General features: G+C 46.6%; 3 protein-coding genes across 3 annotated transcripts; 2 read left to right on the top strand and 1 right to left on the bottom strand.

Moving 5' to 3' along the window:
* Positions 1–13,534: 13,534 nt before the first annotated feature.
* LOC139379260 (cytochrome P450, family 17, subfamily A, polypeptide 2) lies at positions 13,535–63,624 on the top strand. The gene is made up of 10 exons (XM_071122058.1): positions 13,535–13,572; positions 14,717–14,837; positions 16,350–16,488; positions 16,698–16,795; positions 17,281–17,412; positions 44,821–44,907; positions 45,350–45,589; positions 45,750–45,919; positions 63,009–63,112; positions 63,326–63,624. The coding sequence occupies exons 2-10, from the start codon at positions 14,835–14,837 to the stop codon at positions 63,622–63,624; spliced, it is 1,272 nt and encodes a 423-aa protein (XP_070978159.1). The 5' UTR covers positions 13,535–13,572; positions 14,717–14,834.
* Positions 63,625–71,845: 8,221 nt separating this feature from the next.
* On the bottom strand, positions 71,846–79,349 carry LOC139379258 (uncharacterized). Its single transcript, XM_071122057.1, has 5 exons — positions 79,100–79,349; positions 75,574–75,735; positions 73,868–74,069; positions 72,814–73,661; positions 71,846–72,411 (listed from the first exon to the last, which is right to left on the bottom strand). Exons 1-5 carry the CDS (start codon positions 79,242–79,244, stop codon positions 71,846–71,848), a joined length of 1,923 nt encoding a protein of 640 aa, XP_070978158.1. The 5' UTR covers positions 79,245–79,349.
* Positions 79,350–92,147: 12,798 nt separating this feature from the next.
* LOC139379257 (E3 ubiquitin-protein ligase Topors-like) lies at positions 92,148–119,491 on the top strand. The gene is made up of 12 exons (XM_071122056.1): positions 92,148–92,334; positions 93,597–93,772; positions 95,582–95,633; positions 95,937–96,295; positions 96,529–96,533; positions 98,901–99,208; positions 111,678–111,845; positions 111,930–112,073; positions 113,383–114,980; positions 117,665–118,977; positions 119,029–119,138; positions 119,387–119,491. Exons 2-12 carry the CDS (start codon positions 93,600–93,602, stop codon positions 119,489–119,491), a joined length of 4,335 nt encoding a protein of 1,444 aa, XP_070978157.1. The 5' UTR covers positions 92,148–92,334; positions 93,597–93,599.
* Positions 119,492–134,534: the final 15,043 nt, after the last annotated feature.

Raw genomic sequence — 134,534 nt, 5'->3', positions numbered from 1 at the left:
AGAAATACTTTATTTACGTAAGTATTCAGACCCTTTGCTGTGACACTCTAAATTGAGCTCAGATGCATCCTGTTTCCATTGATCATCCTTGAGAAGTTTCTACAACTTAAAAAGAGTCCACCTGGGGTAAATTAATGTTGGTCATGATTTGGAAAGGCACACACCTGTCTATATAATATTGTAACGCCTCTCCTCTTCTTCTGACGAGGAGGAGTAAGAGATATCGGACCAATGTGCAGCGTGGTAAGTGTCCATAACGTTACTTTATTACAAGAACACAAAACTACAAAATAACAACGTGAAATACCAAAACCAACGAAACAGTCCCGTGTGTTCCGACACTGACACGGAAAAAAATCACCCACAACTCAAAAGTGAAACCAGGCTACCTAAGTATGGTTCTCAATCAGGGACAACGATTGACAGCTGCCTCTGATTGAGAACCATACCAGGCCAAACACAGAAATCCCAAATCATAGAAAAAGGAACATAGACAAACCACCCAACTCACGCCCTGACCATACGAAACAAAGACGTAACAAAAGAACTAAGTTCAGAACGTGACAGTCTATAGAAGGTCCCACGGTTGACAGTGCATGTCAGAGCAAAAATCAAGCCATGGGGTCGAAGGAATTGTCTGTAGAGCTCCGAGACAGGATTGTGCCGAGGCACAGATCTGGGGAAGGGTACCAAAACATGTCTGCAGCATTGAAGGTTCCCAAGAACACAGTGGCCTCCATCATTCTTAAACAGAAGAAGTTTGGAACCGCCAAGACTCTTCCTAGAGCTGGCCGCCCTAAAGGACTCTCAGAACATGAGAAACAAGATTCTCTGGTCTAATATCTATCTATCTATCTATCTATCTATCTATCTATCTATCTATCTATCTATCTATCGATCTGTTGAGGTCAGTCATATTGTAACATGATGATGTGTAGGTAGTCTAATCCTATAGTCTATGTACTTGTCAGACAGTTGGGGGCGCTATAGGACCATTCCACTGTGTATATGTGTGTGTGTGTGTGTGTGTGTGTGTGTGTGTGTGTGTGTGTGTGTGTGTGTGTGTGTGTGTGTGTGCTGGATAAAGTAGATAAGTGATAGAAACTTCTCTGTTTTTAATTCATAACCACCATGCAGCAAAAATAACACAGTGTCTTCCATTGAAAGCTTCTTTCATCCCTAAGCAAGAAGTAGACGTTCCAATGTAGTAGACGTTCCAATTTAGTAGACATTCCAATTTAGTAGACATTCCAATTTAGTAGACATTCCAATTTAGTAGATGTTCCAATTTAGTAGACATTCCAATTTAGTAGACATTCCAATTTAGTAGACATTCCAATTTAGTAGACATTCCAATTTAGTAGACATTCCAATTTAGTAGACATTCCAATTTAGTAGATGTTCCAATTTAGTAGACATTCCAATTTAGTAGATGTTCCAATTTAGTAGACGTTCCTATGTAGTAGACGTTCCTATGTAGTAGATGTTCCTATGTAGTAGACGTTCCTATGTAGTAGACGTTCCTATGTAGTAGATGTTCCAATTTAGTAGACGTTCCTATGTAGTAGATGTTCCAATTTAATAGACGTTCCAATGTAGTAGACATTCCAATTCAGTAGACATTCCAATGTAGTAGACGTTCCTATGTAGTAGACGTTCCTATGTAGTAGACATTCCAATTTAATAGATGTTCCTATGTAGTAGACGTTCCAATTTAATAGATGTTCCTATGTAGTAGACGTTCCAATTCAGTAGACATTCCAATTTAATAGACGTTCCTATGTAGTAGACGTTCCAATTTAGTAGACATTCCAATTTAATAGACGTTCCTATGTAGTAGACGTTCCAATTTAGTAGACATTCCAATTTAATAGACGTTCCTATGTAGTAGACGTTCCTATGTAGTAGACGTTCCAATTCAGTAGACATTACTATGTAGTAGATGTTCTAATTTAGTAGACGTTCCAATTCAGTAGACATTCCTATGTAGTAGACGTTCCAATTTAGTAGACATTCCTATGTAGTAGATGTTCCAATTTAGTAGACGTTCCAATTCAGTAGACATTCCAATGTAGTAGACGTTCCTATGTAGTAGATGTTCCAATTTAGTAGACGTTCCAATTCAGTAGACATTCCAATTTAGTAGACATTCCAATTCAGTAGACATTCCTATGTAGCAGACGTTCCAATTTAGTAGACATTCCAATTCAGTAGACATTCCTATGTAGTAGACGTTCCTATGTAGTAGACGTTCCTATGTAGCAGACATTCCAATTTAATAGACGTTCCTATGTAGTAGACGTTCCAATTTAGTAGACATTCCTATGTAGTAGATGTTCCAATTTAGTAGACGTTCCAATTCAGTAGACATTCCAATGCAGTAGACGTTCCTATGTAGTAGACGTTCCTATGTAGCAGACATTCCAATTTAATAGACGTTCCTATGTAGTAGATGTTCCAATTTAGTAGACGTTCCTATGTAGTAGATGTTCCAATTTAGTAGACATTCCTATGTAGTAGACATTCCAATTCAGTAGACATTCCTATGTAGTAGATGTTCCAATTTAGTAGACGTTCCTATGTAGTAGATGTTCCAATTTAGTAGACGTTCCTATGTAGTAGACATTCCAATTTAATAGACGTTCCAATTCAGTAGACGTTCCAATTTAGTAGACATTCAATTTAGTAGACATTCCTATGTAGTAGACATTCCAATTTAGTAGACGTTCCTATGTAGTAGACGTTCCTATGTAGTAGACGTTCCTATGTAGTAGACATTCCTATGTAGTAGACGTTCCTATGTAGTAGATGTTCCAATTTAATAGACGTTCCTATGTAGTAGACATTCCAATTCAGTAGACATTCCAATTTAATAGATGTTCCTATGTAGTAGACGTTCCAATTTAGTAGACATTCCAATTTAATAGACATTCCTATGTAGTAGACATTCCAATTTAATAGACATTCCAATTTAGTAGACGTTCCAATTTAGTAGACATTCCAATTTAATAGACATTCCAATTTAGTAGACATTCAGACAGACAGATTCAGTAGAATCTGCCTGTCTGTCTGTCTGTCTGTCTGTCCGCCTGCCTGTCTGTCTGTCTGCCTGCCTGCCTGCCTGCCTGCCTGCCTGCCTGCCTGCCTGTCTGTCTGTCTGTCCGCCTGCCTGCCTGCCTGCCTGCCGGCCTGCCTGTCTGTTTGTCTGTCCGCCTGCCTGTCTGTCTGTCCGTATGCCTGTCTGTCTGTCTGTCTGTCTGTCTGTCTGTCTGTCTGTCTGTCTATATGCCTGTCCTCCTGTCTGCCTGTCTGTCTGTCCGCCTGCCTGTCTGTCTACTACATAGGAACGTCTACTAAATTGGAATGTCTACTGAATTGGAACGTCTACTGAATTGGAACGTCTACTAAATTGGAACAGACAGACAGACAGACAGACAGACAGACAGACAGACAGACAGGCAGGCGGACAGACAGACAGACAGACAGGCAGACAGACAGACAGACAGACAGACAGGCCGGCGGACAGACAGACAGACAGACAGGCAGGCGGACAGACAGACAGACAGACAGACAGACAGACAGACAGACAGACAGACAGACAGACAGACAGACAGACAGACAGCTCTCCACTCACAGAGGTGATGAAATCCACTAACTCTCTCGTAGAGATTTTCTGTCCATTTACACTGTTTGCCACAACATACATACAGTGAGCACCATAATTCATTGGACTGTGACCATTGTTCTGTTGTTTTGGTTCTGTACTCCAGCACTTTGAGTTTGAAAGTTTGAAAATGATACAATGACAATGAGGGTTGAAGTGCAGACTGTCAGCTTTAATTTGAGGGTATTTTCATACATATCGGATGAACCGTTTAGAAATGATAGAAGCTTTTGTACATTAGTTAGTTAGTTAGTTAGTTAATTAATTTACAAGCTATCATACAGTAGGCAGGCTAACGTTAGTTAGCTAATTAATTTACTAGCTATCATACAGTAGGCATATATTAATAATTATATAGTTAATATAAGTAGACATGCAATCATAATTGAATGTAGTGCATATAAAGCACCCACAAGCCACCGGTGACTGAAAACACAATCATCGCAGGATGAAGGAGTGACGAATTTCTGGGCAAGGCCGGTCCATTTAAAAATCCTTCCTACCTCCCTCGCCCCCTTGCCCCTGCAAGTGTCAACTCCTCAGACGTCAGACATGTCCACTTAATTTGAGGGCTGAGGGGATAGGGTGTGTCTTTTAAGTGTTTGGACCGCAGCCAGGGAGAGGTAAGCAGTTCATCCCCCTTGGGTGCTGCAATAGATTTACATTAGAAATACCCATCCAAGAAGGCTCAAAGAAGCCCAAGAAGGCTCAAAGAAGCCCAAGAAGGCTCAAAGAAGCCCAAGAAGGCTCAAAGAAGCCCAAGAAGGCTTTATTTTATTTATTTATTGGCTCAGTGGCCACAGATAAAATGATGTTAAATCACGTTATATCTACCTAGCTTTGATTGGACGGATCATGTCAACATCATACTCATTGTAGCCATGTTGGCGGTTTTCAAACTAAATTGGACTACTTTGAAAACGATGTCGCTAGTGAAAATGTATTGGTCGCCGGATGTGTGCTTTTGGGCTATTTCTAAGTTGGCCCTGAGCCGCCATGGCATTTCTCTTAAAGAATATATATTTCACTGTGACCTGTTGCTGACTGTCAGGCAGTGAGGCAGGCTGTTGCTGAGTGGGTGGTGGGGAGGACCGGAGGGGTGTGTGTGTGTTGAGAGAGCGCTGTTTCAGTACGATATGTTGGATAAAGGAATAAAGACAGACACCAATGTCAAGTTCAATAGCCTTGTTCAAGCATTGCACAGATCCCTACACACGGAGTCCAGGGAACAGTCCGGCTAGTCGATTACCTATCAACTAGACTCCGTAACAGTACGGCTAGTCGATTACCTATCAACTAGACTCCGTAACAGTCCGGCTAGTCGATTACCTATCAACTAGACTCCGTAACATCATCATCTTCAATAGATGTGTAAACATAATGGCATAACATTAAGTTCTTAAAACAGTCAAGTCATAACAATTGAAAAAGCATTACATTTAATTTTTTATTTCAGTTGTCATCTTTCTCTTTTTTAATTTAAATGTTTAATTTGACAGTTTTTTATTAACAGAGTTAACAGTCTCTTGCTTACAGAGTAAGCTTGTCCGGTGGCTTGCACAGCCAACCCACCCGTGAGTAAGCTCTGACAGGGGTAGGATTAGGGCCACGAACTGGAGAACTTGGTGGGGTAGAAGCCTCACCTTCATTTGGCTCATGTCTTAATTCTGCGCCTCTTGCCCGTAGGCCTGGACTGTGGTCCAACTCATCTAGGTGAGTGTGTTCTGGTTGGTCTGCTCTGCCACGAGCAGATCCACCTGATTGCGACGATAGAGGGAGCCACCAACATCCACCAGGTAAGAACGTTGTGCAACTCTCTGCAGGCATGTGCCCAGCCTCCAAAGTCCTGTGTGGTCTCCCGGCAGCGGTTTCATCCTTATCGTTTCACCCACCTCCAGCTCTGGTAGGTCTCGAGCAGTCCGGTCATAGAGGCACTTAGCGTGCTGTAGATATGTAGATATTCCATAAAAAAATCTGCCGTTTCCAGCTACGATAGTCATTTACAACATTAACAATGTCTACACTGTATTTCTGATCAATTTGATGTTATTTTAATGGACAATTTTTTTTGCTTTTCTTTCAAAGACAAGGACATTTCTAAGTGACCCCAAACTTTTGAACGGTAGTGTATGTGTACTGTAGCTAAGAAAGTAATACTAAGTGTATGTTGTGTAGTAAGATGTTAGTAGCCCATGTGTCTCACCCTAATAATTTGGTCTATTTTCCCCTCATAGTTTCGCCTACTGTTCTGACTTGGTGGTGAACTTGTAGCCTATAACCTGTTTTAGAGAAATGTCATCATCGAATATTGTAAGAGCTTTTTTTGTCTGCTTTTATGCCCCCTTTAGTTATCCTACGGTTCTGACTTGGTGTACAGGGAGAACACTGTAAGAACGGCCCATGTTCTGAATTCCGTCGCTGTACATTTCAAAAGTGCTAAACAAATTCTAAATAAACAGAGTAAAACTCACAGATGAATAGTACATCTCAAACCACGTTTTATTCACCCACTGGGTCACACAGCTGCGTAAGACAAAATACATACCTCATAGTCTCCTCCTTGCAGATCTAGACAGCCAATACATCTCTGTTGGCTCATATGCTGTGTCTCCTCCTTGCAGATCTAGACAGCCAATACATCTCTGTTGGCTCATATGCTGTGTCTCCTCCTTGCAGATCTAGACAGCCAATACATCTCTGTTGGCTCATATGCTGTGTCTCCTCCTTGCAGATCTAGACAGCCAATACATCTCTGTTGGCTCATATGCTGTGTCTCCTCCTTGCAGATCTAGACAGCCAATACATCTCTGTTGGCTCATATGCTGTGTCTCCTCCTTGCAGATCTAGACAGCCAATACATCTCTGTTGGCTCATATGCTGTGTCTCCTCCTTGCAGATCTAGACAGCCAATACATCTCTGTTGGCTCATATGCTGTGTCTCCTCCTTGCAGATCTAGACAGCCAATACATCTCTGTTGGCTCATATGCTGTGTCTCCTCCTTGCAGATCTAGACAGCCAATACATCTCTGTTGGCTAGACAGGACTTTAGTGACTCCTGTTCTTTCTCACTTCATCTGACCTGACCTCAGCCACAATTCCTCACCCCTCCCCAACTCACGGCTGTCCTACCTTATCTGTTGACTGAAACCAAATGGTGACCTGAGATTTAACAATGTTCTGACAGAATGTTATGTTTTCTGCATTCTTCTCTCTCCCTCAGTAACATGACTAAAAATGTTTCACGTTTCAAGTTTGTAATGTCGTCTACTCGGCCAAAAACCAAGTCTGCAAGAGCAGACATTAGCCTGCGCCCTCTCCTGATTCACCAGCGCCAGCAAGCCTGCGCCCTATCCTGATTCACCAGCGCCAGCAAGCCTGCGCCCTCTCCTGATTCACCAGCGCCAGCAAGCCTGCGCCCTCTCCTGATTCACCAGCGCCAGCAAGCCTGCGCCCTATCCTGATTCACTCTGCGGTGAATAAAATAAATTTATATATTGTTGAAAAACACACAGAATTGCAGTTGACTAAATTTACAAAACGACATTACTGTAGAGTAAAAACACCAAGCCTAAACTTTATCTGTACAGCGACTCACATAGAAGGTGTGAAATAAACGTTGGCCCTGAGAGTTTAGTGGCCTCTCCAATGGCCCTGAGAGTTTAGTGGCCCCTCCAATGGCCCTGAGAGTTTAGTGGCCTCTCCAATGGCCCTGAGAGTTTAGTGGCCTCTCCAATGGCCCTGAGAGTTTAGTGGCCTCTCCAATGGCCCTGAGAGTTTAGTGGCCTCTCCAAAGGCCCTGAGAGTTGAGTGGCCTCTCCAATGGCCCTGAGAGTTGAGTGGCCTCTCCAATGGCCCTGAGAGTTGAGTGGCCTCTCCAATGGCCCTGAGAGTTTAGTGGCCTCTCCAATGGCCCTGAGAGTTTAGTGACCTCTCCAATGGCCCTGAGAGTTTAGTGGCCTCTCCAATGGCCCTGAGAGTTTAGCGGCCTCTCCAATGGCCCTGAGAGTTTAGTGGCCTCTCCAATGGCCTTGAGAGTTTAGTGGCCTCTCCAAAGTTACAAGGATGAAACTTCGAACATCAAACAGCAAACTAATATGAAACATAGACAATAACTACTTTGGAATGAAATAACATTGAAATGACTTGTTACATAGGCCAATGTAAACTAAATCCAAAGCACAAAAGGCAGACAACTTATAAAAAAGAAATACACATAGTAAATGATCTATATAAAGTCATGAAAATAACTTACTTACAGATTTGAAAGTGGATCCAATCCTTCTTGAGAAGATTTTACGTCGGTATAGTTATTCATAGTTGCTGCCTTTTTAGTCAAGGTGCCATAGTAGCCAATCCCCTGTGTAATGGATGCCTACAGGGTGTAAGCAGGTGTCATGACGTTGGCCTGGGGGATTGGTTTATGGCAGTCATAAATACCTCTTCCCCCCTTTTCCCTTCTGGGAACATCAGAAGGTGGGGTGAAATGAACAATATTCTGATTATCCGACCAATTGAACATATGCGGTGGTACTTAATGAATATGATGTCAGTTCGGTTGTCATCTGAGACATTCTCATCAATGATAAGATGACATAAACTCTACAGTGGAAAGTCTACACATCGGAGTTATCGGATTCACATGGAATTCTTGTTCGAAGTTGTTGTTCGAAACGTCCGTAGCCATGAAGTGCTTTGAAAGGCTGGTAATGGCTCACATCAACACCATCTTCCCAGAAACCCAAGATACACTCAAATTTTCATACAGCCCAAAACAGATCCACAGATGATGCAATCTCTATTGCACTCCACACTGCCCTTTTCTACCTGGACAAAAGGAACACCTATGTGAGAATGCTGTTCATTGACTACAGCTCAGCGTTCAACACCAAAGTGCCCTCAAAGCTCATCACTAAGCTAAGAATCCTGGGACTAAACACCTCCCTATGCAACTGGATCCTGGACTTCCTGACAGGCCGCCCCCAGGTGGTGAGGGTAGGTAGCAACACATCTGCCACGCTGATCCTCAACACTGGAGTTCCCCAGGGGTGCGTGCTCTGTCCTCTCCTGTACTCCCTGTTCCCTCATGACTGCATGGCCAGGCACGACTCCAACACCATCATTAAGTTTGCTGACGACACAACAGTGGTAGGCCTGATCACCGACATTGACGAGACAGCCTATAGGGAGGAGGTCAGGGACCTGGCCGGGTTGTCCCTGAATAACAACCTATCCCTCAACGTAACCAAGACTAAGGAGATGATTGTGGACTACAGGAAAAGGAGCACCGAGCACGTCCCCATTCTCATCAACGGGGCTGTAGTGGAGCAGGTTGAGAGCTTCAAGTTCCTTGGTGTCCACATCAACAACAAACTAGAATGGCCCAAACACACCAAGACAGTCGTGAAGAGGGCACGACAAAGCCTATTCCCCCTCAGGAAACTAAAAAGATTTGGCATGGATCCGTAGATCCTCAAAAGGTTCTACAGCTGCAACATCGAGAGCATCCTAACCGGTTGCATCACTGACTGGTATGACAACTGCTCGGCATCCGACCGTAAGGCACTTCAGAGGGTAGTGCGAACGGCCCAGTACATCCCTGGGGCTAAGCTGCCTGCCATCCAGGACCTCTACACCAGGCGGTGTCAGAGGAAGACCCTAAAAATGCCTGACTAACCGGTGTCTGTATGTAGCTTTGCTATTCTTTTTTCAAATGTCTTTCTACTGTTGTTTTATTTCTTTACTTACCTACACACACACACACACACACACACACACACACACACACAGACACACAGACACACAGACACACAGACACACAGACACACACACACACACACACACACACACACACACACACACACACACACACACACACACACAGACACACAGACACACAGACACACACACACACACACACACACACCTACACACCTACACACCTACACACCTACACACACACACACACACACACACACAGACACACAGACACACACACACACACACACACACACACACACACACACAGACACACAGACACACAGACACACAGACACACACACACACACACACACACACACACACACACACACACACACACACACACACACACAGAGACATACCTTTTTTTCTCCGCACTATTGGTTAGAGCCTGTAAGTAAGCATTTCACTGTTGTTTTATTTCTTTACTTACCTACACACACACACACACACACACACACACACACACACACACACACACAGACACACAGACACACAGACACACAGACACACACACACACACACACACACACACACACACACACACACACACACACACAGAGACATACCTTTTTTTCTCCGCACTATTGGTTAGAGCCTGTAAGTAAGCATTTCACTGTAAGGTCTACTACACCTGTTGTATTCAGCATTTCACTGTGAGGTCTACTACACCTGTTGTATTCAGCATTTCACTGTGAGGTCTACTACACCTGTTGTATTCAGCATTTCACTGTAAGGTCTACTACACCTGTTGTATTCGGCGCACGTGACAAATAAACTTTGATTTGATTTGATTTGAAGCATGTCCAACTGATCCACTGCGTTCCACTGCTACTCGATGCCAATCAAAATGTCAATAAGCGCCCATTTAATCACAAGTGCATTACAATGGATTGGAAATATACTGAAATGTTCCATACGGACAACAACAAAAAAGCTGATTAAACAGCATGATCATTACACAGGAGCACCTTGTGCTGGGGACAACAAAAGGACACTTTAAAATTGTTGCAGTTGTCTCACACAACACAATGCCACAGATGTCTCCAGTTTTGAGGGAGTGTGCAATTGGCATGCTGACTGCAGGAATGTCCACCAGAACTACAACCGGAGACTTGAATGTTCACCTCTCTACCATAAGCCGCCTCAAAACTTGTCTTAGAGAATTTGGTAGTACGTCCAACAGGCCTCACATCCCGCAGACCACGTGTAACTACGCCAGCCCAGGACCTCCACCTCGTCTGAGACCAGCCACCCTGGGCAGCCAAGTAGCCTCTATGCTAATGTTTTAGCATAATAAAGTCTATTTCAACAAAATAACCTGCAACCAGATTATTTCATAATAACGACATCCTTCTCGTTATAACGTGATAACGAAATAATAATAAAATAGACTTCACTCATCACTGTTATATTACATATGATATTATTATACTCATTGTGAAGTGTTTAGATTCTTTCAGAAAGAGGAATTCTAGAACCAGAACTATCGGGGAGTTGTTCTATTGGTGAGAGAGGAGCTGTGACACTCTCAATGTGGAGGAGGAGGGGTGGGAACTACTCTGAAACCATGGTGCTACTGGTAGGCTGTGTTCCTCCTAAAAACATGGAGGCTATCAAAACACACATTGCGTTGAATGCAGAGTGTATGTGAGAGCCATGTCCTTGTATCTCTCTGGTCTCTAGCAGCTATACAGGCTGTTTATCTGTTTATTCACTGACTGTCTCTATTCCCCGGCTGACTGAGGCCTTGACGTCTCTTCACCTCTCCTCTCCTCACCTCTCCTCTCCTCTCGTCTCCTCTTTTCTCTTCTCCTCACCTCTCTTCTCTTCTCTTCTCGTCTCCTCACCTCTCCTCTCCTCTCCTCACCTCTCTTCTCTTCTTGTTTCCTCTCCTCTCCTCTCCTCTCCTCTCCTCTCCTCTCCTCTCCTCACCTCTCCTCTCCTCTCCTCTCCTCTCCTCTCCTCTCCTCACCTCTCGTCTCGTCTCGTCTCCTCTCCCTCCTTTTTTTTTCTCCCTCTCCTGTCATCTCCTCTTCTCTCCCCCTAGGGACACATACTCTCTCTCCTCTTCTCTCCCCCTAGGGACACACACACTCTCTCTCTCTCCTCTTCTCTCCCCCTAGAGAGACACACACACTCTCTCTCTCCTCTTCTCTCCCCCTAGGGAGACACACACTCTCTCTCTCCTCTTCTCTCCCCCTAGGGACACACACCCTCTCTCTCTCTCCTCTTTTCTCCCCGTAGGGGGACACACACTCTCTCTCTCCTCGTCTCTCCCCCTAGGGAGACACACACACTCTCTCTCCTCTTCTCTCCCCCTAGGGACACACACTCTGTCTCTCTCTCCTCTTCTCTCTCTCCTCTTCTCTCCCCCTAGGGACACACACTCTCTCTCTCCTCTTCTCTCCCCCTAGGGACACACACTCTCTCTCTCTCCTCTTCTCTCCCCCTAGGGAGACACACACACTCTGCATCTCTCTTCTCTCCCCCTGGGTCAGTGCTTCCCTCTCACCACTTCCATCTGTTATGGTTGTTGTCTTTCCTCCACTGTTGCTGTGGTTCCAAGGAGACAGAGAGAGGCTAACTAGGTTTGCTTTGCTTAGCTGGGCAACCTTGACTGACTGGTGGGTTAGGGATACACAAGGCTGGTATACTGATAACGAGAGAGAGAGAGAGAGAGAGAGAGAGAGAGAGAGAGAGAGAGAGAGAGAGAGAGAGAGAGAGAGATGAACTGAAAGATGATCAGAACCCACTGGATTCTCCAATTACATTAAATGAACTACAGGACAAAATACAAACCCTCCAACCCAAATTCCAATTGGCTAAACTAAAACTCTTTAACATCATCCTCAGCTCTGGCATCTTCCCCAATATTTGGAACCGAGGACTGATTCACCCAGTCCACAAAAATAGAGACAAATTTGACCCCAACAACTACCGTGGTAAATGCGTCAACAGCAACCGTGGGAAAATCAGCGCCACAGGTAACTTCCTGTGAACGATCTGAGAGACAAGGCAAGAAGGGCCTTCTATGCCATCAAAAGGAACATCAAATTCGACATACCAATTAGGATCTGGCTAAAAATACTTGAATCAGTCATAGAGCCCGTTGTGAGGTCTGGGGTCCTCTCTCTAACCAAGAATTCACAAAATGGGACAAATACCAAATTGAGACTCTGCATGCAGAATTCTGCAAAAATGTCCTCTGTGTACAACGTAGAACACCAAATAATGCAGAGCAGAATTAGGCCGATACCCACTAATTATCAAAATCCAGAAAAGAGCCGTTAAATTCTACAACCACCTAAAAGGAAGCGATTCCCAAACCTTCCATAACAAACATGGCATGGCTCTCAAGAGAAGACAGGCTATGTGCTCACTGCCCACAAAATGAGGTGGAAACTGAGCTGCACTTCCTAACCTCCTGCCAAATGTATGACCATATTAGAGACACATATTGCCCTCAGATTACACAGACCCACAAAGAATTCCAAAACAAACCCAATTTTGATAAACTCCCATATCTACACGGGGGAAAGTCAAGGGGATTGTGGGAGATAAACACAACCAGACCAGGGTGGTGCAGCGTGACCTTCATTGCCTAGTTAAATAAAAAAATAAACCACATCCCTGACCCGTAACCCCTCAAGGCTCAGTGACGTCCCCCTGGCTAAGAGGGTGGAGGGGGCGGAGGGATGGAAGGACACAGAGAGAGAGAGAGAGAGAATCCCTTCTTGGTCCAGGATTCAGATAGCTAGTCAGTTGTACCAGAACAGTCAATTAGTCAGTTCCTTCGGGATTGCTGCTCTCTCACATTCATATCTACACAGGAACAAAGATCAAACTACGAAGGAACAAAAGGACATTTGGAACCTCCAGCTCCATCGTTCTGTGGCTACATGATGGCGTCCGGAGGACTAGTTGTGTCTGTTCTATCAGTCTGTCCTACCACTCTGTTGCTGTGGGTCCTAGCTGGAGCTACGGCCTGTCTCCTGCTCAAAGGGGTGATGAGGTTGGGAGGGGGAGACTATCACCCCCCTAGTTACCCCCCATTACCCTGCCTCCCCTCCCTCCCTCTCCTGGGGAGTCTCCTGAGTCTGATGGGAGACCAGCCCCCTCATCTCCGTTTCACAGAGCTGGGACACAGGTAGGATGATGTTGTTCTGTCTCCTGGTGTCAGACAGAACCTACTGTCTGTTCTGTCACCTGGTGTCAGAACCTACTGTCTGTTCTGTCACCTGGTGTCAGAACCTACTGTCTGTTCTGTCTCCTGGTGTCAGAACCTACTGTCTGTTCTGTCTCCTGGTGTCAGAACCTACTGTCTGTTCTGTCTCCTGATGTCAGAACCTACTGTCTGTTATGTCTCCTGGTGTCAGACAGAACCTACTGTCTGTTCTGTCTCCTGGTGTCAGAACCTACTGTCTGTTCTGTCTCCTGGTGTCAGACAGAACATACTGTCTGTTCTGTCTCCTGGTGTCAGAACCTACTGTCTGTTCTGTCTCCTGGTGTCAGAACCTACTGTCTGTTCTGTCTCCTGGTGTCAGACAGAACCTACTGTCTGTTCTGTCTCCTGGTGTCAGAACCTACTGTCTGTTCTGTCTCCTGGTGTCAGAACCTACTGTCTGTTCTGTCTCCTGGTGTCAGAACCTACTGTCTGTTCTGTCTCCTGATGTCAGAACCTACTGTCTGTTATGTCTCCTGGTGTCAGACAGAACCTACTGTCTGTTCTGTCTCCTGGTGTCAGAACCTACTGTCTGTTCTGTCTCCTGGTGTCAGACAGAACATACTGTCTGTTCTGTCTCCTGGTGTCAGAACCTACTGTCTGTTCTGTCTCCTGGTGTCAGAACCTACTGTCTGTTCTGTCTCCTGGTGTCAGACAGAACCTACTGTCTGTTTTGTCTCCTGGTGTCAGAACCTACTGTCTGTTCTGTCTCCTGGTGTCAGAACCTACTGTCTGTTCTGTCCCCTGGTGTCAGAACCTACTATCTGTGCTTTCTCCTGGTGTCAGAACCTACTGTCTGTTCTGTCTCCTGGTGTCAGAACCTACTGTCTGTTCTGTCTCCTGGTGTCAGAACCTACTGTCTGTGCTTTCTCCTGGTGTCAGAACCTACTGTCTGTTCTGTCTCTCAGTATGCCTCTATTTTAGTTGTAAAAGTTGGTTAACAAAGTGACTAAATGACCTCATTTAGCATAACTCTGTCTGTCTGTCTGTCTGTCTGTCTGTCTGTCTGTCTGTCTGTCTGTCTGTCTGTCTGTGTCTGTGTGTGTGTGTGTGTGTGTGTGTGTGTAAGGTATGGCCCACTGTATGCCCTGTACCTGGGCCCTCATTACACAGTGGTTGTGAACACCTACCAGCATGCCAGAGAGGTGCTACTACAGAGAGGGAAGGAGTTCGCTGGGAGACCCAAGATGGTGAACCACAACCCAGAGGCAGATCATATAGTCTGAGATGTATTACTGTTGAATTTAAAGGACAGGATATTAGCTGTTTCAGGCTTTCCTCAAATCAAACATACAGCATCCCTCTGTCTGCCCAGACCAGACATACAGCATCCCTCTGTCTGCCCAGACCAAACATACAGCATCCCTCTGTCTGCCCAGACCAAACATACAGCATCCCTCTGTCTGCCCAGACCAGAGGACATAGCGTTCTCTGACTCCTCTCCTCTCCCTCCCTCCCTCTCCTCTCCCTCCTCCCCAGTTGACTACAGAGTTGTTGACCCGGGGGGGGACGTACATAGCGTTCTCTGACTCCTCTCCCTCTCTCCCTCCCCTCCCTCTCCTCTCCCTCCCTCTCCTCTCCTCTCCTCTCAACCTCTCCTCTCTTCTCTTCTCTTCTCCTCTCCAGTTGACTACAGAGTTGTTGACCCGGGGGGGGGGGGGGGGGACATAGCGTTCTCTGACTCCTCTCCTCTCCCTCCCTCCCTCTCCTCTCCCTCCTCCCCAGTTGACTACAGAGTTGTTGACCCGGGGGGGGGACGGACATAGCGTTCTCTGACTCCTCTCCTCTCCCTCTCTCCCTCTCCCCTCCCTCTCCTCTCCCTCCCTCCCTCCCTCTCCTCTCCTCTCCTTTCCTCTCCTCTCCCTCCCTCCCTCTCCTCTCCCTCCTCTCCAGTTGACTACAGAGTTGTTGACCCGAAGGGGGACATTGCATTCTCTGACTCCTCTCCTCTCCCTCTCTCCCTCTCCCCTCCCTCTCCTCTCCCTCCTCTCCAGTTGACTACAGAGTTGTTGACCAGGGGGGGGAAGGACATAGCATTCTCTGACTCCTCTCCTCTCCCTCCCTCTCTCCCTCTCCCCTCCCTCTCCTCTCCCTCCCTCCCTCTCCTCTCCTTTCCTCTCCTCTCCTCTCCTCTCCCTCCTCTCCTCTCCCTCCTACCCAGTTGACTACAGAGTTGTTGACCCGAAGGGGGACATTGCATTCTCTGACTCCTCTCCTCTCCCTCTCTCCCTCTCCCCTCCCTCTCCTCTCCCTCCTCTCCAGTTGACTACAGAGTTGTTGACCAGGGGGGGGAAGGACATAGCATTCTCTGACTCCTCTCCTCTCCCTCCCTCTCTCCCTCTCCCCTCCCTCTCCTCTCCCTCCCTCCCTCTCCTCTCCTTTCCTCTCCTCTCCTCTCCTCTCCCTCCTCTCCTCTCCCTCCTACCCAGTTGACTACAGAGTTGTTGACCCGAAGGGGGACATAGCGTTCTCTGACTCCTCTCCTCTCCCTCCCTCCCTCCCTCTCCTCTCTCTCCCTCCCTCTCCTCTCCTTTCCTCTCCTCTCCTCTCCTCTCCTCTCCTCTCCTCTCCTCTCCCTCCTCTCCTCTCCCTCCTACCCAGTTGACTACAGAGTTGTTGACCCGAAGGGGGACATTGCATTCTCTGACTCCTCTCCTCTCCCTCTCTCCCTCTCCCCTCCCTCTCCCCTCCCTCCTCTCCAGTTGACTACAGAGTTGTTGACCAGGGGGGGGAAGGACATAGCGTTCTCTGACTACTCTTCTCTATGGAAGACCCACCGCAGGCTAGTACACAACTCCTTTACTCTGTTCGGAGAGGGGACCACCAAACTTCAGAGCATTGGTGAGGCCAAGGTGTGTGTGCACGCATGTGTGTGTGTGTGTGTGTGTGTGTGTGTGTGTGTGTGTGTGTGTGTGTGTGTGTGTGTGTGTGTGTGTGTGTGTGTGTGTGTGTGTGTGTGCACGCATGTGTGTGTGTGTTCAAATACTGTATATGTTTGTCTTCTGCATTTCTGTGTGTGTGTGTGTGTGTGTGTGTGTGTGTGTGTCCAGTACTAGAGGCAGTGGAGGCGCTGTGCTGTGACCTCCAGGCCAGCAGAGGGCAGGCTATTGACCCTGATCCTCCTCTGATGAGAGCTGTCACCAATGTGGTACTTAATTGTTATTGATATCTATGTGTTGGCTGTAAGCACTGTAGTGGGTTTTTAGCTGCCCCTCTTAGCCAGGTCTCCCTCTTAGTCAGGTCTCCCTCTTAGTCAGGTCTCCCTCTTAGTCAGGTCTCCCTCTTAGCCAGGTCTCCCTCTTAGTCAGGTCTCCCTCTTAGTCAGGTCTCCCTCTTAGTCAGGTCTCCCTCTTAGCCAGGTCTCCCTCTTAGTCAGGTCTCCCTCTTAGTCAGGTCTCCCTCTTGGCCAGGTCTCCCTCTTGGCCAGGTCTCCCTCTTGGCCAGGTCTCCCTCTTAGTCAGGTCTCCCTCTTAGCCAGGTCTGCCTCTTAGCCAGGTCTCCCTCTTGGCCAGGTCTCCCTCTTGGCCAGGTCTCCCTTGTAACAGAGGTCTTCTGACTTGCTGGATAATAAAAGTCTAAGTATATCACCACCCTATGAATAAACATGTCTGACCTTTGATCCTTGACCTTTAGGTGTGTACCCTGGTGTTCAGCTCCACCTACCAACCTGGTGACCCTGAGCTGACCACTGTGATGGAATACAACGACGGTATCGTCCAGACCATCGCTAGAGGGGGGCTAGTTGACATCTTCCCCTGGCTACGGGTAGGAGACTCACACGCAACTGATACCAATAGGTGAACAGGTTGTTGAGACGTACAGTGCTGTGGAAAAGTATTTCCCCCTTCCTGATTTCAGATTTTTTTTGCATTTTTGTCAGACTTAAATGTTTCAGATCATCAAACAAATTTAAATATTACACAAAGATAACCCAAGAAAACACAAAATTATGTTTTTAAGTGATGATTTTATTTATTAAAGGAAAAAAGCTATCCGAACCATCATGGCCCAATGTGACAAAGTAATTGCCACCTAAACCTAATAACTGGTTGTGCCACCCTCAGCAGCAACAACTGCAATCCAGCGTTTGTGATAACTAACTGGCAATGAGTCTTTCACATCGCTGTGGAGGAATTTTGCAGAATTGTTTTAATTCAGCCACATTGGAGGGTTTTCGAACATGAACCGCCTTTTTAAGGTCACGCCATAGCATCTCAATCGGATTCAAGTCTGGATTTTGGCTAGGCCACTCCAAAACCTTTTTTTTTTTACCATTCAGAGGGGGACTTGCTAGTGTGTTTTGGATCATTGTCCTGCAGAACCCAAGTGCGCTTCAGCTTGAGGTCACTAACTGATGGCCGGACATTCTCCTTCAGGATTTTTTGGTAGAGAGCAGAATTCACGCTTCAGCTTGAGGTCATGAACTGATGGCCGGACATTCTCCTTCAGGGTTTCTTGATAGAGAGCAGAATTCCTGGTTCCACCAATCACAGCAAGTCGTCCAGGTCCTGAAGCAGCAAAGCAGCCCCAGACCATCACACTACCAAACACCATATTGGACTGTTGGTATGATGTTCTTTATCTGAAATGCTGTGGTACTTTTACGCCAGATGTAACGGGACGCAAACCTTCCAAAAAGTTCAACTTTTGTCTCATCAGTCAACAGAATATTTTCCCGAAAGTCTTAGGGATCATCAAGATGTTTTTTTCCCAAAAGTGAGACGAGCCTTTATGTTATTTTTGGTCAGCAGTGGCTTTCACCTTGGAACTCTGCCATGGATGCCATTGTTGCCCAGTCTCTTTCTTATGGTCATGGACACTGACCTCAACTTAGGCAAGTGAGGCCTGCAGTTATTTAGATGTTGTTGTGGGTTATTTTGTGACCTCTTGGATGATTCGTCGCTGTGCTCTTGGGGTAATGTTGGTGGGCCGGCCACTCCTAGGAAGATACACCACAGTTCCAAATGTTCTCCATTTGTGGATAATGTCTCTCACCGTGGTTGGTTGGAGTCCCAAGGCTTTAGAAATGGCTTTGTAACCCTTTCCAGACTGATAGATCTCAATTACTTTGTTTCTCATCTGTTCCTGAATTTCTTTGGATCACGGCATGATGTCTTGCTTTTTGAGATCTTTTGGCCTACTTCACTTTGTCAGACAGGTCCTCTTTCAGTGATTTCTTGATTCAACAGGTCTGGCAGTCATCAGGCCTGGCAGTAATCAGGTCTGGCAGTAATCAAGTCTGTCAGTAATCAGGTCTGTCAGTCATCAGGTCTGGCAGTAATCAGGTCTGGCAGTAATCAGGTCTGGCAGTAATCAGGTCTGGCAGTAATCAGGCCTGTCAGTAATCAGGTCTGTCAGTAATCAGGTCTGTCAATAATCAGGCCTGGGTGTGGCTAGTGAAATTGACAGTAATCAGGTCTGGCAGTAATCAGGTCTGGAAGTAATCAGGTCTGTCAGTAATCAGGTCTGGGTGTGGCTAGTGAAATTGACAGTAATCAGGTTTGCCAGTAATCAGGTCTGGCAGTAATCAGGCCTGTCAGTAATCAGGTCTGTCAGTAATCAGGTCTGTCAGTAATCAGGTCTGGCAGTCATCAGGCCTGGCAGTAATCAGGTCTGTCAGTAATCAGGCCTGGGTGTGGCTAGTGAAATTGACAGTAATCAGGTCTGGCAGTCATCAGGCCTGGCAGTAATCAGGTCTGTCAGTAATCAGGCCTGGGTGTGGCTAGTGAAATTGACAGTAATCAGGCCTGTCAGTAATCAGGTCTGTCAGTAATCAGGTCTGTCAGTAATCAGGTCTGGGTGTGGCTAGTGAAATTGACAGTAATCAGGTTTGCCAGTAATCAGGTCTGGCAGTAATCAGGCCTGTCAGTAATCAGGTCTGTCAGTAATCAGGTCTGTCAGTCATCAGGTCTGTCAGTCATCAGGTCTGTCAGTCATCAGGTCTGTCAGTAATCAGGTCTGGCAGTAATCAGGTCTGTCAGTAATCAGGTCTGGCAGTAATCAGGTCTGTCAGTAATCAGGTCTGTCAGTAATCAGGTCTGGCAGTCATCAGGCCTGGCAGTAATCAGGTTTGTCAGTAATCAGGCCTGGGTGTGGTTAGTGAAATTGACAGTAATCAGGCCTGTCAGTAATCAGGTCTGTCAGTAATCAGGTCTGTCAGTAATCAGGCCTGGGTGTGGCTAGTGAAATTGACAGTAATCAGGTCTGGCAGTAATCAGGTCTGGGTGTGGCTAGTGAAATTGACAGTAATCAGGCCTGGGTGTGGCTAGTGAAATTGACAGTAATCAGGCCTGGGTGTGGCTAGTGAAATTGACAGTAATCAGGCCTGTCAGTAATCAGGTCTGTCAGTAATCAGGTCTGTCAGTAATCAGGCCTGGGTGTGGCTAGTGAAATTGACAGTAATCAGGTCTGGCAGTAATCAGGTCTGGGTGTGGCTAGTGAAATTGACAGTAATCAGGCCTGGGTGTGGCTAGTGAAATTGACAGTAATCAGGCCTGGGTGTGGCTAGTGAAATTGACAGTAATCAGGCCTGGGTGTGGCTAGTGAAATTGAACTCAGCTTTCCACAGTACATTCATGATTTAACAAGGGGGAGGTACAATTACAGTGCCTTGCGAGAGTATTCGGCCCCCTTGAACTTTGCGACCTTTTGCCACATTTCAGGCTTCAAACATAAAGATATAAAACTGTATTTTTTGGTGAAGAATCAACAACAAGTGGGACACAATCATGAAGTGGAACGACATTTATTGGATATTTCAAACTTTTTTAACAAATCAAAAACTGAAAAATTGGGCGTGCAAAATTATTCAGCCCCTTTACTTTCAGTGCAGCAAACTCTCTCCAGAAGTTCAGTGAGGATCTCTGAATGATCCAATGTTGACCTAAATGACTAATGATGATAAATACAATCCACCTGTGTGTAATCAAGTCTCCGTATAAATGCACCTGCACTGTGATAGTCTCAGAGGTCCGTTAAAAGCGCAGAGAGCATCATGAAGAACAAGGAACACACCAGGCAGGTCCGAGATACTGTTGTGAAGAAGTTTAAAGCCGGATTTGGATACAAAAAGATTTCCCAAGCTTTAAACATCCCAAGGAGCACTGTGCAAGCGATAATATTGAAATGGAAGGAGTATCACTGCAAATCTACCAAGACCTGGCCGTCCCTCTAAACTTTCAGTTCATACAAGGAGAAGACTGATCAGAGATGCAGCCAAGAGGCCCATGATCACTATGGATGAACTGCAGAGATCTACAGCTGAGGTGGGAGACTCTGTCCATAGGACAACAATCAGTCGTATATTGCACAAATCTGGCCTTTATGGAAGAGTGGCAAGAAGAAAGCCATTTCTTAAAGATATCCATAAAAAGTGTTGTTTAAAGTTTGCCACAAGCCACCTGGGAGACACACCAAACATGTGGAAGAAGGTGCTCTGGTCAGATGAAACCAAAATTGAACTTTTTGGCAACAATGCAAAACGTTATGTTTGGCGTAAAAGCAACACAGCTGAACACACCATCCCCACTGTCAAACATGGTGGTGGCAGCATCATGGTTTGGGCCTGCTTTTCTTCAGCAGGGACAGGGAAGATGGTTAAAATTGATGGGAAGATGGATGGAGCCAAATACAGGACCATTCTGGAAGGAAACCTGAATAGACATCACTAGTCAGCTGTTTCTACCATCTGGCTGCTGAATAGACACCACTAGTCAGCTGTTTCTACCCCCAGACCATCAGACTGCTGAATAGACACCTGTAGTCAGCTGTTTCTACCCCCAGACCATCAGGCTGCTGAATAGACACACTAGTCAGCTGTTTCTACCATCAGACTGCTGAATAGACACCACTAGTCAGCTGTTTCTACCATCAGACTGTTGAATAGACACCACTAGTCAGCTGTTTCTACCCCCAGAACAACAGACTGCTGAATAGACACCACTAGTCAGCTGTTTCTACCCCCAGATCATCAGGCTGCTGAATAGACACCACTAGTCAGCTGTTTCTACCATCAGGCTGCTGAATAGACACCACTAGTCAGCTGTTTCTACCCCCAGACCATCAGACTGCTGAATAGACACCACCAGTCAGCTGTTTCTACCCCCAGACCATCAGACTGCTGAATAGACACCTGTAGTCAGCTGTTTCTACCCCCAGACCATCAGGCTGCTGAATAGACACGCTAGTCAGCTGTTTCTACCATCAGACTGCTGAATAGACACCACTAGTCAGCTGTTTCTACCATCAGACTGTTGAATAGACACCACTAGTCAGCTGTTTCTACCCCCAGACCAACAGACTGCTGAATAGACACCACTAGTCAGCTGTTTCTACCCCCAGATCATCAGGCTGCTGAATAGACACCACTAGTCAGCTGTTTCTACCATCAGGCTGCTGAATAGACACCACTAGTCAGCTGTTTCTACCCCCAGACCATCAGACTGCTGAATAGACACCACCAGTCAGCTGTTTCTACCCCCAGACCATCAGGCTGCTGAATAGACACCACTAGTCATCTGTTTCTATCTCGAGACCATCAGGCTGCTGAATAGACACCACTAGTTAGCTGTTTCTACCATCAGACTGCTGAATAGACACCACTAGCCAGCTGTTTATACCTCCAGACCATCAGGCTGCTGAATAGACACCAGTAGTCAGCTGTTTCTACCATCAGGATCCTGAATAGACACCACTAGTCTGCTGTTTCTACCATCAGACTGCTGAATAGACACCACTAGTCAGCTGTTTCTACCTCCTGATCATCAGGCTGCTGAGTAGACACCACTAGTCAGCTGTTTCTACCCCCAGACCATCAGGCTGCTAAATAGACACCACTAGTTAGCTGTTTCTACCATCAGGCTGCTGAATAGACACCACTAGCTAGCTGTTTCTACCCCCAGACCATCAGACTGCTGAATAGACACCACTAGCCAGCTGTTTCTACCTCCAGACCATCAGGCTGCTGAATAGACACCACTAGTCAGCTGTTTCTACCTCCAGACAATCAGGCTGCTGAATAGACACCACTAGTCAGCTGTTTCTACCATCAGGCTGCTGAATAGACACCACTAGTCAGCTGTTTCTACCTCCAGACTGCTGAATAGACACCACTAGTCAGCTGTTTCTACCATCAGACTGCTGAATAGACACCACTAGTCAGCTGTTTCTACCATCGGGCTGCTGAATAGACACCACTAGTCAGCTGTTTCTACCATCAGGCTGCTGAATAGACACCACTAGTCAGCTGTTTCTACAATCAGGCTGCTGAATAGACAACACTAGTCAGCTGTTTCTACCATCAGGCTGCTGAATAGACACCAATAGTCAGCTGTTTCTACCATCAGACTGCTGAATAGACACCACTAGTCAGCTGTTTCTACCATCAGACTGCTGAATAGACACCACTAGTCAGCTGTTTCTACCCCCAGACTGCTGAATAGACACCACTAGTCAGCTGTTTCTACCATCAGACTGTTGAATAGACACCACTAGTTTGCTGTTTCTACCCCTAGACCATCAGGCTGCTGAATAGACACCACTAGTCAGCTGTTTCTACCCCCAGACCATCAGGCTGCTGAATAGAAACCATAAGTCAGCTGTTTCTACCCCCAGACCGTCAGGCTGCTGAATAGACACCACTAGTCAGCTGTTTCTACCATCAGGCTGCTGAATAGACACCACTAGTCAGCTGCTTCTACCATCAGACTGCTGAATAGACACCACTAGTCAGCTGCTTCTACCATCAGACTGCTGAATAGACACCACTAGTCAGCTGCTTCTACCATCAGACTGCTGAATCGACACCACTAGTCAGCTGCTTCTACCATCAGACTGCTGAATAGACACCACTAGTTAGCTGTTTCTACCATCAGGCTGCTGAATAGACACCAAAAATCAGCTGTTTATACCATCAGGCTGCTGAATAGACACCACTGGCCAGCTGTGTCTACCCCCAGACCATCAGACTGCTGAATAGACACCACTAGCCAGCTGTTTATACCTCCAGACCATCAGGCTGCTGAATAGACACCAGTAGTCAGCTGTTTCTACCATCAGGATCCTGAATAGACACCACTAGTCTGCTGTTTCTACCATCAGACTGCTGAATAGACACCACTAGTCAGCTGTTTCTACCTCCTGATCATCAGGCGCTGAATAGACACCACTAGTCAGCTGTTTCTACCCCCAGACCATCAGGCTGCTGAATAGACACCACTAGTTAGATGTTTCTACCATCAGGCTGCTGAATAGACATCACTAGTCAGCTGTTTCTACCATCAGGCTGCTGAATAGACACCACTAGCTATCTGTTTCTACCCCCAGACCATCAGACTGCTGAATAGAAACCACTAGCCAGCTGTTTCTACCTCCAGACCATCAGGCTGCTGAATAGACACCACTAGTCAGCTGTTTCTACCTCCAGACAATCAGGCTGCTGAATAGACACCACTAGTCAGCTGTTTCTACCATCAGGCTGCTGAATAGACACCACTAGTCAGCTGTTTCTACCATCAGACTGCTGAATAGACACCACTAGTCAGCTGTTTCTACCATCAGACTGTTGAATAGACACCACTAGTTTGCTGTTTCTACCCCCAGACCATCAGGCTGCTGAATAGACACCACTAGTCAGCTGTTTCTACCCCCAGACCATCAGGCTGCTGAATAGAAACCATAAGTCAGCTGTTTCTACCCCCAGACCGTCAGGCTGCTGAATAGACACCACTAGTCAGCTGTTTCTACCATCAGGCTGCTGAATAGACACCACTAGTCAGCTGCTTCTACCATCAGACTGTTGAATAGACACCACTAGTCAGCTGCTTCTACCATCAGACTGCTGAATAGACACCACTAGTCAGCTGCTTCTACCATCAGACTGCTGAATCGACACCACTAGTCAGCTGCTTCTACCATCAGACTGCTGAATAGACACCACTAGTCAGCTGCTTCTACCATCAGACTGCTGAATAGACACCACTAGTCAGCTGCTTCTACCATCAGACTGCTGAATAGACACCACTAGTCAGATGTTTCTACCATCAGACTGCTGAATAGACACCAGTAGTTTGCTGTTTCTACCCCCAGACCATCAGGCTGCTGAATAGACACCACTCGTCAGCTGCTTCTACCATCAGACTGCTGAATAGACACCACTAGTCAGCTGTTTCTACCATCAGACTGCTGAATAGACACCACTAGTCAGCTGCTTCTACCATCAGACTGCTGAATAGACACCACTAGTCAGCTGTTTCTACCATCAGACTGCTGAATAGACACCACTAGTCAGCTGTTTCTACCATCAGACTGCTGAATAGACACCACTAGTCAGCTGTTTCTACCATCAGACTGCTGAATAGACACCAGTAGTTTGCTGTTTCTACCCCCAGACCATCAGGCTGCTGAATAGACACCACTAGTCAGCTGCTTCTACCATCAGACTGCTGAATAGACACCACTAGTCAGCTGTTTCTACAATCAGACTGTTGAATAGACACCACTAGTTTGCTGTTTCTACCCCCAGACCATCAGGCTGCTGAATAGACACCACTAGTCAGCTGTTTCTACCCCCAGACCATCAGGCTGCTGAATAGAAACCATAAGTCAGCTGTTTCTACCCCCAGATCATCAAGCTGCTGAATAGACACCACTAGTCAGCTGTTTCTACCATCAGGCTGCTGAATAGACACCACTAGTCAGCTGTTTCTACCCCCAGACCATCAGACTGCTGAATAGACACCACCAGTCAGCTGTTTCTACCCCCAGACCATCAGGCTGCTGAATAGACACCACTAGTCATCTGTTTCTATCTCGAGACCATCAGGCTGCTGAATAGACACCACTAGTTAGCTGTTTCTACCATCAGGCTGCTGAATAGACACCAATAATCAGCTGTTTATACCATCAGGCTGCTGAATAGACACCACTGGCCAGCTGTGTCTACCCCCAGACCATCAGACTGCTGAATAGACACCACTAGCCAGCTGTTTATACCTCCAGACCATCAGGCTGCTGAATAGACACCAGTAGTCAGCTGTTTCTACCATCAGGATCCTGAATAGACACCACTAGTCTGCTGTTTCTACCATCAGACTGCTGAATAGACACCACTAGTCAGCTGTTTCTACCTCCTGATCATCAGGCGCTGAATAGACACCACTAGTCAGCTGTTTCTACCCCCAGACCATCAGGCTGCTGAATAGACACCACTAGTTAGATGTTTCTACCATCAGGCTGCTGAATAGACATCACTAGTCAGCTGTTTCTACCATCAGGCTGCTGAATAGACACCACTAGCTATCTGTTTCTACCCCCAGACCATCAGACTGCTGAATAGAAACCACTAGCCAGCTGTTTCTACCTCCAGACCATCAGGCTGCTGAATAGACACCACTAGTCAGCTGTTTCTACCTCCAGACAATCAGGCTGCTGAATAGACACCACTAGTCAGCTGTTTCTACCATCAGGCTGCTGAATAGACACCACTAGTCAGCTGTTTCTACCATCAGACTGCTGAATAGACACCACTAGTCAGCTGTTTCTACCCCCAGACTGCTGAATAGACACCACTAGTCAGCTGTTTCTACCATCAGACTGTTGAATAGACACCACTAGTTTGCTGTTTCTACCCCCAGACCATCAGGCTGCTGAATAGACACCACTAGTCAGCTGTTTCTACCCCCAGACCATCAGGCTGCTGAATAGAAACCATAAGTCAGCTGTTTCTACCCCCAGACCGTCAGGCTGCTGAATAGACACCACTAGTCAGCTGTTTCTACCATCAGGCTGCTGAATAGACACCACTAGTCAGCTGCTTCTACCATCAGACTGCTGAATAGACACCACTAGTCAGCTGCTTCTACCATCAGACTGCTGAATAGACACCACTAGTCAGCTGCTTCTACCATCAGACTGCTGAATCGACACCACTAGTCAGCTGCTTCTACCATCAGACTGCTGAATAGACACCACTAGTCAGCTGCTTCTACCATCAGACTGCTGAATAGACACCACTAGTCAGCTGCTTCTACCATCAGACTGCTGAATAGACACCACTAGTCAGATGTTTCTACCATCAGACTGCTGAATAGACACCAGTAGTTTGCTGTTTCTACCCCCAGACCATCAGGCTGCTGAATAGACACCACTAGTCAGCTGCTTCTACCATCAGACTGCTGAATAGACACCACTAGTCAGCTGTTTCTACCATCAGACTGCTGAATAGACACCACTAGTCAGCTGCTTCTACCATCAGACTGCTGAATAGACACCACTAGTCAGCTGTTTCTACCATCAGACTGCTGAATAGACACAACTAGTCAGCTGTTTCTACCATCAGACTGCTGAATAGACACCACTAGTCAGCTGTTTCTACCATCAGACTGCTGAATAGACACCAGTAGTTTGCTGTTTCTACCCCCAGACCATCAGGCTGCTGAATAGACACCACTAGTCAGCTGCTTCTACCATCAGACTGCTGAATAGACACCACTAGTCAGCTGTTTCTACAATCAGACTGTTGAATAGACACCACTAGTTTGCTGTTTCTACCCCCAGACCATCAGGCTGCTGAATAGACACCACTAGTCAGCTGTTTCTACCCCCAGACCATCAGGCTGCTGAATAGAAACCATAAGTCAGCTGTTTCTACCCCCAGATCATCAAGCTGCTGAATAGACACCACTAGTCAGCTGTTTCTACCATCAGGCTGCTGAATAGACACCACTAGTCAGCTGTTTCTACCCCCAGACCATCAGACTGCTGAATAGACACCACCAGTCAGCTGTTTCTACCCCCAGACCATCAGGCTGCTGAATAGACACCACTAGTCATCTGTTTCTATCTCGAGACCATCAGGCTGCTGAATAGACACCACTAGTTAGCTGTTTCTACCATCAGGCTGCTGAATAGACACCAATAATCAGCTGTTTATACCATCAGGCTGCTGAATAGACACCACTGGCCAGCTGTGTCTACCCCCAGACCATCAGACTGCTGAATAGACACCACTAGCCAGCTGTTTATACCTCCAGACCATCAGGCTGCTGAATAGACACCAGTAGTCAGCTGTTTCTACCATCAGGATCCTGAATAGACACCACTAGTCTGCTGTTTCTACCATCAGACTGCTGAATAGACACCACTAGTCAGCTGTTTCTACCTCCTGATCATCAGGCTGCTGAATAGACACCACTAGTCAGCTGTTTCTACCCCCAGACCATCAGGCTGCTGAATAGACACCACTAGTTAGCTGTTTCTACCATCAGGCTGCTGAATAGACATCACTAGTCAGCTGTTTCTACCATCAGGCTGCTGAATAGACACCACTAGCTAGCTGTTTCTACCCCCAGACCATCAGACTGCTGAATAGACACCACTAGCCAGCTGTTTCTACCTCCAGACCATCAGGCTGCTGAATAGACACCACTAGTCAGCTGTTTCTACCTCCAGACAATCAGGCTGCTGAATAGACACCACTAGTCAGCTGTTTCTACCATCAGGCTGCTGAATAGACACCACTAGTCAGCTGTTTCTACCATCAGGCCGCTGAATAGACACCACTAGTCAGCTGTTTCTACCATCAGACTGCTGAATAGACACCACTAGTCAGCTGTTTCTACCATCAGGCTGCTGAATAGACACCACTAGTCAGCTGTTTCTACCATCAGGCTGCTGAATAGACACCATAAGTCAGCTGTTTCTACCCCCAGACCGTCAGGCTGCTGAATAGAAACCATAAGTCAGCTGTTTCTACCCCCAGACCGTCAGGCTGCTGAATAGACACCACTAGTCAGCTGTTTCTACCATCAGGCTGCTGAATAGACACCACTAGTCAGCTGCTTCTACCATCAGACTGCTGAATAGACACCACTAGTCAGCTGCTTCTACCATCAGACTGCTGAATAGACACCACTAGTCAGCTGCTTCTACCATCAGACTGCTGAATCGACATCACTAGTCAGCTGCTTCTACCATCAGACTGCTGAATAGACACCACTAGTCAGCTGCTTCTACCATCAGACTGCTGAATAGACACCACTAGTCAGCTGCTTCTACCATCAGACTGCTGAATAGACACCACTAGTCAGCTGTTTCTACCATCAGACTGCTGAATAGACACCAGTAGTTTGCTGTTTCTACACCCAGACCATCAGGCTGCTGAATAGACACCACTAGTCAGCTGCTTCTACCATCAGACTGCTGAATAGACACCACTAGTCAGCTGTTTCTACCATCAGACTGCTGAATAGACACCACTAGTCAGCTGCTTCTACCATCAGACTGCTGAATAGACACCACTAGTCAGCTGTTTCTACCATCAGACTGCTGAATAGACACCACTAGTCAGCTGTTTCTACCATCAGACTGCTGAATAGACACCACTAGTCAGCTGTTTCTACCATCAGACTGCTGAATAGACACCAGTAGTTTGCTGTTTCTACCCCCAGACCATCAGGCTGTTGAATAGACACCACTAGTCAGCTGCTTCTACCATCAGACTGCTGAATAGACACCACTAGTCAGCTGTTTCTACCATCAGACTGTTGAATAGACACCACTAGTTTGCTGTTTCTACCCCCAGAGCATCAGGCTGCTGAATAGACACCACTAGTCAGCTGTTTCTACCCCCAGACCATCAGGCTGCTGAATAGAAACCATAAGTCAGCTGTTTCTACCCCCAGACCGTCAGGCTGCTGAATAGACACCACTAGTCAGCTGTTTCTACCATCAGGCTGCTGAATAGACACCACTAGTCAGCTGTTTCTACCCCCAGACCATCAGACTGCTGAATAGACACCACCAGTCAGCTGTTTCTACCCCCAGACCATCAGGCTGCTGAATAGACACCACTAGTTAGCTGTTTCTACCATCAGGCTGCTGAATAGACATCACTAGTCAGCTGTTTCTACCATCAGGCAGCTGAATAGACACCACTAGCTAGCTGTTTCTACCCCCAGACCATCAGACTGCTGAATAGACACCAGTAGTCAGCTGTTTCTACCATCAGGATCCTGAATAGACACCACTAGTCTGTTGTTTCTACCATCAGACTGCTGAATAGACACCACTAGTCAGCTGTTTCTACCTCCTGATCATCAGGCTGCTGAATAGACACCACTAGTCAGCTGTTTCTACCCCCAGACCATCAGGCTGCTGAATAGACACCACTAGTTAGCTGTTTCTACCATCAGGCTGCTGAATAGACATCACTAGTCAGCTGTTTCTACCATCAGGCTGCTGAATAGACACCACTAGCTAGCTGTTTCTACCCCCAGACCATCAGACTGCTGAATAGACACCACTAGCCAGCTGTTTCTACCTCCAGACCATCAGGCTGCTGAATAGACACCACTAGTCAGCTGTTTCTACCTCCAGACAATCAGGCTGCTGAATAGACACCACTAGTCAGCTGTTTCTACCATCAGGCTGCTGAATAGACACCACTAGTCAGCTGTTTCTACCATCAGGCCGCTGAATAGACACCACTAGTCAGCTGTTTCTACCATCAGACTGCTGAATAGACACCACTAGTCAGCTGTTTCTACCATCAGGCTGCTGAATAGACACCACTAGTCAGCTGTTTCTACCATCGGGCTGCTGAATAGACACCACTAGTCAGCTGTTTCTACAATCAGGCTGCTGAATAGACAACACTAGTCAGATGTTTCTACCATCAGGCTGCTGAATAGACACCAATAGTCAGCTGTTTCTACCATCAGACTGCTGAATAGACACCACTAGTCAGCTGTTTCTACCATCAGACTGCTGAATAGACACCACTAGTCAGCTGTTTCTACCCCCAGACTGCTGAATAGACACCACTAGTCAGCTGTTTCTACCATCAGACTGTTGAATAGACACCACTAGTTTGCTGTTTCTACCCCCAGACCATCAGGCTGCTGAATAGACACCTCTAGTCAGCTGTTTCTACCCCCAGACCATCAGGCTGCTGAATAGAAACCATAAGTCAGCTGTTTCTACCCCCAGACCGTCAGGCTGCTGAATAGACACCACTAGTCAGCTGTTTCTACCATCAGACTGCTGAATAGACACCACTAGTCAGCTGTTTCTACCATCAGGCTGCTGAATAGACACCACTAGTCAGCTGTTTCTACCATCGGGCTGCTGAATAGACACCACTAGTCAGCTGTTTCTACAATCAGGCTGCTGAATAGACAACACTAAGCTGTTTCTACCATCAGGCTGCTGAATAGACACCAATAGTCAGCTGTTTCTACCATCAGACTGCTGAATAGACACCACTAGTCAGCTGTTTCTACCATCAGACTGCTGAATAGACACCACTAGTCAGCTGTTTCTACCCCCAGACTGCTGAATAGACACCACTAGTCAGCTGTTTCTACCATCAGACTGTTGAATAGACACCACTAGTTTGCTGTTTCTACCCCCAGACCATCAGGCTGCTGAATAGACACCACTAGTCAGCTGTTTCTACCCCCAGACCATCAGGCTGCTGAATAGAAACCATAAGTCAGCTGTTTCTACCCCCAGACCGTCAGGCTGCTGAATAGACACCACTAGTCAGCTGCTTCTACCATCAGACTGCTGAATAGACACCACTAGTCAGCTGCTTCTACCATCAGACTGCTGAATCGACACCACTAGTCAGCTGCTTCTACCATCAGACTGCTGAATAGACACCACTAGTCAGCTGCTTCTACCATCAGACTGCTGAATAGACACCACTAGTCAGCTGCTTCTACCATCAGACTGCTGAATAGACACCACTAGTCAGCTGTTTCTACCATCAGACTGCTGAATAGACACCAGTAGTTTGCTGTTTCTACCCCCAGACCATCAGGCTGCTGAATAGACACCACTAGTCAGCTGCTTCTACCATCAGACTGCTGAATAGACACCACTAGTCAGCTGTTTCTACCATCAGACTGCTGAATAGACACCACTAGTCAGCTGCTTCTACCATCAGACTGCTGAATAGACACCACTAGTCAGCTGTTTCTACCATCAGACTGCTGAATAGACACCACTAGTCAGCTGTTTCTACCATCAGACTGCTGAATAGACACCACTAGTCAGCTGTTTCTACCATCAGACTGCTGAATAGACACCAGTAGTTTGCTGTTTCTACCCCCAGACCATCAGGCTGCTGAATAGACACCACTAGTCAGCTGCTTCTACCATCAGACTGCTGAATAGACACCACTAGTCAGCTGTTTCTACCATAAGACTGTTGAATAGACACCACTAGTTTGCTGTTTCTACCCCCAGACCATCAGGCTGCTGAATAGACACCACTAGTCAGCTGTTTCTACCCCCAGACCATCAGGCTGCTGAATAGAAACCATAAGTCAGCTGTTTCTACCCCCAGACCGTCAGGCTGCTGAATAGACACCACTAGTCAGCTGTTTCTACCATCAGGCTGCTGAATAGACACCACTAGTCAGCTGTTTCTACCCCCAGACCATCAGACTGCTGAATAGACACCACCAGTCAGCTGTTTCTACCCCCAGACCACCAGGCTGCTGAATAGACACCACTGTTTCTATCTCGAGACCATCAGGCTGCTGAATAGACACCACTAGTTAGCTGTTTCTACCATCAGGCTGCTGAATAGACACCAATAGTCAGCTGTTTATACCATCAGGCTGCTGAATAGACACCACTGGCCAGCTGTGTCTACCCCCAGACCATCAGACTGCTGAATAGACACCACTAGCCAACTGTTTATACCTCCAGACCATCAGGCTGCTGAATAGACACCAGTAGTCAGCTGTTTCTACCATCAGGATCCTGAATAGACACCACTAGTCTGCTGTTTCTACCATCAGACTGCTGAATAGACACCACTAGTCAGCTGTTTCTACCTCCTGATCATCAGGCTGCTGAATAGACACCACTAGTCAGCTGTTTCTACCCCCAGACCATCAGCCTGCTGAATAGACACCACTAGTTAGCTGTTTCTACCATCAGGCTGCTGAATAGACATCACTAGTCAGCTGTTTCTACCATCAGGCTGCTGAATAGACACCACTAGCTAGCTGTTTCTACCCCCAGACCATCAGACTGCTGAATAGACACCACTAGCCAGCTGTTTCTACCTCCAGACCATCAGGCTGCTGAATAGACACCACTAGTCAGCTGTTTCTACCTCCAGACAATCAGGTTGCTGAATAGACACCACTAGTCAGCTGTTTCTACCATCAGGCTGCTGAATAGACACCACTAGTCAGCTGTGTCTACCATCAGGCCGCTGAATAGACACCACTAGTCAGCTGTTTCTACCATCAGACTGCTGAATAGACACCACTAGTCAGCTGTTTCTACCATAAGACTGTTGAATAGACACCACTAGTTTGCTGTTTCTACCCCCAGACCATCAGGCTGCTGAATAGACACCACTAGTCAGCTGTTTCTACCCCCAGACCATCAGGCTGCTGAATAGAAACCATAAGTCAGCTGTTTCTACCCCCAGACCGTCAGGCTGCTGAATAGACACCACTAGTCAGCTGTTTCTACCATCAGGCTGCTGAATAGACACCACTAGTCAGCTGTTTCTACCCCCAGACCATCAGACTGCTGAATAGACACCACCAGTCAGCTGTTTCTACCCCCAGACCACCAGGCTGCTGAATAGACACCACTGTTTCTATCTCGAGACCATCAGGCTGCTGAATAGACACCACTAGTTAGCTGTTTCTACCATCAGGCTGCTGAATAGACACCAATAGTCAGCTGTTTATACCATCAGGCTGCTGAATAGACACCACTGGCCAGCTGTGTCTACCCCCAGACCATCAGACTGCTGAATAGACACCACTAGCCAACTGTTTATACCTCCAGACCATCAGGCTGCTGAATAGACACCAGTAGTCAGCTGTTTCTACCATCAGGATCCTGAATAGACACCACTAGTCTGCTGTTTCTACCATCAGACTGCTGAATAGACACCACTAGTCAGCTGTTTCTACCTCCTGATCATCAGGCTGCTGAATAGACACCACTAGTCAGCTGTTTCTACCCCCAGACCATCAGGCTGCTGAATAGACACCACTAGTTAGCTGTTTCTACCATCAGGCTGCTGAATAGACATCACTAGTCAGCTGTTTCTACCATCAGGCTGCTGAATAGACACCACTAGCTAGCTGTTTCTACCCCCAGACCATCAGACTGCTGAATAGACACCACTAGCCAGCTGTTTCTACCTCCAGACCATCAGGCTGCTGAATAGACACCACTAGTCAGCTGTTTCTACCTCCAGACAATCAGGTTGCTGAATAGACACCACTAGTCAGCTGTTTCTACCATCAGGCTGCTGAATAGACACCACTAGTCAGCTGTGTCTACCATCAGGCCGCTGAATAGACACCACTAGTCAGCTGTTTCTACCATCAGACTGCTGAATAGACACCACTAGTCAGCTGTTTCTACCCCCAGACTGCTGAATAGACACCACTAGTCAGCTGTTTCTACCATCAGACTGCTGAATAGACACCACTAGTTTGCTGTTTCTACCCCAGACCATCAGGCTGCTGAATAGACACCACTAGTCAGCTGTTTCTACCCCCAGACCATCAGGCTGCTGAATAGACACCACTAGTCAGCTGTTTCTACCATCAGACTGCTGAATAGACACCACTAGTCAGCTGTTTCTACCATCAGGCTGCTGAATAGACACCACTAGTCAGCTGTTTCTACCATCGGGCTGCTGAATAGACACCACTAGTCAGCTGTTTCTACAATCAGGCTGCTGAATAGACAACACTAGTCAGCTTTTTCTACCATCAGGCTGCTGAATAGACACCAATAGTCAGCTGTTTCTACCATCAGGCTGCTGAATAGACATCACTAGTCAGCTGTTTCTACCATCAGGCAGCTGAATAGACACCACTAGCTAGCTGTTTCTACCCCCAGACCATCAGACTGCTGAATAGACACCAGTAGTCAGCTGTTTCTACCATCAGGATCCTGAATAGACACCACTAGTCTGTTGTTTCTACCATCAGACTGCTGAATAGACACCACTAGTCAGCTGTTTCTACCTCCTGATCATCAGGCTGCTGAATAGACACCACTAGTCAGCTGTTTCTACCCCCAGACCATCAGGCTGCTGAATAGACACCACTAGTTAGCTGTTTCTACCATCAGGCTGCTGAATAGACATCACTAGTCAGCTGTTTCTACCATCAGGCTGCTGAATAGACACCACTAGCTAGCTGTTTCTACCCCCAGACCATCAGACTGCTGAATAGACACCACTAGCCAGCTGTTTCTACCTCCAGACCATCAGGCTGCTGAATAGACACCACTAGTCAGCTGTTTCTACCTCCAGACAATCAGGCTGCTGAATAGACACCACTAGTCAGCTGTTTCTACCATCAGGCTGCTGAATAGACACCACTAGTCAGCTGTTTCTACCATCAGGCCGCTGAATAGACACCACTAGTCAGCTGTTTCTACCATCAGACTGCTGAATAGACACCACTAGTCAGCTGTTTCTACCATCAGGCTGCTGAATAGACACCACTAGTCAGCTGTTTCTACCATCGGGCTGCTGAATAGACACCACTAGTCAGCTGTTTCTACAATCAGGCTGCTGAATAGACAACACTAGTCAGATGTTTCTACCATCAGGCTGCTGAATAGACACCAATAGTCAGCTGTTTCTACCATCAGACTGCTGAATAGACACCACTAGTCAGCTGTTTCTACCATCAGACTGCTGAATAGACACCACTAGTCAGCTGTTTCTACCCCCAGACTGCTGAATAGACACCACTAGTCAGCTGTTTCTACCATCAGACTGTTGAATAGACACCACTAGTTTGCTGTTTCTACCCCCAGACCATCAGGCTGCTGAATAGACACCTCTAGTCAGCTGTTTCTACCCCCAGACCATCAGGCTGCTGAATAGAAACCATAAGTCAGCTGTTTCTACCCCCAGACCGTCAGGCTGCTGAATAGACACCACTAGTCAGCTGTTTCTACCATCAGACTGCTGAATAGACACCACTAGTCAGCTGTTTCTACCATCAGGCTGCTGAATAGACACCACTAGTCAGCTGTTTCTACCATCGGGCTGCTGAATAGACACCACTAGTCAGCTGTTTCTACAATCAGGCTGCTGAATAGACAACACTAAGCTGTTTCTACCATCAGGCTGCTGAATAGACACCAATAGTCAGCTGTTTCTACCATCAGACTGCTGAATAGACACCACTAGTCAGCTGTTTCTACCATCAGACTGCTGAATAGACACCACTAGTCAGCTGTTTCTACCCCCAGACTGCTGAATAGACACCACTAGTCAGCTGTTTCTACCATCAGACTGTTGAATAGACACCACTAGTTTGCTGTTTCTACCCCCAGACCATCAGGCTGCTGAATAGACACCACTAGTCAGCTGTTTCTACCCCCAGACCATCAGGCTGCTGAATAGAAACCATAAGTCAGCTGTTTCTACCCCCAGACCGTCAGGCTGCTGAATAGACACCACTAGTCAGCTGCTTCTACCATCAGACTGCTGAATAGACACCACTAGTCAGCTGCTTCTACCATCAGACTGCTGAATCGACACCACTAGTCAGCTGCTTCTACCATCAGACTGCTGAATAGACACCACTAGTCAGCTGCTTCTACCATCAGACTGCTGAATAGACACCACTAGTCAGCTGCTTCTACCATCAGACTGCTGAATAGACACCACTAGTCAGCTGTTTCTACCATCAGACTGCTGAATAGACACCAGTAGTTTGCTGTTTCTACCCCCAGACCATCAGGCTGCTGAATAGACACCACTAGTCAGCTGCTTCTACCATCAGACTGCTGAATAGACACCACTAGTCAGCTGTTTCTACCATCAGACTGCTGAATAGACACCACTAGTCAGCTGCTTCTACCATCAGACTGCTGAATAGACACCACTAGTCAGCTGTTTCTACCATCAGACTGCTGAATAGACACCACTAGTCAGCTGTTTCTACCATCAGACTGCTGAATAGACACCACTAGTCAGCTGTTTCTACCATCAGACTGCTGAATAGACACCAGTAGTTTGCTGTTTCTACCCCCAGACCATCAGGCTGCTGAATAGACACCACTAGTCAGCTGCTTCTACCATCAGACTGCTGAATAGACACCACTAGTCAGCTGTTTCTACCATAAGACTGTTGAATAGACACCACTAGTTTGCTGTTTCTACCCCCAGACCATCAGGCTGCTGAATAGACACCACTAGTCAGCTGTTTCTACCCCCAGACCATCAGGCTGCTGAATAGAAACCATAAGTCAGCTGTTTCTACCCCCAGACCGTCAGGCTGCTGAATAGACACCACTAGTCAGCTGTTTCTACCATCAGGCTGCTGAATAGACACCACTAGTCAGCTGTTTCTACCCCCAGACCATCAGACTGCTGAATAGACACCACCAGTCAGCTGTTTCTACCCCCAGACCACCAGGCTGCTGAATAGACACCACTGTTTCTATCTCGAGACCATCAGGCTGCTGAATAGACACCACTAGTTAGCTGTTTCTACCATCAGGCTGCTGAATAGACACCAATAGTCAGCTGTTTATACCATCAGGCTGCTGAATAGACACCACTGGCCAGCTGTGTCTACCCCCAGACCATCAGACTGCTGAATAGACACCACTAGCCAACTGTTTATACCTCCAGACCATCAGGCTGCTGAATAGACACCAGTAGTCAGCTGTTTCTACCATCAGGATCCTGAATAGACACCACTAGTCTGCTGTTTCTACCATCAGACTGCTGAATAGACACCACTAGTCAGCTGTTTCTACCTCCTGATCATCAGGCTGCTGAATAGACACCACTAGTCAGCTGTTTCTACCCCCAGACCATCAGGCTGCTGAATAGACACCACTAGTTAGCTGTTTCTACCATCAGGCTGCTGAATAGACATCACTAGTCAGCTGTTTCTACCATCAGGCTGCTGAATAGACACCACTAGCTAGCTGTTTCTACCCCCAGACCATCAGACTGCTGAATAGACACCACTAGCCAGCTGTTTCTACCTCCAGACCATCAGGCTGCTGAATAGACACCACTAGTCAGCTGTTTCTACCTCCAGACAATCAGGTTGCTGAATAGACACCACTAGTCAGCTGTTTCTACCATCAGGCTGCTGAATAGACACCACTAGTCAGCTGTGTCTACCATCAGGCCGCTGAATAGACACCACTAGTCAGCTGTTTCTACCATCAGACTGCTGAATAGACACCACTAGTCAGCTGTTTCTACCATCAGGCTGCTGAATAGACACCACTAGTCAGCTGTTTCTACCATCAGGCTGCTAAATAGACACCACTAGTCAGCTGTTTCTACAATCAGGCTGCTGAATAGACAACACTAGTCAGCTGTTTCTACCATCAGGCTGCTGAATAGACACCAATAGTCAGCTGTTTCTAACATCAGACTGCTGAATAGACACCACTAGTCAGCTGTTTCTACCATCAGACTGCTGAATAGACACCACTAGTCAGCTGTTTCTACCCCCAGACTGCTGAATAGACACCACTAGTCAGCTGTTTCTACCATCAGACTGCTGAATAGACACCACTAGTTTGCTGTTTCTACCCCAGACCATCAGGCTGCTGAATAGACACCACTAGTCAGCTGTTTCTACCCCCAGACCATCAGGCTGCTGAATAGACACCACTAGTCAGCTGTTTCTACCATCAGACTGCTGAATAGACACCACTAGTCAGCTGTTTCTACCATCAGGCTGCTGAATAGACACCACTAGTCAGCTGTTTCTACCATCGGGCTGCTGAATAGACACCACTAGTCAGCTGTTTCTACAATCAGGCTGCTGAATAGACAACACTAGTCAGCTTTTTCTACCATCAGGCTGCTGAATAGACACCAATAGTCAGCTGTTTCTACCATCAGACTGCTGAATAGACACCACTAGTCAGCTGTTTCTACCATCAGACTGCTGAATAGACACCACTAGTCAGCTGTTTCTACCCCCAGACTGCTGAATAGACACCACTAGTCAGCTGTTTCTACCATCAGACTGTTGAATAGACACCACTAGTTTGCTGTTTCTACCCCCAGACCATCAGGCTGCTGAATAGACACCACTAGTCAGCTGTTTCTACCCCCAGACCATCAGGCTGCTGAATAGAAACCATAAGTCAGCTGTTTCTACCCCCAGACCGTCAGGCTGCTGAATAGACACCACTAGTCAGCTGCTTCTACCATCAGACTGCTGAATAGACACCACTAGTCAGCTGCTTCTACCATCAGACTGCTGAATCGACACCACTAGTCAGCTGCTTCTACCATCAGACTGCTGAATAGACACCACTAGTCAGCTGCTTCTACCATCAGACTGCTGAATAGACACCACTAGTCAGCTGCTTCTACCATCAGACTGCTGAATAGACACCACTAGTCAGCTGTTTCTACCATCAGACTGCTGAATAGACACCAGTAGTTTGCTGTTTCTACCCCCAGACCATCAGGCTGCTGAATAGACACCACTAGTCAGCTGCTTCTACCATCAGACTGCTGAATAGACACCACTAGTCAGCTGTTTCTACCATCAGACTGCTGAATAGACACCACTAGTCAGCTGCTTCTACCATCAGACTGCTGAATAGACACCACTAGTCAGCTGTTTCTACCATCAGACTGCTGAATAGACACCACTAGTCAGCTGTTTCTACCATCAGACTGCTGAATAGACACCACTAGTCAGCTGTTTCTACCATCAGACTGCTGAATAGACACCAGTAGTTTGCTGTTTCTACCCCCAGACCATCAGGCTGCTGAATAGACACCACTAGTCAGCTGCTTCTACCATCAGACTGCTGAATAGACACCACTAGTCAGCTGTTTCTACCATAAGACTGTTGAATAGACACCACTAGTTTGCTGTTTCTACCCCCAGACCATCAGGCTGCTGAATAGACACCACTAGTCAGCTGTTTCTACCCCCAGACCATCATGCTGCTGAATAGAAACCATAAGTCAGCTGTTTCTACCCCCAGACCGTCAGGCTGCTGAATAGACACCACTAGTCAGCTGTTTCTACCATCAGGCTGCTGAATAGACACCACTAGTCAGCTGTTTCTACCCCCAGACCATCAGACTGCTGAATAGACACCACCAGTCAGCTGTTTCTACCCCCAGACCACCAGGCTGCTGAATAGACACCACTGTTTCTATCTCGAGACCATCAGGCTGCTGAATAGACACCACTAGTTAGCTGTTTCTACCATCAGGCTGCTGAATAGACACCAATAGTCAGCTGTTTATACCATCAGGCTGCTGAATAGACACCACTGGCCAGCTGTGTCTACCCCCAGACCATCAGACTGCTGAATAGACACCACTAGCCAACTGTTTATACCTCCAGACCATCAGGCTGCTGAATAGACACCAGTAGTCAGCTGTTTCTACCATCAGGATCCTGAATAGACACCACTAGTCTGCTGTTTCTACCATCAGACTGCTGAATAGACACCACTAGTCAGCTGTTTCTACCTCCTGATCATCAGGCTGCTGAATAGACACCACTAGTCAGCTGTTTCTACCCCCAGACCATCAGGCTGCTGAATAGACACCACTAGTTAGCTGTTTCTACCATCAGGCTGCTGAATAGACATCACTAGTCAGCTGTTTCTACCATCAGGCTGCTGAATAGACACCACTAGCTAGCTGTTTCTACCCCCAGACCATCAGACTGCTGAATAGACACCACTAGCCAGCTGTTTCTACCTCCAGACCATCAGGCTGCTGAATAGACACCACTAGTCAGCTGTTTCTACCTCCAGACAATCAGGTTGCTGAATAGACACCACTAGTCAGCTGTTTCTACCATCAGGCTGCTGAATAGACACCACTAGTCAGCTGTGTCTACCATCAGACTGCTGAATAGACACCACTAGTCAGCTGTTTCTACCATCAGGCTGCTGAATAGACACCACTAGTCAGCTGTTTCTACCATCAGGCTGCTAAATAGACACCACTAGTCAGCTGTTTCTACAATCAGGCTGCTGAATAGACAACACTAGTCAGCTGTTTCTACCATCAGGCTGCTGAATAGACACCAATAGTCAGCTGTTTCTAACATCAGACTGCTGAATAGACACCACTAGTCAGCTGTTTCTACCATCAGACTGCTGAATAGACACCACTAGTCAGCTGTTTCTACCCCCAGACTGCTGAATAGACACCACTAGTCAGCTGTTTCTACCATCAGACTGTTGAATAGACACCACTAGTTTGCTGTTTCTACCCCCAGACCATCAGGCTGCTGAATAGACACCACTAGTCAGCTGTTTCTACCCCCAGACCATCAGGCTGCTGAATAGACACCACTAGTCAGCTGTTTCTACCCCCAGACTGCTGAATAGACACCACTAGTCAGCTGTTTCTACCATCAGACTGTTGAATAGACACCACTAGTTTGCTGTTTCTACCCCCAGACCATCAGGCTGCTGAATAGACACCACTAGTCAGCTGCTTCTACCATCAGACTGCTGAATAGACACCACTAGTCAGCTGTTTCTACCATCAGACTGCTGAATAGACACCACTAGTCAGCTGCTTCTACCATCAGACTGCTGAATAGACACCACTAGTCAGCTGTTTCTACCATCAGACTGCTGAATAGACACCACTAGTCAGCTGTTTCTACCATCAGACTGCTGAATAGACACCAGTAGTTTGCTGTTTCTACCCCCAGACCATCAGGCTGCTGAATAGACACCACTAGTCAGCTGTTTCTACCATCAGACTGCTGAATAGACACCACTAGTCAGCTGCTTCTACCATCAGACTGCAGAACAGACACCACTAGTCAGCTGTTTCTACCATCAGACTGCTGAATAGACACCACTAGTCAGCTGTTTCTACCATCAGACTGCTGAATAGACACCAGTAGTTTGCTGTTTCTACCCCCAGACCATCAGGCTGCTGAATAGACACCACTAGTCAGCTGCTTCTACCATCAGACTGCTGAATAGACACCACTAGTCAGCTGTTTCTACCATCAGACTGCTGAATAGACACCACTAGTCAGCTGCTTCTACCATCAGACTGCTGAATAGACACCACTAGTCAGCTGTTTCTACCATCAGACTGCTGAATAGACACCACTAGTCAGCTGTTTCTACCATCAGACTGCTGAATAGACACCAGTAGTTTGCTGTTTCTACCCCCAGACCATCAGGCTGCTGAATAGACACCACTAGTCAGCTGCTTCTACCATCAGACTGCTGAATAGACACCACTAGTCAGCTGTTTCTACCATCAGACTGCTGAATAGACACCACTAGTCAGCTGCTTCTACCATCAGACTGCTGAATAGACACCACTAGTCAGCTTTTTCTACCATCAGACTGCTGAATAGACACCACTAGTCAGCTGTTTCTACCCCCAGACTGCTGAATAGACACCACTAGTCAGCTGTTTCTACCATCAGACTGTTGAATAGACACCACTAGTTTGCTGTTTCTACCCCCAGACCATCAGGCTGCTGAATAGACACCACTAGTCAGCTGTTTCTACCCCCAGACCATCAGGCTGCTGAATAGACACCACTAGTCAGCTGTTTCTACCCCCAGACTGCTGAATAGACACCACTAGTCAGCTGTTTCTACCATCAGACTGTTGAATAGACACCACTAGTTTGCTGTTTCTACCCCCAGACCATCAGGCTGCTGAATAGACACCACTAGTCAGCTGCTTCTACCATCAGACTGCTGAATAGACACCACTAGTCAGCTGTTTCTACCATCAGACTGCTGAATAGACACCACTAGTCAGCTGCTTCTACCATCAGACTGCTGAATAGACACCACTAGTCAGCTGTTTCTACCATCAGACTGCTGAATAGACACCACTAGTCAGCTGTTTCTACCATCAGACTGCTGAATAGACACCAGTAGTTTGCTGTTTCTACCCCCAGACCATCAGGCTGCTGAATAGACACCACTAGTCAGCTGTTTCTACCATCAGACTGCTGAATAGACACCACTAGTCAGCTGCTTCTACCATCAGACTGCTGAACAGACACCACTAGTCAGCTGTTTCTACCATCAGACTGCTGAATAGACACCACTAGTCAGCTGTTTCTACCATCAGACTGCTGAATAGACACCAGTAGTTTGCTGTTTCTACCCCCAGACCATCAGGCTGCTGAATAGACACCACTAGTCAGCTGCTTCTACCATCAGACTGCTGAATAGACACCACTAGTCAGCTGTTTCTACCATCAGACTGCTGAATAGACACCACTAGTCAGCTGCTTCTACCATCAGACTGCTGAATAGACACCACTAGTCAGCTGTTTCTACCATCAGACTGCTGAATAGACACCACTAGTCAGCTGTTTCTACCATCAGACTGCTGAATAGACACCAGTAGTTTGCTGTTTCTACCCCCAGACCATCAGGCTGCTGAATAGACACCACTAGTCAGCTGCTTCTACCATCAGACTGCTGAATAGACACCACTAGTCAGCTGTTTCTACCATCAGACTGCTGAATAGACACCACTAGTCAGCTGCTTCTACCATCAGACTGCTGAATAGACACCACTAGTCAGCTTTTTCTACCATCAGACTGCTGAATAGACACCACTAGTCAGCTGCTTCTACCATCAGACTGCTGAATAGACACCACTAGTCAGCTGTTTCTACCATCAGACTGCTGAATAGACACCACTAGTCAGCTGTTTCTACCATCAGACTGCTGAATAGACACCAGTAGTTTGCTGTTTCTACCCCCAGACCATCAGGCTGCTGAATAGACACCACTAGTCAGCTGCTTCTACCATCAGACTGCTGAATAGACACCACTAGTCAGCTGTTTCTACCATCAGACTGCTGAATAGACACCACTAGTCAGCTGCTTCTACCATCAGACTGCTGAATAGACACCACTAGTCAGCTTTTTCTACCATCAGACTGCTGAATAGACACCACTAGTCAGCTGTTTCTACCATCAGACTGCTGAATAGACACCAGTAGCTACCTGCTCCCCCTCCTAACCACCCCACCAGACACATACCCTGACCGTACCCCCCCAAACAGCCATCTACCCTGCCCCCACCAACAGACATCTACCCTGGCCGTACCCCACCCCCCTAACAGACATCTACCCTGCCCTCACCAACAGACATCTAACCTGCCCCCACCAACAGACATCTACCCTGCCCCCATCAACAGACATCTACCCTGGCCGTACCCCCCCCAAACAGCCATCTACCCTGCCCCCACCAACAGACATCTAACCTGCCCCCACCCCCCCACCAACAGACATCTACCCTGCCCCCACAACAGACATCTACCCTGCCCCCACCAACAGACATCTACCCTGCCCCCACCAACAGATATCAAAACTATTAAATAAAACATATGGAATCAAGTAGTAACCAAAAAGGTGTTAACAAATCAAAATTGATTTTAAATGTTATATTCTTCAAAGTAGCCATCCTTTGCCTTGATGACACTGTGAATGTTTACACGGTGTGTTCAATAAAGAGATGAAAACGTATATTTGTTTGAGTGTTATTAGTTTAAGCACACTATGTTTGTCTATTGTTGTGACTTAGACGATGACCCTATTTATGACCAATTTATGTAGAAATCCAGGTAAGTCCAAAGGGTTCACATACTTGTAGGTCCTGGATGGCAGGATGCACTGGGCTGTACGCACTACCCTCCGTTGTGGCTTATGGTCAGATTCCCAAGCAGTTCCCAAGGCGGTGATGCAACCGGGTGCTCTTCCGTCTGCGTTGTCCGTTTTGTCTACCATTGTTTTGTTGTTGTTTATTTTTAGCCCCTGGTCCACACAGAGGGCCTGTTGCCTGGATGCTTGGTTGCCTGGTTGCGTGGTTGCCTGGTTACGTGGTTGCCTTGTTCAATAAAGGTTAAATAAAATAAACCCGAGATTCGGTGATATGATATTTCCACGAGCAGCTCCATAGATGAGATGTTGCATAACAACACACATACAAGAGTCACAGAATATCTGCGCCAGTGGAGGCTGGTGAGGGGAGGACTGCGCGTCAGTCTGCCACAACACGATAGTTGCGGGACCAAAACACAGTGAGAACTTTAGCCTCGTGCTTCATACTCTTAGTTGTGGTGAAAATCGTGCTGATATATTGTTGTGCATCTCGCTGAGTCTTTCAACTCTCTCCTGTCACTGCTGTAGTTTCTCCCCAACCAGACTCTGACCACGCTGACAGAGTGTATCGCCATCAGGGATCAGCTGCTCAGCAAGAAGCTAGAGGAACACAAGGTGAACACACACACACGCACACTCCACATGAGGTTGGTGGCACCTTAATTGGGGAGGAGGGGCTCATGGTATTGGCTGGAGTGGAATCAGTGGAACGGTATCAAACACCTGGTTTCCATGGTTTCCATGGTTTCCATGGTTTCCAGGTGTTTGATGTCATTCCATTTCCAGGCAGCTTCCACTGACACACACACACAAACACACATACACACACACATACACACACACACACACACATACACACACACACACACGCACACACGCACACACGCACACGCACACACACACACATACACATACACGCATGCACACATACACACACACACACGCACACACACACACGCACACACACACACGCACACACACACAGGGGGAAAGTGGACAGGGAAAGGAAGCCATCCTACAGTATTGAGACACAGCCTTGACATCTGATCCTCTGCAGGTGTCGCTGATCGGCGGGGAGCCACGTGACCTGTTGGACGCTCTGCTGCAGGGTCAGACGAGGATCAAACATAACCAGGGGTCAGGGGTCAGAGGTCAGGGGTTAGGAGTGGAGCAGGAAGAGGAGGGGATCAGTGACGACCACGTCTTGATGACTGCGGCTGAAGTATTCGGCGCCGGAGTAGAGACCACATCGACGACATTACTCTGGGTCCTGGCCTTCCTCCTGCACCACCCACAGGTAGGAGGAGTAACAAGGGGAGGTGGGGACTGGGGGAGGAGGGAGAAAACCAACTGAGAAAAATGAAGAGACACAGAGAAGTTATAGGAACCACAGAAGTTATATTCAAATCTGCTCTCAACTGAACTGTCTCGTCCATCCCCCTAACCCCCCAACCCAGGTTCAGGAGCGTGTGCAGAAGGAGCTGGATGAGGTGGTGGGTTGTGGGAGGAGTCCAGATGTGTCAGACCGCACTCACCTGCCCTATCTGGACTCTGTCATCAATGAGGTCATGAGGATACGCCCTGTCAGCCCCATCCTCATTCCTCACACCGCCCTGACTAACAGCAGGTAACTAACACACCTGACCTACCTCACCTGTTATAGTCCCATCCCTTCTGAATCACAGCAGGTAACTAACACACCTGACCTACCTCACCTGTTATAGTCCCATCCCTTCTGAATCACAGCAGGTAACTAACACACCTGACCTACCTCACCTGTTATAGTCCCATCCCTTCTGAATCACAGTAGGTAACTAACACACCTGACCTACCTCACCTGTTATAGTCCTATCCCTTCTAAATCACAGCAGGTAACTAACACACCTGACCTACCTCACATGTTATAGTCCCATCCCTTCTGAATCACAGCAGGTAACTAACACACCTGACCTACCTCACCTGTTATAGTCCCATCCCTTCTGAATCACAGCAGGTAAATAACACACCTGACCTACCTCACCTGTTATAGTCCCATCCCTTCTGAATCACAGCAGGTAACTAACACACCTGACCTACCTCACCTGTTATAGTCCCATCCCTTCTGAATCACAGTAGGTAACTAACACACCTGACCTACCTCACCTGTTATAGTCCCATCCCTCATACCGCCCTGACTCACAGCAGGTAACTAACACACCTGACCTACCTCACCTGTTATAGTCCAATCCCTCATACCGCCCTGACTCACAGCAGGTAACTAACACACCTGACCTACCTCACCTGTTATAGTCCCATCCCTTCTGAATCACAGCAGGTAACTAACAAACCTGACCTACCTCACCTGTTATAGTCCCATCCCTCACACCGCCCTGACTCACAGCAGGTAACTAACACACCTGACCTACCTCACCTGTTATAGTCCCATCCCTCTTATCGCCCTGACTCACAGCAGGTAACTAACACACCTGACCTACCTCACCTGTTATAGTCCCATCCCTCACACCGCCCTGACTCACAGTAGGTAACTAACACACCTGACCTACCTCACCTGTTATAGTCCCATCCCTTCTGACTCACAGAAGGTAACTAACACACCTGACCTACCTCACCTGTTATAGTCCCATCCCTTCTGAATCACAGCAGGTAACTAACACACCTGACCTACCTCACCTGTTATAGTCCCATCCCTCATATCGCCCTGACTCACAGCAGGTAACTAACACACCTGACCTACCTCACCTGTTGTAGTCCCATCCCTCATATCGCCCTGACTCACAGAAGGTAACTAACACACCAGACCTACCTCACCTGTTGTAGTCCCATCACTCACACCGTCCTGACTCACAGCAGGTAACTAACACACCTGACCTACCTCACCTGTTATAGTCCCATCCCTTCTGAATCACAGCAGGTAACTAACACACCTGACCTACCTCACCTGTTATAGTCCCATCCCTTCTGAATCACAGCAGGTAACTAACACACCTGACCTACCTCACCTGTTATAGTCCCATCCCTCACACCGCCCTGACTCACAGCAAGTAACTAACACACCTGACCTACCTCACCTGTTATAGTCCCATCCCTCACACCACCCTGACTCACAGCAGGTAACTAACACACCTGACCTACCTCACCTGTTATAGTCCCCATCCCTTCTGACTCACAGCAGGTAACTAACACACCTGACCTACCTCACCTGTTATATTCCCACCCCTCATATCGCCCTGACTCACAGCAGGTAACTAACACACCTGACCTACATCACCTGTTATAGTCCCCATCCCTTCTGAATTACAGCAGGTAACTAACACACCTGACCTACCTCACCTGTTATAGTCCCATCCCTCATATCGCCCTGACTCACAGAAGGTAACTAACACACCTGACCTACCTCACCTGTTATAGTCCCATCCCTCATATCGCCCTGACTCACAGCAGGTAACTAACACACCTGACCTACCTCACCTGTTATAGTCCCATCCCTCATATCGCCCTGACTCACAGCAGGTAACTAACACACCTGACCTACCTCACCTGTTATAGTCCCATCCCTCACACCACCCTGACTCACAGCAGGTAACAAACACACCTGACCTACCTCACCTGTTATAGTCCCATCCCTTCTGAATCACAGCAGGTAACTAACACACCTGACCTACCTCACCTGTTATAGTCCCATCCCTCATATCGCCCTGACTCACAGAAGGTAACTAACACACCTGACCTACCTCACCTGTTATAGTCCCCATCCCTTCTGAATCACAGCAGGTAACTAACACACCTGACCTACCTCACCTGTTATAGTCCCATCCCTTCTGAATCACAGCAGGTAACTAACACACCTGACCTACCTCACCTGTTATAGTCCCATCCCTTCTGAATCACAGCAGGTAACTAACACACCTGACCTACCTCACCTGTTATAGTCCTATCCCTTCTAAATCACAGCAGGTAACTAACACACCTGACCTACCTCACATGTTATAGTCCCATCCCTTCTGAATCACAGCAGGTAACTAACACACCTGACCTACCTCACCTGTTATAGTCCCATCCCTTCTGAATCACAGCAGGTAAATAACACACCTGACCTACCTCACCTGTTATAGTCCCATCCCTTCTGAATCACAGCAGGTAACTAACACACCTGACCTACCTCACCTGTTATAGTCCCATCCCTTCTGAATCACAGTAGGTAACTAACACACCTGACCTACCTCACCTGTTATAGTCCCATCCCTCATACCGCCCTGACTCACAGCAGGTAACTAACACACCTGACCTACCTCACCTGTTATAGTCCAATCCCTCATACCGCCCTGACTCACAGCAGGTAACTAACACACCTGACCTACCTCACCTGTTATAGTCCCATCCCTTCTGAATCACAGCAGGTAACTAACAAACCTGACCTACCTCACCTGTTATAGTCCCATCCCTCACACCGCCCTGACTCACAGCAGGTAACTAACACACCTGACCTACCTCACCTGTTATAGTCCCATCCCTCTTATCGCCCTGACTCACAGCAGGTAACTAACACACCTGACCTACCTCACCTGTTATAGTCCCATCCCTGACACCGCCCTGACTCACAGTAGGTAACTAACACACCTGACCTACCTCACCTGTTATAGTCCCATCCCTTCTGACTCACAGAAGGTAACTAACACACCTGACCTACCTCACCTGTTATAGTCCCATCCCTTCTGAATCACAGCAGGTAACTAACACACCTGACCTACCTCACCTGTTATAGTCCCATCCCTCATATCGCCCTGACTCACAGCAGGTAACTAACACACCTGACCTACCTCACCTGTTGTAGTCCCATCCCTCATATCGCCCTGACTCACAGAAGGTAACTAACACACCAGACCTACCTCACCTGTTGTAGTCCCATCACTCACACCGTCCTGACTCACAGCAGGTAACTAACACACCTGACCTACCTCACCTGTTATAGTCCCATCCCTTCTGAATCACAGCAGGTAACTAACACACCTGACCTACCTCACCTGTTATAGTCCCATCCCTTCTGAATCACAGCAGGTAACTAACACACCTGACCTACCTCACCTGTTATAGTCCCATCCCTCACACCGCCCTGACTCACAGCAAGTAACTAACACACCTGACCTACCTCACCTGTTATAGTCCCATCCCTCACACCACCCTGACTCACAGCAGGTAACTAACACACCTGACCTACCTCACCTGTTATAGTCCCCATCCCTTCTGACTCACAGCAGGTAACTAACACACCTGACCTACCTCACCTGTTATATTGCCACCCCTCATATCGCCCTGACTCACAGCAGGTAACTAACACACCTGACCTACATCACCTGTTATAGTCCCCATCCCTTCTGAATTACAGCAGGTAACTAACACACCTGACCTACCTCACCTGTTATAGTCCCATCCCTCATATCGCCCTGACTCACAGAAGGTAACTAACACACCTGACCTACCTCACCTGTTATAGTCCCATCCCTCATATCGCCCTGACTCACAGCAGGTAACTAACACACCTGACCTACCTCACCTGTTATAGTCCCCATCCCTTCTGAATCACAGCAGGTAACTAACACACCTGACCTACCTCACCTGTTATAGTCCCATCCCTCATATCGCCCTGACTCACAGCAGGTAACTAACACACCTGACCTACCTCACCTGTTATAGTCCCATCCCTCACACCACCCTGACTCACAGCAGGTAACAAACACACCTGACCTACCTCACCTGTTATAGTCCCATCCCTTCTGAATCACAGCAGGTAACTAACACACCTGACCTACCTCACCTGTTATAGTCCCATCCCTCATATCGCCCTGACTCACAGAAGGTAACTAACACACCTGACCTACCTCACCTGTTATAGTCCCCATCCCTTCTGAATCACAGCAGGTAACTAACACACCTGACCTACCTCACCTGTTATAGTCCCATCCCTTCTGAATCACAGCAGGTAACTAACACACCTGACCTACCTCACCTGTTATAGTCCCATCCCTTCTGAATCACAGCAGGTAACTAACACACCTGACCTACCTCACCTGTTATAGTCCCATCCCTTCTGAATCACAGCAGGTAACTAACACACCTGACCTACCTCACCTGTTATAGTCCCATCCCTCACACCGCCCTGACTCACAGCAGGTAACTAACACACCTGACCTACCTCACCTGTTATAGTCCCATCCCTCACACCACCCTGACTCACAGCAGGTAACTAACACACCTGACCTACCTCACCTGTTATAGTCCCCATCCCTTCTGAATCACAGCAGGTAACTAACACACCTGACCTACCTCACCTGTTATAGTCCCATCCCTCATATCGCCCTGACTCACAGCAGGTAACTAACACACCTGACCTACCTCACCTGTTATAGTCCCCATCCCTTCTGAATCACAGCAGGTAAATAACTCACCTGACCTACCTCACCTGTTATAGTCCCATCCCTCATATCGCCCTGACTCACAGAAGGTAACTAACACACCTGACCTACCTCACCTGTTATAGTCCCATCCCTCATATCGCCCTGACTCACAGCAGGTTACTAACACACCTGACCTACCTCACCTGTTATAGTCCCCATCCCTTCTGAATCACAGCAGGTAACTAACACACCTGACCTACCTCACCTGTTATAGTCCCATCCCTCATATCGCCCTGACTCACAGCAGGTAACTAACACACCTGACCTACCTCACCTGTTATAGTCCCCATCCCTTCTGAATCACAGCAGGTAACTAACACACCTGACCTACCTCACCTGTTATAGTCCCATCCCTCATATCGCCCTGACTCACAGCAGGTAACTAACACACCTGACATACCTCATCTGTTATAGTCCCCTTCCCTTCTGAATCACAGCAGGTAACTAACACACCTGACCTACCTCACCTGTTATAGTCCCATCCCTTCTGACTCACAGCAGGTAACTAACACACCTGACATACATCACCTGTTATAGTCCCATCCCTTCTGAATCACAGCAGGTAACTAACACACCTGACCTACCTCACCTGTTATAGTCCCATCCCTCATACCGCCCTGACTCACAGCAGGTAACTAACACACCTGACCTACCTCACCTGTTATAGTCCCCATCCCTTCTGAATCACAACAGGTAACTAACACACCTGACCTACCTCACCTGTTATAGTCCCATCCCTCATATCGCCCTGACTCACAGCAGGTAACTAACACACCTGACCTACCTCACCTGTTATAGTCCCATCCCTTCTGAATCACAGCAGGTAACTAACACACCTGACCTACCTCACCTGTTATAGTCCCATCACTTCTAAATCAAAGCAGGTTACTAACACACCTGACCTACCTCACCTGTTATAGTCCCATCCCTCATACCGCCCTGACTCACAGAAGGTAACTAACACACCTGACCTACTTCACCTGTTATAGTCCCATCACTCACACCGCCCTGACTCACAGAAGGTAACTAACACACCTGACCTACCTCACCTGTTATAGTCCCATCCCTCATATCGCCCTGACTCACAGCAGGTAACTAACACACCTGACCTACCTCACCTGTTATAGTCCCCATCCCTTCTGAATCACAGCAGGTAACTAACACACCTGACCTACCTCACCTGTTATAGTCCCATCCCTCATATCGCCCTGACTCACAGCAGGTAACTAACACACCTGACCTACCTCACCTGTTATAGTCCCATCCCTCACACCACCCTGACTCACAGCAGGTAACAAACACACCTGACCTACCTCACCTGTTATAGTCCCATCCCTTCTGAATCACAGCAGGTAACTAACACACCTGACCTACCTCACCTGTTATAGTCCCATCCCTCATATCGCCCTGACTCACAGAAGGTAACTAACACACCTGACCTACCTCACCTGTTATAGTCCCCATCCCTTCTGAATCACAGCAGGTAACTAACACACCTGACCTACCTCACCTGTTATAGTCCCATCCCTTCTGAATCACAGCAGGTAACTAACACACCTGACCTACCTCACCTGTTATAGTCCCATCCCTTCTGAATCACAGCAGGTAACTAACACACCTGACCTACCTCACCTGTTATAGTCCCATCCCTTCTGAATCACAGCAGGTAACTAACACACCTGACCTACCTCACCTGTTATAGTCCCATCCCTCACACCGCCCTGACTCACAGCAGGTAACTAACACACCTGACCTACCTCACCTGTTATAGTCCCATCCCTCACACCACCCTGACTCACAGCAGGTAACTAACACACCTGACCTACCTCACCTGTTATAGTCCCCATCCCTTCTGAATCACAGCAGGTAACTAACACACCTGACCTACCTCACCTGTTATAGTCCCATCCCTCATATCGCCCTGACTCACAGCAGGTAACTAACACACCTGACCTACCTCACCTGTTATAGTCCCCATCCCTTCTGAATCACAGCAGGTAAATAACTCACCTGACCTACCTCACCTGTTATAGTCCCATCCCTCATATCGCCCTGACTCACAGAAGGTAACTAACACACCTGACCTACCTCACCTGTTATAGTCCCATCCCTCATATCGCCCTGACTCACAGCAGGTTACTAACACACCTGACCTACCTCACCTGTTATAGTCCCCATCCCTTCTGAATCACAGCAGGTAACTAACACACCTGACCTACCTCACCTGTTATAGTCCCATCCCTCATATCGCCCTGACTCACAGCAGGTAACTAACACACCTGACCTACCTCACCTGTTATAGTCCCCATCCCTTCTGAATCACAGCAGGTAACTAACACACCTGACCTACCTCACCTGTTATAGTCCCATCCCTCATATCGCCCTGACTCACAGCAGGTAACTAACACACCTGACATACCTCATCTGTTATAGTCCCCTTCCCTTCTGAATCACAGCAGGTAACTAACACACCTGACCTACCTCACCTGTTATAGTCCCATCCCTTCTGACTCACAGCAGGTAACTAACACACCTGACATACCTCACCTGTTATAGTCCCATCCCTTCTGAATCACAGCAGGTAACTAACACACCTGACCTACCTCACCTGTTATAGTCCCATCCCTCATACCGCCCTGACTCACAGCAGGTAACTAACACACCTGACCTACCTCACCTGTTATAGTCCCCATCCCTTCTGAATCACAACAGGTAACTAACACACCTGACCTACCTCACCTGTTATAGTCCCATCCCTCATATCACCCTGACTCACAGCAGGTAACTAACACACCTGACCTACCTCACCTGTTATAGTCCCATCCCTTCTGAATCACAGCAGGTAACTAACACACCTGACCTACCTCACCTGTTATAGTCCCATCACTTCTAAATCAAAGCAGGTTACTAACACACCTGACCTACCTCACCTGTTATAGTCCCATCCCTCATACCGCCCTGACTCACAGAAGGTAACTAACACACCTGACCTACTTCACCTGTTATAGTCCCATCACTCACACCGCCCTGACTCACAGCAGGTAACTAACACACCTGACCTACCTCACCTGCTGTAGTCCCATCCCTTCTTACTCACAGCAGGTAACTAACACACCTGACCTACCTCACCTGTTATAGTCCCATCCCTCATACCGCCCTGACTCACAGCAGGTAACTAACACACCTGACCTACCTCACCTGTTATAGTCCCATCCCTCATACCGCCCTGACTCACAGAAGGTAACTAACACACCTGACCTACCTCACGTGTTATAGTCCCATCACTCACACCGCCCTGACTCACAGCAGGTAACTAACACACCTGACCTACCTCACCTGCTGTAGTCCCATCCCTTCTTACTCACAGCAGGTAACTAACACACCTGACCTACCTCACCTGTTATAGTCCCCATCCCTTCTGAATCACAGCAGGTAACTAACACACCTGACCTACCTCACCTGTTATAGTCCCATCCCTCATATCGCCCTGACTCACAGCAGGTAACTAACACACCTGACCTACCTCACCTGTTATATTCCCATCCCTCATATCGCCCTGACTCACAGCAGGTAACTAACACACCTGACCTACATCACCTGTTATAGTCCCATCCCTTCTGACTCACAGCAGGTAACTAACACACCTCACACATCAGGTATCCCTTCTGAATCAACACACCTGACCTACCTCACCTGTTATAGTCCCATCCCTTCTGAATCACAGCAGGTAACTAACACACCTGACCTACCTCACCTGTTATAGTCCCCATCCCTTCTGAATCACAGCAGGTAACTAACACACCTGACCTACCTCACCTGTTATAGTCCCCATCCCTTCTGAATCACAGCAGGTAACTAACACACCTGACCTACCTCACCTGTTATAGTCCCATCCCTCACACCGCCCTGACTCACAGCAGGTAACTAACACACCTGACCTACCTCACCTGTTATAGTCCCATCCCTTCTAAATCACAGCAGGTAACTAACACACCTGACCTACCTCACCTGTTATAGTCCCATCCCTTCTGAATCACAGCAGGTAACTAACACACCTGACCTACCTCACCTGTTATAGTCCCATCCCTTCTGAATCACAGCAGGTAACTAACACACCTGACCTACCTCACCTGTTATAGTCCCCACCCCTTCTGAATCACAGCAGGTAACTAACACACCTGACCTACCTCACCTGTTATAGTCCCATCCCTTCTGAATCACAGCAGGTAACTAACACACCTGACATACCTCACCTGTTATAGTCCCATCCCTTCTGAATCACAGCAGGTAACTAACACACCTGACCTACCTCACCTGTTATAGTCCCATCCCTCATACCGCCCTGACTCACAGCAGGTAACTAACACACCTGACCTACCTCACCTGTTATAGTCCCATCCCTTCTGACTCACAGCAGGTACCTTACACACCGGACCTACCTCACCTGTTATAGTCCCATCCCTCATACCACCCTGACTCACAGCAGGTAACTAACACACCTGACCTACCTCACCTGTTATCGTCCCATCCCTTCTGACTCACAGCAGGTAACTAACACACCTGACCCACCACACCTGTTATGGTCCCCATCCCTCACACCGCCCTGACTCACAGCAGGTACCTAACATACCTGACCTACCTCACCTGGTATAGTCTCATCAATCACTCCGCCCTGACTCACAGCAGGTAACTAACACACCTGACCTACCTCACCTGTTATAGTCCCCATCCCTTCTGAATCACAGCAGGTAACTAACACACCTGACCTACCTCACCTGTTATAGTCCCCATCCCTTCTGAATCACAGCAGGTAACTAACACACCTGACCTACCTCACCTGTTATAGTCCCCATCCCTTCTGAATCACAGCAGGTAACTAACACACCTGACCTACCTCACCTGTTATAGTCCCATCCCTCACACCGCCCTGACTCACAGCAGGTAACTAACACACCTGACCTACCTCACCTGTTATAGTCCCATCCCTTCTGAATCACAGCAGGTAACTAACACACCTGACCTACCTCACCTGTTATAGTCCCATCCCTCACACCGCCCTGACTCACAGCAGGTAACTAACACACCTGACCTACCTCACCTGTTATAGTCCCATCCCTTCTGACTCACAGCAGGTACCTAACACACCTGACCTAGCTTACCTGTATAGTCCCATCCCTCACACCGCCCTGACTCACAGTAGGTAACTAACACACCGGACCTACCTCACCTGTTATAGTCCCATCCCTCATACCACCCTGACTCACAGCAGGTAACTAACACACCTGACCTACCTCACCTGTTATAGTCCCATCCCTCATACCGCCCTGACTCACAGCAGGTAACTAACACACCTGACCTACCTCACCTGTTATAGTCCCATCCCTTCTGAGTCACAGCAGGTACCTTACACACCGGACCTACCTCACCTGTTATAGTCCCATCCCTCATACCACCCTGACTCACAGCAGGTAACTAACACACCTGACCTACCTCACCTGTTATCGTCCCATCCCTTCTGACTCACAGCAGGTAACTAACACACCTGACCCACCACACCTGTTATGGTCCCCATCCCTCACACCGCCCTGACTCACAGCAGGTACCTAACATACCTGACCTACCTCACCTGGTATAGTCTCATCAATCACTCCGCCCTGACTCACAGCAGGTAACTAACACACCTGACCTACCTCACCTGTTATAGTCCCCATCCCTTCTGAATCACAGCAGGTAACTAACACACCTGACCTACCTCACCTGTTATAGTCCCCATCCCTTCTGAATCACAGCAGGTAACTAACACACCTGACCTACCTCACCTGTTATAGTCCCCATCCCTTCTGAATCACAGCAGGTAACTAACACACCTGACCTACCTCACCTGTTATAGTCCCATCCCTCACACCGCCCTGACTCACAGCAGGTAACTAACACACCTGACCTACCTCACCTGTTATAGTCCCATCCCTTCTAAATCACAGCAGGTAACTAACACACCTGACCTACCTCACCTGTTATAGTCCCATCCCTTCTGAATCACAGCAGGTAACTAACACACCTGACCTACCTCACCTGTTATAGTCCCATCCCTTCTGAATCACAGCAGGTAACTAACACACCTGACCAACCTCACCTGTTATAGTCCCCATCCCTTCTGAATCACAGCAGGTAACTAACACACCTGACCTACCTCACCTGTTATAGTCCCATCCCTCACACCGCCCTGACTCACAGCAGGTAACTAACACACCTGACCTACCTCACCTGTTATAGTCCCATCCCTTCTGACTCACAGCAGGTACCTAACACACCTGACCTAGCTTACCTTTATAGTCCCATCCCTCACACCGCCCTGACTCACAGTAGGTAACTAACACACCGGACCTACCTCACCTGTTATAGTCCCATCCCTCATACCACCCTGACTCACAGCAGGTAACTAACACACCTGACCTACCTCACCTGTTATCGTCCCATCCCTTCTGACTCACAGCAGGTAACTAACACACCTGACCCACCACACCTGTTATGGTCCCCATCCCTCACACCGCCCTGACTCACAGCAGGTACCTAACATACCTGACCTACCTCACCTGGTATAGTCTCATCAATCACACCGCCCAGACTCACAGCAGGTAACTAACACACCTGACCTACCTCACCTGTTATAGTCCCATCCCTTCTAAATCACAGCAGGTAACTAACACACCTGACCTACCTCACCTGTTATAGTCCCATCCCTTCTGAATCACAGCAGGTAACTAACACACCTGACCTACCTCACCTGTTATAGTCCCATCCCTTCTGAATCACAGCAGGTAACTAACACACCTGACCTACCTCACCTGTTATAGTCCCCATCCCTTCTGAATCACAGCAGGTAACTAACACACCTGACCTACCTCACCTGTTATAGTCCCATCCCTTCTGAATCACAGCAGGTAACTAACACACCTGACATACCTCACCTGTTATAGTCCCATCCCTTCTGAATCACAGCAGGTAACTAACACACCTGACCTACCTCACCTGTTATAGTCCCATCCCTCATACCGCCCTGACTCACAGCAGGTAACTAACACACCTGACCTACCTCACCTGTTATAGTCCCATCCCATCTGACTCACAGCAGGTACCTTACACACCGGACCTACCTCACCTGTTATAGTCCCATCCCTCATACCACCCTGACTCACAGCAGGTAACTAACACACCTGACCCACCACACCTGTTATGGTCCCCATCCCTCACACCGCCCTGACTCACAGCAGGTACCTAACATACCTGACCTACCTCACCTGGTATAGTCTCATCAATCACTCCGCCCTGACTCACAGCAGGTAACTAACACACCTGACCTACCTCACCTGTTATAGTCCCCATCCCTTCTGAATCACAGCAGGTAACTAACACACCTGACCTACCTCACCTGTTATAGTCCCCATCCCTTCTGAATCACAGCAGGTAACTAACACACCTGACCTACCTCACCTGTTATAGTCCCCATCCCTTCTGAATCACAGCAGGTAACTAACACACCTGACCTACCTCACCTGTTATAGTCCCATCCCTCACACCGCCCTGACTCACAGCAGGTAACTAACACACCTGACCTACCTCACCTGTTATAGTCCCATCCCTTCTAAATCACAGCAGGTAACTAACACACCTGACCTACCTCACCTGTTATAGTCCCATCCCTTCTGAATCACAGCAGGTAACTAACACACCTGACCTACCTCACCTGTTATAGTCCCATCCCTTCTGAATCACAGCAGGTAACTAACACACCTGACCAACCTCACCTGTTATAGTCCCCATCCCTTCTGAATCACAGCAGGTAACTAACACACCTGACCTACCTCACCTGTTATAGTCCCATCCCTCACACCGCCCTGACTCACAGCAGGTAACTAACACACCTGACCTACCTCACCTGTTATAGTCCCATCCCTTCTGACTCACAGCAGGTACCTAACACACCTGACCTAGCTTACCTGTATAGTCCCATCCCTCACACCGCCCTGACTCACAGTAGGTAACTAACACACCGGACCTACCTCACCTGTTATAGTCCCATCCCTCATACCACCCTGACTCACAGCAGGTAACTAACACACCTGACCTACCTCACCTGTTATAGTCCCATCCCTCATACCGCCCTGACTCACAGCAGGTAACTAACACACCTGACCTACCTCACCTGTTATAGTCCCATCCCTTCTGACTCACAGCAGGTACCTTACACACCGGACCTACCTCACCTGTTATAGTCCCATCCCTCATACCACCCTGACTCACAGCAGGTAACTAACACACCTGACCTACCTCACCTGTTATCGTCCCATCCCTTCTGACTCACAGCAGGTAACTAACACACCTGACCCACCACACCTGTTATGGTCCCCATCCCTCACACCGCCCTGACTCACAGCAGGTACCTAACATACCTGACCTACCTCACCTGGTATAGTCTCATCAATCACTCCGCCCTGACTCACAGCAGGTAACTAACACACCTGACCTACCTCACCTGTTATAGTCCCCATCCCTTCTGAATCACAGCAGGTAACTAACACACCTGACCTACCTCACCTGTTATAGTCCCCATCCCTTCTGAATCACAGCAGGTAACTAACACACCTGACCTACCTCACCTGTTATAGTCCCCATCCCTTCTGAATCACAGCAGGTAACTAACACACCTGACCTACCTCACCTGTTATAGTCCCATCCCTCACACCGCCCTGACTCACAGCAGGTAACTAACACACCTGACCTACCTCACCTGTTATAGTCCCATCCCTTCTAAATCACAGCAGGTAACTAACACACCTGACCTACCTCACCTGTTATAGTCCCATCCCTTCTGAATCACAGCAGGTAACTAACACACCTGACCTACCTCACCTGTTATAGTCCCATCCCTTCTGAATCACAGCAGGTAACTAACACACCTGACCAACCTCACCTGTTATAGTCCCCATCCCTTCTGAATCACAGCAGGTAACTAACACACCTGACCTACCTCACCTGTTATAGTCCCATCCCTCACACCGCCCTGACTCACAGCAGGTAACTAACACACCTGACCTACCTCACCTGTTATAGTCCCATCCCTTCTGACTCACAGCAGGTACCTAACACACCTGACCTAGCTTACCTGTATAGTCCCATCCCTCACACCGCCCTGACTCACAGTAGGTAACTAACACACCGGACCTACCTCACCTGTTATAGTCCCATCCCTCATACCACCCTGACTCACAGCAGGTAACTAACACACCTGACCTACCTCACCTGTTATCGTCCCATCCCTTCTGACTCACAGCAGGTAACTAACACACCTGACCCACCACACCTGTTATGGTCCCCATCCCTCACACCGCCCTGACTCACAGCAGGTACCTAACATACCTGACCTACCTCACCTGGTATAGTCTCATCAATCACACCGCCCAGACTCACAGCAGGTAACTAACACACCTGACCTACCTCACCTGTTATAGTCCCATCCCTTCTAAATCACAGCAGGTAACTAACACACCTGACCTACCTCACCTGTTATAGTCCCATCCCTTCTGAATCACAGCAGGTAACTAACACACCTGACCTACCTCACCTGTTATAGTCCCATCCCTTCTGAATCACAGCAGGTAACTAACACACCTGACATACCTCACCTGTTATAGTCCCATCCCTTCTGAATCACAGCAGGTAACTAACACACCTGACCTACCTCACCTGTTATAGTCCCATCCCTCATACCGCCCTGACTCACAGCAGGTAACTAACACACCTGACCTACCTCACCTGTTATAGTCCCATCCCTTCTGACTCACAGCAGGTACCTTACACACCGGACCTACCTCACCTGTTATAGTCCCATCCCTCATACCACCCTGACTCACAGCAGGTAACTAACACACCTGACCCACCACACCTGTTATGGTCCCCATCCCTCACACCGCCCTGACTCACAGCAGGTACCTAACATACCTGATCTACCTCACCTGGTATAGTCTCATCAATCACTCCGCCCTGACTCACAGCAGGTAACTAACACACCTGACCTACCTCACCTGTTATAGTCCCCATCCCTTCTGAATCACAGCAGGTAACTAACACACCTGACCTACCTCACCTGTTATAGTCCCCATCCCTTCTGAATCACAGCAGGTAACTAACACACCTGACCTACCTCACCTGTTATAGTCCCCATCCCTTCTGAATCACAGCAGGTAACTAACACACCTGACCTACCTCACCTGTTATAGTCCCATCCCTCACACCGCCCTGACTCACAGCAGGTAACTAACACACCTGACCTACCTCACCTGTTATAGTCCCATCCCTTCTAAATCACAGCAGGTAACTAACACACCTGACCTACCTCACCTGTTATAGTCCCATCCCTTCTGAATCACAGCAGGTAACTAACACACCTGACCTACCTCACCTGTTATAGTCCCATCCCTTCTGAATCACAGCAGGTAACTAACACACCTGACCAACCTCACCTGTTATAGTCCCCATCCCTTCTGAATCACAGCAGGTAACTAACACACCTGACCTACCTCACCTGTTATAGTCCCATCCCTCACACCGCCCTGACTCACAGCAGGTAACTAACACACCTGACCTACCTCACCTGTTATAGTCCCATCCCTTCTGACTCACAGCAGGTACCTAACACACCTGACCTAGCTTACCTGTATAGTCCCATCCCTCACACCGCCCTGACTCACAGTAGGTAACTAACACACCGGACCTACCTCACCTGTTATAGTCCCATCCCTCATACCACCCTGACTCACAGCAGGTAACTAACACACCTGACCTACCTCACCTGTTATCGTCCCATCCCTTCTGACTCACAGCAGGTAACTAACACACCTGACCCACCACACCTGTTATGGTCCCCATCCCTCACACCGCCCTGACTCACAGCAGGTACCTAACATACCTGACCTACCTCACCTGGTATAGTCTCATCAATCACACCGCCCTGACTCACAGCAGGTAACTAACACACCTGACCTACCTCACCTATTATAGTCCCTTGCCTCACTCCGCCCTGACTCACAGTAGGTAACTAACACACCTGACCTGCCTCACCTATTATAGTCCCTTGCCTCAGTCCGCCCTGACTCACAGTAGGTAACTAACACACCTGACCTACCTCAACTGTTATAGTCCCATCCCTTCTGACTCACAGCAGGTAACTAACACACCTGACCTACCTCACCTGTTATAGTCCCCATCCCTTCTGACTCACAGCAGGTAACTAACACACCTGACCTACCTCACCTGTTATAGTCCCATCCCTAACACCGCCCTGACTCACAGCAGGTAACTAACACACCTAACCCTAACCCTACAGCATAATACAGCACACTACAGCACACTTCAGCATACTACAACATACTACAGCACACTGCAGCATACTACAGCACACTACAGCACACTACAGCATACTACAGCACACTACAACATACTACAGCACACTACAGCACACTACAGCACACTACAGCACACTTCAGCATACTACAGCACACTACAGCACACTACAGCATACTACAGCACACTACAGCACACTACAGCATACTACAGCACACTACAACATACTACAGCACACTACAGCATACTACAGCACACTACAGCATACTACAGCACACTACAGCATACTACAGTACACTACAGCACACTACAACATACTACAGGATACTACAGCATACTACAGCACACTACAGCACACTACAGCACACTACAGCACACTACAGCACACTTCAGCATACTACAGCACACTACAGCACACTACAGCATACTACAGCACACTACAGCACACTACAGCATACTACAGCACACTACAGCATACTACAGCACACTACAACATACTACAGCACACTACAGCATACTACAGCACACTACAGCATACTACAGCACACTACAGCATACTACAGTACACTACAGCACACTACAACATACTACAGGATACTACAGCATACTACAGCACACTACAGCACACTACAGCATACTGCAGCATACTGCAGCACACTACAGCACACTACAGTACACTACAGCACACTACAGCGCACTACAGCGTACTACAGCGTACTACAGCGTACTAAAGCAATCTAAAGCATACTACATTTTCAAACTATCACATACTATAAAACGTATATTTTCGCATACCCAAAATGCCTATTATGTAGAGTTCAAGTACAGGTTTTTGGACATGGCCAGTCTCTCTGTCCTCCCCAGTATCGGCGGTCATTCCATCTGTAAGGGAAGCCGTGTACTGGTGAACATGTGGGCCATACACCACGACCCGGAACACTGGGACCAGCCAGAGGACTTCAGACCAGGTGAGATAGATCCTAACAGACACATGCTCACACACACACACATGCTCACACACACACGCACGCACGCACGCACACACACGCTCACTCACACGCACACACACACGCTCACTCACGCACGCACGCACACAGCCGGTCAGTCGTTCACACGCACGCACGCACACACACACACACACATAGTTGAAAATAACACACCCATCCCTTCTCCCTCCCCAGAGCGTTTCCTAGATGACAAGGGCCAGCGCTTCACTCCTTCCTGTTTCATGCCGTTTGGGGCAGGGCCTCGGGTCTGCGTGGGCGAATCACTGGCCAGGCTGGAGCTGTTCCTGTTTGTGAGTGGTCTGCTGCAGAGGTTCAGCTTCAGCCCCGCCCCTGGGGTCTCCCTACCCGACCTGGAGGGGCGCCTAGGGGTGGTGCTACAGCCACTCAGATACACCCTCACTGTTACACCTAGACCAGGCTGGGAGGGGGTGAGGGGGGAGAGGGAGGGGGAGGGGGTGTGGTGGAAGGATTGAGAGGGAAGGGGGAAAGACTGAGGGGGACAGACTGAGGGGGAGATACTGAGGGGGGGGACTGAGAGGGAGGGGGTGTGGTGGAAGGGTTGAGAGGGAAGGGGGAAAGACTGAGAGGGAGGGGGGAGAGACTGAGATGGGGGAGACTGAGGGGGAGGGGGAGTGGTGGAAGGATTGAGAGGGAAGGGGGAAAGACTGAGGGGGAGTGACTGAGGGGGAGATACTGAGGGGGTGGGTTAGGGGGAGTGTTGGATGGATTGAGGGGGAAGGGGGAAAGACTGGGGGGAGTGACTGAGAGGGAGGGGGTGAGATACAGAGGGGCTGAGGGGGAGGGGAGAGGGACTGAGGGGGAGGGACTGAGGGTGTGAGATACTGAGAGGGGGGGACTGAGGGTGAGAGGGGAGAGGGGGAGGGAGGGGAGCATGCAATGCATCTGACTCTTGGTCATTCAATGTTTTAATTCAATGTTTTAAATTTACATGTCCATAATCAAATCAATAAATGAAGATCTATCTAACCTAATGACATATATATCTATATGGTTCCATTTAACCATCACAGAGAGTACTGATGGTAGTTATAGTTTAGATATTTATTATCAGGCAGACGTACAGTATATAGACAGGCTGATTTAGGACACAGACAGACACAGAGGGTTACTCCCTAATCAACAGAGATCTATAGTAACAACTGGTCTGGGAGCAGACTGTAGTAACAACACCTTTGTTAGACAAACCATACCACAGGAGTGGTCATTTTAGTCCCATATTGGCCCTTTGACTCCCATATTGGCCCTTTGAATCCCAGATGGGCCCTTTGAATCACAGACCGGCCCTTTAAATCCCAGACTGGCCCTTTAAATCCCAGACTGGCCCTTTAAATCCCAGACTGGCCCTTTGAATCCCAGATGGGCCCTTTAAATCCCAGACTGGCCCTTTAAATCCCAGACTGGCCCTTTAAATCCCAGACTGGCCCTTTAAATCCCAGACTGGCCCTTTAAATCACAGACCGGCACTTTAAATCCCAGACTGGCCCTTTAAATCCCAGACTGGCCCTTTAAATCCCAGACTGGCCCTTTAAATCCCAGACTGGCCCTTTAAATCCCAGACTGGCCCTTTAAATCACAGACCGGCACTTTAAATTCCAGACTGGCCCTTTGAATTCCAGGTGGGCCCTTTAAATCAGAGACCGGTCCTTTAAGTGACTCTGAGAGGGAAATGTGGGCCCGACTGTACTAGCTGGATGATCCTGGTTCTAGACCGGTTGTGTGTCTAGCTAACTGTTTGTGTTCAATAGATCTGGGACAAGACTAGGATGAGGCAGGCTCCGTAAAAACCACAGGGACAGTTTCCATGGAGATATGATACTGTGAACTCCTGGGGAACAACATCATATGTTGTAAACAACAATAACAACAATAATAACAACAAAATCAGAACACCATGTGATATTCATAAAGTCTCAGTGTTCCTCATGATCCGCTGTCATCGACTCACATTCCCACAGTCTGGTCACAGAGGACATCCTGGGATCTGTAGTTCCTAAACGAACACTGCTACACTCTCTCCTAGAACTACAGTATGTCTGTATGCCTGGGCATGTCTCTGGGTTTAAACTGTAGAGGAATGGCCCGAATGGAAACCTAATCCCCATAGTGCACTACTTCTGACCAGAGGCCCTAAGAGCCTAAAGTAGTGCACTATGAAGGGAATAGAGTGCTATTTGGGATGCATACCTACTGTATATACTGTATGTGAGTAGGGAGTAACTGGAACATGTTGGCCGAATACTGACTGACTGGCTGGCAGACTAGTTTACTGACTGACCGCAGACTGGTTTACTGACTGACTGGCTGGTAGACTGGTTTACTGACTGGCTGGTTTACTGACTGACTGGCTGCTTTACTGACTGACCGCAGACTAGTTTACTGACTGACTGGCTGGCAGACTAGTTTACTGACTGACTGACCGCAGACTAGTTTACTGACTGACCGTCTGGCAGACTAGTTTACTGACTGACCGGCTGGCAGACTAGTTTACTGACTGACCGGCTGGCAGACTAGTTTACTGACTGACCGGCTGGCAGACTAGTTTACTGACTGACTGGCTGGCAGACTAGTTTACTGACTGACCAGCTGGCAGACTAGTTTACTGACTGACCGGCTGGCAGACTGGTATACTGACTGGCTGGTAGACTGGTTTACTGACTGACCGCAGACTAGTTTACTGACTGACCGGCTGGCAGACTAGTTTACTGACTGACTGGCTGGCAGACTAGTTTACTGACTGACCGGCTGGCAGACTAGTTTACTGACTGACTGGCTGGCAGACTAGTTTACTGACTGACCGGCTGGCAGACTAGTTTACTGACTGACCGGCTGGCAGACTAGTTTACTGACTGACCGGCTGGCAGACTAGTTTACTGACTCACCGGCTGGCAGACTAGTTTACTGACTGACCGGCTGGCAGACTGGTATAGTGACTGGCTGGTAGACTGGTTTACTGACTGACCGCAGACTAGTTTACTGACTGACCGGCTGGCAGACTGGTATACTGACTGGCTGGTTTACTGACTGACTGGCTTACTGACTGACTGGTTTACTGACTGACTGGCTGGTTCACTGACTGACTGGCTGGTTTACTGTTTTTTTTACTGACTGACTAACTGATTGGCTGACTGGTTTACTGACTGGCTGGTTTACTGACTGACTGGCTGGCTAACTGGTTTACTGACTGGCTGGCTGGTTTACTGACTGACTGGCTGGCTAACTGGTTTACTGACTGACTGGCTGACTGGTTTACTGACTGACTGACTGGCTGGCTGGTTTACTGATTGACTGGCTAACTGGTTGACTGACTGGCTGACCTAGTGACGTCATGGGTGTTCTCTTCAGTACAACTCCCTTTGTTCCTCCATGTTAGAAATACAAAACTCTCCTTCTGTCCAGAGCTTCTAGAGCCAGACGGACGGACACTAGCTAGAAGATCACACAACCTTGACGTGTGATCCCTTGTGTTAGCCATGTTGTTAAACGAGCACAGCACACTGTTAGGAAACAAGACTCAAGACTTAATGAACGGTGATCCTTAAAATGTGAGTTTTTCCGGCGTTAGGACTGTAAATGTCTTGTAGTGTATCCATGGCTTGAGGGCAATATGAGCTGTAGTTGAACACAGACACGTTGGTTCCGAGTTCTTCTCTGGTGAACTGCAGCATCTGAAGGTCAAACTGGCGAGGGCGAGGTGCTCTGAAACCCTCCGGATATAAACATTTATTCTGGTCCTGCAGAACACTGGACTAGAATCAGTCATGTATGTTCTAGTAATCAACAGAGTTCTAGAACATTCCTGTTGACCCTGTCAGTTCTAGAACATTCCTGTTGACCCTGTCAGTTCTAGAACATGAACACGATGACAGTCAGATAGATACACTGACAGTATCCCGGTCTGGTCACACTGTCACACTACACTACCCAGAGTTCCACAGCAGGTTTAGTCACTTGGTAGTCATGTTATTGCCTTGCTATTGGCTGGTGTTATACACCGTTACTATGGTTACTATAAGACAGACAGAGCTAGTGATGTTAACAGAACTACAGTAGGCCTGTGAAATGGTTGGTGTGTGTGTCCGGGGGGACTGAAGTGACCATTGTGACGCTGAGTTCAAACACAGGCCACACAACATACATTGTTCTGTTCTGACGAGAGAGAGAGAGAGAGAGAGAGAGAGAGAGAGAGAGAGAGGGTTTGGCTTCTCTCCTCTCTTTGTGTTGTTGTGTCTCTCTAGACCAGGTTTTGGTGTCTCTGTGGTGTCTCTCTAGACCAGGTTGTAGTGTCTTTGGACCAGGTTGTAGTGTCTCTCTAGACCAGGTTGTAGTGTCTCTGTAGTGTCTCTCTAGACCAGGTTGTAGTGTCTCTCTAGACCAGGTTGTAGTGTCTCTCTAGACCAGGTTGTAGTGTATCTGTAGTGTCTCTCTAGACCAGGTTGTAGTGTCTCTCTAGACAAGGTTGTAGTGTCTCTCTAGACCAGGTTGTAGTGTCTCTATAGACCAGGTTGTAGTGTCTCTATAGACCAGGTTGTAGTGTCTCTCTAGACCAGGTTGTAGTGTCTCTCTAGACCAGGGTGTAGTGTATCTCTAGACCAGGTTGTAGTGTCTCTGTAGACCAGGTTGTAGTGTCTCTCTAGACCAGGTTGTAGTGTCTCTAGACCAGGTTGTAGTGTCTCTAGACCAGGTTGTAGTGTATCTGTAGTGTCTCTCTAGACCAGGTTGTAGTGTCTCTCTAGACCAGGTTGTAGTGTCTCTCTAGACCAGGTTGTAGTGTCTCTCTAGACCAGGTTGTAGTGTCTCTGTAGTGTCTCTCTAGACCAGGTTGTAGTGTCTCTCTAGACAAGGTTGTAGTGTCTCTCTAGACCAGGTTGTAGTGTCTCTATAGACCAGGTTGTAGTGTCTCTATAGACCAGGTTGTAGTGTCTCTGTAGTGTCTCTATAGACCAGGTTGTAGTGTCTCTATAGACCAGGTTGTAGTGTCTCTAGACCAGGTTGTAGTGTCTCTATAGACCAGGTTGTAGTGTCTCTCTAGACCAGGTTGTAGTGTCTCTCTAGACCAGGGTGTAGTGTCTCTCTAGACCAGGTTGTAGTGTCTCTGTATTGTCTCTAGACAAGGTTGTAGTGTCTCTGTAGTGTCTCTATAGACCAGGTTGTAGTGTCTCTAGACCAGGGTGTAGTGTCTCTCTAGACCAGGTTGTAGTGTCTCTGTAGTGTCTCTAGACCAGGTTGTAGTGTCTCTGTAGTGTCTCTATAGACCAGGTTGTAGTGTCTCTATAGACCAGGTTGTAGTGTCTCTATAGACCAGGTTGTAGTGTCTCTCTAGACCAGGTTGTAGTGTCTCTCTAGACCAGGTTGTAGTGTCTCTAGACCAGGTTGTAGTGTCTCTAGACCAGGTTGTAGTGTCTCTCTAGACCAGGTTGTAGTGTCTCTCTAGACCAGGTTGTAGTGTCTCTGTAGTGTCTCTATAGACCAGGTTGTAGTGTCTCTCTAGACCAGGTTGTAGTGTCTCTCTAGACCAGGTTCTAGTGTCTCTCTAGACCAGGTTGTAGAGTCTCTGTAGTGTCTCTCTAGACCAGGTTGTAGTCTCTCTCTAGACCAGGTTGTAGTGTCTCTGTAGTGTCTCTCTAGACCAGGTTGTAGTGTCTCTCTAGACCAGGTTGTAGTGTCTCTGTAGTGTCTCTCTGACCAGGTTGTAGTGTCTCTCTAGACCAGGTTGTAGTGTCTCTAGAGCAGGTTGTAGTGTCTCTGTAGTGTCTCTCTAGACCAGGTTGTAGTGTCTCTCTAGACCAGGTTGTAGTGTCTCTAGAGCAGGTTGTAGTGTCTCTCTAGACCAGGTTGTAGTGTCTCTCTAGACCAGGTTGTAGTGTCTCTCTAGACCAGGTTGTAGTGTCTCTATAGACCAGGTTGTGTAGTGTCTCTAGACCAGGTTGTAGTGTCTCTCTAGACCAGGTTGTGTAGTGTATCTCTAGACCAGGTTGTAGTGTCTCTGTAGTGTCTCTCTAGACCAGCTTGTAGTGTATCTGTAGTGTCTCTCTAGACCAGGTTGTAGTGTCTCTCTAGACCAGGTTGTAGTGTCTCTGTAGTGTCTCTCTGACCAGGTTGTAGTGTCTCTCTAGACCAGGTTGTAGTGTCTCTAGACCAGGTTGTAGTGTCTCTGTAGTGTCTCTCTAGACCAGGTTGTAGTGTCTCTCTAGACCAGGTTGTAGTGTCTCTAGAGCAGGTTGTAGTGTCTCTCTAGACCAGGTTGTAGTGTCTCTCTAGACCAGGTTGTAGTGTCTCTCTAGACCAGGTCGTAGTGTCTCTAGACCAGGTCGTAGTGTCTCTATAGACCAGGTTGTAGTGTCCCTAGACCAGGTTGTAGTGTCTCTCTAGACCAGGTTGTAGTGTCTCTCTAGACCAGGTTGTGTAGTGTCTCTCTAGACCAGGTTGTAGTGTCTCTGTAGTGTCTTTCTAGACCAGGTTGTAGTGTATCTGTAGTGTCTCTCTAGACCAGGTTGTAGTGTCTCTGTAGTGTCTCTCTATACCAGGTTGTAGTGTCTCTCTAGACCAGGTTGTAGTGTCTCTCTAGACCAGGTTGTAGTGTCTCTGTAGTGTCTCTCTAGACCAGGTTGTAGTGTCTCTCAAGACCAGGTTGTAAAGTAACAGGTATTTATCTCCAGGATAACTGAAAAATTAACAACACTACGACCAGGTCAGATTAACAACACTACGACCAGGATATTTAACAACACTACGACCAGGTTAGATTAACAACACTACAACCAGGTTAGATTAACAACACCACGACCAGGTTAGATTAACAACACCACGGCCAGGTTAGATTAACAACACTACGGCCAGGTTAGATTAACAACACTACGACCAGGTTAGATTAACAACAATACGACCAGGTTAGATTAACAACACTACGACCAGGTCAGATTAATGACCAGGTTAGATTAACAACACTACGACCAGGTCAGATTAATGACCAGGTTAGATTAACCACACCACACCCAGGTTAGATTAACAACACCACGGCCAGGTTATTTTGACAACACCACAGCCAGGTTAGATTAACAACACCACGACCAGGTTAGATTAACAACACCACGGACAGGTTATATTGACAACACTACGACCAGGTTATATTGACAACACCACAGCCAGGTTAGATTAACAACACCACGACCAGGTTAGATTAACAACACCACGGCCAGGTTATATTGACAACACTACGACCAGGTTAGATTAACAACACCACGACCAGGTTAGATTAACAACACCACGGCCAGGTAATATTGACAAGACTACGACCAAGTTAGATTGACAACACTACGACCAGGTTATATTAACAACACCACGACCAGGTTATATTGACAACACTACGACCAGGTTAGATTGACAACACTACGACCAGGTTAGATTGACAACACTACGACCAGGTTAGATTAACAACACTACGACCAGGTCAGATTAACAACACTACGACCAGGTTATATTGACAACACTACGACCAGGTTAGATTAACAACACTACGACCAGGTTAGATTGACAACACCACGGCCAGGTTATATTGACAACACCACGGCCAGGTTAGATTAACAACACTACGACCAGGTTAGATTAACAACACTACGACCAGGTCAGATTAACGACCAGGTTAGATTAACACCACGACCAGGTTAGATTAACAACACTACGACCAGGTCAGATTAACGACCAGGTTAGATTAACAACACTACGACCAGGTTTATTAACAACACTACGACCAGGTTAGATTAACAACACTACGACCAGGTTAGATTAACAACACCACGGCCAGGTTAGATTGACAACACTACGACCAGGTTATATTAACAACACTACGACCAGGTTATATTAACAACACCACGGCCAGGTTATATTGACAACACTACGACCAGGTTAGATTGACAACACTACGACCAGGTTAGATTGACAACACTACGACCAGGTTAGATTAACAACACTACGACCAGGTTAGATTAACAACACTACGACCAGGTTTATTAACAACACTACGACCAGGTTAGATTAACAACACCACGGCCAGGTTATATTGACAACACTACGACCAGGTTAGATTGACAACACTACAACACTACGACCAGGTTAGATTAACAACACTACGACCAGGTTATATTGACAACACTACGACCAGGTTAGATTAACAACACCACGGCCAGGTTAGATTGACAACACTACGACCAGGTTATATTAACAACACTACGACCAGGTTAGATTAACAACACCACGGCCAAGTTAGATTGACAAGACTACGACCAGGTTATATTAACAACACTACGACCAGGCACACTCAAATGGAACCCTTTTCCACAGCTCCCTATGTGGGACCTGACCAAAAGTAGTGCACTACGTAGGGGATAGAGTACCATTTGGGTCAGACACAAAATAATCTGCCTCTGTGCTAAACCCATCCACAGAACCAGTGAACCATCTTGACTGTATCTCCTGTAGCTCAGGACAGGAGCTTCATGTTGGGCCCTCCTGGGTCTGATCCACACATCAGAGCTATGTTCAGGATCCCCAGTGTTATGGAACATTACCTAATAAACAGTTTTGCAAAGTTGTTGTTGTGGGTTTTTTTCCGTTCACTTGCATCCCCCCCGTTTAGGATGAAAACGGTTTAGTCCACTGACTCCGCTCAGCTGTCCATCACACGCTCTCCATGACAATCACCACAGAATCCTCCTCAGCCAATGGGGTGTCTCCTGGGGCGGGGCTACACAGGGTTAGTCCCTCCCCTGACCCCTGACCTCTGACCGGACAGTCCAGGCTGTCATGGAGCTCGCTCACCCCCTCCTCTCCTTCATCCCCTGCTTCCTCCACTCCCTCCTCCTCTTCCTCCTCCTCCTCCTCCTCGTCTTCCTCAACCTGACAGCGACACACCTCGATGCCTGAGTCCCCGGTCAGACGGCGGTGGCGGTACTGACTCTCATCGGCCCCAACTTCCTCCTGCTCTTCCTCCTCCTCCTCTCCCTCGCTCCTGTAGGTGTGGGGGACAAGCTGGTACACGTCCACACAGGGGGAGAACAGGGTCTGCTTGGGGGGAGACTGGGTAGGCCTGGGGGAGACAGGGGGAGGAGAGGAGGGAGAGAAGGGGGGAGGAGAGGACAAGGGGAAGACAGGGGGAGGAGAGCAGGAGGGAGACATAGTCTCTGTCCGTTCCACTGCAAGAGCTCCAAGAGGATCAAAAAAGGCCTGAGCCTTTGGGTCTGAGGCTACAGGAGAAGAGACTGGGACAGAGGAGGTAGGGGCTGGGGAGGCTAGGGTTAGGGTAGGAGTTGGGGAGAGGGCAGAGGGGGTAGGAGCTGGGGAGGCTAGGGTTAGGGTAGGGGCTGGGGAGGCTAGGGTTAGGGTAGGAGTTGGCGAGAGGGCAGAGGAGGTAGGGGCTGGGGAGGCTAGGGTTAGGGTAGGGGCTGGGGAGGCTAGGGTTAGGGTAGGGGCTGGGGAGGCTAGGGTTAGGGTAGGGGCTGGGGAGGCTAGGGTTAGGGTAGGGGCTGGGGAGAGGGCAGAGGGGGTAGGAGCTGGGGAGAGGGCAGAGGGGGTAGGAGCTGGGGAGGCTAGGGTTAGGCTAGGGGCTGGGGAGGCTAGGGTTAGGCTAGGGGCTGGGGAGAGGGCACAGGGGGTAGGAGCTGGAGAGGCTAGGGTTAGGGTAGGAGCTGGGGAGAGGGCAGAGGGGGTAGGAGCTGGAGAGAGGGCAGAGGGGGTAGGAGCTGGGGAGAGGGCAGAGGGGGTAGGAGCTGGGGAGAGGGCAGAGGAGGTAGGAGCTGGGGAGGCTAGGGTTAGGGTAGGAGCTGAGGAGAGGGCAGAGGGGGTAGGAGCTTGGGCTGGGGAGAGCGCACAGGGGGTAGGGGTACAAGAGGTGGTGGTGGTAGGGGAGGGCACAGCAGAGGTGGGTGTGGTAGGGGAGGGGACAGCAGAGGTGGGTGTGGTAGGGGAGGGGACAGCAGAGGTGGGTGTGAGGGAGGGACTGTGGGGACAGGATGGTCTGTCGTGGCCTGGATTGGTTAAAGGACAAGCAGTCCCAGCTAGAGGGTGTTCTGTTGTTGTAGCAACTAGAGGGTGTTCTGTAGACGTGGGTGAGGTACGAGAAGAGAGACGAGCTACATTACAAACATCTGTCTCCATAGTAACAGTTTCCATGGTAGCACCAGGAAAGTAGTGCACCTGTGCAGGTTCTGTAGATTGTTCGCTTAAGTTGGTGTCGGCCTCTGAGGTTATAACAACAGTAAACGCATCAGCAACAACACCCATCCTGTTGCCACCGGCAACATCCACATCTGTCTCTGAAGATACAGAGACAATCATCTCCGAGGATGTTACCGTGGCAACTGTCTCCAAGACAACAGCAGCAGTGTTCTCTGCAGCGTATTGGGACAGTGTTGTGGGCGTAGAAGCACGGCTTGTGTCGGTCTCGTAGGTGCTACAGGGAGATGACGGACAGCAAGAGTCACAGGAACAGCTGGAGCTGCAGGGTCAGAGGTCAGAACCACAGTGTCATCTTTATTACAGCTTCTCCCCAACTCCTTACCACAGCAAAGTGTTTCATCCATCCTTTCTCATCTCAAACTCAAAGTGGCTTCTTTACATTGTCAAGTGTGTTTTATATCAATAAATTCAACCAAACAACCAATCACTCAACCAACCAGTCAGCCAGCCAATCAGTGTCCCCACCTGTTGTCAGAGCTGAAAGAGGAGGGTGCAGCGCTGGCGCTGGTGCCGGGGTGGGCGTGTGATCCCGGGGGATGGTGGGGTGGCTGGGGGTAGCGAGCGGCGCCCCCCTGGGCAGCGAACACAGTGCTGTAGGGAGGTGGGGGAGTGGAGGGCTGAGCTGCTACCTCTTCATAGGACGGTAGCTTCAGAGACGCCAGGAAACCTAGAGAGAGAGGAGAGAGAGAGAGAGTTATTAGTGGTGATTTATCAGGTCTAGGAGAGGAGAGAGAGAGAGAGAGAGAGAGAGAGAGAGAGTTATTAGTGGTGATTTATCAGGTCTAGGAGAGGAGAGGAGAGGAGAGGAGAGGAGAGGAGAGGAGAGGAGAGGAGAGAGAGAGAGAGAGAGAGAGTTATTAGTGGCGATTTATCAGGTCTAGGAGAGGAGTCTTGTTGAGGTCTAACATGGAAGAGGGTTAGGCCAGTAGGATGTAGATCCATGATAGGCCAGTAGATTAAGGTTAGGCCAGTAGGATGTAGATCCATGATAGGCCAGTAGATTAGGTTTAGACCAGTAGGATGTAGCTCCATGGTAGGCCAGTAGGATATAGATCCATGGTAGGCCAGTAGGTTAGGGTTAGGCCAGTAGGTTAGGGTTAGGCCAGTAGGTTAGGGATAGGCCAGTAGGTTAGGGTTAGACCAGTAGGATGTAGCTCCATGGTAGGCCAGTAGGATATAGATCCATGGTAGGCCAGTAGGTTAGGGTTAGGCCAGTAGGTTAGGGTTAGGCCAGTAGGTTAGGGTTAGGCCAGGAGGATATAGATCCCTGATAGGCCAGTAGGTTAGGGTTAGGCCAGTAAGTTAGGGTTAGGGTTAGGCCAGTAGGCTACTCACTGAGGTCTAACATGGTGGAGGGGTAGGATATAGATCCATTGTAGGCCAGTAGGATGTAAATATACGATAGGCCAGCAGGTTAGGGTTAGGCCAGTAGGTTAGGGTTAGGCCAGTAGGTTAGGGTAAGGCCAGGAGGATATAGATCCCTGATAGGCCAGTAGGATGTAGCTCCATGGTAGGCCAGTAGGTTAGGGTTAGGCCAGTAAGTTAGGGTTAGGGTTAGGGTTAGGCCAGTAGGCTACTCACTGAGGTCTAACAAGGTGGAGGGGTAGGATGTAGCTCCATGATAGGCCAGTAGGTTAGGGTTAGGCCAGTAAGTTAGGGTTAGGCCAGTAGGCTACTCACTGAGGTCTAACAAGGTGGAGGGGTAGGATGTAGCTCCATGATAGGCCAGTAGGTTAGGGTTAGGCCAGTAAGTTAGGGTTAGGCCAGTAGGCTACTCACTGAGGTCTAACAGGTGGAGGGGTAGGATGTAGCTCCATGGTAGGCCAGTAGGATGTAGATCCATGATAGGCCAGTAGGTTAGGGTTAGGCCAGTAGGATGTAGCTCCATGGTAGGCCAGTAGGATGTAGATCGATGATAGGCCAGTAGGTTAGGGTTAGGCCAGTAGGTTAGGGTTAGGCCAGTAGGTTAGGGTTAGGCCAGTAGGTTAGGGTTGGGGTTAGGCCAGTAGGATGTAGATCCATGATAGGCCAGTAGGTTAGTGTTAGGCCAGTAGGTTAGGGTTAGGCCAGTAGGTTAGGGTTAAGCCAGTAGGTTAGGGTTGGGGTTAGGCCAGTAGGATATAGATCCATGATATGCCAGTAGGTTAGGGTTAGGCCAGTAGGCTACTCACTGAGGTCTAACATGGAGGAGGGGTAGGATGTAGCTCCATGGTAGGCTAGTAGGTTGATCTCTCTCTGTCTCTGCTGCTGTTGGACTCTGAGTTTAGCCCGGCGGTGTCGGTAAGCACAGCAACAACTGAACAGGATCAGAACGGTCCACAGCAGCCAGAACCCTGAAGAATAAAGAGGGAACCTTTTAGAACATACAGAACCCTGAAGAATACAGAGAACCCTGAAGAATACAGAGAACCTTTTAGAACATCATACAGAATCCTGAAGAATACAGAGAGAACCTGTTAGAACATACAGAAGACTGAACAATACAGAGAGAACCTGTTAGAACATACAGAACCCTGAAGAATACAGAGAACCTGTTAGAACATACAGAACCCTGAAGAATACAGATAACCTGTTAGAACATCACACAGAACCTTGAAGAACACAGAGAACCTGTTAGAACATCACACAGAACCCTGAAGAATACAGAGAGAACCTGTTAGAACATCATACAGAATCCTGAAGGATACAGAGAGAACCTGTTAGAACATACAAAACCCTGAAGAATACAGAGAGAACCTTTTAGAACATCACACAGAACCCTGAAGAATACAGAAGGAATGCATTAGAACATCACATAGAACCCTGAAGAATACAGAGAGAACCTGTTAGAACATCATACAGAATCCTGAAGAATACAGAGAGAACCTGTTAGAACATACAAAACCCTGAAGAATACAGAGAGAACCTGTTAGAACATCACACAGAACCCTGAAGAATACAGAGAGAACCTGTTAGAACATCACACAGAACCCTGAAGAATACAGAGAGAACCTGTTAGAACATACAGAACCCTGAAGAATACAGAGAACCTGTTAGAACACACAGAACCCTGAAGAATACAGAGAACCTGTTAGAACATCATACAGAAAGAACCATGAAGAATACAGAGGACCTGTTAGAACATACAGAACCGTAAAGAATACAGAGAGAACCTGTTAGAACATACAGAACCGTAAAGAATACAGAGAGAACCTGTTAGAACATACAGAACCCTGAAGAATACAGAAAACCTGTTAGACCATCACACAGAACCCTAGTGTAGTAGTAAGTAGTAAATTAGCAGTACAGTATCAGTAACAGTAGTATTGTAATGTAGCAGAAGATGTAGTTCTCACACCAGAGTGTATAGTAGTGTCGTAGTATGTTACCAGTACAGTAGTAGTATTGTAGTAGTACAGTAGTAGTATTGTAGTAGTGTAGTATTGTAGGCCTTCAGTAGCCTAAATTAAACAGATCATCCTAATGTATCAATCATCACATATACTGTAGTAGTACAGTAGTTGTACTGTAGTAGTACTGTAGTAGTATTGTAGTAGTTTTGTAGTAGTATTGTAGTAGTACAGTAGTAGTAACAGTAGCATTGTAATGTGGCAGAAGAAGTAGTTCTCACACCAGAGTTTATAGTAGTGTCGTAGTATGTTACTAGTACAGTTGTAGTATTGTAGTAGTGCAGAAGTAGTATTGTAGTAGTGGAGTGTAGTATTGTAGGCCTTCAGTAGGCTAAATGAAACAGATCATCCTAATGCATCAATCATCACATATACTGTAGAACTGTAGTACTGTAGTAGTATTGTAGTAGTACAGTAGTATTATTGTATTAGCACAGTGGCAGTACAGTAGTAGTGTTGTAGTAGTGTTATAGTAGTGTTGTAGTAGTACAGTAGTAGTGGTATAGTAGTGTTGTGGTAGTATTGTAGTAGTACGGTAGTAGTACAGTAGTAGTATTGTAGCATTAGAGTAGTAGTATTGTAGTAGTATTGTAGTAGCAGTGTAGTAGTATTGTAGCAGTACAGAGTAGTATTCTAGTAGTATTCTAGCAGTATTGTAGTACTATTGTAGTAGTGGTGTAGTAGTATTGTAGTAGTAGTAGTGTACTAGTGTTGTAGTGGTGTTGTAGTAGTGTTGTAGTGGTGTTGTAGTAGTATTGTAGTAGTGTTGTAGTAGTATTGTAGTAGTGTTGTAGTAGTGTTGTAGTAGTGTTGTAGTAGTATTTCGGTAGCACAGTAGTAGTATTGTAGTAGTATTGTAGTAATGTTGTAGTAGTGTTGTAGTAGTATTGCTGTAGTATTGTGGTAGTACAGTAGTAGTGATGTAGCATTATTGTAGTAGCGTTGTAGTAGTATTGTAGTGGTGTTGTGGTAGTATTGTAGTACTATTGCAGTAGTATTGTAGTAGTGTTGTAGTAGTGGTGTAGTAGTGGTGTAGTAGTTTTGTTGTAGTGTTGTAGTAGTAGTGTAGTAGTATTGTGGTAGTACAGCAGTAGTGGTGTAGTAGTGGTGTAGTAGTATTGTAGTAGTGTTGTAGTAGTATTGTAGTAGTGGTGTAGTAGTGTTGTAGTAGTGTTTTAGTAGTGTTGTAGTAGTGTTGTGGTAGTACAGCAGTAGTGGTGTAGTAGTATTGTAGTAGTATTGTAGTAGTGTTGTGGTAGTATTGTAGTAGTGTAGTAGTGTAGTAGTAGTGTTGTGGTAGTGGTGTGGTAGTGGTGTAGTAGTGTTGTAGTAGTGCTGTAGTAGTATTGTAGTAGTGTTGTAGTAGTGTTGTAGTAGTGTTGTAGTAGTGGTGTAGTAGTGCTGTGGTAGTGGTGTAGTAGTGTTATAGTAGTATTGTGGTAGTACAGCAATAGTGGTGTAGTAGTTGTGTTATAGTGTTGTGGTGGTGTTGTAGTAGTATTGTGGTAGTACAGCAGTAGTGTTGTAGTAGTGTTGTAGTAGTATTGTAGTAGTGTTGTAGTAGTGTTGTAGTAGTGTTGTAGTATTGGTGTAGTAGTGGTGTAGTAGTGGTGTAGTAGTGTTGTAGTAGTGTTGTGGTAGTGTTGTAGTAGTGGTGTAGTAGTGTTGTGGAAGTGTTGTAGTAGTGGTGTAGTAGTGGTGTAGTAGTGTTGTAGTAGTGTTGTGGTAGTGGTGTAGTAGTGGTGTAGTAGTGTTGTAGTAGTGTTGTGGTAGTGTTGTAGTAGTGTTGTAGTAGTATCGTAGTAGTGTTGTAGTAGTGTTGTGGTAGTACAGCAGTAGTGTTGTAGTAGTGCTGTAGTAGTGTTGTAGTAGTATTTTAGTAGTATTGTAGTAGTGTTGTAGTAGTGTTGTGGAAGTGTTGTAGTAGTGTTGTAGTAGTATTGTGGTAGTACAGTAGTAGTGTTGTAGTAGTGTTGTAGTAGTGTTGTGGTAGTACAGGAGTAGTGTTGTAGTAGTGGTGTAGTAGTGTTGTAGTAGTATTGTAGTAGTGTTGTAGTAGTTTTGTGGTAGTGTTGTAGTAGTGTTGTAGTAGTGTTGTAGTAGTATTGTGGTAGTACAGCAGTAGTGCTGTAGTAGTATTGTAGTAGTATTGTAGTAGTGGTGTAGTAGTGTTGTAGTAGTGGTGTAGTAGTGTTGTAGTAGTGCTGTAGTAGTGTTGTAGTAGTATTGTAGTAGTATTGTAGTAGTGTTGTAGTAGTGTTGTAGTAGTGTTGTAGTAGTGTTGTAGTAGTATCGTAGTAGTACTCACACCAGAGTTCATAGTAATAGGTGCAGCAGCCTGTCTCCCCACAGCAGTGTCCTGTCTCACAGAGGTAACCTCCGTTGGAGCTGGCCCCAGGACAGTACCTGGGTCGGCCCAGTAGGGGCAGGCTACCACTACTATGGTACTCCATCACCCCAACACAACCCCGGTCAGGCAACACGGTCAACGGTCCAGTCAGGCAACACTTTCAGCGGCCCAGTCGACTGCAGCGGTCTGGTAGTGTCAGAGAGAGCGGTCGCGGTCATCTGGCAGATCGGGGGAATCTGGACGGGGACAGAGTCAAAGGAGAGCTTTGTTTATTTACTGACAGAGGATACATTCCCGAACGGAACCCTATTCCCTACACAGTGCACTACTTTAGACTAGGGCCCTATGGGTCTCCCTATTCCCTATATAGTGCACTACTTTAGACTAGGGCCCTATGGGTCTCCCTATTCCCTATATAGTGCACTACTTTAGACTAGGGCCCTATGGGTCTCCCTATTCCCTATATAGTGCACTACTTTAGACCAGGGCCCTATTCCCTACATAGTGCACTACTTTAGACCAGGGCCCTATTCCCTACATAGTGCACTACTTTAGACCAGGGCCCATAGGGCTGACCATAAGGCTCTGGTCTAAAGTAGTGCACTATGTAGGGAATAGGTTCCATTTAGGACGCATAGAGGAACCAACCAACATCACTCACTGGCTGACACGATCACACAATGCTTCTACTTGACACACACACACACACACGGTGCCATCTGGGAGGGTTTCACTGTTTCCTTTAGCCTACTACAACTTCTAAAGACCCAAAACACGCATCAACACACACACAAAACACGCATCCACACACACACAAAACACGCCCCCCCACACACACACAAAACAAGCTTCCACACACACACAAAACAAGCTTCCACACAAACACACAAAACACGCATCCACACACACACAAAACACGTATCAACACACACACAAAACACGCATCAACACACACACAAAACACGCCCCCCCACACACACACAAAACAAGCTTCCACACACACACAAAACAAGCTTCCACACAAACACACAAAACACGCATCCACACAAACACACAAAACACGCATCCACACAAACACACAAAACACGCATCCACACAAAACACGCATCCACACACACACAAAACACGCATCAACAAACACACAAAACACGCATCCACAAACACACAAAACACGCATCCACACACACCCACAAAACACGCATCCACAAAACAGGCATCAACACACACACAAAACACGCATCAACACACACACAAAACACGCATCAACACACACACAAAACACGCATCAACACACACACAAAACACGCATCAACAAACACACAAAACACGCATCCACACACACACACAAACACGCATCCACACACCCACAAAACACATATCCACACACCCACAAAACAGGCATCAACACACACACAAAACACGCATCAACACACACACAAAACACGCATCCACACACACAAAACAAGCCTCCACACACACACAAAACAAGCCTCCACACACACACAAAACAAGCCTCCACACACACACAAAACAAGCCTCCACACACACACAAAACAAGCCTCCACACACACACAAAACACGCCTCCACATCCACAGTAATGGGATGTGCTCCTTGTATATACAGTATAAAAAACACCATGGAATAGTTGGAGAGATAAAGATCCAATCATATTTGCTGCATTGCCACAATTTCACACTATACTGGCTGGCTGCACACACACACACACAAACAGAGAGAGAGAGAGCGAGAGAGAGCAAGAGATTTGTTCATGCAGAAATAGGAAACAACCATCTCATTTAGTGTCCATAATTATAAGCTCATAGACAAACAGAAGCATTTAGGTACCATAAGGTTTCAGCCTAAAGTCCGCTGTAGTATGGCGCCTATACCGTAAAGCTCATTCACATAGCTAGAGGTATATCCAGCCGAGTAGTCCTGCAAACCAGAGATTCAACATTTTATATAACACCAACCAACCAAGGTTATAAAATGTACTTTTGAACGATTCTCCCACCGGTTCATTGTCTAACTGCGAGGCACAAGGCCACGGCACCACTCAGGTTGGTAGAGCATCTAGAACCGATCAGCTGCTCTCCGGTAGAAGTCTCCATCATCGCTCTCTCTCTCTCTCTCTCTCTCCGGCAGACTGGCCGCCATTGCCACCCGGTACCGTTCCGTTAACGATACTTCTCCCCCAAAGTCCGCATCGGTAGGATACTCTTCTCATTCCCCGCACGGAACGACAGCGCCCGGTAGAAAAACAACAACCGTCCACATAGAAAAACGGTACATCGAATCACACAAAAACAACAAATAAAATGTGTATTTCATGTTGCGATGTAAATGAATATCAAACGATTTATTTTACTCGTACTGAACGCATTCAACTCTGATTGGCCGAGGGTGACAGCGGTTCAGCCAATCAGGGTTACCGTGGCAGTAAGCTCAGACAAGTAGCTCGTTAAGGCAACCTGGACTCAAGGGTAGACGTAACATAGTAAACGTAAACGAGTCTTCCCTCCATTTAATATGTATGTCACGTTTCGTATGGTATGTATTCATTTGTGGATGTCCATCATCCATTATGTATGATATGTTACGATTTGCAATTCGTACAACTGGTGTCTGTCAATCGATAAGGAATTTAATAGTCTATAGAACTGACTATACGTTATATGATTAAACATGTTGGCTCATGGGATGTTTCAAATGTTTTTCTATATGGGCTCAAAATGTCATGTAGTGACTACAGATTCAAAGACCTTGACCTTTGACCCACTAGTTCAAAGACTGTGACCTTGTGTTTACCAAATCAAATCAAATCAACATGTAATGGTCACATACACATGGTTAGCGGATGTTAATGCTTGTGATCTAGTTTCGACAGTGTAGTAATATCTAACAAGTAATCTAACAATTCCCCAACAACTATCTAATACACACAAATGTAAAGGGATGAATGAGAATATGTACAGTTGTAGTCGGAAGTTTACAGACACCTTAGCCAAATACTATTGAACTCAGTTTTTCACTATTCCTGACATTTAATCCCAGTAAAAATTCCCTGTCTTAGGTCAGTTAGGATCACCACTTTATTTTAAGAATGTGAAATGTCCGAATAATAGTAGAGAGAATGATTATTTCAGCTTTTATTTCTTTCATCACATTCCCAGTGGGTCAGAAGTTTACATACACTCAATTAGTATTTGGTAGCATTGCCTTTAAATTGTTTAACTTGGGTCAAACGTTTTGGGTAGCCTTCCACAAGCTTCCCACAATAAGTTGGGTGAGTTTTGGCCCATTCCTCCCGACAGAGCTGGTCTAACTGAGTCAGGTTTGTAGGCCTCCTTGCTCGCACACGCTTTTTCAGTTCTGCCCACACATTTTCTATGGGATTGAGGTCAGGGCTTTGTGATGACCACTCCAATACCTTGACTTTGTTGTCCTTAAGCAATTTGCCACAACTTTGAAAGTATGCTTGGGGTCATTGTCCATTTGGAAGACCCATTTGCGACCAAGCTTTAACTTCCTGACTGATGTCTTGAGATGTTGCTTCAATATATCCACATAATTTTATTTCCTCAAGATTCACCATCTATTTTGTGAAGTGCACCAGTCCCTGCTGCAGCAAAGCACCCCACAACATGACACCCCCATGCTTCACGGTTGGGATGGTGTTTTTCGGCTTGCAAGCCTCCCCCTTTTTCCTCCAAACATAACGATGGTCATTATGGCCAAACAGTTCTATTTTTGTTTCAACAGACCGGAGGACATTTCTCCAAAAAGTACGACCTTTGTCCACATGTGCAGTTGCAAACCGTAGTCTGGCTTTATTATGGCAGTTTTGGAGCAGTGGCTTCTTCCTTGCTGAGCGGTCTTTCAGGTTATGTCGATATAGGACTTGTTTTACTGTGGATATAGATACTTTTGTACCTGTTTCCTCCAGCATCTTCACAAGGTCCTTTGCTGTTGTTCTGGGATTGATTTGCACTTTTCGCACCAAAGTACGTTCATCTCTAGGAGACAGAACTCATCTCCTTCCTGAGAGGTATGACGGCTGCATGGTCCCATGGTGTTTATACTTGCGTACTATTGTTTGTACAGATGAACATGGTACTTTCAGGTGTTTGGAAATTGCTCCCAAGGATGAACCAGACTTGTGGAGGTCTACAATACTTTTTCTGGATGATTTCTTTTGATTTTCCCATGATGTCAAGCAAAGAGGCACTGAGTTTGAAGGTAGGCCTTTAAATACATCCACAGGTGCACCTCCAATTGACTGAAATGATGTCAATTAGCCTATCAGAAGCTTCTAAAGCCATGACATCATTTTCTGGAATTTTCCAAGCTGTTTAACAAACTATAGTTTTGGCAAGTCGGTTAGGACATCTACTTTGTACAAGTCATTTTTCCAACAATTGTTTACAGACGTATTATTTCACTTATATTTCACTGTATCACCATTCCAGTGGGTCAGAAGTTGACATTCACTAAGTTGACTCTGCCTTTAAAAAGAAATGTGTGGAGTGGTTGAAAAACGAGTTTTAATGATTCCAACCTAAGTGTATGTAAACTTCAGACTTCAACTGTACATATACAGTGCCTTGCGAAAGTATTCGGCCCCCTTGAACTTTGCGACCTTTTGCCACATTTCAGGCTTCAAACATAAAGATATAAAACTGTATTTTTTTGTGAAGAATCAACAACAAGTGGGACACAATCATGAAGTGGAACAACATTTATTGGATATTTCAAACTTTTTTAACAAATCAAAAACAGAAAAATTGGGCGTGCAAAATTATTCAGCCCCTTTACTTTCAGTGCAGCAAACTCTCTCCAGAAGTTCAGTGAGGATCTCTGAATGATCCAATGTTGACCTAAATGACTATTATTTAAAGTGACTAGTGATCCATTTATTAAAGTGGTGTTATTTAAAGTGACTAGTGATCCATGTATTAAAGTGGTGTTATTTAAAGTGACTAGTGATCCATTTCTTCAAGTGGTGTTATTTAAAGTGACTAGTGATCCATTTATTAAAGTGGTGTTATTTAAAGTGACTAGTGATCCATTTCTTCAAGTGGTGTTATTTAAAGTGACTAGTGATCCATTTATTAAAGTGGTGTTATTTAAAGTGACTAGTGATCCATTTATTAAAGTGGTGTTATTTAAAGTGACTAGTGATCCATTTATTAAAGTGGTGTTATTTAAAGTGACTAGTGATCCATTTATTAAAGTGGTGTTATTTAAAGTGACTACTGATCCATTTCTTCAAGTGGTGTTATTTAAAGTGACTAGTGATCCATTTATTAAAGTGGTGTTATTTAAAGTGACTAGTGATCCATTTATTAAAGTGGTGTTATTTAAAGTGACTAGTGATCCATTTCTTCAAGTGGTGTTATTTAAAGTGACTAGTGATCCATTTATTAAAGTGGTGTTATTTAAAGTGACTAGTGATCCATTTATTAAAGTGGTGTTATTTAAAGTGACTAGTGATCCATTTCTTCAAGTGGTGTTATTTAAAGTGACTAGTGATCCATTTATTAAAGTGGTGTTATTTAAAGTGACTAGTGATCCATTTATTAAAGTGGTGTTATTTAAAGTGACTAGTGATCCATTTATTAAAGTGGTGTTATTTAAAGTGACTAGTGATCCATTTCTTCAAGTGGTGTTATTTAAAGTGACTAGTGATCCATTTATTAAAGTGGTGTTATTTAAAGTGACTAGTGATCCATTTATTAAAGTGGTGTTATTTAAAGTGACTAGTGATCCATTTATTAAAGTGGTGTTATTTAAAGTGACTAGTGATCCATTTATTAAAGTGGTGTTATTTTAAAGTGACTAGTGATCCATTTCTTCAAGTGGTGTTATTTAAAGTGACTAGTGATCCATTTATTAAAGTGGTGTTATTTAAAGTGACTAGTGATCCATTTATTAAAGTGGTGTTATTTAAAGTGACTAGTGATCCATTTATTAAAGTGGTGTTATTTAAAGTGACTAGTGATCCATTTATTAAAGTGGTGTTATTTAAAGTGACTAGTGATCCATTTATTAAAGTGGTGTTATTTAAAGTGACTAGTGATCCATTATTAAGTCCATGTATTACATGTATTGAAGTGGCCAGAGATTTGAGTCTGTATGTTGGCAGCAGCCACTCTATGTTAGTGATCATGTATTGAAGTGGCCAGAGATTTGAGTCTGTATTTTGGCAGCAGCCTCTCTATGTTAGTGATCATGTATTGAAGTGGCCAGAGATTTGAGTCTGTATTTTGGCAGCAGCCTCTCTATGTTAGTGATCATGTATTGAAGTGGCCAGAGATTTGAGTCTGTATTTTGGCAGCAGCCTCTCTATGTTAGTGATCATGTATTGAAGTGGCCAGAGATTTGAGTCTGTATTTTGGCAGCAGCCTCTCTATGTTAGTGATCATGTATTGAAGTGGCCAGAGATTTGAGTCTGTATGTTGGCAGCAGCCTCTCTATGTTAGTGATCATGTATTGAAGTGGCCAGAGATTTGAGTCTGTATGTTGGCAGCAGCCTCTCTATGTTAGTGATCATGTATTGAAGTGGCCAGAGATTTGAGTCTGTATGTTTGCAGCAGCCTCTCTATGTTAGTGATCATGTATTGAAGTGGCCAGAGATTTGAGTCTGTATGTTGGCAGCAGCCTCTCTATGTTAGTGATCATGTATTGAAGTGGCCAGAGATTTGAGTCTGTATGTTTGCAGCAGCCTCTCTATGTTAGTGATCATGTATTGAAGTGGCCAGAGATTTGAGTCTGTATGTTGGCAGCAGCCTCTCTATGTTAGTGATCATGTATTGAAGTGGCCAGAGATTTGAGTCTGTATTTTGGCAGCAGCCTCTCTATGTTAGTGATCATGTATTGAAGTGGCCAGAGATTTGAGTCTGTATTTTGGCAGCAGCCTCTCTATGTTAGTGATCATGTATTGAATTGGCCAGAGATTTGAGTCTGTATGTTGCCAGCAGCCTCTCTATGTTAGTGATCATGTATTGAAGTGGCCAGAGATTTGAGTCTGTATGTTGGCAGCAGCCTCTCTATGTTAGTGATCATGTATTGAAGTGGCCAGAGATTTGAGTCTGTATGTTGGCAGCAGCCTCTCTATGTTAGTGATCATGTATTGAAGTGGCCAGAGATTTGAGTCTGTATGTTGGCAGCAGCCTCTCTATGTTAGTGATCATGTATTGAAGTGGCCAGAGATTTGAGTCTGTATGTTGGCAGCAGCCTCTCTATGTTAGTGATCATGTATTGAAGTGGCCAGAGATTTGAGTCTGTATGTTGGCAGCAGCCTCTCTATGTTAGTGATCATGTATTGAAGTGGCCAGAGATTTGAGTCTGTATGTTGGCAGCAGCCTCTCTATGTTAGTGATCATGTATTGAAGTGGCCAGAGATTTGAGTCTGTATTTTGGCAGCAGCCTCTCTATGTTAGTGATCATGTATTGAAGTGGCCAGAGATTTGAGTCTGTATGTTGGCAGCAGCCTCTCTATGTTAGTGATCATGTATTGAAGTGGCCAGAGATTTGAGTCTGTATGTTGGCAGCAGCCTCTCTATGTTAGTGATCATGTATTGAAGTGGCCAGAGATTTGAGTCTGTATGTTGGCAGCAGCCTCTCTATGTTAGTGATCATGTATTGAAGTGGCCAGAGATTTGAGTCTGTATGTTGGCAGCAGCCTCTCTATGTTAGTGATCATGTATTGAAGTGGCCAGAGATTTGAGTCTGTATGTTGGCAGCAGCCTCTCTATGTTAGTGATCATGTATTGAAGTGGCCAGAGATTTGAGTCTGTATGTTGGCAGCAGCCTCTCTATGTTAGTGATCATGTATTGAAGTGGCCTGAGATTTGAGTCTGTATGTTGGCAGCAGCCTCTCTATGTTAGTGATCATGTATTGAAGTGGCCAGAGATTTGAGTCTGTATGTTGGCAGCAGCCTCTCTATGTTAGTGATCATGTATTGAAGTGGCCAGAGATTTGAGTCTGTATGTTGGCAGCAGCCTCTCTATGTTAGTGATCATGTATTGAAGTGGCCAGAGATTTGAGTCTGTATGTTGGCAGCAGCCTCTCTATGTTAGTGATCATGTATTGAAGTGGCCAGAGATTTGAGTCTGTATGTTGGCAGCAGCCTCTCTATGTTAGTGATCATGTATTGAAGTGGCCAGAGATTTGAGTCTGTATGTTGGCAGCAGCCTCTCTATGTTAGTGATCATGTATTGAAGTGGCCAGAGATTTGAGTCTGTATGTTGGCAGCAGCCTCTCTATGTTAGTGATCATGTATTGAAGTGGCCAGAGATTTGAGTCTGTATGTTGGCAGCAGCCTCTCTTTGTTAGTGATCATGTATTGAAGTGGCCAGAGATTTGAGTCTGTATGTTGGCAGCAGCCTCTCTATGTTAGTGATCATGTATTGAAGTGGCCAGAGATTTGAGTCTGTATGTTGGCAGCAGCCTCTCTATGTTAGTGATCATGTATTGAAGTGGCCAGAGATTTGAGTCTGTATTTTGGCAGCAGCCTCTCTATGTTAGTGATCATGTATTGAAGTGGCCAGAGATTTGAGTCTGTATGTTGGCAGCAGCCTCTCTATGTTAGTGATCATGTATTGAAGTGGCCAGAGATTTGAGTCTGTATGTTGGCAGCAGCCTCTCTATGTTAGTGATCATGTATTGAAGTGGCCTGAGATTTGAGTCTGTATGTTGGCAGCAGCCTCTCTATGTTAGTGATCATGTATTGAAGTGGCCAGAGATTTGAGTCTGTATGTTGGCAGCAGCCTCTCTATGTTAGTGATCATGTATTGAAGTGGCCAGAGATTTGAGTCTGTATGTTGGCAGCAGCCTCTCTATGTTAGTGATCATGTATTGAAGTGGCCAGAGATTTGAGTCTGTATGTTGGCAGCAGCCTCTCTATGTTAGTGATCATGTATTGAAGTGGCCAGAGATTTGAGTCTGTATGTTGGCAGCAGCCTCTCTATGTTAGTGATCATGTATTGAAGTGGCCAGAGATTTGAGTCTGTATGTTGGCAGCAGCCTCTCTATGTTAGTGATCATGTATTGAAGTGGCCAGAGATTTGAGTCTGTATGTTGGCAGCAGCCTCTCTATGTTAGTGATCATGTATTGAAGTGGCCAGAGATTTGAGTCTGTATTTTGGCAGCAGCCTCTCTATGTTAGTGATCATGTATTGAAGTGGCCAGAGATTTGAGTCTGTATTTTGGCAGCAGCCTCTCTATGTTAGTGATCATGTATTGAAGTGGCCAGAGATTTGAGTCTGTATTTTGACAGCATCCTCTCTATGTTAGTGATCATTTGAACCAACATTATTGTGGCAATTCTTAAATTGGAGTAAAACTGTTACTAAGACTTTAATCTCAAGAGAAGGAAGGTTTAATGTTGAAGTTATATGATCTGTTACTAAGAAAACAGTCTTGGTCATATAGGTTTAATGTTGAAGTTATATGATCTGTTACTAAGAAAACAGTCCTGGTCATATAGGTTTAATGTTGAAGTTATATGATCTGTTACTAAGAAAACAGTCCTGGTCATATAGGTTTAATGTTGAAGTTATATGATCTGTTACTAAGAAAACAGTCTTGGTCATATAGGTTTAATGTTGAAGTTATATGATCTGTTACTAAGAAAACAGTCCTGGTCATATAGGCCTCGAAAATATCCTAAATAACTAACAACAACACAGAATTAATACATTATATCCAAAACAACAACACAGAATTAATACATTTTCAGAAATTCAAATATGAAAGTCGTTCTACACAATACCACAACAACAAAAAGTCCCAACTGGGAGGAAATCAGGATAAAATACCAAGATTCATGCTGTTGATAACTAGCATCATTGGTCCCTTTGTTTAGAATTCTTCTGTGTGTATGCATAGACTTATGGGATAGTAGAACCCTGTTGTCCTAACCTGGGTATCTGGGGATGCTGCAGAGGAATGGGAAGGGCTGTATACGGTGGAGGTGTTTATCAGTGTATGACAGCTGTAAGAGTCGCTCCAGTTCAGTGCTTCTCCTCCGTAGCTCTTTAAAAATATAGAGATTTTATTTAACCTTTATTTAACTCAGTGAATTCCTGCTCTAGCTATTTGACAAGCCACTGAGCCCGCCTCTCCGCCTCAACGCCTCTCCGCCTCTCCCCTCTCCACCTCTCCATCTCTCCACCTCTCCACCTCTCCCCTCTCCACCTCTCCATCTCTCCACCTCTCCCCTCTCCACCTCTCCACCTCTCCATCTCTCCACCTCTCCCTTCTCCACCTCTCCCCTGCCTTTCTGCTGTCCTCTTCTCCTCTCTACCTCTCTGCTGTCCTCTTCTCCTCCCTGCCTCTCTGCTGTCCTCTTCTCCTCCCTGCCCTCTCTGCTGTTCTCTTCTCCTCTCTGCGGTCCTCTTCTCCTCTCTGCTGTCCTCTTCTCCTCCCTGCTGTCCTCTTCTCCTCTCTGCTGTCCTCTTCTCCTCCCTTCCTCTCTGCTGTTCTCTTCTCCTCCCTGCCTCTCTGCTGTCCTCTTCTCCTCTCTGCCTCTCTGATGTCCTCTTCTCCTCTCTGCCTCTCTGCTGTCCTCTTCTCCTCCCTGCCGTCCTCTTCTCCTCTCTGCCTCTCTGCTGTCCTCTACTCCTCCCTGACTCTCTCCTGTCCTCTTCTCCTCTCTGCTGTCCTCTTCTCCTCCCTGCCTCTCTGCTGTCCTCTTCTCCTCCCTGCTGTCCTCTTCTTCTCCCTGACCATCTCTTGATGTAATCTACGTTGCTTCTCTCGGGGTTCCTGAGTGGAGCAGAGGTCTAAGGCACTGCATTTCAGTGCAAAAGGTGTCACTACAGACCCTGGTTCAAATCCAGGCTGTATCACAACCGCCCGTGATTGGGAGTCCAGTAGGGCGGTGCACAATTGGCCCAGCGTTGTCTGAGTTTGGCCGGTGTAGGTTGTCATTCTAAGTAAGAATTTGTTCTTAAGAGACTTGCCTTGTTAAAAAAAAAAAACATATTAATTCCCATTCTGTTGGTCTGCACCATAACTGTCTCTCTGCTGCTGCCCTGTGGACATTAGAGAGAACTGCAATATGGGCCTCGAACAGACAGACACACAGCCAACCAGACAGATGCAGGTTGTTGTGCAAAAGAAAATTGGTAGATACAAAATTACATTACAGAATCTATGAGACACATGTGTGTCCTTAATGGAACCCGACTGTGTGTGTGTGTGTGTGTGTTGCTTCACAGTCCTGTCGTTTCGATCATTTGTGTCAAACTAGCCTGTCGGTTCGATCATTTGTGTCAAAGTAGCCTGTCGTTTTGATCATTTGTGTCAAACTAGCCTGTCGTTTGGATCATTTGTGTCAAAGTAGCCTGTCGTTTCCATCATTTGTATAAAAACCAGATTCTGCCGTCGTCTCCAGTTAAATGATGTAGAATGTACATACACTTAGAAGAGGACACATTTTTCCTCTTCCCTCGACTACTAAAAATGTTCCCCTTGTATGCTCCTTCTGTAAGTGCCTCTACTCTACTGCTCCTTCTGTAAGTGCCTCTACTGCTCCTTCTGTAAGTGCCTCTACTGCTCCTTCTGTAAGTGCCTCTACTCTACTGCTCCTTCTGTAAGTGCCTCTACTCTACTGCTCTATGTCACATATCGATGATATGTATGCATGCTTTATTATAAAGGTGATTTTTTTCTCATGCATTCTGGTACCTCAGAGGCCCCCGGGTCAACCCCCTCTCGCGCTCACTTTTTGTTCCGGTACCTGCCAAATTCCAAATGAAGCACGACCTCTGTCCAATATGATACTGGGACACCCTAACCTGTCAAAATTATTTGAAGGTTGTGTGGAGATTCCAAACAATTTGTCATCATCACTGAGTACTGTCTTTAAGGAAGTCTGAACGATGTCCTGCTCAACAAAGAGATAATGTTACTCTCAACCGGGGTACAAACACACACACAGAAAAATATACACACAGACACACACACAGATACAGACACACACACAGACACACACACAGATACAGACACACAGACACACACACAGATACAGACACACAGATACAGACACACAGACACACACAGACACACAGATACAGACACACAGACACAAAGGTACATGTATTTTTGTCTGTGACCACCGAGAATGTTGAATATGAATAGCCCCCCCCCCCCCCCAAAAAAAAGAATTGCAAAGTTATAAACAAGCGAAGAAAGGATAATAAAATAAACCCAAGATAGCTGCATTGTATAATAGCTAGATTATTAGGCTAAATATTCACTTTCATATATGTGTAGTCATCCTATTTTTTAAAGTAAAATTGATATTTTCTATAGTGAATGATGGAACGAGCGACTTTGGCGTTATTGATTCTTGCTCCGTTTAGACAAACTGAAGAAATGCAGTGTTTACATGATCAAACGAAATAGCATGATAAAGAACTTGTCAAACGTGATACAAACACCTCGATACATAATAGCATTTCTTCTCTTAGTGGGAAAACTGTATTGTGTAAATTAAAAAAAAAAAAAACTTTAAATAGCCATAAATAATTTACGAGGTACAGCAAGCTCTTTAGCCTATATTCTGGAATCATTTTCAGCGCAGGACAGCTCCTGTAACGACACTTTGAAACGAATGCACTGCGTGGTGTTTTGGGGGAACGGGTGTCAGTGACATCGTTAAAACATTCCATCACTATCGGAAAAGTGGACACCAGGTCTGAAATCTAACAAGTACATGACAATTTGCTCATTTATAGACGGGAAGTGGACGTGTAATACTTAGTGGAGATGGAGGAGACTGAAATTAAAACATATGCTTAAAGTACTTGACTTCCACTTTCAAAATAAGAAGTGAAGATGAAATAGTTTCTACCAACATCAACATATGTGGACACAATCAACCAACCAAAACCTCTAATCTCCCCTGGACATTAGTAACGTGTGCGGCTGCGCGAAGGGAAAGTCATCCAGTATCCCACAATCCTCTTTGTTACCGATTTGCGCTCTGCTTTCTGATTCACAACACCAAGTTTTGTAGACATCCTACCATACATTTGACCATTTATAACCTTTCTTTAGGTCTGCATTCACCGTAATGTCGTCAGATAGTTAGCCGATGAGCGACACTAACGGATTCGTTGGTAACGTTAGGTGATGTTTTGACCGTGAACCGGAGATCTCTGCAGGGATTCGAGTCGTCAGGTAGGAAAAAAGACGTTAGCTAACCATGTTAGCTGGCTAACGTTACTCGGCTAGCCTGTCAGCTGACGAGCTAGTTATCAACCTCTTTTTGTTGTTTCGTTTGATTATCATCATTAGTGCTAGTGATGTAGCTACCTAGCTATCTTTATAGGTAACTAGTGAGTGACTGCGATTGGTGAGCGATGAACCAGGAGGGCACGGATGGTTAGCATTCAGGTTTAGCTAGTTAGCGCGTTAGCTGGGCGGAAGTGGAAGCAGCACGTCGTTACCAAAGCCAGCTGTGAAGAATATATAAGCGCTAGATCTGGTCGCTAAAAAAAACAATAAGAGACCATTTATGCTTGATCTGAAAATGTGTGTCGGGGGGAATGGGTGGTGTGGCAGGCATAGACCAACTTGACCTCTGAACCGCATCGCCGTGCGCCTCTCGAATGTTGTAACAACGCGGAGGGCTCTGTATAGTTACGCGTTGACATGGTTGACGGTAGGTGAACTTGATATCTTGACAACTTCCTTCTCAAGAAGCGCATTAAGTGTGAATACCCTGAGTTCTGCAGAGGCCGTATCACCGGAAATGCAGCGCGTTTTACTGTACACAGTTTTCACCGTTTTAGTGACGACACGTTTGGCGTCTGTCTTCCGTTTACACACAGTTGTTCTGTAACGTGGAGATATGCCCGTGAGGGAACCCTATAAAAGTGTTTATCAATTTAACATTTAAAAAAAAAAAACATTTGTTTTCGCAGATAAGGTCCTTATGTTTCCAAAACTCTAAGCGATGCCTGTTAATGTTCAGACCCAAGCGATGCCTGTTAATGTTCAGACCCAAGCGATGCCTGTTAATGTTCAGACCCAAGCGATGCCTGTTAATGTTCAGACCCAAGCGATGCCTGTTAATGTTCAGACCCAAGCGATGCCTGTTAATGTTAGACCCAAGCGATGCCTGTTAATGTTCAGACCCAAGCGATGCCTGTTAATGTTCAGACCCAAGCGATGCCTGTTAATGTTCAGACCCATGTGATGCCTGTTAATGTTCAGACCCATGCGATGCAGCCTTTGGCCAATGACTCTTATATATGTAATGGAACAGAGAGTTGTGGTGAAGGTTTAGGCACTAGACTAGCCCCTGGTAACATGTTTGTGGACTCACATTCCCATAGTAGGCTAATCTACATTATTCTCATACATGCGCTGTAGCAAAATGTTTCCAATTGATTTGTCTGGTATCGACTGACCTGACACCTTCCCCCACCCCTCTCTAGAAGATGGCCCCTACCAAGATGAAACTGCGTGTTCGGCGGCGGGAGAGCGGAGGAGGTGGTCAGGAACAGGAAGAAACCTCTAAGACCTCCTCTCAGTCGGTGTCGGCCGAGGCGTCTCCTGACTCTAAATGCCCAATCTGTCTGGACCGTTTCAACAACATGTCTTACCTGGACAGGTATTAGGATCCCAATTAGCTGCTGCCGAGGCTACTCTTCCTGGGGTCCAAACAGGAAACCATAAATAAAATGCATAATATACATATCACTACGTTTACATTGCAATTTAGCCATTCCCACAGCTAGTGTAGGGAGACACCCACATATCACATACCACATACAATGTAAAATGCATTTAATACTGTGTGTTTCCCTCTGTTCTGGAACTGTGAAGAGACCTCTGGTTGCATGTCTTGTGTTGTACCGATGAGTGTCTGAACTGTGAAGAGACCTCTGGTTGCATGTCTTGTGTTGTACAGATGAGTGTCTGAACTGTGAAGAGACCTCTGGTTGCATGTCTTGTGTTGTACAGATGAGTGTCTGAACTGTGAAGAGACCTCTGGTTGCATGTCTTGTGTTGTACAGATGAGTGTCTGAACTGTGAAGAGACCTCTGGTTGCTTGTCTTGTGTTGTACAGATGAGTGTCTGAACTGTGAAGAGACCTCTGGTTGCATGTCTTGTGTTGTACAGATGAGTGTCTGAACTGTGAAGAGACCTCTGGTTGCATGTCTTGTGTTGTACAGATGAGTGTCTGAACTGTGAAGAGACCTCTGGTTGCTTGTCTTGTGTTGTACAGATGAGTGTCTGAACTGTGAAGAGACCTATGGTTGCATGTCTTGTGTTGTACCGATGAGTGTCTGAACTGTGAAGAGACCTCTGGTTGCATGTCTTGTGTTGTACAGATGAGTGTCTGAACTGTGTTACCAACTGCTTGAGCAGACAGTTCAGTACCTTCAACACCTCAACACATCGCACAAAGACCAATTGTGATGCAGTCAATCTCGCCTGAACTTTGAACCAGGAGAGATTGACATGTCATTGACGTTTGTCCTCCCTGCACATCTAAGTGCTTCTAAGTTTAGGACCAACTGCAATTTGCGTAAGTCCTTCTGTGCCGCACCTGAATGTACCAGTGCTGCTTTCGTCCCTCTCCTCGCCCCTCCCTCTCTTCCTTCCCTCTCCTCGCCACGCCCTCCCTCTCTTCCGTCCCTCGCCCCGCCCTCCCTCTCTTCCGTCCCTCGCCCCGCCCTCCCTCTCTTCCTTCCCTCTCCTCGCCCCTCCCTCCCTCTCTTCCTTCCCTCTCCTCGCCCCTCCCTCCCTCTCTTCCGTCCCTCTCCTCGCCCCTCCCTCTCTTCCTTCCCTCCCTCCCTCTCTTCCTTCCCTCTCCTCGCCCCTCCCTCCCTCTCTTCCTTCCCTCTCCTCGCCCCTCCCTCCCTCTCTTCCTTCCCTCGCCCCGCCCCTCCTTCCGTCCCTCTCCTCGCCCCTCCCTCCTTCTCTTCCGTCCCTCGCCCCGACCTCCCTCTCTTCCGTCCCCCGCCCCGACCTGGGCTCGAACCAGGGACCCTCTGCACACATCAACAACAGCCACCTTCGAAGCATCGTTACCCATCGCTCCACAAAAAAGCCGCAGCCCTTGCAGAGCAAAGGGGGAAACAAAAACTTCAAGGTCTCAGAGCGAGTGACATCACCCGATTTGAAACGCTATTAGCGCGCACCACCGCTAACTAGCTAGCCATTTCACATCGGTTACATGAACACACAACTGAACAGTAGTCCTGGTGCGTCAAAACTGGTGCCTGGCATATTGCTGCTCCCAAGGTGCTTTACCCAAATATAAGTTCTGATTTCAGCAGCCGTCACCTGACGAAAGACGTGTGTGAATTCAAAATGTGTATATTTTTTTGTAGTATATTATTTTAGCCCAGCAACAGTGTTCTCAGGTTTAAGGTGTCACCCCGTTTCACCCGTTTCTTCGTTACCTGAACAGGTGCCTCCATCGCTTCTGCTTCCGGTGCATACAGGAGTGGAGCAACAACAAGGTAGGAGTCAAGTCTCTCAAACAGCACCCTATTCCCTATGTAGTGCACTACCTATGATCAGAGCCAATACATCCCAAATAGCACCCTATTCCCTATGTAGTGCACTACCTTTGATCAGACCCAATACGTCCCAAATAGCACCCTATTCCCTATGTAGTGCACTACATTTTTGTGCACAGAACAAGTACTAAGCTAGACTTTTGTGTGTTTTTATAATATCATTGCTCTTGATTACTGAAATGATGGACAACCCGATTTCCCCTCTAAGATTAATAAGTCATTTATGTTATTTCTGATCTCCAGGTGGAATGTCCTCTGTGTAAACAGCCGTTCTCCTCCATCCTTCACTCGATCAAGGCCCAGGACAACTTTAAAGAGTTTACTCTCAGGCCTCCTCCTGTTCCAGGGGAGAACGGGACCGCAGTGATCGCAGCTGCCGAAGCAGCCGCCGCTGCCTTGGTGACCGCCAGGGTAGGTGGTAGTCATGGAGAACGAAGGAGGACGAGGAGAAGGAGGAGGAGGAGGAGGGGGGCAGGGGAGAGGAGGGAGAGAGAGGAGACAGTCAGGACGACTGTGGAGAGGGAGGGGACTCTCTTCTGCTCCTCCTCTCCCTCCTCTTCATCCCCCTCTTCTACCCAGGCCCGAGGATGGAGGAATGAGAGGTAACCTTGTCTTTTAGTCCTTAGGCGTGATTTGTTGTTACCTTTTCAAGACCACTTTGGAAAGATGGATTTTCATTGAAAGTGCTCTTTGTTTTTTTGTGTTTTTTTTTACCCAAATAAATTTAAATTCAGTGCCTGAGGTTGGTCTAGACTAGAGGGTATCGTCATCTGTAGGAGCTATATACCACCCCAGTGTGGGTACCTCAGCCTGTAGGAGTTATACACCACCCCAGTGTGGGTACCTCAGCCTGTAGGAGCTATATACCACCCCAGTGTGGGTACCTCAGCCTGTAGGAGATATACACCACCCCAGTGTGGGTACCTCAGCCTGTAGGAGCTATATACCACCCCAGTGTGGGTACCTCAGCCTGTAGGAGCTATATACCACCCCAGTGTGGGTACCTCAGCCTGTAGGAGTTATACACCACCCCAGTGTGGGTACCTCAGCCTGTAGGAGTTATACACCACCCCAGTGTGGGTACCTCAGCCTGTAGGAGCTATATACCACCCCAGTGTGGGTACCTCAGCCTGTAGGAGCTATATACCACCCCAGTGTGGGTACCTCAGCCTGTAGGAGTTATACACCACCCCAGTGTGGGTACCTCAGCCTGTAGGAGTTATACACCACCCCAGTGTGGGTACCTCAGCCTGTAGGAGCTATATACCACCCCAGTGTGGGTACCTCAGCCTGTAGGAGCTATATACCACCCCAGTGTGGGTACCTCAGCCTGTAGGAGCTATATACCACCCCAGTGTGGGTACCTCAGCCTGTAGGAGCTATATACCACCCCAGTGTGGGTACCTCAGCCTGTAGGAGCTATATACCACCCCAGTGTGGGTACCTCAGCCTGTAGGAGTTATACACCACCCCAGTGTGGGTACCTCAGCCTGTAGGAGCTATATACCACCCCAGTGTGGGTACCTCAGCCTGTAGGAGCTATATACCACCCCAGTGTGGGTACCTCAGCCTGTAGGAGTTATACACCACCCCAGTTTGGGTACCTCAGCCTGTAGGAGTTATACACCACCCCAGTGTGGGTACCTCAGCCTGTAGGAGCTATATACCACCCCAGTTTGGGTACCTCAGCCTGTAGGAGTTATACACCACCCCAGTGTGGGTACCTCAGCCTGTAGGAGTTATACACCACCCCAGTGTGGGTACCTCAGCCTGTAGGAGTTATACACCACCCCAGTGTGGGTACCTCAGCCTGTAGGAGTTATACACCACCCCAGTGTGGGTACCTCAGCCTGTAGGAGTTATATACCACCCCAGTGTGGGTACCTCAGCCTGTAGGAGTTATACACCACCCCAGTTTGGGTACCTCAGCCTGTAGGAGTTATACACCACCCCAGTGTGGGTACCTCAGCCTGTAGGAGCTATATACCACCCCAGTTTGGGTACCTCAGCCTGTAGGAGTTATACACCACCCCAGTGTGGGTACCTCAGCCTGTAGGAGTTATACACCACCCCAGTGTGGGTACCTCAGCCTGTAGGAGTTATACACCACCCCAGTGTGGGTACCTCAGCCTGTAGGAGTTATACACCACCCCAGTGTGGGTACCTCAGCCTGTAGGAGTTATATACCACCCCAGTGTGGGTACCTCAGCCTGTAGGAGTTATACACCACCCCAGTGTGGGTACCTCAGGAGTTATACACCACCCCAGTGTGGGTACCTCAGCCTGTAGGAGTTATACACCACCCCAGTGTGGGTACCTCAGCCTGTAGGAGTTATACACCACCCCAGTGTGGGTACCTCAGCCTGTAGGAGTTATACACCACCCCAGTGTGGGTACCTCAGCCTGTAGGAGTTATACACCACCCCAGTGTGGGTACCTCAGACTGTAGGATATACAGTACCTGATGGCCGAGGTATGTATAGTTTTTTGTGTGCTCTAGGGCAACAGTGTCTAGATGGAATTTGTATTTGTGGTCCTGGCGACTGGACCTTTATTGGAACACCATTATTTTGGTCTTACTGAGATTTACTGTCAGGGCCCAGGTCTGACAGATTCTGTGCAGAAGATCTAGGTGCTGCTGTAGGCCCTCCTTGGTTGGGGACAGATCTAGGTGCTGCTGTAGGCCCTCCTTGGTTGGGGACAGATCTAGGTGCTGCTGTAGGCCCTCCTTGGTTGGGGACAGATCTAGGTGCTGCTGTAGGCCCTCCTTGGTTGGGGACAGATCTAGGTGCTGCTGTAGGCCCTCCTTGGTTGGGGACAGATCTAGGTGCTGCTGTAGACCCTCCTTGTTTGGGGACAGAAGCACCAGATCATCAGTAGACATTTGACTTCGGATTCTAGCAGGGGGAGGCCAGGTGCTGCAGACTGTTCTAGTGCCCTCGCCAATTCATTGATATATATGTTGAAGAGGGTGGGGCTTAAGCAGCATCCCTGTCTAACCCCACGGCCCTGTGGAAAGAAATGATTGTATTTTTTGGCCAATTTTAACTGCACACTTGTTGTTTGTGTTCATGGATTTTATAATGTTGTATGTTTTTTCCCCAACACCACTTTCCATCAATTTGTATAGCAGACCTTAATGCCACATTGAGTCAAAATATTTTTTTCTCTCTCTCACTGTCCCTTTTCCCTCCCCCTTCCTCTCAGGAGAGATGGATGGAGAGGACCCGGGGGTCATCTTTGATGGGCTGACTGGCGTGTCCGCCCCCCCACCTCACGATCGAGGAGTGCAGCGTCTCATGGTGCGTCTGGCTGCTAGGCGACGGTCCCAGAGAGAGGGGCGCTCCGTAAGACTGCTCCGACCACGGGAGATGCTTTCCTTCCGCCGGGCGCTCTACCGCAGTGGCGTACGTGTCAGGAACGCCCGCGGGGGCTGCGAGAGGCCCCGTGACATCACTGCTGCGTTTTACCAGCGGAACCCGGTTGCTCTCCATAGACTCCTCCCCTGGTTACAGGTGTGTGTGTGTGTGTGTGTGTGTGTGTGTGTGTGTGTGTGTGTGTGTGTGTGTGTGTGTGTGTGTGTGTGTGTGTGTGTGTGTGTGTGTGTGTGTGTGTGTGTGTGTGTGTGTGTGTGTGGTTACAGATGCTGTTTCCACTTACTGGGCATTCGGAAAGTATTCAGACCCCTTGACTTTTTACACATTTTGTCACGTTAGCCTTATTATGAAATGGATTACATTGTTTTTTCCCTTCATCATTCTACACACAATACCCAATAATGACATCACAATAGGTGACCTACAGGAGATATAGGACTAGCATAGTGACCTATATGAGATATAGGACTAGCAGGGTGACCTACTGGAGATATAGAACTAGCAGGGTGACCTACTGGAGATATAGGACTAGCAGAGTGACTTACAGGAGATATAGGACTAGCAGAGTGACTTACAGGAGATATAGGACTAGCAGAGTGACCTATATGAGATATAGGACTAGCAGGGTGACCTACTGGAGATATAGAACTAGCAGAGTGACTTACAGGAGATATAGGACTAGCAGAGTGACTTACAGGAGATATAGGACTAGCAGAGTGACTTACAGGAGATATAGGACTAGCAGAGTGACTTACAGGAGATATAGGACTAGCAGAGTGACTTACAGGAGATATAGGACTAGCAGAGTGACTTACAGGAGATATAGGACTAGCAGGGTGACCTACAGGAGATATAGGCCCTAGCAGAGTGACTTACGGGTTGATGTAGGACTATATCCCCCTACAGGAGATATAGAACTAGCAGAGTGACTTACAGGTTGACATTGGACTACAGGAGATATAGGACTAACCCCTCCATAGAGATGGACTGGGAGATGAAACCCTTCCATGGAGATGGACTGGGAGATGAAACCCCTCCATGGAGATGGACTGGGAGATGAAACCCCTCCATGGAGATGGACTGGGAGATGAAACCCCTCCATGTAGATGGACTGGGAGATGAAACCCCTCCATAGAGATGAAACCCCTCCATAGAGATGGACTGGGAGATGAAACCCCTCCATGTAGATGGACTGGGAGATGAAACGCCTCCATAGTGATGGACTGGGAGATGAAACCCCTCCATAGAGATGGACTGGGAGATGAAACCCCTCCATAGAGATGGACTGGGAGATGAAACCCCTCCATAGAGATGGACTGGGAGATGAAACCCCTCCATAGAGATGGACTGGGAGATGAAACCCCTCCATAGAGATGGAATGAGAGATGAAACCCCTCCATAGAGATGGAATGAGAGATGAAACCCCACATGGAGATGGACTGGGAGATGAAACCCCTCCATGGAGATGGACTGGGAGATGAAACCCCTCCATGGAGATGGACTGGGAGATGAAACCCCTCCATGGAGATGGACTGGGAGATGAAACCCCTCCATGGAGATGGACTGGGAGATGAAACCCCTCCATAGAGATGGACTGGGAGATGAAACCCCTCCATGTAGATGGACTGGGAGATGAAACCCCTCCATGTAGATGGACTGGGAGATGAAACCCCTCCATGTAGATGGACTGGGAGATGAAACCCCTCCATGTAGATGGACTGGGAGATGAAACCCCTCCATAGAGATGCACTGGGAGATGAAACCCCTCCATGTAGATGGACTGGGAGATGAAACCCCTCCATAGAGATGGACTGGAAGATGAAACCCCTCCATGGAGATGGACTGGAAGATGAAACCCCTCCATGGAGATGGACTGGGAGATGACACCCCTCCATAGAGATGGACTGGGAGATGAAACCCCTCCATAGAGATGGACTGGGAGATGACACCCCTCCATAGAGATGGAATGAGAGATGAAACCCCTCCATAGAGATGGAATGAGGGATGAAACCCCTCCATAGAGATGGAATGAGGGATGAAACCCCTCAGAAGAGATGAAATGAGAGATGAAACCCCTCCATAGAGATGGAATGAGGAATGAAACCCCTCCATAGAGATGGAATTAGGGATGAAACCCCTCCATGGAGATGGACTGGGAGATGACACCCCTCCATATAGATGAAACCCCTCCGTAGAGATGAAATACCTCCGTAGAGATGAAATGAGAGATGAAACCCCTCCATAGAGATGGAATGAGGGATGAAACCCCTCCATAGAGATGGACTGGGAGATGAAACCCCTCCATAGAGATGGACTGGGAGATGAAATCCCTCCATAGAGATGGACTGGGAGATGAAACCCCTCCATAGAGATGGACTGGGAGAAGAAACCCCTCCATAGAGATGGAATGAGAAATAAATCCCCTCCATGGAGATGGAATGAGATCTGAAACCCCTCCATAGAGATGGACTGGGAGATGAAACCCCTCCATAGAGATGAAACCAACCCCTCCATAGAGATGGACTGGAAGATGAAACCCCTCCATGGAGATGGACTGGGAGATGAAACCCCTCCATGGAGATGAAACCCCTCCCTGTAGATGGACTGGGAGATGAAACCCCTCCATGGAGATGGACTGGGAGATGAAACCCCTCCATGTAGATGAACTGGGAGATGAAACCCCTCCATAGAGATGGACTGGGAGATGAAACCCCTCCATAGAGATGGACTGGGAGATGAAACCCCTCCATAGAGATGGACTGGGAGATGAAACCCCTCCATAGAGATGGACTGGGAGATGACACCCCTCCATGTAGATGGACTGGGAGATGAAACCCCTCCATAGAGATGGACTGGGAGATGAAACCCCTCCATAGAGATGGACTGGGAGATGACACCCCTCCATGTAGATGAACTGGGAGATGAAACCCCTCCATAGAGATGGACTGGGAGATGAAACCCCTCCATAGAGATGGACTGGGAGATGAAACCCCTCCATAGAGATGGACTGGGAGATGACACCCCTCCATGTAGATGGACTGGGAGATGAAACCCCTCCATAGAGATGGACTGGGAGATGAAACCCCTCCATAGAGATGAAACCCCTCCATAGAGATGGACTGGGAGATAAAACCCCTCCATGTAGATGGACTGGGAGATGAAACCCCTCCATAGAGATGGACTGGGGGATGAAACCCCTCTATAGAGATGAAACCCCTCCATAGAGATGGACTGGGAGATTAAACCCCTCCATAGAGATGGACTGGGAGATGACACCCCTCCATGGAGATGGACTGGGAGATGAAACCCCTCCATGTAGATGGACTGGGAGATGAAACCCCTCCATGTAGATGGACTGGGAGATGAAACCCCTCCATGTAGATGGACTGGGAGATGAAACCCCTCCATAGAGATGCACTGGGAGATGAAACCCCTCCATGTAGATGGACTGGGAGATGAAACCCCTCCATAGAGATGGACTGGAAGATGAAACCCCTCCATGGAGATGGACTGGAAGATGAAACCCCTCCATGGAGATGAACTGGGAGATGAAACCCCTCCGTAGAGATGAAATACCTCCGTAGAGATGAAATGAGAGATGAAACCCCTCCATAGAGATGGAATGAGGGATGAAACCCCTCCATAGAGATGGACTGGGAGATGAAACCCCTCCATAGAGATGAAACCCCTCCATAGAGATGGACTGGGAGATGAAATCCCTCCATAGAGATGGACTGGGAGATGAAACCCCTCCATAGAGATGGACTGGGAGATGAAACCCCTCCATAGAGATGGAATGAGAAATAAATCCCCTCCATGGAGATGGAATGAGATCTGAAACCCCTCCATAGAGATGGACTGGGAGATGAAACCCCTCCATAGAGATGAAACCAACCCCTCCATAGAGATGGACTGGAAGATGAAACCCCTCCATGGAGATGGACTGGGAGATGAAACCCCTCCATGGAGATGAAACCCCTCCCTGTAGATGGACTGGGAGATGAAACCCCTCCATGGAGATGGACTGGGAGATGAAACCCCTCCATGTAGATGAACTGGGAGATGAAACCCCTCCATAGAGATGGACTGGGAGATGAAACCCCTCCATAGAGATGGACTGGGAGATGAAACCCCTCCATAGAGATGGACTGGGAGATGAAACCCCTCCATAGAGATGGACTGGGAGATGACACCCCTCCATGTAGATGGACTGGGAGATGAAACCCCTCCATAGAGATGGACTGGGAGATGAAACCCCTCCATAGAGATGGACTGGGAGATGACACCCCTCCATGTAGATGAACTGGGAGATGAAACCCCTCCATAGAGATGGACTGGGAGATGAAACCCCTCCATAGAGATGGACTGGGAGATGAAACCCCTCCATAGAGATGGACTGGGAGATGACACCCCTCCATGTAGATGGACTGGGAGATGAAACCCCTCCATAGAGATGGACTGGGAGATGAAACCCCTCCATAGAGATGAAACCCCTCCATAGAGATGGACTGGGAGATGAAACCCCTCCATGTAGATGGACTGGGAGATGAAACCCCTCCATAGAGATGGACTGGGGGATGAAACCCCTCTATAGAGATGAAACCCCTCCATAGAGATGGACTGGGAGATTAAACCCCTCCATAGAGATGGACTGGGAGATGACACCCCTCCATGGAGATGGACTGGGAGATGAAACCCCTCCATAGAGATGGACTGGGAGATTAAACCCCTCCATAGAGATGGACTGGGAGATGAAACCCCTCCATAGAGATGGACTGGGAGATGAAACCCCTCCATAGAGATGAAACCCTTCCATAGAGATGGACTGGGGGATGAAACCCCTCCATAGAGATGGACTGGGAGATGAAACCCCTCCATAGAGATGGACTGGGAGATGAAACCCCTCCATAGAGATGGACTGGGGGATGAAACCCCTCCTGGGAGATAGAGATGGACTGGGAGATGAAACCCCTCCATAGAGATGGACTGGGAGATGAAACCCCTCCATAGAGATGGACTGGGAGATGAAACCCCTCCATAGAGATGGACTGGGAGATGAAACCCCTCCATAGAGATGGACTGGGGGATGAAACCCCTCCATAGAGATGGACTGGGGGATGAAACCCCTCCATAGAGATGGACTGGGAGATTAAACCCCTCCATGTAGATGGACTGGGAGATGTAGTCCTAGACTATATCATGTTATTATTCAGTCCTATAATACAGTATCAACAGTATATAGCCTCCACATTGACTCTGTACCGGTACCCCCTGTATATAGCCTCCATATTGACTCTGTACCGTAATACCCTGTATATAGCCTTCACATTGACTCTGTACCGTAACACCCTGTATATAGCCTCCACATTGACTCTGTACCGGTAACCCCTATATATAGCCTCCACATTGACTCTGTACCGGTACCCCCTGTATATAGCCTCCACATTGACTCTGTACCGTAACACCCTGTATATAGCCTCCACATTGACTCTGTACCGTAATACCCTGTATATAGCCTCCACATTGACTCTGTACCGTAACACCCTGTATATAGCCTTCACATTGACTGTGTACCGTAACACCCTGTATATAGCCTTCACATTGACTCTGTACCGTAACAGCCTGTATATAGCCTTCACATTGACTCTGTACCGTAACACCCTGTATATAGCCTCCACATTGGCTCTGTACCGTAACACCCTGTATATAGCCTTCACATTGACTCTGTACCGTAACACCCTGTATATAGCCTCCACATTGACTCTGTACCGTAACACCCTGTATATAGCCTCCACATTGACTCTGTACCGGTACCCCCTGTATATAGCCTCCACATTGACTCTGTACTGGTACCCCCTGTATATAGCCTTCACATTGACTCTGTACCGTAACACCCTGTATATAGCCTCCACATTGACTCTGTACCGTAACACCCTGTATATAGCCTTCACATTGACTCTGTACCGGTACCCCCTGTATATAGCCTCCACATTGACTCTGTACCGTAACACCCTGTATATAGCCTCCACATTGACTCTGTACCGGTACCCCTTGTATAACCTCCACATTGACTCTGTACCATAACACCCTGTATATAGCCTCCACATTGACTCTGTATCGTAATCCCCTGTATATAGTCTCCACGTTGACTCTGTACCGTAATACCCTGTATATAGCCTCCACATTGACTCTGTACTGGTACCCCCTGTATATAGCCTCCACATTAACTCTGTACCGTAACACCCTGTATATAGCCTCCACATTGACTCTGTACCGGTACCCCCTGTATATAGCCTCCACATCAAAATCAAACGTAACAGTCAGTATCTGGTGTGGCCACCAGCTGCATTAAGTACCACAGTGCATCTCCTCCTCATGGACTGCACCAGATTTGCCAGTTCTTGCTGTGAGATGTTAAGCAAGTTCCCAGACATTTCTGGGGGGAATGGCCCTAGCCCTCACCCTCCGATCCAACAGGTCCCAGACGTGCTCAATGGAATTGAGATCCAGGCTCTTCGCTGGCCATGGCAGAACACTGACATTCCTGTCTTGCAGGAAATCATGCACAGAACGAGCAGTATGGCTGGTGGCATTGTCATGCTGGAGGGTCATGTCAGGATGAGCCTGCAGGAAGGGTACCACATGAGGGAGGAGGATGTCTTCCCTGTAACGCACAGCGTTGAGATTGCCTGTAATGACAACAAGCTCAGTCCGATGATGCTGTGACACACCGCCCCAGACCATGACGGACCCTCCACCTCCAAATCAATCCCGCTCTAGAGTACAGGCCTCGGTGTAATGCTCATTCCTTCAACGAAAATCACAAGTCCGACCATCACCCCTGGTGGGACAAAACCGCGACTCGTCAGTGAAGAGCCCTTTTTGACGGTCCTGTCTGGTCCAGCGACGGTGGGTTTGTGCCCATAGGCGACATTGTTGCCGGTGATGTCTGGTGAGGACCTGCCTGACAACAGTCCTACAAGCCCTTAGTCCAGCCTCTCAGCCTATTGCGGACAGTCTGAGCACAGACTGAGGGATTGTGCGTTCCTGGTGTAACTCGAGCAGTTGTTGTTGCCATCCTGTACCTGACCTGCAGGTGTGATGTTCGGATGTACCGATCCTGTGCAGGTGTTGTTACACGTGGTCTGCCACTGCGAGGACGATCAGCTGTCCGTTCTGTCTCCTTGTAGAACTGTCTTAAGCATCTCACAGTACAGACGTTGCGATTGTATTGCCCTGGCCACATCTGCAGTCCTCATGCCTCTTTGCAGCATGCCTAAGGCACGTTCACGCAGATTATGTTTTGGTGTTTTTCAGAGTTGGTGGAAAGGCCTCTTTAGTGTCCTAAGTTTTCATAACTGTGACCTTAATTGCCTACCGTCTGTAAGCTGTTAGTGTCTTAACGACCGTTCCAAAGGTGCATGGTCATTAATTGATTATGGTTCATTGAACATGCATGGGAAACAGTGTTTAAACCCTTGACAATGAAGATCTGTGAAGTTATTTAGATTTTTACTAATTATCTTTGAAAGACCGGGTCCTGAAAAAGGGATGTTTTCTTTGTTTTGCCGAGTTTACATAATAATAATACTCATTGACTGAACGTTCTGATTTATTACGCATCACAATAATACTGTCGTACAGGGGCCTATTAAAATCTGAATTCTGTTTGCCTCATCAGAAAGATTCAGGGAATATGTATCACTGTTCTGTTCATGTCTTATGATCAACTTGGGCAAATTCATTTTCAATACATTTAGTTGATTCCCTACTAAGTTCAATACATTTAGTTGATTCCCTACTAAGTCCAATACATTTAGTTGATTCCCTACTAAGTTCAATACATTTAGTTGATTCCCTACTAAGTCCAATACATTTAGTTGATTCCCTACTAAGTCCAATACATTTAGTTGATTCCCTACTAAGTTCAATACATTTAGTTGATTCCCTACTAAGTTCAATACATTTAGTTGATTCCCTACTAAGTTCAATACATTTACTTGATTCCCTACTAAGTTCAATACATTTAGTTGATTCCCTACTAAGTTCAATGCATTTACTTGATTCCCTACTAAGTTCAATACATTTAGTTGATTCCCTACTAAGTCCAATACATTTAGTTGATTCCCTACTAAGTTCAATACATTTAGTTGATTCCCTACTAAGTTCAATACATTTAGTTGATTCCCTACTAAGTTCAATACATTTAGTTGATTCCCTACTAAGTTCAATACATTTAGTTGATTCCCTACTAAGTTCAATACATTTAGTACTTGATTCCCTACTAAGTTCAATACATTTAGTTGATTCCCTACTAAGTTCAATACATTTAGTTGATTCCCTACTAAGTTCAATACATTTAGTTGATTCCCTACTAAGTTCAATACATGTAGTTGATTCCCTACTAAGTTCAATACATTTAGTTGATTCCCCCTGATTCCCATAAGTTCAATACATTTAGTTGATTCCCTACTAAGTTCAATACATTGTAGTTGATTTACTAAGTTCAATACCAATACAATACATGTAGTTGATTCCCTACTAAGTTCAATACATTTAGTTGATTCCCTACTAAGTTCAATACATTTAGTTGATTTCCTACTAAGTTCAATACATTTAGTTGATTCCCTACTAAGTTCAATACATTTAGTTGATTCCCTACTAAGTTCAATACATTTAGTTGATTCCCTACTAAGTTCAATACATTTAGTTGATTCCCTACTAAGTTCAATACATTTACTTGATTCCCTACTTACATGTAGTTTATTCCCTACTAAGTTCAATACATTTAGTTGATTCCCTACTAAGTTCAATACATTTAGTTGATTCCTACTAAGTTCAATACATTTAGTTGATTCCCTACTAAGTGCAATACATGTAGTTGATTCCCTACTAAGTTCAATACATTTAGTTGATTCCCTACTAAGTTCAATACATTTAGTTGATTTCCTACTAAGTTCAATACATTTAGTTGATTCCCTACTAAGTTCAATACATTTAGTTGTTGATTCCCTACCCAATACATTTAGTTGATTCCCTACTAAGTTCAATACATTTAGTTGATTTCCTACTAAGTTCAATACATTTAGTTGATTCCCTACTAAGTTCAATACATTTAGTTGATTCCCTACTAAGTTCAATACATTTAGTTGATTCCCTACTAAGTTCAATACATTTAGTTGATTCCCTACTAAGTTCAATACATTTAGTTGATTCCCTACTAAGTTCAATACATTTACTTGATTCCCTACTAAGTTCAATACATTTAGTTGATTCCCTACTAAGTTCAATACATTTAGTTGATTCCCTACTAAGTTCAATACATTTAGTTGATTCCCTACTAAGTTTACATTTAGTTGATTCCCTACTAAGTTCAATACATTTAGTTGATTCCCTACTAAGTTCAATACATTTAGTTGATTCCCTACTAAGTTCAATACATTTAGTTGATTCCCTACTAAGTTCAATACTTGATTCCCTACTAAGTTCAATACATTTAGTTGATTCCCTACTAAGTTCAATACATTTAGTTGATTCCCTACTGAGTTCAATACATTTAGTTGATTCCCTACTAAATTCAATACATTTAGTTGATTCCCTACTAAGTGCAATACATGTAGTTGATTCCCTACTAAGTTCAATACATTTAGTTGATTCCCTACTAAGTTCAATACATGTAGTTGATTCCCTACTAAGTTCAATACATTTAGTTGATTCCCTACTAAGTTCAATACATGTAGTTGATTCCCTACTAAGTTCAATACATTTAGTTGATTCCCTACTAAGTTCAATACATGTAGTTGATTCCCTACTAAGTTCAATACATTTAGTTGATTCCCTACTAAGTTCAATACATGTAGTTGATTCCCTACTAAGTTCAATACATGTAGTTGATTCCCTACTAAGTTCAATACATTTAGTTGATTCCTACTAACTACAGCAATACATGTAGTTGATTCCCTACTAAGTTCAATACATTTAGTTGATTCCCTACTAATACATACATTAGTTGATTCCCTACTAAGTTCAATACATTTAGTTGATTCCCTACTAAGTTCAATACATTTAGTTGATTCCCTACTAAGTTCAATACATTTAGTTGATTCCCTACTAAGTTCAATACATTCCCTAGTTCAATACATGTAGTTGATTCCCTACTAAGTTCAATACATTTAGTTGATTCCCTAAGTTCAATACATGTAGTTCCATTTAGTTGATTCCCTACTAATTCAATACATGTAGTTGATTCCCTACTAAGTTCCTACTAAGTTCAATACATTTAGTTGATTCCCTACTAAGTTCAATACATTTAGTTGATTCCCTACTAAGTTCAATACATTTAGTTCAATTGAGTTGATTCCCTACTAAGTTCAATACATTTAATTACCCTACTACAATACATTTAGTTGATTCCCTACTAAGTTCAATACATTTAGTTGATTCCCTACTAAGAGTTCAATACATTTAGTTGATTCCCTACTAAGTTCAATACATTTAGTTGATTCCCTACTAAGTTCAATACATTTAGTTGATTCCCTACTAAGTTCAATACATTTAGTTGATTCCCTACTAAGTTCAATACATTTAGTTGATTCCCTACTAAGTTCAATACATTTAGTTGATTCCCTACTAAGTTCAATACATTTAGTTGATTCCCTACTAAGTTCAATACATTTAGTTGATTCCCTACTAAGTTCAATACATTTAGTTGATTCCCTACTAAGTTCAATACATTTAGTTGATTCCCTACTAAGTTCAATACATTTAGTTGATTCCCTACTAAGTTCAATACATTTAGTTGATTCCCTACTAAGTTCAATACAGTTAGTTGATTCCCTACTAAGTTCAATACATGTAGTTCAATACATTTAGTTGATTCCCTACTAAGTTCAATACATTTAGTTGATTCCCTACTAAGTTCAATACATTTAGTTGATTCCCTACTAAGTTCAATACATTTAGTTGATTCCCTACTAAGTTCAATACAATACATTTAGTTGATTCCCTACTAAGTACTAAGTTCAATACATTTAGTTGATTCCCTACTAAGTGCAATACATGTAGTTGATTCCCTACTAAGTTCAATACATTTAGTTGATTCCCTACTAAGTTCAATACATTTAGTTGATTTCCTACTAAGTTCAATACATTTAGTTGATTCCCTACTAAGTTCAATACATTTAGTTGATTCCCTACTAAGTTCAATACATTTAGTTGATTCCCTACTAAGTTCAATACATTTAGTTGATTCCCTACTAAGTTCAATACATTTAGTTGATTCCCTACTAAGTTCAATACATTTAGTTGATTCCCTACTAAGTTCAATACATTTAGTTGATTCCAATACTACTACATTTAGTTCAATACAATACATTTAGTTGATTCCCTACTAAGTTCAATACATTTAGTTGATTCCCTACTAAGTTCAATACATTTAGTTGATTCCCTACTAAGTTCAATACATTTAGTTGATTCCCTACTAAGTTCAATACATTTAGTTGATTCCCTACTAAGTTCAATACATTTAGTTGATTCCCTACTAAGTTCAATACATTTAGTTGATTCCCTACTAAGTTCAATACATTTAGTTGATTCCCTACTAAGTTCAATACATTTAGTTGATTCCCTACATTTAGTTAAGTTCAATACATTTAGTTGATTCCCTACTAAGTTCAATACATTTAGTTGATTCCCTACTAAGTTCAATACATTTAGTTGATTCCCTACTAAGTTCAATACATTTAGTTGATTCCCTACTAAGTTCAATACATTTAGTTGATTCCCTACTAAGTTCAATACATTTAGTTCTAAGTTCAATACATTTAGTTGATTCCCTACTAAGTTCAATACATTTAGTTGATTCCCTACTAAGTTCAATACATTTAGTTGATTCCCTACTAAGTTCAATACATTTAGTTGATTCCCTACTAAGTTCAATACATTTAGTTGATTCCCTACTAAGTTCAATACATTTAGTTGATTCCATACTAAGTTCAATACATTTAGTTGATTTCCTACTAAGTTCAATACATTTTTTAAAAATATTGTAGAATTCCGTTTTAATGTCTCGCTTCCGTGATTCTGTCGGGGTTTTCTGCATCTTAGATTTTATAGGGCCGTAGGGGAAGTTTTGTAGCCAGTCATCTTTGTTCAATACTAGTTGATTCCCTACTAAGTTCAATACATTTAGTTATTCCCTACTAAGTTCAATACATTTAGTTGATTCCCTACTAAGTTCAATACATTTAGTTGATTCCCTACTAAGTTCAATACATTTAGTTGATTCCCTACTAAGTTCAATACATTTAGTTGATTCCCTACTAAGTTCAATACATTTAGTACTAAGTTCAATACAGTTGATTTCCTACTAAGTTCAATACATTTTTTAAAAATATTGTAGAATTCCGTTTTAATGTCTCGCTTCCGTGATTCTGTCGGGGTTTTCTGCATCTTAGATTTTATAGGGCCGTAGGGGAAGTTTTGTAGCCAGTCATCTTTGCTGCTGCTAGTATCAAGTCTTTCAGAGCGTGTTTTGAGTCTGCATATTTGATTAATTGAAACTTCGACCTTTAACCCTTGACCTATAACCCTTGACCCCTGGTTACAGCGGGAGCTGACGGTGCTGTACGGCGCCCATGGCTCATTGGTCAACATCGTCCAACGCATCATCACCTCGCGAATCGCACGTCACGACATGGAGGGAGGGGGTGGGGCCATCCAGGACGAACTCCGTCCCTTCCTGCTGGCGAGGACTGATCACTTCCTTCACGAGCTTGTGAGCGCACACACTCTCTCCCTAAACCAATCACACACACACACTCACACCCTCACTAACCTTTGTGTGTCTCACCCCCACCAGATCAGTTTTGCACGTTCCCCTCTCAGTATGGAAGTGTATGACCAGTTGTCCATCTACGACCCTCCAGCGCCGTCCTACGAGGACAGGATGACATCATCATCTAGCGACACTGACGACTCTGTCATCGCCATTTCGGATGAAGAGGTTTTTATTTTACTACTTGTTTTTAAATAGTTGTTTCACCCCTTGAGAGAAGAGTTGGTGAGTAAGTCACTGTACTGTGGACGCTGTGTCCTTTTGATTTGAGGAGGTAAAGGTGGGTATTTCCCCTCAGGAATGTGTCTATCTAGGAACAGGAAGGAAGATATTTCCCCTCAGGAATATGTCTATCTAGGAAGAGGAAGGAAGATATTTCCCCTCAGGAATATGTCTATCTAGGAACAGGAAGGGAGATATGTCCCCTCAGTAATATGTCTATCTAGGAACAGGAAGGGAGATATGTCCCCTCAGTAATATGTCTATCTAGGAACAGGAAGGAAGATATTTCCCCTCAGGAATATGTCTATCTGATATTTCCCCTCAGGAATATGTCTATCTAGGAACAGGAAGGGAGATATGTCCCCTCAGGAATATGTCTATCTTATGTCAGTAATATGTCTATCTAGGAAGAGGAAGGAAGGTATTTCCCCTCAGGAATATGTCTGTCTAGGAAGAGGAAGGAAGATATTTCCCCTCAGGAATATGTCTATCTAGGAACAGGAAGGGAGATATGTCCCCTCAGTAATATGTCTATCTAGGAACAGGAAGGAAGGTATTTCCCCTCAGGAATATATATGTCTGTCTAGGAAGAGGAAGGAAGACATTTCCCCTCAGGAATATGTTTGTCTGTCTATCTAGGAAGAGGAATGAAGATATGTCCCCTCAGGAATATGTTTGTCTGTCTATCTAGGAAGAGAAAGGAAGATATGTTTGTCTAGGAAGAGGAAGGAAGATATGTCCCCTCAGGAATGTGTTTGTCTAGGAAGAGGAAGGAAGACATTTCCCCTCAGGAATATGTTTGTCTGTCTATCTAGGAAGAGAAAGGAAGATATGTTTGTCTAGGAAGAGGAAGGATGATATTTCCCCTCAGGAATATGTTTGTCTGTCTATCTAGGAAGAGGAAGGAAGATATGTCCCCTCAGGAATGTGTTTGTCTAGGAAGAGGAAGGAAGACATTTCCCCTCAGGAATATGTTTGTCTGTCTATCTAGGAAGAGAAAGGAAGATATGTTTGTCTAGGAAGAGGAAGGATGATATTTCCCCTCAGGAATATGTTTGTCTGTCTATCTAGGAAGAGGAAGGAAGATATTTCCCCTCAGGAATGTGTCTATCTAGGAAGAGAAAGGAAGATATTTCCCCTCAGGAATGTGTCTATCTAGGAAGAGGAAGGGAGATATGTCCCCTCAGGAATATGTCTAACTAGGAAGAGGAAGGAAGATATGTCCCCTCAGGAATGTGTTTGTCTGTCTATCTAGGAAGAGGAAGGAGGGTCGGAGGGAGAACGAGAGAGACGGCCGGTGTCGGTAGCAGGAAGTAGCGCTCTGAGCCAATCTGCTTGGGACGATGAAACACCAGGACCCTCCTACTCTACAGCTGAGCCGTCCCAATCCCCGATGCCGCTGTCGATCAGCCCAGGGGGGAGGGACTCTGGTCCAGCGGGGGCTAATCAGAATCCTGCTCAGGACATGACAGCGGCAGGAAATGGAGAGAGGGTTGAGGAGGGAGGAGAGGAAGAGGAGGGGGAACAATGTATGATAGTAGGGTTTGTTAAAGCCATGGCTGAGAGAACTCCTGAACTGGTCCAACTCTCCTCTGACCCCTCAGACGAAGAGGGGGAGAAACAGGAGACGAAAGAGACTGTTCCACAAACAGCGTTAACCCCTTTCTCTCTCGTTGTCCCTCCCCTCTCCATTCCAGTTCCCCCCATGTCTCTGTTTAAAAACACCAGCACAGAAAGACAGGGAGGAGGGGGGGAGAGACAGGGAGGAGGGGGGGAGAGACAGGGAGGAGGGGGGGAAAGAGGACTGGGAGTAAGACATCTAGACAGAGAGAGAGAGCAGGTAGAAGAGAGACTACTCTATTCCCCTCTAGGGGAGAGAAGGGAGGGCAGACACCGAGAGCGGTCGTGTTCAGGATCGCGGTCCAGAAGCAGACATCGGTCAGCGAGCGTTTGGTCGCGGTCCGGTTGGTCCAGGAGTTCTGAACGGAGCTGGTCAGCACGGAGCCCCGTGTCCGTACGGAGCGACGACAGCAGCCAGGAACGGCGTCGGAAGAGACTGGCGAGAGAGCGGGAGAAAAGGAGACGGGAGAAAGGAAGAGGCTCCCACGACAGAGGCTCCCACGACAGAGGCTCCCACGACAGAGGCTCCCACGACAGGGGCTCCCACGACAGGGGCTCCCACGACAGGGGCTCCCACGACAGGGGCTCCCACGACAGGGGCTCCCACGACAGGGGCTCCCTCGACAGGGGCTCCCACGACAGGGGCTCCCATAGACAACACAGCAGAGAGCACAGGAGAGAGACCAGTGGAGGAAGTGAGAGGAGCAGAGGTAGAGAGAGAGAAAGGATTCCATATGAACCAGCCAGGTCCCAATATTCTAACACGGGAATATTCTTTAGTCCGGAAAACAGCGTCCTATCCCATTCCCCGTCCTTATCCCGGAGTAGCCAGCGAGGACCAGAATCTCCTGGGGAACACCGGCATTCCCGGTCCTCTGACAGCCTCTCTTCCTCCAGCTCCCTGTCCCATCTCTCTGTACACAGACAGCATTCCCGACATTCCCCACGCTCCGACAAGCCGGGTGGGAAGAGGAAATTTAAGTCACGGCATCTGGAAGACCCTTCCTGGGAGCCATCCAGCTCTGCACGGAGAGAGAGGGGGCGAGGGGGGGAGCGAGGGGGGGAGCGAGAGAGGGGGCGAGGGGGGGAGCGAGAGAGTGGGCGAGGGGGGGAGCGAGAGAGTGGGCGAGGGGGGGAGCGAGAGAGTGGGCGAGGGGGGGAGCGAGAGAGGGGGCGAGGCGGGACAGAGGCCACCGCTAGCCCCCGGAAGAGCAGAGGCAGTCTGGAAGAAAGGTGAGGAGGACTGGGGCTTGGAGAGGGTCTAGTCTATTCCATAACATACTGTAGAAATTCAGCATTCAGAAAATATTCAGACCCCTTGACTTTTTCCACATTTTGTTACGTTACAGCCTTATTCTAACATGGATTAAATAAAACATCCTCATCAATCTACACACAATACCCCAGAATGACATCACAATACCCCAGAATGACATCACAATACCCCAGAATGACATCACAATACCCCAGAATGACATCACAATGCCCCATAATGACATCACAATACCCCATAATGACACCACAATACCCCAGAATGACATCACAATACCCCAAAACAAGTTATTTTGACATTTTTGCTAAAAAAATACAAAATTAAAATACCTTATTTACATAAGTATTCAGACCCTTTGCTATGACACTCTAAATGGAGCTCAGGTGCATCCTGTTTCCATTGATCATCCTTGAGATGTTTCTACAACTTGATTGGAGTCCACCTGTGGAAAATTCAATTGATTGGACATGATTTGGAAAGGCACACACCTGTCTATATAAGGTCCCACAGTTGACAGTGCATGTCAGAGCAAAAACCAAGACATGAGGTTGAAGGAATTGTCCGTAGAGCTCAGAGACAGGATTCTGTCGAGGCACAGATCTGGCGAAGGGTACCAAAACATTTCTGCAGCATTGAAGGTCCACAAGAACACAGTGGCCTCCATCATTCTTAAATGGAATAAGTTTGGAACCACTGACTCTTCCTAGAGCTGGCCGCCCGGCCAAACTGAGCAATCGGGGGAGAAGGTCCTTGGTCAGGTAGGTGATCAAGAACCTGATGCTTACTCTGACAGAGCTCCAGAGTTTCTGTGAACATGGTTGTCCTTCTGGAAGGTTCTCCCATCTCTGCAGCACTCCACCAATCAGGCCTTTATGGTAGAGTGGCCAGACGGAAGCCACTCCTCCGTAAAAGGCACATGACAGCCCGCTTGGAGTTTGCCAAAAGTCACCTGAAGGACTCAGACCATGGAGAAACAAGAATCTCTGGTCTGATGAAACCAAGATTGAACTCTTTGTCCTGAATGCCAAGCTTCACGTCTGGAGGAAACCTGGCACAATCCCTACGGTGAAGCATGGTGGTGGCAGCATCATGCTGTGGGGAAGTTTTTCAGCGGCAGGGACTGGGAGACTAGTCAGGATCGAGGGAAAGATGAACGGAGCAAAGTACAGAGAGATCCTTGATGAAAACCTGCTCCAGAGCGCTCAGAACCTCAGACTGGGGCAAAGGTTCACCTTCCAACAGGACATCGACCCTAAGCACACAGCCAAGACAACACAGGAGTGGCTTTGGGACAAGTCTCTGAATGTCCTTGACTGGCCCAGCCAGAGCCTGGACTTGAACCCGATCGAACATCTCTGGAGAGACCTGAAAATAGCTGTGCAGCAACGCTCCCCATCCAACCTGACAGAGCTTGAGAGGATCAGCAGAGAAGAATGGGAGAAACTCCCCAAATACAGGTGTGCCAAGGTTGTAGCGTCATACCCAAGAAGACTTGATGCTGTAATCGCTGCCAAAGGTGCTTCAACAAAGTACTGAGTAAAGGGTCTGAATACTTATGTAAATTTGATATTTCAGTTATTATTTTTAATAAATTAACAATTTAGAAAAACCTGTTTTTGCTTTGAGGGAAAAAACGGTTATATCCATTTCAGAATAAGGCTGTAAACTAACACGTGAAAAAAAGTCAAGATGTCTGAATTCTTTCTGAAGGCACTACCTAGTGCACTACTTTAGACCAGAGCCCTATGGGTAGTGCACTACTTTAGACCAGGTCCCTGTGGGTAGTGCACTACTTTAGACCAGGTCCCTGTGGGTAGTGCACTACTTTAGACCAGGTCCCTGTGGGTAGTGCACTACTTTAGACCAGAGCCCTGTGGGTAGTGCACTACTTTAGACCAGAGCCCTATGGGTAGTGCACTACTTTAGACCAGAGCCCTATGGGTAGTGCACTACTTTAGACCAGAGCCCTATGGGTAGTGCACTACTTTAGACCAGCGCCCTATGGGTACTGCACTACTTTAGACCAGAGCCCTATGGGTACTGCACTACTTTAGACCAGAGCCCCATGGGTAGTGTTCTACTTTAGACCAGAGCCCTATGGGTAGTGTGCTACTTTAGACCAGAGCCCTATGGGTAGTGTTCTACTTTAGACCAGAGCCCTATGGGTACTGCACTACTTTAGACCAGAGCCCTATGGGTAGTGTTCTACTTTAGACCAGAGCCCTATGGATAGTGCACTATGTAGGGCAGGGGTATTCACCTCTGACCCCACGAGGTCCAGAGCCTGCTGGTTTTCTGTTCTACCTGATAATTAATTGCAATCATTCCCTGATTTAGAGGGGAACAATGAATAAATGTGATATTTAATTGCGATCAGTCCCTGATTTAGAGGGGAACCATGAATAAATGTGATATGTAATTGCGATCATTCCCTGATTTAGAGGGGAACAATGAATAAATGTGATATTTAATTGCGATCAGTCCCTGATTTCGAGGGGAACCATGTAAAATGGAACTGGCTTGGAGGTCCAAAGGGTAGTTATTTGGTACTTGACCACTGTTGATTTGTATTCCTAACAAATGTCTCCTGTAGTGTGTTCTCACTAGGTAGGTTATCTCTGACTCTGTGTCCGTCCGTCCCCAGTGTGAAGAAGAGGAGACGTCAGTCCCGCAGCCCCAGTGTCGAAATCATCTATGAAGGCATGACCGTGACCACTGCTAGCCCCTTACGACCCAAACACAACCACAAACGCGACGGCAAACACCGGAGAAAACAACGTCACGACCGCACCCTCCAACGCTCTCCCATGGTCATCACTATAGACAGCGACAGCGACAACAAATACGCGGTCCAAACGACCAGTCTGGAAGATGACCGCGCTCTGGATTTCTCTGACCGTTCTTTGACCGTGCCTGGTCTTCCACTAGGCGGCCACAACCTGGACGTGGGGGTTGATATCAGTGATTTTGCGGTCGATGTTCTCGACCGTTCTCTGAGCGTTTCGGACCATAACTCGGACATTGACCACAATGACGGAATCGACCATAAAACGGAGCTCGATGACGACTGTGTGGTTGACGTTTCTGTCAACGTCAAGGACCGCGTTCTGAACACAAACACTAATGCAAATGCGGTCGACCGTCCCCAGGACGCAGACCGTTATGTTCTCCCCCAGGTCAATCTTACCTGTGACCCTGGGGTCGCAACCTCTGACTCTCATCTCCTAGCGACCATCCTACAGGACCTAGAACACATCACGCTCCCTAACCTGACCTTTTTCCCCAACCTGAACCCAGACCCTAACCACAGCCGTAATTCAACCACACCGGAGAACGCCAGGGAGAACGCCAGGGAGAACGCCTGGCCGGCCAGAGAGAACACACCGACTCCCTGGTCCTCTGAGGGAGAGACTAACTTCAACAGCCCTGTTTCACCTTCAGCCAATCACTCTCCGAGTTCTGAATCATTCACAGACTACCACTCTGCTAGTCCTATATCTCCTGTAGGTCACCCTGCTGGTCCTATATCTCCTGTAGGTCACCCTGCTGGTCCTATATCTCCTGTAGGTCACCCTGCTAGTCCTATATCTCCTGCAGGTCACCCTGCTAGTCCTATATCTCCTGTAGGTCACCCTGCTAGTCCTATATCTCCTGCAGGTCACCCTGCTAGTCCTATATCTCCTGTAGGTCACCCTGCTAGTCCTATATCTCCTGTAGGTCACCCTGCTGGTCCTATATCTCCTGTAGGTCACCCTGCGAGTCCTATATCTCCAGTAGGTCACCCTGCTAGTTCTATATCTCCTATAGGTCACCCTGCTAGTCCTATATCTCCTATAGGTCACCCTGCTAGTCCTATATCTCCTGTAGGTCACCCTGCTAGTCCTATATCTCCTGTAGGTCACCCTGCTAGTCCTATATCTCCTGTAGGTCACCCTGCTAGTCCTATATCTCCTGTAGGTCACCCTGCTAGTCCTATATCTCCTGTAGGTCACTCTGCTGGTCCTATAGGTCACTCTGCTGGTCCTATAGGTCACTCTGCTGGTCCTATATCTCCTATAGGTCACTGTGCTGGTCCTATAGGTCACTCTGCTGGTCCTGTAGGTCACTTTGCTGGTCCTGTAGGTCACTCTGCTGGTCCTGTAGGTCACTATGCTAGTCCTATATGTCCTATAGGTCACTCTGCTGGTCCTGTAGGTCACTCTGCTGGTCCTATAGGTCACTCTGCTGGTCCTATAGGTCACTCTGCTGGTCCTGTAGGTCACTCTGCCAGTCCTGTAGGTCATTCTGCTGGTCCTGTAGGTCACTCTGCCAGTCCTGTACATCACAACTCTAGTGCAGTATCACCCATTGTCCACCATTCTAACAGTCCTTTATCATCACCCATAGCTGGCTCTATATCGGTAGAAAACCTTACCTTACCTTCAAGCACTGGGTCATCTCTATCGGCCAGTCCTGTATCGGCCAGGCATGATCAGGAGGGGCCTGTATCGGCCAGGCATGATCAGGAGGGGCCTATACACTAACACGGTATACAGCACTGACTGATCACCTGGACACACACACTATTACATGAACTGCCCCACACACACACACACAGTCACACACACACACACAGTCACACACACACACACACACACACCATGTGAATATGCTGAGGTTGTTTAACATTATTTGATTTGAAACCTGTTGTCTTCTACAAAATGGACTCTTGAATGAAACTATCTTTCTGCAGGAAAAACTAATAAAACTAATAAAATCACATTTGATGATACATTTATTTCATTTTGTTATCCTTTTGAGATGCAGCCTACTGTATTTTCACTACTGTATTTTGACACTTGCTACATGTGGGCCCTGGTAATGTAGTGGACTATATAGGGCCCTGGTAATGTAGTGGACTATATAGGGCCCTGGTAAGGTAGTGGACTATATAGGGCCCTGGTAAGGTAGTGGACTATATAGGGCCCTGGTAAGGTAGTGGACTATATAGGGCCCTGGTAAGGTAGTGGACTATATAGGGCCCTGGTAATGTAGTGGACTATATAGGGCCCTGGTAAGGTAGTGGACTATATAGGGCCCTGGTAATGTAGTGGACTATATAGGGCCCTGGTAATGTAGTGGACTATATAGGGCCCTGGTAATGTAGTGGACTATATAGGGCCCTGGTAATGTAGTGGACTATATAGGGCCCTGGTAATGTAGTGGACTATATAGGGCCCTGGTAAGGTAGTGGACTATATAGGGCCCTGGTAATGTAGTGGACTATATAGGGCCCTGGTAATGTAGTGGACTATATAGGGCCCTGGTAAGGTAGTGGACTATATAGGGCCCTGGTAATGTAGTGGACTATATAGGGCCCTGGTAATGTAGTGGACTATATAGGGCCCTGGTAATGTAGTGGACTATATAGGGCCCTGGTAATGTAGTGGACTATATAGGGCCCTGGTAATGTAGTGGACTATATAGGGCCCTAGTAAGGTAGTGGACTATATAGGGCCCTGGTAAGGTAGTGGACTATATAGGGCCCTGGTAAGGTAGTGGACTATATAGGGCCCTGGTAATGTAGTGGACTATATAGGGCCCTGGTAATGTAGTGGACTATATAGGGCCCTGGTAATGTAGTGGACTATATAGGGCCCTGGTAATGTAGTGGACTATATAGGGCCCTGGTAAGGTAGTGGACTATATAGGGCCCTGGTAAGGTAGTGGACTATATAGGGCCCTGGTAATGTAGTGGACTATATAGGGCCCTGGTAAGGTAGTGGACTATATAGGGCCCTGGTAAGGTAGTGGACTATATAGGGCCCTGGTAAGGTAGTGGACTATATAGGGCCCTGGTAAGGTAGTGGACTATATAGGGCCCTGGTAAGGTAGTGGACTATATAGGGCCCTGGTAATGTAGTGGACTATATAGGGCCCTGGTAAGGTAGTGGACTATATAGGGCCCTGGTAATGTAGTGGACTATATAGGGCCCTGGTAAGGTAGTGGACTATATAGGGCCCTGGTAATGTAGTGGACTATATAGGGCCCTGGTAAGGTAGTGGACTATATAGGGCCCTGGTAATGTAGTGGACTATATAGGGCCCTGGTAATGTAGTGGACTATATAGGGCCCTGGTAAGGTAGTGGACTATATAGGGCCCTGGTAAGGTAGTGGACTATATAGGGCCCTGGTAATGTAGTGGACTATATAGGGCCCTGGTAATGTAGTGGACTATATAGGGCCCTGGTAATGTAGTGGACTATATAGGGCCCTGGTAAGGTAGTGGACTATATAGGGCCCTGGTAATGTAGTGGACTATATAGGGCCCTGGTAATGTAGTGGACTATATAGGGCCCTGGTAATGTAGTGGACTATATAGGGCCCTGGTAATGTAGTGGACTATATAGGGCCCTGGTAATGTAGTGGACTATATAGGGCCCTGGTAAGGTAGTGGACTATATAGGGCCCTGGTAATGTAGTGGACTATATAGGGCCCTGGTAAGGTAGTGGACTATATAGGGCCCTGGTAATGTAGTGGACTATATAGGGCCCTGGTAAGGTAGTGGACTATATAGGGCCCTGGTAATGTAGTGGACTATATAGGGCCCTGGTAAGGTAGTGGACTATATAGGGCCCTGGTAATGTAGTGGACTATATAGGGCCCTGGTAAGGTAGTGGACTATATAGGGCCCTGGTAAGGTAGTGGACTATATAGGGCCCTGGTAATGTAGTGGACTATATAGGGCCCTGGTAATGTAGTGGACTATATAGGGCCCTGGTAATGTAGTGGACTATATAGGGCCCTGGTAAGGTAGTGGACTATATAGGGCCCTGGTAATGTAGTGGACTATATAGGGCCCTGGTAATGTAGTGGACTATATAGGGCCCTGGTAATGTAGTGGACTATATAGGGCCCTGGTAATGTAGTGGACTATATAGGGCCCTGGTAAGGTAGTGGACTATATAGGGCCCTGGTAATGTAGTGGACTATATAGGGCCCTGGTAATGTAGTGGACTATATAGGGCCCTGGTAAGGTAGTGGACTATATAGGGCCCTGGTAATATAGTGGACTATATAGGGCCCTGGTAATGTAGTGGACTATATAGGGCCCTTGTAATGTAGTGGACTATATAGGGCCCTGGTAAGGTAGTGGACTATATAGGGCCCTGGTAAGGTAGTGGACTATATAGGGCCCTGGTAAGGTAGTGGAATATATAGGGCCCTGGTAAGGTAGTGGACTATATAGGGCCCTGGTAATGTAGTGGACTATATAGGGCCCTGGTAATGTAGTGGACTATATAGGGCCCTGGTAAGGTAGTGGACTATATAGGGCCCTGGTAAGGTAGTAGACTATATAGGGCCCTGGTAAGGTAGTGGACTATATAGGGCCCTGGTAAGGTAGTGGACTATATAGGGCCCTGGTAAGGTAGTGGACTATATAGGGCCCTGGTAAGGTAGTGGACTATATAGGGCCCTGGTAATGTAGTGGGCTATATAGGGCCCTGGTAAGGTAGTGGACTATATAGGGCCCTGGTAATGTAGTGGACTATATAGGGCCCTGGTAATGTAGTGGACTATATAGGGCCCTGGTAAGGTAGTGGACTATATAGGGCCCTGGTAATGTAGTGGACTATATAGGGCCCTGGTAATGTAGTGGACTATATAGGGCCCTGGTAAGGTAGTAGACTATATAGGGCCCTGGTAATGTAGTGGACTATATAGGGCCCTGGTAATGTAGTGGACTATATAGGGCCCTGGTAATGTAGTGGACTATATAGGGCCCTGGTAATGTAGTGGACTATATAGGGCCCTGGTAAGGTAGTGGACTATATAGGGCCCTGGTAAGGTAGTGGACTATATAGGGCCCTGGTAAGGTAGTGGACTATATAGGGCCCTGGTAAGGTAGTGGACTATATAGGGCCCTGGTAAGGTAGTGGACTATATAGGGCCCTGGTAAGGTAGTGGACTATATAGGGCCCTGGTAATGTAGTGGACTATATAGGGCCCTGGTAAGGTAGTGGACTATATAGGGCCCTGGTAAGGTAGTGGACTATATAGGGCCCTGGTAAGGTAGTGGACTATATAGGGCCCTGGTAAGGTAGTGGACTATATAGGGCCCTGGTAAGGTAGTGGACTATATAGGGCCCTGGTAAGGTAGTAGACTATATAGGGCCCTGGTAAGGTAGTGGACTATATAGGGCCCTGGTAAGGTAGTGGACTATATAGGGCCCTGGTAAGGTAGTGGACTATATAGGGCCCTGGTAAGGTAGTGGACTATATAGGGCCCTGGTAAGGTAGTGGACTATATATAGGGAATAGGGCCCTGGTAAGGTAGTGAACTATATAGGGCCCTGGTAAGGTAGTGAACTATATAGGGCCCTGGTAAGGTAGTGAACTATATAGGGCCCTGGTAAGGTAGTGGACTATATATAGGGAATAGGGCCCTGGTAAGGTAGTGGACTATATAGGGCCCTGGTAAGGTAGTGGACTATATATAGGGAATAGGGCCCTGGTAAGGTAGTGGACTATATATAGGGAATAGGGCCCTGGTAAGGTAGTGGACTATATATAGGGAATAGGGCCCTGGTAAGGTAGTGGACTATATAGGGCCCTGGTAAGGTAGTGGACTATATATAGGGAATAGGGCCCTGGTAAGGTAGTGGACTATATAGGGCCCTGGTAAGGTAGTGGACTATATATAGGGAATAGGGCCCTGGTAAGGTAGTGGACTATATATAGGGAATAGGGCCCTGGTAAGGTAGTGGACTATATATAGGGAATAGGGCCCTGGTAAGGTAGTGGACTATATATAGGGAATAGGGCCCTGGTAAGGTAGTGGACTATATAGTTACTTGACATTTAAATGTAAAACTTGAGTCGGGCATACCAACTGGGCTACAACATATGGTACCAAATGGTTACTTACCATCTCTAAATGGGTTGTAAATGGGCTATCTGCTTTGAATATGGTCAGGGATTGTCTCTGGGACTATTGGGCATACCACCTGGGTCATATATGAGAATAGTGAGGGATCCAGAACGAACTAACCTGAATACTGTTTTAATGAACTGTTAAAAGACGGCAACTAATGAAATGTGGGGAAGCTCAAATAAACTGGTCAACGTGTTTGTGTGTGTGTGTGTGTGGGGGGGGGTTATATTCAGGCGTTAAACCATAGATTATACAGTATAAACGGTGGGATTGTATCTACATCATGTCCATGCAAGACTACGGGAGCTGGACATCTACAGAGTGACTCGACCGGTAAGTGGAACTGACTTAATTTAATGTTTGTTCCGTGTTGGTAGTTATAAACCCAGGGTCGTTACAGTATGTTCCGCTGCTGCCTGGCTACAGACTCGTATAGTTAACTATACGATCTGTACCTAATGTATCACCCCCTCATATTATGTGTCTAGATAACTAACTAGCCAGCCACTCTCAACCCAAAGCCGGCCCTGTTGCGCTAACCTCGGCTGGCCAGCTGGTTTTGCATGGGAGCTAACGTTAACAAATGGTTGTTGAACAAGTTTAGTAGGAGAGTCGTGTTTGAACCGCTGAGTTCATTTAGTTGTTTGAGTGTAAACTTCTTAGTAGTTAGTTAATCGCTGTATTTCGTCGGATGTTGGTTTCCTGCCATGTTTGTACGGAGGTAAAGACAATTTGACAGGACTGATGACTGCTGCTGTTTTAAACTGATGAATCGCTTGGGACATTATTGTATTGTATTGGGAATCTATTTTTAAGGGATCACGTTTTTTTTGTGGAATGTTTAATTTTAAAAAGGTTATAGTTTCGTAAAAAGTTAAAAAAAAAACTGAAAACACAATTTTAAACTATAAACGTTCTAATAACTAACTGAAATTAAAAACTGAATATAAATACCATATTTAGTTATTGAGCTGGCTAACTCGGTTTGTTACAGACTGACCAGAAAAATTGACATAATCTTGAATATATTCTGAATGGTCTTTCAAATGAAATTAATAATGATTTATATAAGCGAAAAAGGTTACTTTACGTCAACTGCCACCCATTAAAAATGGTAAAGGGTCCATTGAGCTGCCGATGCGGCCCAATTTGGATCTTTTGCCCAATTTATTGGCGAAACAGCTGATCTGATTGGTCAAATGACCAATTTAGTGGAAACAATTATCAGAATTGGGTTGCTTGTTCCCTATGGCTGTGTTTACACAACGTTGTAGCCCACATAGGGTTGTCCAAATCAAATCAAATCAAATCAAATTTTATTTGTCACATACACATGGTTAGCAGATGTTAATGCGAGTGTAGCGAAATGCTTGTGCTTCTAGTTCCGACAATGCAGTAATAACAAGTAATCTAACTAACAATTCCAAACTACTGTCTTGTACACAGTGTAAGGGGATAAAGAATATGTACATAAGGATATATGAATGAGTGATGGTACAGAGCAGCATAGGCAAGATACAGTAGATGGTATCGGGTACAGTATGTACAAATGAGATGAGTATGTAAACAAAGTGGCATAGTATAGTATAAAGTGGCTAGTGATACATGTATTACATAAGGATACCGTCGATGATATAGAGTACAGTATATACGTATGCGTATGAGATGAATAATGTAGGGTAAGTAACATTTATATAAGGTAGCATTGTTTAAAGTGGCTAGTGATATATTTACATCATTTCCCATCAATTCCCATTATTAAAGTGGCTGGAGTTGAGTCAGTGTCAGTGTGTTGGCAGCAGCCACTCAGTGTTAGTGGTGGCTGTTTAACAGTCTGATGGCCTTGAGATAGAAGCTGTTTTTCAGTCTCTCGGTCCCAGCTTTGATGCACCTGTACTGACCTCGCCTTCTGGATGATAGCGGGGTGAACAGGCAGTGGCTCGGGTGGTTGATGTCCTTGATGATCTTTATGGCCTTCCTGTGACATCGGGTGGTGTAGGTGTCCTGGAGGGCAGGTAGTTTGCCCCCGGTGATGCGTTGTGCAGACCTCACTACCCTCTGGAGAGCCTTACGGTTGAGGGCGGTGCAGTTGCCATACCAGGCGGTGATACAGCCCGCCAGGATGCTCTCGATTGTGCATCTGTAGAAGTTTGTGAGTGCTTTTGGTGACAAGCCGAATTTCTTCAGCCTCCTGAGGTTGAAGAGGCGCTGCTGCGCCTTCTTCACGATGCTGTCTGTGTGAGTGGACCAATTCAGTTTGTCTGTGATGTGTATGCCGAGGAACTTAAAACTTGCTACCCTCTCCACTACTGTTCCATGTCTGGCTCAGAAGGTTATAAACCCAACTGGGTAAAATGTCAATTTATAGAGTCCTTGGATAAAGACAAATGTTTCCTTTTCCTCAATGAACAGACCCGACGGTGCTGTTTCCCAATGAACAGACCCGACGGTGCTGTTTCCCAATGAACAGACCCGACGGTGCTGTTTCCCAATGAACAGACCCGACGGTGCTGTTTCCCAATGAACAGACCCGACGGTGCTGTTTCCCAATGAACAGACCCGACGGTGCTGTTTCCCAATGAACAGACCCGACGGTGCTGTTTCCCAATGAACAGACCCGACGGTGCTGTTTCCCAATGAACAGACCCGACGGTGCTGTTTCCCAATGAACAGACCCGACGGTGCTGTTTCCCAATGAACAGACCCGACGGTGCTGTTTCCCAATGAACAGACCCGACGGTGCTGTTTCCCAATGAACAGACCCGACGGTGCTGTTTCCCAATGAACAGACCCGACGGTGCTGTTTCCCAATGAACAGACCCGACGGTGCTGTTTCCCAATGAACAGACCCCACGGTGCTGTTTCCCAATGAACAGACCCCACGGTGCTGTTTCCCAATGAACAGACCCCACGGTGCTGTTTCCCAATGAACAGACCCGACGGTGCTGTTTCCCAATGAACAGACCCGACGGTGCTGTTTCCCAATGAACAGACCCGACGGTGCTGTTTCCCTATGAACAGACCCGACGGTGCTGTTTCCCAATGAACAGACCCGAACTTTAAAAAGGCAGAAGAGACTCCTGATCTGACTCAGGCGTGGATGAAGACGGGTCAGGACCTGACAGTGGTAACACCGTGACAGCAGCACAACCCGATGGTGCTGTTTCCCAATGAACCCGATGGTGCTGTTTCCCAATGAACCCGACGGTGCTGTTTCCCAATGAACCCGACGGTGCTGTTTCCCAATGAACCCGACGGTGCTGTTTCCCAATGAACCCGACGGTGCTGTTTCTCTATGAACCCGACGGTGCTGTTTCCCAATGAACCCGACGGTGCTGTTTCTCTATGAACCCGACGGTGCTATTTCCCAATGAACCCGACGGTGCTGTTTCCCAATGAACCCGACGGTGCTGTTTCTCTATGAACCAGACGGTGCTGTTTCCCTATGAACCTGACGGTGCTGTTTCCCAATGAACCCGACGGTGCTGTTTCTCTATGAACCCGACGGTGCTGTTTCTCTATGAACCCGACGGTGCTGTTTCTCTATGAACCCGACGGTGCTGTTTCTCTATGAACCCGACGGTGCTGTTTCCCAATGAACCCGACTATTAGTTTACCCTGACCAGATGGACTATAAATACATAACATTACCCTGACCAGATGGACTATAAATACATAACATTACCCTGACCAGATGGACTATAAATACATAACATTACCAATTAGTTTACCCTGACCAGATGGACTATAAATACATAACATTACCAATTAGTTTACCCTGACCAGATGGACTATAAATACATAACATTACCCTGACCAGATGGACTATAAATACATAACATTAGCCTGACCAGATGGACTATAAATACATAACATTACCCTGACCAGATGGACTATAAATACATAACATTACCCTGACCAGATGGACTATAAATACATAACATTACCCTGACCAGATGGACTATAAATACATAACATTACCCTGACCAGATGGACTATAGCTCCCCATTGTTAGGCACACCTGCTCCCCATCGTTAAGCACACCTACTCCCCATCATTAACCACACCTGCTCCCCATCGTTAAGCACACCTACTCCCCATCGTTAAGCACACCTGCTCCCCATCGTTAACCACACCTACTCCCTATTGTTACGCACACCTGCTCCCCATCGTTAAGCACACCTGCTCCCCATCGTTAACCACACCTACTCCCCATCGTTAACCACACCTACGTCCCATCGTTAAGCACACCTGCTCCCCATCGTTAAGCACACCTGCTCCCCATTGTTAAGCACACCTGCTCCCCATCGTTAAGCACACCTGCTCCCCATTGTTAAGCACACCTACTCCCCATCGTTAAGCACACCTACTCCCCATCATTAACCACACCTACTCCCCATCATTAAGCACACCTGCTCCCCATCATTAAGCACACCTGCTCCCCATCATTAAGCACACCTACTCCCCATCGTTAAGCACACCTGCTCCCCATTGTTAACCACACCTACTCCCCATCGTTAACCACACCTACTCCCCATCGTTAAGCACACCTGCTCCCCATCGTTAACCACACCTACTCCCCATCGTTAACCACACCTACTCCCCATCGTTAAGCACACCTGCTCCCCATCGTTAAGCACACCTGCTCCCCATCGTTAACCACACCTACTCCCCATCGTTAACCACACCTGCTCCCCATCGTTAAGCACACCTGCTCCCCATCGTTAACCACACCTACTCCCCATCGTTAACCACACCTGCTCCCCATCGTTAAGCACACCTGCTCCCCATCGTTAAGCACACCTACTCCCTATTGTTAACCACACCTATTCCCCATCGTTAAGCACACCTACTCCCCATCGTTAAGCACACCTACTCCCTATTGTTAACCACACCTATTCCCCATCGTTAACCACACCTACTCCCCATCGTTAAGCACACCTACTCCCCATCGTTAAGCACACCTGCTCCCCATCGTTAAGCACACCTGCTCCCCATCGTTAAGCACACCTGCTCCCCATCGTTAAGCACACCTACTCCCTATTGTTAACCACACCTATTCCCCATCGTTAACCACACCTACTCCCCATCGTTAAGCACACCTACTCCCCATCGTTAAGCACACCTGCTCCCCATCGTTAACCACACCTACTCCCCATCGTTAACCACACCTACTCCCCATCGTTAAGCACACCTGCTCCCCATCGTTAAGCACACCTGCTCCCCATCGTTAAGCACACCTGCTCCCCATCGTTACGCACACCTACTCCCCATCGTTAACCACACCTGCTCCCCATCGTTAAGCACACCTGCTCCCCATCGTTAACCACACCTACTCCCCATCGTTAACCACACCTGCTCCCCATCGTTAAGCACACCTGCTCCCCATCGTTAAGCACACCTACTCCCTATTGTTAACCACACCTATTCCCCATCGTTAACCACACCTACTCCCCATCGTTAAGCACACCTGCTCCCCATCGTTAAGCACACCTGCTCCCCATCGTTAAGCACACCTGCTCCCCATCGTTAAGCACACCTGCTCCCCATCGTTAAGCACACCTGCTCCCCATCGTTAAGCACACCTGCTCCCCATCGTTAAGCACACCTGCTCCCCATCGTTAAGCACACCTACTCCCCATTGTTAACCACACCTACTCCCCATCGTTAACCACACCTACTCCCCATCGTTAAGCACACCTGCTCCCCATCGTTAAGCACACCTACTCCCCATCGTTAACCACACCTGCTCCCCATCGTTAAGCACACCTACTCCCCATCGTTAAGCACGATGGTTGCCAGGATGTTTGCCAGGACCGGTGGTTAGAAGGCCAGCAACGTCCAGTGTCCAGAGGGAAGGAGCAGGAGTGGTTAACGATGGTTACCAGGACCGGTGGTTAGAAGACCAGCGACGTCCAGCGTCCGGAGGGAAGGAGCAGGTGTGCCTAACGATTGTTGCCAGGACCGGTGGTTAGAAGACCAGCGACGTCCAGTGTCCAGAGGGAAGGAGCAGGAGTGGTTAACGATGGGGAGTAGGTGTGCTTAACGATGGGGAGTAGGTGTGGTTAACGATGGGGAATAGGTGTGGTTAACAATAGGGAGTAGGTGTGCTTAACGATGGTTGCCAGGACCGGTGGTTAGAAGACCAGCGACGTCCAGCGTCCGGAGGGAAGGAGCAGGTGTGCCTAACGATGGTTGCCAGGACCGGTGGTTAGAAGACCAGCGACGTCCAGCGTCCGGAGGGAAGGAGCAGAAGTGACACGTCATCGCCTGACAGACTGCTGGAACATATGATGTGGTTAACTGATATGTAAAATACCTATCCAGGCCCATTTTGTATTATAACAGTACTTCTCTACATGTTCACAAACACATGTGTACACACACACACCAAAACACACACACACACACACACACACACACACCCCAAAAACACACACACACCAAAAAAAAACACACACACACACACATAGATTATTTCAAATTGTTTTATTACTCGACACATGGAGGAATCACAACGTTAATATACAAACGCTTTGGAACCTTTCAAAAACCAAAACACGTTATTATCCATGCGACAGACAGTTTAGAGAGGAGGAGCTTATTCAACGAAAAGGGTCCCAGACAGTTTAGAGAGGAGGAGCTTATTCAACGAAAAGGGTCCCAGACAGTTTAGAGAGGAGGAGCTTATTCAACGAAAAGGGTCCCAGACAGTTTAGAGAGGAGGGGCTTATTCAACGAAAAGGGTCCCAGACAGTTTAGAGAGGAGGAGCTTATTCAACGAAAAGGGTCCCAGACAGTTTAGAGAGGAGGAGCTTATTCAACGAAAAGGGTCCCAGACAGTTTAGAGAGGAGGAGCTTATTCAACGAAAAGGGTCCCAGACAGTTTAGAGAGGAGGGGCTTATTCAACGAAAAGGGTCCCAGACAGTTTAGAGAGGAGGGGCTTATTCAACGAAAAGGGTCCCAGACAGTTTAGAGAGGAGGAGCTTATTCAACGAAAAGGGTCCCAGACAGTTTAGAGAGGAGGAGCTTATTCAACGAAAAGGGTCCCAGACAGTTTAGAGAGGAGGGGCTTATTCAACGAAAAGGGTCCCAGACAGTTTAGAGAGGAGGGGTTTATTCAACGAAAAGGGTCCCAGACAGTTTAGAGAGGAGAGCTTATTCAACGAGCTTATTCAACGAAAAGGGTCCCAGACAGTTTAGAGAGGAGGAGCTTATTCAACGAAAAGGGTCCCAGACAGTTTAGAGAGGAGGAGCTTATTCCATGAAAAGGGTCCCAGACAGTTTAGAGAGGAGGAGCTTATTCAACGAAAAGGGTCCCAAAATGGCACCCTATTATTCTCTATATAATGTACTACTTTCAAAGTAATAGACTATATAATGCACTATATGCAAAATTCAAAATTAGTGCACAATATAGTGATAAAGGAATTGATATGTTTAAAGTAATGACTAAAGGATTCCACCCTGAAATCATGTAACTGTATGAAATGTGTTAAGAGTAATAATTACATAATGTGTGTGACTACACCATTGTGTTACTATTTCGCAATATGAGCTGGGTAGAGTTGAGACATTCAAGGCCAACTGAACTGTCGACTTGTTATAACTCTAAAAACTGACAACAGGAAAGAGGGCCCTTGCAAGGCCCCTCTAATCTAGGGAGGAGAGGAACGGATAGAAACTGCCAGGCTGGTAGAAAAGTGATAAACTGTGTGTGTGTCTAGGTGGGAGTGGGAGTTATAAAATGACTGTGTTAGCATTTTTTTTTACTTCAGAGTACTCTGAATAATGGATTGATTTATTGCAGACTGGGGGCTTTGTCTAATTCTTCATTAATCAGGGTCTTACAATCTTCTGGGAATTGGTCAAAGCTATAGTGATAGTTGAGTTCAACCATTGGGATAAAAATTCAAACAAAATAGTTCTGGAATATTATGTGATGATTCTAGACAGCTCTGTAGTTGTACTCCTCTTGGAACATGAGGAAATGAGCGGAACCTTCTTGAGTTCTAAAGTTCTGTTGCTTTGCCAGTCAGTTAGTTGTGGTCTAACAATGATTGTCTTCAGAGTTCCAAAAAGAACCCTTGTTATAATCCAAGATAAGATCATCCATGGTTGAGTTAAATGATGGTCCAACGGTTTGTCCTGGTATTGTCCTGGTTTTGGACCTGGTTCACCCTGGTATTGTCCTGGTTTTGTACCTGGTTCGTCCTGGTTTTGTACCTGGTTCGCCCTGGTATTGTCCAGAACGGTCTGGAGTGGAGAGAGAGGTGAGGCAATAAAGATCTATAGTTTCACATAGGAAGAAGTCCTGGTAGTAGTAGTAGTAGTAGTAGTAGTAGTGTAGTCAAATGTAGTAGTAGTGTAGTCCACTGTAGTGTACTAGTAGTGTAGTCCACTGTAGTGTAGTAGTAGTGTAGTCCACTGTAGTATAGTAGTAGTATAGTCCACTGTAGTATAGTAGTGGTAGTGTAGTCCACTGTAGTATAGCAGTAGTGTAGTCCACTGTAGTATAGTGGTAGTGTAGTCAACTGTAGTATAGTAGTAGTGTAGTCCGCTGTAGTATAGTAGTGGTAGTGTAGTCGACTGTAGTATAGTAGTAGTGTAGTCCACTGTAGTATAGTAGTGGTAGTGTAGTCTACTGTAGTATAGTAGTAGTGTAGTCCACTGTAGTATAGTGGTAGTGTAGTCAACTGTAGTATAGTAGTAGTGTAGTCCGCTGTAGTATAGTAGTGGTAGTGTAGTCTACTGTAGTATAGTAGTAGTGTAGTCCACTGTAGTATAGTAGTAGTGTAGTCCACTGTAGTATAGTAGTAGTGTAGTCCACTGTAGTATAGTAGTAGTGTAGTCCACTGTAGTATAGTAGTGGTAGTGTAGTCTACTGTAGTATAGTAGTAGTGTAGTCCACTGTAGTATAGTGGTAGTGTAGTCAACTGTAGTATAGTAGTAGTGTAGTCCGCTGTAGTATAGTAGTGGTAGTGTAGTCTACTGTAGTATAGTAGTAGTGTAGTCCGCTGTAGTATAGTAGTGGTAGTGTAGTCTACTGTAGTATAGTAGTAGTGTAGTCCACTGTAGTATAGTAGTAGTGTAGTCCACTGTAGTATAGTAGTAGTGTAGTCCACTGTAGTATAGTAGTAGTGTAGTCCACTGTAGTATAGTAGTAGTGTAGTCCACTGTAGTATAGTAGTAGTCTAGTCCACTGTAGTATAGTAGTGGTAGTGTAGTCCACTGTAGTATAGTAGTAGTGTAGTCTACTGTGGTATAGTAGTAGTCTAGTCCACTGCAGTATAGTAGTATAGTAGTGGTAGTGTAGTCCACTGTAGTATAGTAGTAGTGTAGTCTACTGTAGTATAGTGGTAGTGTAGTCTACTGTAGTACAGTGGTAGTATAGTCCACTGTAGTATAGTAGTAGTGTAGTCCACTGTAGTATAGCAGTAGTAGTGTAGTCTACAGTAGTATAGTAGTAGTCTAGTCCACTGTAGTATAGTAGTATAGTAGTGGTAGTGTAGTCCACTGTATTATAGTAGTAGTGTAGTCTACTGTGGTATAGTAGTAGCCTAGTCCACTGCAGTATAGTAGTATAGTAGTGGTAGTGTAGTCCACTGTAGTATAGTAGTAGCGTGGTCGACTGGTATAGTAGTAGTGTAGTCCACTGTAGTATAGTAGCAGTGTAGTCCACTAGTATAGTAGTAGTATACTACAGTGGTAGTGTACTGTAGTATAGTAGTAGTAGTAGTGTAGTCCACTGTAGTATAGTAGTAGTGTAGTCCACTGCAGTATAGTAGTAGTGTAGTCCACTGTAGTATAGTAGTAGTAGTGTAGTCCACTGTAGTATAGTAGTAGTGTAGTCAACTGCAGTATAGTAGCAGTGTAGTCCACTGTAGTATAGTAGTAGTAATAGTGGTGTAGTATAGTAAGAGTAATAGTGGTGTAGTGTAGTCCACTGTAGTATAGTATTAGTAGAGTAGTCCACTGTAGTAAAGTAGTAGTGTAGTCCAAAGTAGTATAGTAGTGTAGTAGTGTAGTCCACTGTAGTATAGTAGTAGTGTAGTCCACTGTAGTATAGTAGTAGTGTAGTCCACTGTAGTATAGCAGTGGTAGTGTAGTCCACTGTAGTATAGCAGTAGCAGTAGTGTAGTCCACTGTAGTATAGTAGTGTAGTAGTGTAGTCCACTGTAGTATAGTAGTAGTGTAGTCCACTAGTATAGTAGTAGTGTAGTCCACTGTAGTATAGTCGTGTAGTAGTGTAGTCCACTGTAGTATAGTAGTAGTGTAGTCCACTGTAGTATAGAAGTGTAGTAGTGTAGTCCACTGTAGTATAGTAGTAGTGTAGTCCACTAGTATAGTAGTAGTGTAATCCACTGTAGTATAGCAGTAGTGTAGTCCACTGTAGTATAGTAGTGTAGTAGTGTAGTCCACTGTAGTATAGTAGTAGTGTAGTCCACTAGTATAGTAGTAGTGTAGTCCACTGTAGTATAGTCCACTGTAGTATAGTCGTGTAGTAGTGTAGTCCACTGTAGTATAGCAGTAGTAGTGTAGTCCACTGTAGTATAGTAGTAGTGTAGTCCACTGTAGTATAGTAGTAGTGTAGTCC

Source organism: Oncorhynchus clarkii, chromosome 21, assembly GCF_045791955.1.
Source record: "Oncorhynchus clarkii lewisi isolate Uvic-CL-2024 chromosome 21, UVic_Ocla_1.0, whole genome shotgun sequence".
In the NCBI taxonomy this organism is placed as follows: Eukaryota; Metazoa; Chordata; class Actinopteri; order Salmoniformes; family Salmonidae; genus Oncorhynchus; species Oncorhynchus clarkii.
This window is presented reverse-complemented; position numbering and strand designations above follow the sequence as displayed.

Coding starts and splice junctions, on each gene's coding strand:
- LOC139379257 (XM_071122056.1), top strand. CDS start 93,600: ATGGCCCCTACCAAGATGAAACTGCGTGTTCGGCGGCGGGAGAGCGGA. Junction 93,773..95,581: donor AACATGTCTTACCTGGACAG/GTATTAGGATCC, acceptor TTACCTGAACAG/GTGCCTCCATCGCTTCTGCT. Junction 95,634..95,936: donor AGGAGTGGAGCAACAACAAG/GTAGGAGTCAAG, acceptor TCTGATCTCCAG/GTGGAATGTCCTCTGTGTAA.
- LOC139379258 (XM_071122057.1), bottom strand. CDS start 79,244: ATGGAGTACCATAGTAGTGGTAGCCTGCCCCTACTGGGCCGACCCAGG. Junction 75,736..79,099: donor CTATTACTATGAACTCTGGT/GTGAGTACTACT, acceptor TTTATTCTTCAG/GGTTCTGGCTGCTGTGGACC. Junction 74,070..75,573: donor CTCCTCCATGTTAGACCTCA/GTGAGTAGCCTA, acceptor CTCTCTCTCTAG/GTTTCCTGGCGTCTCTGAAG.
- LOC139379260 (XM_071122058.1), top strand. Junction 44,908..45,349: donor AGAAGCTAGAGGAACACAAG/GTGAACACACAC, acceptor GATCCTCTGCAG/GTGTCGCTGATCGGCGGGGA. Junction 63,113..63,325: donor GCCAGAGGACTTCAGACCAG/GTGAGATAGATC, acceptor CTCCCTCCCCAG/AGCGTTTCCTAGATGACAAG.